Here is a 110,267-nt window from a genome sequence, read left to right on the forward strand (position 1 = left end):
CTATTAACCTTACTAACATCTCTTTTAAAAAACATATTGCCTGGAAAATACCTTTGCATATTATTGAGGTGTTGTGCGTATTGAGGGAAGCCTCTCATAATTATCTCAGTAGTGAATTTTAAAGTATATTCATTTGTGCCTCCTGCTGCCTGTGTTGGCATATTGTCGCTTGCAGCCAGAACTGAGTTATTTGGGTACTGTGTGATTTAGAATATATCGACAAAGTTGAAACAGCCGTTTTTGAATTAGAAATCTGGTAACTGAACAGTCAAACATACCTTGTATGCATGGCAGACTCGATTTCAGAAAGTTTCAGCTATTATATGACATTGGGTGGGGACTGGAGAATTAAGCCCTACAAAAAAGTGTCTGAATGTTTTCAAAAGGGGAAAACTTAATTGTTTTCTTGCATGTAATTTGTCAGTATGTTGGTACTACTTTGAGTATCAAGTACCTGCTTATCAGCATCCTAATTTGTTCACCCAAAGTGTAGCTTAGTTTTGTGCATGCCCATTTGTCAAATGGACGTGTGTTCTTGTTTCACATTCTTAACGTTGGTCAAAGCAAGGCTGGGCTACAAAGGCTTCCATCCCAAGCAGCGTGAGTGGAGTTGTATTAGGGAAGGAAGCGTCTTTGCCTTCCTGCTTTCACTGCAGTCTTCTGTTCCCCCTGAATTTGTGCTCTTGCAAGCCAGTGGACCTGAAGGAATAATGTGGGGGACAGGCTGGGCAATCTGCAGTTTCAGGGGTGTTTTTTTTGGCTAGAATGTCTCCGCAAGTGAATGCTATTCCATCAGGGGAGCTGCTGCTGTTTGAAGAGAGCAAACTCCTATACGTTTGTATGTGAATGAAGTTTCAGCTCCCTGATACTGCCACTTCAGAGGTCCAACAGGAATTGCTGCCTGCCCAGCAGTGTAGTTTGGTAACCGAATGAAAGACCGATGTGTGAGAATTGAAGCATGCAGCTAACTGGGGGCTGCAGTTATACATGTGTCTGCCCTCAGTTGCAGCTATCATTGTGACTGTTCTGTCACTTGATATGTTGCATAAATAACAATTGTGTGGAGGAAGAGCAAATGGGAAAAGAAAAGTCTTTTGGGACAGAATCAGTCACACAGGTTCATTTACGTGTTTCCCTTTTTCAGGCCGGATATAGTAAAAATGCTGCTCTGATTTCTGTTCACCGCTGTGCTCATTGAGGGTATGTGATGGCTCTACATGGCCTCAGCAGGGCCAGAAGCCTATAGCCTAAGCCTTGAGACAGGAAACCGGTTCCATGCGGGCATCCCATCAGGGCTGACAGTGCCACCACTCACAGTGAAGCTTCACGAAACCAAGACCTGGTACCTCGCAAAGCAGCAGCTGAAACCCATCTGGCAGCTGGAACGGAATCATGTGACCCCTCTCCAACACCGCCACCCAGCCCACTCAGGGACCTCTCTCTCGCGTTCCTGCTTCCTGCGTCCAGACTTGCCATGTCGTGAGGCAGTGCTTCTGAGCCCTCCTCCATCTCAGCCCCATTCTTTCCCAAACTTTCTTGGAAGTGCCCTGCTCTGTCGACGTTCTTACTTCAGACACAAGCCCTATCGGAGGCTTGAGTCCATCTGTGTGCAGCCAGGTGCTTTGGAGAAGAAAGCTCTTCGCATCCCACCACCTTTCCTTTGTTCCATTCCTAACAACGTCATGTCATCCTCAACCATGGATCCATTTCTGGTGCCAAGTACCCCCAGTGGGCGTTCCAGTCCAGTGTCAAAGGGGTTTACCCTCAACTCAGGGAAGCAGAGCTCCAGTTCCTATAGACCAGTGCTAAACAATAACTCTTTTCTGAGGCCAACCAGTGCTAAAGTGCCTTTGCAGCAGCACCATCACCAACCACTACCACCAGAAAATAAGAAGCTAAAAAGCCTGTCAAGACCGCCAGGGTTCTCTTGGACTCATTCTGGGGGGCATGGAGATTGTTCCATGAATCTAGATAGGAAACTTGGGAGAAGTAACGGCCTAACTCTAGAACAAACTGGTGCTAGATCTTGCTTACCTATTCACAACAGCCCAGTCCTCAAAGTAGATCGGTCGTCTTGGCGAGCTGAGGATGGTGAGAATAGATCGCAGAACCTAAAAGAACAAAATGTTCGGTTGACCGAAGCCATGAGGAAGCTGACTGCTAGTGGTATCCGGAAGATTAGTACCTACAATGAGTTTGGTCACCGCATTGACAGCTCCTGCCTTATGAATGCAAACTTCCACTCCACTTTGTTCAGCCGGTGGAAACCGCACATTGTAGCACAGATCACCCCAAAAGAAGTATCAGCTGCTGCCCCTCCAAATCTGGAACATGACGGCCGCCGCCAGAGCCTTACTGGTTCAGAGGGTGCTGAAATCTGCACTAAGCGCATCAACGTTCGCTGTCTAGCCTCAGATCCTGAGCCTTCCAACCATACCGCCTCAAGCCCAATTGTCAGTTCTCCATCTGTCAGTAGTACAGAGCAAGTGGTTAAAACGGAGCTGTCCCCGCGGTCTACTGTCTCTGACGAAGAGACAACAATTTCATCTCTACCGTTCGGCACAGATACCAAATGGGGTCAGCCTACTGCTGTGAAAGATACTGAGTAAGTACTGTGGTAGGTATGCAGGGGCGGTGGTATGTTTTGTTTTCAAGAATCCCTTATGTCCTGGGCTGGCAGTGATGTGGTACAGAACCACTGTAGAGCATGGGTTGTTTTTTTGTAGGGGGGTAGCGCAGAAAGGAGTTAGGTTTGTCTCCGATTGGGCATAACCATTTTGCTTTGGAGACTGGTCTGTTTGGCAGGTGTGCCACAAGTCGAGACCAAAGTATTAAGCAGGATTACCTAAGTCAGGGGTCCCGAACCTCTGAGCCGTGGACCAGTCCTGGTCCACGGCCTGTTAGCAGCCGGGCCGCGTAGCCTCGCTGCCCCCCTCCCCGTGGCGCCTTTGCAATTTTAAGGAGCAGCGAAGTGCCTCCCGCGCTGTTTAAAGGCCGACACCCCCCCCGGTTGATCAGCTGATTGGTGGGGGAAACTGCAGCAGCAGCAGCGAGGACCCACTGAAAAAGTGGCGCTGCCCTTGCCTCCTTCCCACTTCCTTCCTGGGCGTGAGAAGGAAGTGGGGAGGAGGCAAGGGCAGCGCCGCTTTTTCAGCGGGTCGCTCGCCACTGCTGCTGCAGTTTTTCCCACTGATCAGCTGATTGGCGGGGGGTGTGTGTCAGCCTTTAAAGAGCCTGGGAGGCACTTCACTGCCCCTTCCCGGGCCTTAAAATTGCGAAAACGGAGGGAGAAGGAGACACCACTGGGGGGGGGGGAGGCCAAATTCGGTGTACCCACCCTGCCGGCCCTGGGGCCACGGTGGGTGGGCTGGTTCCTGGTGCCAGAAAGGTTGGGGGCCACTGACCTAAGTGGTAGCTTGCATTTCTCCCTTTTTTGAACATATATGAACATATGAAGCTGCCTTATACTGAATCAGACCCTCAGTCCATCAAAGTCAGTATTGCCTACTCAGACTGGCAGCGGCTCTCCAGGGTCTCAAGCTGAGGATTTTCACGCCTACTTGCCTGGACCCTTTTTAGTTGGAGATCCCGGGGATTGAACCTGGGACCTTCTGCTTCCCAAGCAGATGCTCTACCACTGAGCCACCGTCCCTCCCCTGGCCGCCGCCAGAGCCTTACTTTTCTCTTTATTGCATCACTTCAATGCAGTTTTATAAATAGGGCACCCTTTTCCTACACTGTCACTATCCGATAAACATACTGCTTTCAAGTCTTTTTAAAAAGCATGTATGAAAAGCACGGCTCATCATTCATGAGAGCGTATACAATCTTTCTCGCGTGGAAGTGATATATATATATATATATATATATATATATATATATATATATATATATATATATATATATATATGCTAGAAAATCATGTGCGTAAAGCAAGCCACCCTAAGATAGAGGGATGAATTGGAGTACTTGATATGGTATAGTGTTTAGAGTGTTGAATTTAAATCTGGGAGATACAGGTTTGAGTTCCCACCCATGAAAGCATGCTTGGTGACCTTGGATCAGTATACATTCTCAGGCTAAACTACACCATAGGATTGTGAGGATAAAATGGAGGAGAGAATAATAATGTAAGCTGTTATGGGTCCCCATTGGCAAGAGAGGTGGGGGGGGGGGTAAATGAAGCAAATAAACGGTGCAGTATTTTTAATTACCTCCCCAAAATGATGGTGTGAAGCATACACAGAAGTTGTTCAATGGGATGTCTCAACTGTTGTGCAGTTAACTACCAGTCCCAGTGCACATAGATTCCTCTTTGTATCCATCATTGTGAAGGGTTTCAGGAATATATAAGATGCCTACAGTGTTCTGTTTTGTGACTCTAAGCTTTGATTTTGCAGCTCTACGCTTAACTTGCCCCTGCTGGACCAAGCAGAAGTGGAGGATATAGAAGAAGAACTCCCTGATGGCTTGGAAGACGTCTGCAGTCAGGATGAGGAGGGAGAAGAAGATGATGACGAAGGCCAGTAGTATTGTGCCCCCATCACTTTTTGTAAAATACTGAAGTACAGCTAAAAAAGAAGAGAGTTGTCATGCACTACCGTCAGCAATTAGAATAATAGAATCATGGAGTTGGAAGGGACCTCTAGGGTCATCTAGTCCAACCCCCTGCACAATGCAGGAAACTCAGAAACACTTCCCCCCTAAATTCACAGGATCTTCATTGCTGTCAGATGGCCATCTAGCCTCTGTTTAAAAACCTCCGAGGAAGGAGAGCCCACCACCTCCCGAGGAAGCCTGTTCCACTGAGGAATCGCTCTAACAGTCAGGAAGTTCTTCCTGATGTTGAGTCGGAAACTCTTTTGATTTAATTTCAACCCATTGGTTCTGGTCCTACCTTCCGGGGCCATAGAAAATAATTCCGCACCATCCTCTCTATATGACAGCCCTTCAAATACTTGAAGATGGTGATCATATCACCTTTCAGCCATCTCCTCTCCAGGCTAAACATCCCCAGCTCCTTCAGCCTTTCCTCATAGGACTTGGTCTCCAGACCCCACACCATCTTCGTCACCCTCCTCTGGACTCGGTCAAGCTTGTCTATATTCTGCTTAAAATGTGGTGCCCAAAACTGAACACAATACTCCAGGTGAGGTCTTACCAGAGCAGAGTGAAGCGATACCATCACATCACGTGATCTGGACACTATACTTCTGTGTCCAAAATTGCATTTGCCTTTTTAGCCACTGCATCACTCTGTTGACTCATGTTCAGCATATTATCCACTAAGACCTCTAGATCCTTTTCGCACATACTACTGCTAAGACAAGTCTCCCCCATCCTATAACCATGCATTGGATTTTTCCTACCTAAATGCAGAACTTTACATTTATCCCTGTTAAAATTCATTTTATTGATTTTAGCCCAGTTTTCCAGCCTGTCAAGGTCATCCTGTATCCTGTTTCTGTCTTCACAACCCCACCCAATTTAGTATCATCTGCAGATTTAATAATCATTCCCTCTATTCATCCAAATCATCGATAAAGATGTTGAACAAAATAGGTCCCAGGACAGATCCTTGAGGCACTCTAATTGTCATTTCTCTCCAAGAGGATGAGGAACCATTCACAAGCACTCTTTGGGTGCGATCTGTCAACCAGTTACAGATCCACCTAACGGTAACAGAATCCAAACCACATTTTACCAACTTGTCAACAAGGATAGTATGGGGAACCTTATCAGAAGCCTTACTGGAAAGATAAACAATGTTATCCAGCAAGGTAGTCACTTTCTCCAAAAAAGAGATCAGGTTAGTCTGACATGACTTGTTCTTGAGAAAACCATGCTGACTCTTAGTAATCACATCCATTCTTTCTAAATGTTCCAGGATCGACTGTTTGATGATTTGTTCTAAAACTTTTCCAGGTATAGATGTCAAGCTGACGGGTCGGTAGTTACTCAGATCCTCTTTTTTCCCCTTCTTGAAGATGGGGACAACATTTGCCCTCCTCCAATCTTCCGACATCTCTCCTGTTCACCAAGAATTTTCAAAAATAATAGCCAGAGGCTCAGAAATTACATCCGCAAGCTCTTTTAGAACCCTTGGATGCAATTCATCTGGCCCTGAGGACTTAGTTTCATTTAAAGAAACCAGGTGTTTATGTACTACCCTATGCTGATCTTAGGTTGGAACTTCATACCCTCCTTATATGTTCTGTTTTTGCCACGTTGACCACCGTTTCCCTCAGAAGAGAAGACTGAGGAAAAGTAGGAATTGAGCAGCTCCGCCCTCTCTTCATTAGCCATTACAATTTCACTTCCTTGTCCTTGCAATGGGCCCACCAAGTCCTTGGTCTTTTTCTTACTCTGAACATAAGAAAAGAACCCTTTTTTGTTGTTTTTAGCATCTTTGGCCAGCCTAAGCTCATACTGAGCTTTAATTTTCCCAACTTTTTCTCTACAAGGACTGGTGATTTGTTTAAAGTCATCCTTGGTTAAAAGGCCCTCCTTCCAATTTCTAAAGGAGTCTTTTTTATTTCTCAAGTCTTTAGAGAGCTGTTTATGGAGCCACTTTGGCTTCTTTAGGCTTTTTCCATTTTTTCTTCTCACAGGAATCGTCTGCGATTGCACTTTCAGTATTTTGCTTTTAAGAAACTCCCACCCCTCCTGAACCCCCTTCCTCCTAAGTATTTCTGGCCCTGGGATTTTACCCAGCATAGTTCTAAGTTTATCAAAGTTTGCCTTTCTGAAGTCCAACCTATAAGTCTGACTACATATAGCTTTTCCCTTCCCTAAGACAGTAAATTTCAAAATCACGTGGTCACTACTGCCCAGGGTACCCACTATTTCCACTTCTTCAATCAATTCTTCCTTGTTGGTGAGAATCAAATCCAAGATAGCAGATCCCCTTGTTTCCTTCTTCACTTTCTGGAAAAGGAAGTTGTCAGCAAGACAAGTCAGGAATCTATTTGACTTTTCATTTTTAGCAGAGTTGGACTTCCAACAGATGTCCGGGTAATTGAAATATCGCATGATCACTGTATGCCTTCTCTTGGAGAACTTTGCAATCTGCTGTAGAAGTATGTCATCCAAGTCCTCTGACTGACTTGGTGGTCTATAGCAGACCCCCACAATAATATCACTGTTATTTCTTACTCCTTTTATTTTTACCCAGAGACTCTCAAGTGAGCTGCCATGCTCAGATTCACATATTTCCTCACAAGTATATGCCTCCTTCACATATACTGCTACACCTCCGCCCTTTATCATTTGGCTGTCCCTTTTAAATAAGTTGTACCCCTGAATCCTAATATTCCAGTTGTGAGTGTCATCCCACCAAGTTTCAGTAAGGCCTATTATGTCATAGTCTCCTTCCTGTATTAGGACTTCCAGTTCCTCCTGTTTGTTTCCCATACTCTGTGCATTAGTGTAGAGACATCGGAATCTACGTTTTATGCATCCCGAGGGTTTAGTTTCCGTACAAGCCTGCAAGTTAACATTACCTAGCATATGTGCCACTTTTTGCAAATCTTTAATGTTCTTATCCCCAGTTTCTGGCATCATACGAGGCTTTGAATTATTGTCTCGCTCCCCCATACAATGTAGTTTAAAGCCCTCCTTATTAGGTTAACAAGGCTGTTACCAAACACCCCTTTTCCTACTGGCATAAGGTGCAAACCATCTCCCAATAGAAGAGCACCATCTCAAAAGCGTAGGCCATGGTCCAAAAATCCGAATATTTCCTGACGACACCATCGACATAGCCAGTCATTTATTTGAAGTATTCTTCTTTCTCATCCTAAGCCACGGCCTTCAACAGGAAGCACTGACGGGAACACAACCTGTGTGCCCAGCTTCTTCACCTTCTGACCCAGAACCACATAGTCTTTTCTAATACGTTCAGGGCTATGACGGGCAGTATCGTTCGTTCCCACGTGGATCAACAAGAAAGGATAGTAGTCCGTGGGCTTGATAAGTCTTTCAATCTTTCCTGTCACATGCTGGGTGCATGCACTCAGCAGACAGCAGACCTCTTGGGATGATAAGTCTGGTTGGCACACTTTGGGCTCCATCCCTCTGAGCAAGGAGTCTCCAATCACCACCACCGTCCTCTTCCTATGTTGGGGAGCAGAAGCTCCAGGCTTCTTATCCACAGGATCCTGAGAAACTTTCTTCAAGCTTCGTGGAGGCTGGGGAAGTAGCCCTTGTTCCAGTGGTTCAGAATCAGTTACTGTGGGGAGATCCTGGAACCTATTGCTGAGCAGCAGGGGCTCAGAACACCTCCTGATTTTCTTTCTCCTTCAGGTTACATTTTTCCAGGAACCCTCCGGAAAAGCATATTATTAGCTTATTAGCATATTTGTATTTCATGTAACTTTCAAATAAAAATCTAGCCCAGTAGAAACAAACCCTAATGATTCCTTTTATAGTACTAATGTTGGCATCCACTTGTCATATAGCAACTCATAATGTAACATCAAAAGAGACGGCAGCATAATAAAAATGCTGTTACAGCCATAATTACTGCTAGTTTGAATAGGGTAATTTTTACTTAAGTACTTTAAAATTTTGCCCCGTTTGTTTTCGTAATATCTAATTATGTTAACTGATGTTTAAAAGAGATCAGCTGTTGAATTGTTTTGAATAATAAGGAAAAGCAGTACAGAATTGCAGCAAATAAATAAATCTCTTGCATTTTGCAGGTGAATTCTTCTCCAGTATCCAGCCAATATTATTTATTTAGAAGCAGGCTTTTCTGCTTGATGTTGCCTAATTCTCCTTTTCCTCACAACCCCAATCACATATGGCTTTGGTCCATGCAGGTCCCATAATCTGTGGGGTAAGCTGAGTGCAAAATCGGTCTAGGTTTACCAGATTGCCCAACAGAGTGAGTGATTCCCACTCCTAACTCCAGGCCTCTGCTTCACTCTTTACTTTCAATAGCAAACAAAAACCATGGCAAAATTACTAATAATACCACTAAAGATCCATACATCCAAAATGGATAGAAAATTCCTATGTAATTCATGCATAACCATATCAAGATACCTACTATATCGGGTGGCCAACGGTAGCTCTCCAGATGTTTTTTGCCTACAACTCCCATCAGCCCCAGCCAGCATGACCAATGGCTGGGGCTAGGGGAGTTGTAGGCAAAAACATCTGGAAAGCTACTGTTGGCCACCCCTGCACTATATAGCAACACAGGTTTCTGAATACATGCAATGGTTTTACAAAATTCCATCAAATATCAAAAACCTAAAATCCACTGATTTCTCATGAGTTGGCACCTGTTTGTAAAACTTTGCAAATGAGCCACTGACGGGGGGGGGGGGGTGTTGCCCAGGGAACGTGCAGCAGATGCCAAGCAAGAGAGACAACAGAGGGCACAGTTCAGACTTTATTTTTCCAGAACAGAGTGCAACAGTCTCCCTAGCGCATGCTGGGTGGTCTCGCCATGGGCGGGCCTCCATTCCGAGCGGCGGGCAGAAACAGCTGAGGAGTGGGGAGGTGGTGGAGTGGCACACGCGGAAGCCTCTGTGTTGGAGTCCCACCTGCAAAACGGAGATAGAGATCAAGAGCACCTGCAGGGGCAGTGGCTGGAAGAGCGGGCTGCATTGCAGCCCGGCGCCCTCTTATAGGGACAGTCTCTGACCCACCTCCCCACAACGGGGCAGCTGCCATACACACACACACCGTGCCCTGCCAGGGGTTGGGAACGTGGCAGAGGGCAGACCAAGGGAAGGGAGCAGGCGGCAGCACAGGGGAGTGGGGTCAGCAAATACCCCCTGCCGGAGCCCACTACCTGGTTCAAGTGCCAGAGACGCTCGCACACCGAGCGGTCGAGAGCAAGGGGAGGGGGAGGCTGAGGAGGGGCAGTGGAACTTACCCAGCTATGGGCGACAGTTCTCTGTGGAGACCTGGAAACAAGAGTAGTTAGCCCCAGGGGAGAGACCTCTCTCTCCCCCTCGCAAGGCAAAGATACTGTCAAAGCAACCGCGAGGTGCAAAACCCGTCACCAATGTGCCCTGCCTGTCCCTCACTCTAAGTCCGTATGGCCGGGAGCTCGTTGGCAGAACTCCCGCCATGCACTCCTTTCCCTAGCAATTGAGTAGTGCAAGGCCAGAGCGGAAGTATTTCTAGGAGGGGGGAGACCGTGATTGGGTGCTGGAGAGGGGGCTTGTCAGCCCGAGGCGCGAGGGGATTGGCAAGGCAATTATGCCACTCCCTAAGGGGTTTGCGAGCTTCCACGGCGGCGGCAACCTTTGTTTTTGGTTTCAACGTGTGCCTATGAGGCATGCTGCCATTTTTGCGGCCGTAAAGTTGCGCCTCTAGGGGCTATGTGTCGTGGGCCAAACTGCCCACGAAGCCGCCTGAGCCTGGCTGCACCCCCAACTCCACTCCCTTCTCCGCCTGAACGCTGCACTCCTCCTCACTTCTGCCCACGCTCGGGCACAGCCCTCAGGCGGGGCTCCGCTCGGGCAGCCCCCCGCCCATGTACCTCCCTTCCACTCTGGTGGCGCCGGTCATATGTCAGCGCAAACCCTTCCTGTGCCCACATGCCAGCTCGTCTGCTTCCAAAGGACTTTCCGCCCCCCTCGATTGCGCTCTAAGAGGATCACCACCTCTCTTTTTCACCAGCAGAAAAGATGGATCAATCCAGTCTATTATCTTGGAATATCATAAAATAAATTAATGTAATTAATCTGGCCTCAAACTATTCTTCAGTACTTGCTGTCTGACCATTTTTCCGGTGTTTTGCAATAATTACATAAGCAGTGATAACTCGCTTTAATACCTCCTCAGTATTGTTGTTAGAAATAATTTTAACATAGCAGAATAAGTATCTTTCTGTTATGAGTTTTCTCTGTGATCAGATCTCCTTGAATAAAGATTGGAAGAAGACTGCAGTTTGACTAACATTATATTGTTTAGTAACAATGAACGGCAGCTCTGAGCCTGATATCTTCATTGCTCTGTTTTATTAATTTAACCTTCTTAATTGGCTTTTTATCATCCTCATGTTATGTTGCACTGTTCCTTATTCCTAGGATAATGTGTTTAAATAGAAGGTGCACCTTGACTTTTGGGGATGGGAGATGATGAATAAAGCATCTGTATAAATAAGTATTTCTTGTTCTCCCAACCTTGCGTCAAAGTTCTGTCTTCATCTTGCATCATACGCAAGGTATTCCAAGGCTACATTGAAGAGCAGGCAGAGAACAGATTCTCCTCCCTCATCTCTCTTTGGGAGGAAGTCGAATTGAAGTAATTGATAAGAAACTTGTGGTGCCCTTTATATGTTCTCCCCGTCACACTTGTCTTTGGGCAAGTGTGGGGAGAATATTTAAATGACCCAATGACACCTATTGTGAGAGTGTTTTCCAGAGAATCCGTACCAATGCTGCCGTTGGGTCATTTTAAATGTTCCTCCAGATGTACAGATACTGCTCCATAGAGAAGCAACGCCCTTTTACGAGAAGAATATATGTGACGCATTGTCTAAACTTCCTTTATAAAAACAAAAGGTGGCTGAATTTCTTCATGGAGTCATGGTCCAGAATTTTCTGTCTTAAATGGTCTTTGTCACTACAGGTGAATCAGATGGTTCGTCCTCAACTGAATTGTCCCCCAGTGGTTCTGTGGCTGCTATATCCAGGTGAGTTTCAGGAATGGTGGAAGTGCTTTGTTATCACTGATCAGTGCACTAAAATCCATTGTACACTCTTAACTAAACCAAAATTATGGGTGTATTCACTTGCTGGCGTTTTTAGTGAAGCTCTCCTTCAGTTAACAAATAGTTTATGGTTCACTAAATGCGATCCCAGCAAAAAAAATGCACTTATACTGAGAAGCTGGATTTAAAGGCTGCTAGTGGGATGCTTGTTATATTCTGGGCCAGAGCTTCTGAACTAACGCAAGTGTTATCCATCCCAAGCAGTATTAGTAATTGGCCTTAGGGCCCAACCAAGAATTAAAGTGTACTGTGTATAGTAGGCAGGGCTTTTTTTGTAGCAGGAACTCATTTGGATATTACACTACACTCCCCTGATGTAGCCAATCCTCCAAGAGTTTGCAGGGTTCTTCTTACAGGGCCTACTGTAAGCTCTTGGAGGATTGGCTACATCAGGGGGGGTGTAGCTTAATATGCAAAGGAGTTCCTGTTACAAAAAAAAAGCCCTGATTGTAGGAAAGAGATAGAAAAGGCACTGATGTGTTAGGTGACCGTCTTTGCTCCGTTACTTGTTGCTGTGGTCATATAGCTGGAAGATTGTCTTTTCCCCCTAGGAATTGCATCGAGGGATTGGTACCACCACTTGAGGGCCAAGAGCGAATTCTCAAGCCAGCTCTTGTATGCAGCCTGTTCCCTAATGTGCCTCCTACCATATACTTTGGTACCCGAGATGAGAGAGGTAAGGTAGATTTGAATTTATTGCAGGGTGCTGGCAAAATCCGAAGAAACTAGTATATCAAAGGAAGGTTGAGAAGACTTCATAGCTTAAAGCAGGAAACGACAGGGTTGGGATAAAGCAGAGAGGTACATATGGTAATGTGGAATGTAGTAAAAGAAAAGAGGGGCCTTCTGACTAATTCTCTTGTACAATATAGCACACCATTTTTTTTCTTGAAGTCCTCTTGTACAGAACCCAAATTTTCTGGTAAAGCATAAACTAGACATTTTCTATCTGTGGGTTGAGTCAAATGGGTAAATCCGCAGTTAAGACTCTGGGAGGGATGGTAATTTTTATCAGCCTTCAGCAGCAGGTAGCATGTCTGTCCAACTCTTCCTGTGTTTTCTGCCCCAGTCCCAGGGAGAAATGATGCCCAGATCAAGCATTCCTTGCTGCAGAGATGGGCTGTCTAGTTAAGAGTGGCGTCATTACTTCTGTTTTACATACAGAAAGTTCCAGGTTCAGTCCCTGGCATCTCCAGTTTGAAAGGATCTGGTAGTAGGTGATGTAAAAAGCCCTGCCTGAGACCTTGGAGAGCCGGTGCTAATCAGAATAGACAATACTGATCTCGAAAGACAAATAGTCCCACCCAGTATAAGGCAGTGTGTTCATGTGGTTTGTTTGCTCTGCACTGGTGTTTTTGTAGTGAGTAACAGGAATTGATTATAGTATAGTATAAACCATAGCAGCCTTTGTTCTGGAAAGCTCAAAGCTGCCCTTGTGCACTGGGAGTGTGCATGCAGATAAATCTGGATGCTTTATTGCTACAGCAGTACTTCTTACACTTTTTCTTTTTAAATTTATTGTACCTTCTGCATTGTTCTGTTGACCCCAGCATCAGCAATCTAACCCACAGGAAAATGCATAGAGATCCTTGCTTGCAGTTGTGTGCATGGTCTGCTCCTGTATGCAAAGATCTGTTAGCTAGGGAACTAATCCAGCACTGGTATTAAGAAGGAAAATACAAATACATTATTAGAACAGGCAGCTGCCACTCCCACAAATTTAAGGTGAATCAATGAAGATTTTCTACTTTTAACCCACCCATATCTTGGCTAGTGAGGAGAACAAGAGTTTGTCTGCCTCAGTATCTGGTTCTTTCCGGGAACTTTGTGACCTCTGCCCAGGTATTCTGTATTCCTAAGGAGGGCTTGCCCAGCAATTTAAGGAACACTGTGTAATTGGAGAGTGGTGAAATTTCTGCAGAGGGTTCCTTCTTTTGCTGGTCCGATCATATTAAGATCCGCAGAAGAGAAATCTACACCTTCAAGCTTCTCTGCTCATTACAACTTTATTTAACTGAATTTTTGAGAAATGAATGCTCGTTAGGTTAGGTTTTCCTCTACCTTTAGGATTTGCTTCCTTCCTAGTGGAGAAGCTTCCTTGGGAGCAGAGGAAGATGCTGCGATGGAAGATGAGCACTGTGACTCCAAACATTGTGAAGCAAACCATTGGCAGGTCTCACTTCAAAGTCAGCAGGAGTGAGTTGTCTTCAGGGTGGGAATGGTTTTTGGGCACATCTACCTTTCTGTCTCCCTTACATACATCCGTGTTTACCAAAGCCCACAGCTTTGCTTTGGAATGGTGCTGAATGCTCAGAAAATTTGCTGTCTCGCTTGGATTACCTGAGTCACAAACACGGTGGTTTCGATAAGAATTGGTTGCCTTGGTGTGCCTCTCTTGCATGGATGAATCAGTCTGATGCTGCAGATTAGGAATCCGCTGTTATGAATGTTGTTTTTCCACTGCTTCCCTTCAAGTTTTGGGCAAGCCTTCTGGTTCTTCCGCCTTGATATGTCCCCACGGGCAGCAATCTGGATGTTTTTTGCCACAAGCTGCCATTTTCTGCAAGACCTCACTAGTTGCCCTATGCTCTGTTCTTAGAGAAACTGGGGGAAATGGTATAGGGGAACTCCATTCTCTTATATGCAAAAAAATGCGAATGACTTTGGCAGAGTTTGCTATACACACGATGGCCAGTTGTGGACTATATGTTACTACAGGGAGCTGTAGCTGCTCTTTCCTGTAGATCCTTTGAGAAATACACTCTCTCTTCATTCACCACTATTTCAAGTAGGATGAGAGTTAGATATCAAAAGGAATGGTGACTTATAATTTGGCATCAACTTTCGATCCACCCTGAACTAACAGGGCTTGCCTTCAGCATATAGCTTGTGACATCGGTGTACAGAAAGAGCAGACGGAATGCCATTGAAAAGAAGTGGGTTATACCTGCATACAGTTCTTCATAGCATTTTTATTGGCGTTTATTTGTACGGCAGTTTTGATGGAGAAAGAAGCATGATTAGGGATAGGAGCGCATTGTACGTTCATATTTTTCCCCAAATTAAAGGTCTTAGGCGACTGAGACTTTCCAGTTCTAGAGCACAGAGCAAAAAATGTTCCCGACGCATTGTCCAGATAATACTAAATATGATTTCTGAACCGCCGCGTTGCCCACAGGAAACAATGACTGGCTGGGTTGCTGGGGCCATCACATGAAGTCTCCTGGATTCAGAATTGTCAAGGAGCACCAGAAGGTAGGAGAATGGGATCATACTGTACAAAAGCATATCGAAGAACATCATGCAAGATGGGGGGGGGGGGCAGAAGGCAAGATACACTCAGCTCTTGTCTTCTCTTCAGTTCCCTCCCCCCAATTCTTCCACTGCATGCAACTAATAACTTTTGTGTTCTCTGCTTTAGTATCCCCTCCTCTCATCCCTTCACAGTCTGCTGTGAGTGGCAGTGTTTCTTAAGGTATTCTAGGTGTACAAGACACAGTATGCAGGTGCCTTGGCACTTGCAAGCTTATGCTATGTGAGCTACCTGTGGGAGTACCAAACAAGGGTTTTAGGATTAGTGTGGGTGATATATTGAATTTGGAGGAAAGGATGTTCTCTAGTTGAACATATGAAGCTGCCTTATACTGAATCAGACCCTCGGTCCATCAAAGTCAGTATTGTCTACTCAGACTGGCAGCGGCTCTCCAGGGTCTCAGGCTAAGGTTTTTCACACCTATTTGCCTGGACCCTTTTAGTTGGAGATGCCGGGGATTGAACCTGGGACCTTCTGCTTAGCAAGCAGATGCTCTACCACTGAGCCACCGTCCCTCCGCTGGTACTGAAAGTAGAAAGCTAGGATATAAAGGAGACATTATTGCTGAATTCTCATTCCCTATCTGCAGCTGAACCACTTTCCTGGCTCGTTTCAAATCGGGCGGAAGGACCGGCTGTGGAGAAATGTGTCCAAATTGCAGACGCGCTTCGGAAAGAAGGAGTTCAACTTCCTGCCACAATCCTTTATCCTCCCTCAAGATATCAAACTGCTCAGGAAGGCTTGGGAAGATTGTGGAAGCCGCCAGAAGTGGATTGTGAAGCCGGTGAGGTTGGAGAGGAGATGTGGATGTACACTCGCTCCTTAGGAGTTCTTGCCTTGGTACAGCCATGTCGTTTCCTGCTGTTCCCAGCAGTACAAACTTCTGGTGCCCTCTAGTAATTGTGGGAGCTCCCCTTCTGTAGACATATAATTTCCACTAGACAGAGCTGGCACGTCCATTAGGCAGCATGAGGTGGCTGTCTGAAGCGCGGCTCTGGGGGGAGGGTGCCAGTTTGGGCACTCCTGCCCACCTTTGCTTCCTCAGCGAGGGAAATAGCGAGCTTGGCGGTTACCACAGGGCTTCCAGCCTCAGCAGGCGTACATGCTGCTCACTCACGGTTGCTCTGTCCCTCTCATCTGTGCTTCCAAGCATAGACGCCACCAAGCTCGCCTTCACTGAGGAAGTGAGGGGTGACTGGGGCACCTGGCCTGGGGTGCTAGTCTTGCACTGGCTCCCCAGTGCTGGTGCTGCCACTAGAGTACTCTGGTTACCGCTTAACTTTGCCATAACTGAACTCAACTAAGCCACTGATTGTCTTCTTCCTACAGGTGGGGATTTTTTTCAGTTTGAAAAAGTCAGTAATGTGCTCTTTCCTTTCCGTTATTTGTAGTTTTAGTACCTTTATGTTCCACAAGCAGGAGAGGAAGAACAGTGAGAAGGTGGACTATAAATTATGATGATGCTTATAATAATTTGGAAAGGGCGGTGTAATCAGCACTCCCTCTAAGCTGTGGAGTCTTGTGGGCAAAAATTCTGCTTCGTGAGCAACTGGCATTAAAGTTGTGTACTACTGCATAAAGTAGTTTGCTCTGGGGCTATTTTTCCTGAACTAACACAAAAATTGTGTGAGTTGGGGGCTAAAAAACTGAGTTAGCTACACTAACTCAGCTTAGAGAGAACACTGGTTGCAGTAACCCTTCCTGAGTTGTCACGGTTCTTTGTGGAATATAGATTCGTATTCCTTTAGGGTTAAGTGGACATTATGCCGGGTGATTTGGAGGGCTGATCCTTCTGGCATTTTTAAAATGCTAATAGAAGTTGGACTCTGATGTGTTTTGGATCAGGGATATACAGGGATGGGGAGAGAGGGGTTTAATTCCCTTCCTTGCTGCTGTTTCATCAGTCAAAACTGTAATGGGGAGAGGGAGCAGCTGAAGAGTAGGGAGCTGTGAAGGATGAAGTAAGCTAACCTTCAGCACTGAAAGCCCGCCAGTGTTTCTCTGGCTTCTGAACTTTTCATTGTGCTGTTGTCAGGTTTTTCTGGTATTTTATCATTGTTATTGTTTTTAACTACAAAAAGAAGCATAAGCATAGATACATAGAAGGGGGGAAGGGCATATACAGAATGGGAAAAGCAGGGGAAAAAAGAAAAGTGCAAATATATCTGTTATAATTCCAATTCGTTCTACCTGCGAGTATAGAGTTCTCCATATATTTTACCATCTTTATCTTTCATTATAAAACATTTTTACTAAACTATTATTTGCAATACAAGTCTAAACAATTCTTCTTCAACACAAATAAGCATAAACCAGTCAGAGCAATCTCAACATTGAACTGGCTGGTTTGGCTTAACCATGTTGAAAACACAGACTAGTTTGTTAGTTTAACAATATCCTCATTAACATAAACACAAAAAATTCATATCTTTATCCTTAAGAAGCTAAAAGAAAAATCCAACAAAGTATTTTGTCTATCTCGATATAAACAGTTTCTCCTGGGAGGCATACTAAAAACAAATCTGCCAGTTTACATAATAACTGTGCTGTCTGCCTTTTTAACAATTAATCCAACTCTTATCTTATTGGTCTAGAAAAAACAACTTATTGCAACCCAAAATTAAAAATCACTTGCCTGTTCTTATTGAGAGTTCCATACCCAACTACCCACAAAGATAAAGACATTTCAAGAAACCCTTCTTGCTAAAAAGATATCTATCTCCTGATTTATAACGAATATGTACTTTCTCTTTCCTTAATACAGTCTGAGAACAATATCTTTATCCTTAACAGGCTAGAAATAGAGCACAATAATTTATCTATCTTATTATAGACAATTTCTTCAAACAAACATACTAGAAGGAGATCTACTATAATACACAATAATTATGATGTCTACCTTCTTAACAATTATAGATTAACTTGTAGGATTACCCATATCGATAACAAACATAAAAAGCTAATGTTATTATCTGTTAAAGACAAGTTCACCAATTTATCAAATGATTATGCTGTCTGCCTTCTTAAAAATTGATCTAGATTAACTATTTTTACATAAAATTCTTTTCAAAGACTTTTTAGTCCTTTAGCTTTTATATCCATATTATTTTAGACAAAACTTACTATAGTCCAAAAAAAAGAAAAGAAAAAAGAATCTCACTTAGCTTTCTAATATCACATATCAGATTTTCTTACAAAGTCCATATCCAACTATCCACAGAGAAGGATCTAGTTCAAGAGGCTCTTCTTTCTGAAAGATTTCCACATCATGATTTTCTGGTTAAAATGCACCTTCTTACTTCTTAATGCAGTCAACCCTCTCGAAGAAAGTAGGAAAAATTCCACAACCTTTGTTCCTCTTGACATAACTTCAGTCTCCATCTCCGGTCTTTTTTTTTTAATTACGCCATAGGGTTCCATTTTGATTTTCTTTTGTTCTTTTCCCAACGAGTTGCTCTCCCATTTCAATTCCACAGACATCACTGGATTCTCTTTAGTACTCTGCTCATGTAGATTTGAGATTTTGCTAGCTTTCAGCACAAAAGCTCCCATTTGTTTCTTAACCAATTCTGTCAATAAACCAAGATCTTGCCTCAGAGAATTCAAACTGCTTAAAATATCTTTTTTGTGAAAACTTTTGCCTAGCAAAGCCATTTGTCAGCAAACTCAGTCCATTAATCCAGGTTGAAAAGTAGCTCAGAGTCCCAGATAGTCCGTCCTTCCCAAGCTCCTCCAACTGAAGTTTTGAGTGTTAGGATATGAATTTCAATCAGACGACAAGGAGAAATCCCTCTAAAAAGTATCTCATTTTGTTCAGACCGTATTGCAGCCGAATAGAAATCACTTTAACAAATATCCAGTTATAATCTGGATCGATTTAAGTATCCGTATTCAGGTTAATTCAAATTGTTTCCAGTACTTAGAGATGTTCTTTAGCTTTTCGAGGCCTCATTCACAGGGAAATTGGAGGTATGAACCTCTTTCCCTTCCTTTGAACTGCCCATTTATTGAAATGCAAAACGACCCATTAGCCATTGGCAATTGAAAGCCCACTTACTTGCAATGTAGAATTGTCATGCTTGAGGCAGAGAAGTGATAGATCAAAAGCTTATTGAAGAGAAGAGAAGCAAGCGATTGGGCGTTCACCTCTTGCTGCTGTAATGGCGGTCACGACAGGGAGAGCTTCGGGGAATACAGAAAGACCAGGAACAACTGCCGTTGTGCCCCTGTCTTGCTGTAAAAGCCCCATGCCGAAAATAGACCCCTGCAGGGCCTCTTTGGGGGTGTCACATCCGTGGCACCCCTCCCACTGCCTGATTCAGGGGGGCCTCAAGCAGGAGAACCCAGGGACTCCGCTGAGATCAAGGTGATGTAGCCCGGAAGAGTCCCTATCATCAGGTTTTTCACCACAGCCATGAGGGCTGGATTTTAACCCCCCCCCAAAAAACGTAAGGATTCTTATCATTCACAGATGTCGAAGCTCTGCATTTGATAACCAGGCCTCGAATGTTCAAAGCTATTACAGCCTTCTACAACCATTGGCTATGGATACTCTTCCTGCCTTCTGTGACTAGCATTGGTCCATTCATCCCTTGGTGTCCTTTGAACTCTATGATAAGAGCAAATCCATTTTTATATGCATCTGTCTCTCTTTTCTAGCCAGCATCAGCCAGGGGCATTGGTATCCAGGTCATCCATAAATGGAACCAGCTGCCAAAGCGCAGGCCACTGCTGGTGCAAAGGTGAGCAAAGTTTTCCAAAACTATGGTGTAAATTGGCCTTGCCTGAATTTCTGGATTTGTCAAGAAGCTACCTGGCCTCTGGAAATGCTGTCTTGTGGAACTAAAATTGCTCAAGAAATCTGGTTTCTTTTGCCTTTGCCTTGTGTTAAAGAGGAGGGCAATGGTGGAACTGCTGTTGTGTTAAAGTTTCTTCAGAAACATGGCTGACAATTTTCTGCAGCATGAAATGCTATGATGAAAAAGATGAACTTCAGCTATAGCCTCTAAACCCCTGCAGGACCAAAGCTGTCTCTGTAGTTGGGGAAAGGTTAAAGATAGTTTGATGCCTAACAGTTTTTCTTTCAGAGCTAAAGCTCATGGGCCTCTCCTCCTTTTTCAGATACTTGCATAAACCCTACCTCATTGGTGGAAGTAAGTTTGACTTAAGGATATATGTTTACGTCACATGCTACGACCCATTGCGTATCTACTTGTTCAAAGATGGACTTGTCCGTTTTGCCAGCTGCAAGTAGGTTCCCCAGGAATTGTATGCCTATAACAGGGTGAATATTAGCAGCTTAGAGCAAGAGGATCAAATTGAGCATGGATCCTGTGCACTAGAGTGGCTAGAGATGTGTCTCAGATTGACAGAGAGTACATTTTGACTGCTATGTTTCTGCCTCTAGGAACAGCAACTGAATGACATTGAAATGTGTCCTTAACTGAAGAACAGATAGTATTGGCACACCAATCTGTGCATCTCTTTGTTTAAGAAATGTGGAGGGGATGGGTTGGTCACTCAGTAGTAACATACACCTATTGCATACAGAAGGTCCCAGGTTTGGTCCCTGGGATCTCCCAGTTCAAAGGTCTCAGGTAGCAGGTCTTGGGAAAATGCTTGTTCTGCCTGAGACCCTGGAGAGTTTTGCCCATGGATGCCCTGAAGAGTTGCTGGGCAGTTCTGAGCTTGAGTGCTCTGCTTGTCTAATTCTGCATAAGGCATCTTCAGAGGCTGAGCGGTCTGCTGTGTTTGTTCTGTTAACCAAATATGCACTGAGATGCTACAGCATTTTAGTACTATGTTGGTTAGAGGCCATAAGTTAATTAACTGACTTTTGCAAATGACTTCTGTCAGAGCCACTCCAGATGTGTCGCCCATGACAGCATTGTATTAGACACTAGGAAGGAGGCTTGACTTTTTGTTGTGGAGGAGGAAGGCGCACTCTAAGTTTTCTAGCTCTCGGGCAGCCAGCTTCTACTCCTCTTGTTATTTAGTTCAAATAAGTGAGTCCTTGTGAATGCTTTGTAGGACCATTTTCTTCTTGTTCCATCCCAGGTACTCCTCATCCATGAAAAGCCTCAACAACAAGTACATGCACTTGACCAACTACAGTATCAACAAGAAGAATGTTGAATACAAAGCCAATGGAGATGAAACTGCTTGCCAAGGGCACAAGTGGTAAGTGCCAGTAGTGCAGGAAGAGGATTCACTCTTATTCTGTCATGTATATTCTGCTCTACTTTAGCCAGTAGATGTTGTCTGTCCTGTAGCAATGATTGAATTGCAATAGCCTAGGAAGGAAAGGAAAGGTCCCCTGTGCAAGCACCAGTTGTTTCTAACTCTGGGGTGACGTTGCTTTCACAACGTTTTCACGGCAGTCTTTTTACAGGGTGGTTTGCCATTGCCTTCCCCAGTCATCTGCACTTTCCCCCCAGCAAGCTGGGTACTCATTTTACCCACCTCGGAAGGATGGAAGGCTGAGTCGACCTCGAGCTGGCTACCCGAAAACCCAGCTTCCACTGGGGATCGAACTCAGGTCGTGAGCAGAGCTTAGGACTGCAGTACTGCGGCTTTAACACTTTGCGCCACGGGGCTCTTTCAATAGCCTAGATACAGTCCCTCTTTTTCCCTAGTAAAGGGACCAAGTCTTTCCTGAATGTGCAGAAAAGCAAGGGGCCGCAAGAATAGTTGATTCTGACTAAGATAACACTACGATGCAGGTCTACGGGTGCTCACATTTCCCTCTCTTTCGGTAGGGCACTGAAAGCACTCTGGAACTATTTGAACCAGAAAGGAATTGACAGTGAAGCCATCTGGGAGAAGATAAAAGACATCGTTGTCAAAACCATTATTGCGTGAGTCTAAGAAGATATTTCTTGTCTTCCATCCCCTCCCTCAGTAGCACTTAAAGCTACCTTTTGGATTTTTTCACTGGGCCCTCGTCTTCATGGGGCCTCCCAGTTTGCTGCAATTGTGCGTTGACTCCAGCTGACCTTCAAGGAAGTGCTTATCCTGGCTCGTCCCTGCTTTTTTTGGAATCAAATTCTACTCTTGCGTTATTTCTTGAATCCTCTCTCACTCCTCGTTGGTCCAAAAATTACCTTGATTATTACCTCTTTCGGATCCATTCCGAAATGGGGGGCGGACATATGCAGCTGCGCCTCCCGCAAGTTAGTCCCGCCGCTTAGTAGTAACCAAGCATCGGTTTCGCTTCCTAGGTCAGAGCCCTACATCACCAACCTCGTGAAGTTGTATGTGCGGCGCCCTTACTGCTGCCATGAGCTGTTTGGGTTTGATGTCATGCTGGATGAGAATCTCAAACCATGGATCCTGGAAGTCAATATCTCACCTAGGTAGGCTGATTTATATCGGTTGTGTGCATCCTGATGGGTTAAAGATGTCCTTGTGCCCCAGGGTGGTTTCATGAAGGTAAACTTAGTCTGTTCTGTTGAAATCACTCTATTTCCGACTCTACTTCTTCATTTGGGGGAGGCAAGATTAGTATTTCACGAAGGATTATGGTTAGAATAGGGCCAGGAGGTACTGTGTAGCTGTACTTAGGTTGCTGTGAAATTTGGGAATGGCTGAGCTCCCCATATTTTTGATACTGTTGCTTTAAGATCAGAATTCTTCCTGTGCTTTATTCTGGAGAGATGTGAATTTATTTAACAGTTCCTACTGTCAAGTGCAGGACAATGACTGGGTATCCAGTGGAAGATTTTAAATAATGTGCTCAATTTCTCTGCAGCCTCCATTCAAACTCTCCCCTCGATGTCAGTATCAAGGGCCAAATGGTCCGGGATGTCCTAAACTTGGCTGGCTTTATATTGCCAAATGCGGATGATGTGGCTTCGCTTTCTGGAAGTTCTACAACCAGTTCTACAACCAGGTCAGGAGCCGTAGATTGCGCTCTCTAGTAGCAAAAGCTATGCTGGAGACCTCCTCTTGTTCTGCCTTGTGGATACTGTGGCAGGCTACTGAAAGACTGAGTTGGAAAGAGGTACTTCGGGCTGAAAGATGAGAAATTGTTAATGTGCTACAGCACTTGACTGCAGCCGTACCTAAGCGTAACCCAAATATCTAACCGGAGTATCATTGTTACCCTATAGAGGTTGTTTGCAACTGGATTCTCCTGTGTGGACATGGCAATCCATTTGCAAGTTATTGCTATAGTGCAGTGATAATTCAGTCTCCAGTGATGTGTGGATGCAACCCAGTCTGCAGGTCTGTGGATATTCTGCTCTCACACTGTGGAGGTGCAAAAAGAGTGTATTGGGCACAGACTTCATCATCTCAAGAATCCCGTCTTTCTTAAAGGAAGCAAGTGGCCCCCATGATGGCAGCAAGTGTGTGCAATACGTTATAAAATAGAAAGCTGTGTGGTGATTAAATTGAGTAACTGAGTTTTGTTCTCCCAGTGGACTTCATGGCTGACTGGAATTTGAACCTAAGTGTTTTGAGTACAAATCCAACACTGTTTCCACAATACCAGGGAGCCAGGATGTTGTAATTGTTAAGAATGGTGAACTGTAATCTGGAGAACTGAGTTCGATTCTGCCCTTCTCCACATGAAGCCAGATGGGTGACCTTGGGTCAGTCAGAGCTCTCAGAGCTCACTCAGCCCCAAAAAATTAAGTCTAACTCACTACCTAAGAGTTAAAACTTAAGGCTGCAGACAATTTTTGGATATCTTGGCTATACGACACACAATGCCATGTGATTATTATTATTATTATCCACACTACCATGTGGATAATCATTGTTTTTTGTGTTTTGGCAAAGAACTCTGTGGCAGGATAACAAATACCTTTATTGTAGAAAAAAACTCAAACCATGTTAGGTTTGTTCATGAAATACATCTATGCATTCGTTTCAAAATGAGCTTATATTAAGTTGCTCTGGTTTCAGTCCTTATTTCCTTGTAACTAAGGCCCAATTAATACGACGGGACTTGCTTCTGTTTAAGCATGTATAGGATTGGACCACACTTGTTATGCAAATAAACAGTTTATAGCTTGGATACACTGAAGGGGTTTTATGAACAGATCATTTTTTACTCATGGAGCATGCCTTTTTGCCTCCTTTTGTTGCCCAAATATCCCTCAAGATGCTGCTCCCTAAGGTGTTTCAGGCTGTAGCAGGAAAAGGACGGCTGCGTGGGCAGAAATTATGAAATGCTTTGGTGGATCCATGCTTGTCTTTCCTGTGCATTGGATACATATTATGGACGTTTATGGTCCATCTTGAGCCCCTAACAGCTCCTTTTCACTCTGCTTGTCTTTGGGGTAATGAGAGTTGGTGCCTTACTTTTTAGCTGCTTCCCCTTAATTCTAGATCTAAACTCTAAAGTAATTGACCGTTGTGAGCTGTGGAAGCTTTTTGAAGTTTTCTGGTGACTTAGCTATCAATAGCTGTAGCTTCAATGTGCTGTTGAATGCTGAGTACATCCTGCTGTATTGCCACTGATATTGTCTGTAGATGGCAGAATGGAGATACTGGCTTAGGTGTGTCACTGTCTGTGTGATAACTTTGATTATTGCTATGCCCAGCTTGAATTCTTCCATGAAGGAAAAATCCAGGCCATCGCTCGAGTTATTCACTGCTGAGAAGACAAAGAAAGCTTATTATCTGACCCAGAAAGTGCCTGATCAGGTAAGCAGGATCATGCCTTCCCCAGACCTCATCATCTTGTTTCACTGATAGGTATAAAGGCCAGAGTTTCTTTGTTTTGTTTTGGTTTTTTGCATTATGACAATCCTTTGGCTGGAGGTTACTTGGCGCTCTGCCTTACTATAAAAGCACTTTCTGCCAGAATGATAGATAGATAGATAAATTTATTGTCATTGTTCTCAACAAAAAGAGAGCAACGAAATGAGGTGCTCTTCCACAAAACATACCAACACATCAAACACACATATTCATATTCATACCATTTAAATACATCTAAAACCATTTAAACCATTTAAATACATCTAAAACAGATAAACATTCATAAAACCATTAAAACCATTTAAACCATTTAAATATATCTAAAACAGATAATCCTTCATAACCCTGCATTTAGCCTAACCACAGCACTTGGATAGAAACTGTCCTTAAATCTGTTTGTCCTAGCCTTCAACACTCTATATCGTCTACCTGACGGTAAGATCTCAAATAGCAAATGGCCCAGATGTGAAGGGTCCCTTAGGATCATTTGTATCTTCCTTTTACATCCCATATTATACAGATCCACCAATGAGGGGAGAGAACATCCACCAATCTTTTGTGCTCTTCTCGTCACTCTTTGGAGCACCCTTCTCTTTGCTTCCGTGCAGCTCCCAAACCACGTGCAGAGGCAATAAGATAAAATGCTCTCAATGGAACTACGATAAAAGGCAACCAGCAGACTCCCTGACAGTTGTAGTGATCTTAAGAGTCTTAAGTAGTATAGTCGTTGCTGGGCCTTTTTCTCTAGAGCTAAAGTATTTGCCCCCCATGTTAGATCCTGTTTCATGGTAATTCCCAGAAACTTCCATTCTGTCACCTGTTCTACCATAACACCATCAATAAACAACGGCTGGATGTCCTAACTATTTTTCCTGTAATCCACTATAATTTCCTTCGTCTTATTTATATTAAAAATAAGATTATTTACTTTACACCAAAGGGACAGCTGTTGAACTTCCCTCCTATACGCAGACTCATCTATTCCCAATAGAGTAAGGACAGTCTCCATGTGTACTTGTACACCAGCTATGGTTGTCAGGCAGCCATCTGTTGACTGTCTCACCACTTAGGGAGGCTCATCTGACATTGACCAGATCTGGGACCTTTTCCATTGTAGCATCTGCTTTGTGGAATGGGCTGCCTGAAGAGGTAAGGTGGGCCTCTTCCGTGGAGATCTTCAGGTACTGGAAAGCCTACTTATTTACCAGGGCTTTTGAGGGAATTTGAATGGTGGACACTTTTTAAGAGGCAAAAGAGGCAGAGATTTGAGGTTGGTTACTTTATTTGCATTATAATGTTTTAAACTGTTATTTTACGTTGCCTTGAACCATGAGGAAAGGTGGATTATAAATGTTTTAGTGAATAAATAAGGTAAATGTCTTTCCTGATCACAGTGCGCAAGTTCATAAGCTACAAAGGAAAAGTAACTTGAGTGGCAAGCCAACTAAGTTCTCATTTATGTACGGAGAAGGACTCAACGTTACGCTGTTTGTCTAAAATCAAAGCATTAGAAATACACACACACTCAAGAAAATCCAATTTCTTCCCCTCTCTCCCTCCCTCCCACCTTCCCTCCTATCCTTGTCTCATGGCTCTCAAGCATCTGACGCTCATGTCCATCAGCTCTCAAACATTTGACATTTAGTCTATGTGGCTCTTACACTATGCAAGTTTGGCTGCCCCTGCCATAGGGTTTCTGATGCAAGAGAGGCACAGAGCTGGTTTGGCACGGAGCTTCTGGCAAAACAGTTATACCCCTTTTGGCCTCCCTTTCTGTGGTTTCTCATCGCTCCCCCTCACTTTTTGCACTGATTCTGTGCCCCTTCCCCTTTCTGTTTTTGCTGATGGACTCTCAAGCTGGTCACTTGGCAAGATTTCAGCTCTTGGAACAGAAACGTAGGGAGTTTTTTTGGTGGCAGATAGGCACAGACAAGGTATAGCAATTGGAGCAGCATGGGAAGAGCAGTTCTGTGTCAGGCTGGATTAGATGGGGGTTAGCCGGTCACTTTTATAGTGCGAGGAATTCTGGAAACGAGCATAGAATTGGTAAATATGCCATGTGGTGTCTGTTTTCTTCCCACGTTAATTCACTTTAAACACCATCTCTATGGAAATCCAACACCTTACCATCACGTGAACTCTGGTTTACAAATATCTGGGACATTTTCATAATGGAGAAAATCACAGCACAACTTTCTTTGTTCGACATTTACCCCAAGGTCACATCTTTTGAAGAAAAATGGCTTCCGTTTCTGGAATATACTGAATCTAAAAACATTTTACCTATTAACACAACCTACCTTCAGTTTCTCTCACTACAGTTCTTTCTAACGTATGCTGTCCCTTCTTTCTCTTTGTATTTAAATATTCCCTTTTGTTTGGCTTGGGATGGAACAAGGCAGTATTCTTAGTCAAAATTCTAGCCCAATTACCAGTTAATTTATCCTTAGAAGATATTTATTTATTTATTTGTCTATAGATTGATTGATTGGTGAACTGGATGTTATCTTAAGTGCTAAATAATACGTTCTGCAATGTTATATATACCATAGTACTTTATGCATAGTAAAATTTTGTTATATATGGAATTAATCTCCTTGATACTACTTCACCCAACAAAGTTCTGTATAACTTGGAATTTCTAATAGACACATTTAAAAAAAAAAAATTAACGTTAAACACATTCTGTTGGTTTCTCCCTGCTCAAGAGGTTGGCAGAAATGCCTTCAGCCTTGTCTGTATTTAGAAGAAGAAGATATTGGATTTATATCCCGCCCTCCACTCCGAAGAGTCTCAGAGCAGCTCACAATCTCCTTTCCCTTCCTCCCCCACAACAGACACCCTGTGAGGTGGGTGGGGCTGGAGAGGGCTCTCACAGCAGCTGCCCCTTTCAAGGACAGAGGCTCAGAGCGGCCTACAATCTCCTTTCCCTTCCTCCCCCACAACAGACACCCTGTGAGGTGGGTGGGGCTGGAGAGGGCTCTCACAGCAGCTGCCCTTTGAAGGACAACCTCTGCGAGAGCTATGGCTGACCCAAGGCCATCCCAGCAGGTGCAAGTGGAGGAGTGGGGAATCAAACCCCGTTCTCCCAGATAAGAGTCCGCACACTTAACCACTACACCAAACTGGCTCTTTACATGTGTGACTAGCAGTGAGCATGTATCTTAATTAATTGACTTGCAAATGAGACCCAGGGTTCATTAGGAAGACGCATCAGAAAGGAGCATGGGAAATACTTCATATACTAACAAGTAATTTTCAGTGGGGTCTAGCAGCTCTGTTTTGGAGATTGTGAGATTCTTCTCTCACTATTACCTGAGACAGGTAAGATGTAGGTGTTCGGTGGGAGCTTCCATCTGCACCCAGGCTCTTCTCCTGTCTCCATTTACTTTGAGAAGAGATTGGATTTATACCTCACCCTTCACTCGGAGCCTCAGAGTGGCTCACAATCTCCTTTCCCTTCCCCTCCCCACAACAGGGACACCCTGTGAGGTAGGTGGAACTGAGAGAGCTCTTTTGAGAACTGCTCTTGAGAGAACAGCTCTGAGAGGACTTGTGAGTGGCCCAAGGTCACACCAGCAGCTGTTTCTTGCAGATTAGAGTCTGCACTCTAATTTTTATTGTGCTGCTATTGCTATAGAGAGGGGCGGTGGCTCAGGGGCAGAGCATCTGCTTGGTAAGCAGAAGGTCCCAGGTTCAATCCCTGGCATCTCCAACTATAAAAGGGTCCAAGCAAATAGGTGTGAAAAACCTCAGCTTGAGACCCTGGAGAGCCGCTGCCAGTCTGAGTAGACAATACTGACTTCGATAGACAGAGGGTCTGATTCAGTATAAGGCAGATTCATATGTTCATAAGAGTTTGCAAACAGCAGTAACCACACAGTTTTCCAAGACCTGTTTTCTTGTAAATGGTGTCTTAAATGATCTACTTCAGAGGTGTCGAACATGAGGCCTGGGGGCTGAATCAGGCCCCCAGAGGGCTCCTATCAGGCCCCTGAGCTAGTGGCTGTCATCTGCTTCCTTCTCCCTATCTCTTGCTTCCTTCTGCATGCTTTGCAAGGCTTGCTCAATCACACAGGAGCTACAGAGCAAAACCTCTATTTTCTCCATTGGCTGAGGCTCCTCCCTTGGAGAGGGACAGCAGAGCTTGTTTTTCCAGTCTCTCTCAATTACTTAACAGAGCTATTGAGCCAAGCCTCTCTTCCTTCCCCCTCCTGGTCCCTTGGGGAAGGACGGAAGGAAAGAGCCAGAGCTTTCTTTGCCCAATTCCCTGGATCCCATGGGAGAGATACAAAGAAAGCACCTTGAATACCAATAAGCGCTAACATTTTAAGCATGTTTTAAGGTTGGTTTTTTTTTAAAAAAAAAATCAATATATTTAATTGTGTTTGTCTGTGTCCTTTAAAAAGTGTATATCTCTGCTACCAAATCTTAAATAGGTATACACATGGCCTGGCCCAAAAGGTCTCAGATCTGGCTCTCCTAATAAATGAGTTTGACACCTCCAATCTATCTTATTTGTTGGTTTGCTCAGAAGTATTTTTTTTTTAATATATATATAAAAAATAGGCTTTTGATATATTCTGTGAAACTTATATGCCCGTATTTTTCGGTCCATTAGACGCTCCGGACCATTAGACGCAGGTGCCTGGCTGGGAGACAAGCGGCGAGATCGCTCCCTGCGAAGTGCTGGGTTTGCGATGGAGGCGGAGGGAGCGATCTCGCCGCTCATCTCCCAGCCAGGCACGCAGGCGCGGGGGAAGCACGCCGCCCCTTCCGCAGCCCGCGCTCGCGAAGCACTGGGTTTGCAGAGTGGGCGCTTTCTCCATGCCTGCCTGCCTGGCTTCAGCTGATGCTTAAAGCAAGCGCTGGGATCGGAGGGCAGAGGGAGCAATCCTGGCGCTTGCTGTAAGCATCAGAGCTGAAGCCAGACAGACAGGCACGGAGGAAGCACCCGCCCCCTCCACAAACCCAGCGCTTCGCGAGTGCCGGCTGTGGAGGGGGCGGCGTGCTTTCTCCGTGCCTGCCTGCCTGGCTTCAGCTCTGATGCTTAAAGCAAGCGCTGGGATCAGAGGGCATAGGGAGCGATCCTGGCGCTTGCTGTAAGCATCAGAGCTGAAGCCAGGCAGACAGGCATGGAGGAAGCACCCGCCGCCTCCGCAAACCCAGCGCTTCGCGAGCGCCGGCTGTGGAGGGGGCGGCATGCTTTCTCCGTGCCTGCCTGCCTGGCTTCAGCTCTGATGATTAAAGCAAGCGCTGGGTTCGGAGGGCGGAGGGAGCGATCCTGGCGCTTGCTGTAAGCGTCAGAGCTGGAGCCAGGCAGGCGCGGGGGAAGCGCCGGGATCAGAGGCGGAGGCAGCGGATCGCCCCCCCCCCCCCCCCCCGGAGGAAGGTACGTACCTTTGCTCCATAAGACGCACACACTTTCCCCCCACTTTGCGGGGGGGGGGGTGCGTCTTATGGTGCGAAAAATACGGTACATTGAAAGTGTTTTCATCGTGAATGGACAGATTATAAATAATATTTTTTTTGTAAATTTTTGTATTATTGTATTTGTTATCTGGGGTTATTATACCATTAGTATATTTCTAGTGTGTTCCTGCATAACCCTCTCCTTTGTTACTGCAAAAGTATTTTGGAGGCATGACTATAGGATCTTTCTGTCGTGATGTTTTTTTTGATGTCTTCTTCCTGTTTTCTTGGGGGTTGTGTCAGCGGCAAGCATCCCAGAGCCTCTCAGTTCAAAACCATTGTAGAGATGTCAGAGAAGGAAGACTGGGGTTTTGTGCAAACTTGTAATTTGTATTCCTCTTGGCTGCAGGAGTTCTGTTCCACCATCCTGGATGTCCTGACCCCAGATGATGTGCGAGTCCTGGTCGAGACAGAGGACGAATTGGCTCGGCGTGGACAGTTTGAACGAATTTTCCCCTCACGCGTCTCCATGCGCTACCTGAGCTTCTTTGAGCAGCCGCGCTACTTCAACATCCTTGTTGCCCAATGGGAGTTGAAATATTCTTCAAATAAGACCAAAGGTAAACCGACGGCTACCGCCACCTCCTTACCCTTTTATGGTGCTGCTAACAAATTAACAAATCAGAACTTTCTGTGTCAGCCAGCTTGGTATAGTGGTGAAGTACACAGGCTCTTATCTGGGAGAACTAGGTTGGATTCCCACTCCTTCACATGCAACTACTGGAGTGACCGTGGGCCCATTATAACTGTGTCAGAAGCTGTTTCTTCAGAGCTCTCAGTCTCACCTGCTTCACAGGGTGTGTGTTGTGGGAAGGGGAAGGGAAAGGGAAAGGAAATTGTAAGTGGCTCTGAGACTCCTTCAGGTAGTGAAGGGCGGGGTATAAATCCAATCTCCTTCTTCTTCTTCCCTTCCCAAAGCATTATAGTCCTTCACTGCTACAGACTGGCAGAGTGGAATTTGGGCAATGCAGTAAACTGTATGGTCTTGCAGCTCTTCCTTCCAGCACTTAGTTTCTGTCTTAGCTTCATGAGCACCTTTATGTTTTATTTTATAAGTGCTAGGGTGAACTGCTGGTGAATATCGTTGAAATTCATGCCTGTGATATCACATGAGCCGACACCATTCATCAGCAATAGTTGCTTCTCTTTCTTCATCCTGCTGGGAATGTATTAATTAGTGTGTCTAAATACTACATGTGTTTATTTGCAGAAGCGCGGTAGCTTACCTAACATTAGTCTCTTCTGAGCGTTTACATGTGTGTGTGGCTTCTCTGTTTGCAGGGGTGGATCTGCTCAGAAGCTGGTGTTACAGAGGCTATCACAACGGGGTAGTAACAGATACCACATTGATGGTAAGGGTGGATTTCACTCTATGTACTAACTGCAATCTTGAACATATGAAGCTGCCTTATACTGAATCAGACCCTTGATCCATCAAAGTCAGTACTGTCTACTCAGACTGGCAGCGGCTCTCCAGGGTCTCAAGCTGAGGTTTTTCACACCTATTTGCCTGGACCCTTTTTTGGAGATGCCGGGGATTGAACCTGGGACCTTCTGCTTCCCAAGCAGATGCTCTACCACTGAGCCACCGTCCCTCCCCATCTCGTATTTCATGAGGCTACCCGTAGGGCAGCATCTCTGCTTGCTGGTAATCAAGCATGTGAGCCTGATTCTTTGATTTTTTTAATGTTTGCCCTAAATTTCCCTTGTCCCCCAAACTTTGCATTTTTAGGGTGTTGTAGGCAATCTTGCAAGAGACTAGCAAGGAATGCTGCTGCCTGCTGCCTATATGTTGCCACCTCACTTAGCTGCCTTACCCTGCTCTCTCAATTCTAGTGGACCCTTCCGAGAACCCAGGTCTATTTGAAGAATGATTTCATCTTGAATGGCATGAGCAAGATTGAGTCAGGCCGAATCAGGTGAGGTCATATTCTGCATGCTCCAAGTTCATACCTGGAGCTTAAAGAAATGGAAGGAATTTGAATAGAAAAGAATTTCAGACTCAGCTGAGGCCATAGAGTTTTCCTTGTCCTTAAGGCAGCTGAACAGAACCTCTTATGATATGTTTACATTTACATGTTGGGATGTGTGTGTATGATAGTAGAGTACTTGAGGGAAGGTTGCAGGTTGCTTGACTAAGATGAAGTGCTGGGTTGCTGTGGGATGTAAAGTTGGAAAGAAAAAGAGACTGACAGACCATGAGCAATAGTGGAGGGAATGGAAGACCTCTCAGCTGCCTAGAAACTATACGTGACCTGCTTTGGAAGATACTGACAAATAAAACGGACTAGGAAAGCTGCTAATTGTAGCCTTTTTCACAAGTCACAGTGAACACACAATCTGTGTACAGTGTACACTTGACATAACATAAGAGAAGCCATGTTGGATTAAGCCAGTGGCCCATCCAATTCAACACTCTGTGTCACACAGTGGCCAAAAAAACCAAGTGCCATCAAGAGGTCCACCAGTGGGGCTAGAAACCCTTCCACTGTGCCCCCCCCCAGCACAAGAATACAGAGCACCACTGCCCCAGACAGAGAGTTCCAACAATATGCTGTGGCTAATAGCCACTGATGGACTTCTGCTCCATATGCTTATCCATTCCCCTCTTGAAGCTGTCTATGCTTGTAGCCGCCACCACCTCCTATGGCAGTGAATTCCAAATGTAAATCACCCTTTGGGTGAAGAACTACTTCCTTTTATCAGTTCTAACCCGACTACTCAGCAATTTCATTGAATGCCCACAAGTTCTTGTATTGTGAGAAAGGGAGAAAAGTACTTCTTTCTCTACCTTCTCTATCCCATGCATAATCTTGTAAACCTCTATCATGTCACCCCACAGTCGACGTTTCTCCAAGCTAAAGAGCCCCAAGTGTTTTAACCTTTCTTCATGGGGAAAGTTTTCCAAACCTTTAATCATTCTAGTTTCCCTTTTCTGCACTTTTTCCAATGCTATAATATCTTTCTTGAGGTTCGGTGACCAGAATCGTACACAGTACTCCAAATGAGGCCGCACCATCGATTTATACAGGGGCATTATGATACTGGCTGATTTGTTTTCAGTTCCCTTCCTAATAATTCCAGCATGGCATTGGCCTTTTTTTATTGCAATCACACATTGTCTTGACATTTTCAGTGAGTTATATAGCTAGGATTTTTGGCCCCAATGTGCATTACTTTGCACTTGGCCACATTGAACCTCATCTGCCACATTGATACCCACTCACCCAGCCTCAACAGATCCCTATGGAGTGCCTCACAGTCCTCTCTAGTTTTCACCACCCTGAACAATTTAGTGTCATCTACAAACTTAGCCACTTCACTGCTTATTCCCAACTCCAAATCTTTAAAGAACAAGTTAAAGAGCATGGGACCCAGTACTGAGCCCTACAGCACCCCGCTGCTTACCATCTTCCACTGCAAAAATTGCCTATTTATACTCACTCTCTGCTTCCTATTAACTATCCAGTTTTTGATCCACAAGAGGCCTTGTCCTTTTATTCCATGACTCTTGAGCTTACTAAGAAGCCTTTGATGAGGAACTTTATCAAAAGCTTTCTGGAAGTCAAGGTAAACAACATCTATCGGATCCCCTTTGTCCACATGTTTGTTCACCCCTTCAAAAAACTCTGACAGGTTAGTGAGACAAGATCTTCCCTTACAGAACCCATGCTGAGTCTTCCTCAATAACTTGTGTTCATCAATGTGCCTACTCATTCTCTCTTTGATAATGGTTTCTATCAACTTTCCCAGTATTGAAGTCAGACTGGCTGGCCTGTAATTTCCTGGATTTCCTCTGGAACCCTTTTTAAAGGTGACATTTGCTACCTTCCAGTTCTCAGGAACAGAGGCAGATTTCAATGGAAAATTACATATTTTGTCAGGAGATCCACAAGTTCACCTTTGAGTTCTTTCAGAACTCTTGGATGTATGCCATCCAGGCCTGGTGACTTATTAGTCTTTAATTTGTCTATCAGTTGTAGGACCTCATATCTTGTCACCTCAATCTGACTCGGGTCCTTCAACACCCCTTCCAAAATTAGCTGTTCTGGAGTGGGCAAACACTTATCTTCCACAGTGAAGACGAAGGCAAAAAATGTATTCAGCTTCTCAGCCATTTCCCTATCCTCCTTCAGTAATCCACTGCCTCCCTGGCTGGTTTCCTGCTCTAATATATTTGAAAAATTTTTTATTGTTGGTCTTTATGTTTTTTGCAATATGCTCCTCATAGTCCCTTTTGGCCTTCCTGATCACAGTCTTGCATTTGATTTGCCACAGCCTGTGTTCCCTTTTATTAACCTCACTTGGACTAGGTTTCCATCGCTTAAAGGAATCCTTCTTACCTTTTACAGCTTCCATTACTTTGTTTGTTAACCATGCAGGCTTTTTCTTATGCCTATTTGTGCCTTTCCTAACTTGTGGCATATATTTTATCTAAGCTTCTAGGATTGTAGAAGAAGATATTGGATTTATATCCCGCCCTCCACTCCGAATCTCAGAGCGGCTCACAATCTCCTTTATCTTCCTTCCCCACAACAGACACCCTGTGAGGTGGGTGGGACTGAGAGGACTTTTGCAGCAGCTGCCCTTCAAAGGGCAACGTCTGCCAGAGCGGTGGCTGACTTAAGGCCATTCAAGCAGCTGCAAGTGGAGGAGTGGGGAATCAAACCCGGTTCTCTCAGATAAGAGTCCACACACTTAACCACTACACCAAACTGGCTCTACAGGATTGTAGTTTTAAATAGCCTCCAAGCTTTCCCAAGGGTTTTGACTCTATTTACCTTTCCTTTCAGTTTCCTCTTCACATGCCTCCTGATCTCAGAGAATTTACCCCTTTTAAAGTTAAATGGGTTGTGTTGGTCTTTTGGGGCAACTCCCTATTTATACAAATTGTGAAATCAATAACATTATGGTCACTGCTCCCAAGCGGTGCAAGCACTTTTACATATCCCATCAGGTCTTGAAGTCGCTTGATTTCACTTTATAAGCGAGTCAAGTAATTCTTATGTTAGATTCAGTGCATCACGTGTACAACTAAACATGATTTAACCACCCCCCCCCCATTATCTAGCTAGCAAGCCTGGGTTTCTTCCATGAAGTTACTGTGCATTGGCTCTTTCTTGCAAACAGGTGTATGCATATACATATAAGATGTTTGTATGTTCACCATAACATGTGAATAGGGCTGCTGTTAACCAATTTAATTGTACAGCGCTGTTGTACATTTTCTGCCCTGTTGCCGTCAGCAATGACAACAGGCTCCCCATTTCAGTCGCCCTTCCTAGCCTGCCTAGCCCTCGCTTATTGCAAACACCAACTCTGTGGAGAGACATTTTATCTCTTTAATACTTTTCCGTTTGCTAGGGTTGGACTGTGTTTTTTCCCTCTCTCTTCCCTGAATTAAATAGTTCCGGTTTTAACGAGTCTTTTTATTTGAATTAATGCTCTTCTAATAACAGGGGAAACTGTTTTTAAAAGGAGACTTCTTCATCATCATCATCATCATCACCATCATCACATTTTATTTATATCCCGCCCTCCCCGCCGAAGCAGGCTCAGGGCGGCTAACAACAGAAATTCAATCCATACTTTATGTTATAACTAACAATATAAACCTACAGATAATTAAAAACTATTAACGTTCTAAAAACAATAAAATTAATATTAATATGTTAATATTAATATGTTAATAGGTTAGCGCTATTATGCAGATGGCGAATTTACTTAGCAGTTTAATCAGTGAAGGCCATTCGAAAGAGGACGGTCTTGCAGGCCCTGCGGAACTGTTCAAAGTCCCGCAGGGCCCGCATTTCTTCTGGAAGCTGATTCCATAGCTGATCAGGCCTGTAGCCAGAAAATTTTAGAGAGGGGGCAAGGGATAAAATTTTAGCGGGGGCGGGGGGAGCCACAGGGCCCAAAATGACACTTGACAAAATCACAGACCCTGATTTTCTCCTGGAAAGGAGAACACCAGCGAGGTGCAGTCCTGGATGCTGCCAAGAAAGACGGAGAAGTTGGACATGGGGAGGAAGGAATGACTGGGATTACCCGAGTCTTGAAATGCTAGTGCCCCTCCAGGTCCAAAAATATCCTTTCCACAGCAAGGGCTGAATCAGTAAGGCATGATTGCTGCTTTCTTCCCTGCACCCTCTGCCACGCAGCTGCTTTGTAGACGCACGAGTCGCACGCCTCCCGACCTCACCAGGCAGAAGAGATGCTCACCTCTGAGTTGGTGGCTCAGCTGGCATGCTAGAAGGCAGGTGCACCCACCAGTGGCAGCAGAGCACAACAAACGCCCTTAACCCTTTCCCGCAGTCTTGCAGTTTCCCTTCCTGAAAAGTGCAGAGGAGGAAGTGTGTCCAGACAGGGAAAGGAGGAATCTGTGGTTGGCAGGTCAGGGAGAGAGATCTGTCTCACAATGACTCTGTTGGAATGCAAACAGGAGGGAAGTTGTTTCCATGCCACAAACTAAGCCTAACACACACACGCACACGGCTCTCCCCACATATGCACCACGTGTTGTGGTACTATGCTCCCAAACCACCCACACACACACACGCTGGGAGCTTTGAAAACTTTAAAAAAGTACCGGTCGATTGGAGCAGTGGCGACAGCTGCTACTGCTTGTTTGGAGCGATGCCGCAGAGAGGAGACCGGCAGCAACACTACAGTAGCAATGTTGCTACTTGTTCAGAGCAGTAGCAAATGGCGGTGAGCAAAGGGGGCAGATTGGGGGCCCTCCAATGTAGGGGCCATATTGTTAGTATATGAAGTGTGCTGTGAAAGCATGGTTAGATGGTGAGCTGTCAGAAAGACAGGAGTCACATGACAGGAGTCACATGACAGGTGTCACAGGACTGCTGTGGCTGATGCAACCAGAACTGGTAACAGCTGGAGTAACAGTGAGTCAGCAGAATTAGCTGATTGGTTGACTGGACTATATAACAGCTGAGCAGTCAGCATGCTTATCTCTCTCAATGTGGATGAAGGACTGGCGGAGCATCCTGTTACTCGGGACTGTGTTTGCATATATCTTCGCTTCTGCAAATAGTTTGTATAATACACCGTTTGTTCTGAAAGAAACCGGTGCGTTGGCTCTTCTTGCTGGCGTTCCTACCAATAGGAGACTTCACGGTGTGGTCTGGGAGCTCTCTGCACGCACTCCAGCCGACACATATAGGAGGTTGAACGGAGTGGCCTGCCCCCCCCCCCAGGCCCCACTGTAGCTATGGGCCTGCTTCTGATATTGATATAGTAGCCAGCCATTCAGTATTTGTGATCTTGAATTCTTAGTTTTTCCTTTTTCCCTTGACCCCCTCTTCAGTTATGTTAGAATGCTTTTGGCTCATTTGGGCACCATAAACCCTTGTGCCTTCCATGCCCATCAGGTAGAGGAGTAATGAAGACGGTTGAAGGTGACATGCTTTGGCGATTGCTGTTCTGTTCTGTAAGTCTGATGCATTTCTCTTCCTGACAGCAAAGCCCTTGTCCAGCGAGATGAAGACGAATCATCCCGAAGCCAAGAAATGACCACTTGCACTCAGAGCTTACCTCTGATAAAATACACGGCTGGAACGCTCAAGAAAGGCACAGTCCCTCAGGCCTTCAGCAGTGCAAGCCTGGTAAAGTGATGAGGAATCACATGAGAGTTGCCAGTTTCCCCTCCCTAGCAGTGTATGGAGGGAGAGGACACATACAGCCTACCTCAGCAAATGCTTGGAAAGCCAACCTTGGAGGCATGGGGAGAGTCTCGTGTCCAGCATGCCCACCCAAGGACTATTTTTTTGAAAGGAAATTGGGACAAAGGGGATATGTCGTCTGTCTTGGTCAAAAGGGACAAAAACTCCGTTTATATATATATATATATATATATTTTGTGTGTATGAGTGTGAGAGACAAAGGAAGTTTCTAAACACAGAAAGCTTGGAAAACGTGTTTAATTTTTAGTGTGAATTCCTTGCAGTTCATTGACCTTGCCATGTTCCTCATCACCTGAGCCTCAAGTGCCTCTCACTGCTACGTGCCAATGTGTTAGGTCAGACTGCGGCGCTGCACATCTCAAGTCTCAGTCTGTGAAACGACTTGCTACCAGGTGGTCAGACTGTACGTATTAGCAGTCAGTTTTAACATTTCATTCATTCACAGCCAGATGGAACAAGGTTCCTGTTCACCAAACACCGTGACATTATTACTTTTAAAATGGCAACTTTTAACACCGGTAAAACATATGTATTCATAAATGTTGTGATACACTGTTGAAAGAAATGGAGGATGAGGGGGGGGGATGCATGTAGTTGATATTCTCTCTGTACAAGTCCATGGTTCTTTGATGCTGTCTTCTTGTTTGAGTTCAGTCCTTAATGGCATTTTCTGCTTATTTGTTATTCTGTGATGAAGCAGGTCTTGCAGTGTGCTGGCCCAAAGTACAAAACTGGCATAAGGGGGAGTGCAGGTGAGATTTTCTTAAATCACAAGGAGCATCTTCTTCAGGATCTAGCACAGTGCCAGGCCTTGGGATAAGAAGCGTTAGAAGATGGGCAAATCAAGTTTGTCATTGTTAAATGCCTACCGTACGTGCATATTGTAAAACACACTCTGCAATCCTTTTCCCCTGAGGAAGCTTTGATTAAAGTTTAGTCTTTGACATTGCTGGGAAGTATGTTAATTCCTCTAAGGCCTGCAGCTTCGTTTAAATGCGTGCTTTCTAATCAACCAGCCAGTGCCTCCTTATTCCCCTTAGATTTCTGCCTTCTGATGCAATCTCTTGCTCTCGATTTTAGTCTGTTACAGGATGTCATCTTCTGGCTATTACCTCCTACTTCTGTATACGTGTCTGGAGAGTACTGATACCTTTGATTTCTGAAGCTTGTGCAAACTGGCAAGGGCTCTTGACCGCCCTGATGCTTGGGTGGTGATGGAGTAGTATGAAGCTCTGCTTGACACTGTGACCGAGGCACTTAAGAGGATTTCCCGAATGTGCCCAGGCACTACTTGCAAGAAGCTGCTAGACTTCCCTTGTATCTGATGAAAAGGAGCATTGGCTTTGAAAAACGTATACCCTGAAGTCTTGTTGGTCTTTTGAACATATGAAGCTGCCTTCTACTGAATCAGACCCTTGGTCCATCAAAGTCAGTATTGTCTTCTCAGACTGGCAGCGGCTCTCCAGGGTCTCAAGCTGAAGTTTTTCACACCTATTTGCCTGGACCCTTTTTTGGAGATGCCAGGGATTGAACCTGGGACCTTCTGCTTCCCAAGCAGATGCTCTACCACTGAGCCACCGTCCCTCCCCCCTGTGCTTTTAAGTTGCTACTGGATTTGAATCTAGCTGTTTTACTTCAAACCGACACAGCGACCCTCCGAAAGCGTCTCATTTGTACCATTATTTCCGACTTCCTGTTTGAAAATATGGAGATGTGATTTATATCCTGCTAAATTGCATTGCATTACCTCTGATAAAGGTGTTTCCTAATTTAGATGTAGGGCATCTTTATTTGATTTTTTAAAAAGTGGTTAAGATTACAGCAAGGGAGCTTCCTTCTATGTAATTATATTGCACCATATTAAGAGCAAACCTAGTTCTTACTAGCTGTACTATTTACATTTGTAAGCCGTTTGGACTACTTAGGCCCCTGAAGATTGGTGAACTGGGTATACCGGATGAGAATGAGAGACTCTGGTGAGTGGAAGGCTAAGCATGCAGGGTGTGAGTTGCTTTTCCCACAGGTCTTTAGCACTATTAGAAGCAGCTCTGCCTTGCATCTTGTATGGGAATGTGTTGCCTGAAAAGAGTCTGCTGGGATAGAAATGTCACTTGCATTTCTTTCTTGCTCCATTGTCAGTATTGAAAATATAACTTGCAGATGCTGGCTGTATCTAGAATGGTGCGGTCTTATGGCATGACACTGTGAGTTGAAATGCCTTTTCCCCTTAGCTTTTCAGTTCCACATCCTACAGGCCACCACAGCACCTCTGCAAGACCGAATCCTCTTTCTTGGCTTGAGCCTAGGTAGCTAGGCAACGGTTGTGGTTGAGGATGTTGAAATGGGACATAAAACAAGCGATCTTGGCTGTGACCTTCTTCAGTGGGCAGTTATCATTCTTTGCCGTGGAGCTTCACAAAGTGTTATAGCGGGGGGTGGGGCGGGGGAGAGAGAAATAACAATTGCACTAATTTCAGATGGGTGAGAGCTTCTTTGTTTTAAACAAAGTTTGATCCTACAGAAGGCTTGGGCATTTTATTTTTACTTTTTGCTCTTTTTTTGCACATTTTAGGAACTAAGCCTGGCAGCTACTGCATTTTTAATAAATTATCAAGTGAACAGAGCTGATTTCTGTTGTGGAACGAAACACTTTGGGCGATTTCCCACACAGCTTACCGAGGAGCGAAGTCCCTCCTCACCGCACAGCGTCTGCTCGGATTTCCCTCCAACTGCTCCGCGGATTCAGGAAGTGCCGCACCTTCTGCGTCGCTAACGTAAACTAGGGTTTTAGCGATTTCCATTTGAGACGCAAAAGGTGCGGCACTTCCTGAATCCACGGAGCAGTTGGTGGGAAATCCGAGCAGACGCTGCGTGGTGAGGAGGGACTTCGCTCCTCGGTAAGCTGTGTGGGAAATCGCCCTTTGTGTGTGGGGGTGGTATGTCCTGCTGCTATGTATCATTTGTGTGGGTGTTGTACCTAGTTTAACCGTTAGAGCTGTTTTCCCCTGACAGGACGGTTGTCAGTTGTCATCAAATTATAAATCCTCTTTTAGTATTCATTTACTGGCATAAGCTACGTAACTGGGTTTATTCTATTGTTCCCTGTGCCGTGTTCCCTCCCTTTGACTTTGTAAGGTGTTGACTTTGTAAGGTGTTGATCTCTTTCAGATATCCCCTTCCTTTGGTTTTGTATCCTTCTCAAATCCCATAGCAACCACCTTCCCCAGTGAACTAGTTTGACTCTTCAGATTGTATTGAATTACCTCAAATAGCTAGCTGTGTAGAAGTGAGAAAGCGGATAGGGCTCTTCGGGTGCCCTGAGGAATTGCAGCAGCTGCCAGTCTTTCTGCCTTCTGATTTCCCGTCACCACTAATCCTCCTTGGTACCTTAAGTGTTTACCTAGTGGAGCACCAGTCTGCTGTGTTACCTGTGTTACAACAGAAAGAAAAAACTCTCCATAACTTATCAAAGATTTCAGGTTTTCACGGCTGGTAACATCATTAGGGTTTGTAGAGTCTTTCGGGATCAAGTGCTGTGTTCTACTGGAGAAAGTTTTCTTTCCAGACGTTTCGTTCTCAGCTGCGGAGAACATCCTCAGTGGCGTTGCAGCCGGAGCAGGCGCTCAGACCTTCTTGGCTGCTGTGCATTGAGTAGCCCCACTCAATGGAAAGAAAACATCTGGAAAGAAAACTTTCTCCAGTAGAACACGGCACTTGATCCCGAAAGACTCTACAAACTCTCCATAACTTGTTGTGAATAATAAGTATCAAAATACAAAACAAATCATACCAGTACATATCACCAAGTTTAAACCTCACACGTTACTCAGTGCTCCTACTGTCCTTATGTGGCTGAAAGCCACTAACTAACATTCAGTCCACTGTAAAAGTAGGTGGTCCAAGGGAGAACCCGGTCTGCTTTGCAAGCCGTTTCGGCTCTCAGATCCTTCTTCTAGGGACCATTCTTGTAAGCGTTGTACTAATTCCCAGGTCCAGTAGTGCCAAGAGTATTCCTAGCTTTCTCTAATTAGCATGCATAATAGCGGGAACACCATAGCAGGTACTGTCCTTATCAGCAATGCAATGGGACACCTACATTGCTGATAAGGATAGGATAGTACCTACTATGGCGTTCCCGCTATTATGCGTGCTAATTAGAGAAAGCTAGTAATACTTTTGGCACTAGTGGACCTGGGAAATTGTACAACGCTTATAAGAATGGTCCCTAGAAGAAGGATCTGAGATCCAAAACGGCTTGCAAAGCGGACTGGTTCTCCATTGGACCACCTACTTTTACAGTGGACTGAATGTTATTTAGTGGCTTTCAGCCACATAAGGACAGTAGGAGCACTGAGTAACGTGTGAGGTTTAAACTTGGTGATATGTACTGATATGATTCGTTTTGTATTTTGGTACTTATTATTCACAACAAGTTAAAATTGCATTTTACATGGAGAGTTTTTTCTTTCTGTTGTGGCTTAGTCTCTCCTCCGTGGTCCCGTTGACATTGTGGTGTTACCTGTGTTGCCTGATATTCAGTGCCACTGACAGCTCCCAGCAGAGAGGTTTCTCTCACTCTTTTCCTCCATCACCCATAACCAGTTGGACTCTGCTGTCTTAGTAGTCAGATGTCTGCAGAAACTTCCATAGATCTCTTCACATAAAACAATGGACCTGACAAGACCTGTATAACAGGCAGTAGATTTCTGGAGAAATCTGTTCCATTGGCTTCCATTTTAATGGTCTGCATTACTTGTACTTCCTGGTGGCTTTGCATTATTTAAAGTAGCAAATAGGAGCCTTCCAGGAAATGTGCTTGATATTGTGAGGAAGATGGGCTGGAATATACCTTTTTAGAGAGTCTTCCCCTGTACTTCGCAGAAGTCTACAAAATGTGCCCTAGCATATCCAGACTGAGAAAACTGTTATGGGGGGGGGGGGGGGGCATGCCATCCTCGCGCTTTTGTCATTGCACAGTTCAAAGGCTCTGTAATTGCTGTTTTAATCTGTGTGACGGAGTGCTCCATCTTCAGAAAGAACTCTGCATTCTCTCCTGTTCAGGTTGACATGTGAATGGTCACTGGTGCATTGGTGGTGACTTCAGTCTTTAAAATATGTGTTATCCAGAGATGGGTATGTATTCATCCTGAAAGGATGTTATGGTTATAAATTAATTGCTAAATTAAGGGGTTTTTTAAACAAAAAAAATAAACCTTTTTAAGTATAAGTAACCAGCTCCTCTCAGTTTCTTGGCCCTTATCGATAAAGCACTTGCCTATTCCAGACAAGACATCCACTTCCTGTAAACCTTGAGTTGCTATTGCACCAGTCAGCTCGAACAAGCTGCCAAGCACAGTTTGCAGCTGCTTGCTGGTCCCTAGCCAACTCATAGCTGATTGTGGGGATCATCCTGGAGTCAGGTTCTGAGCCTACCCAGTCAACACAGTAACTAGAAATGAAGTTGCATAAGGGTTATATGAGAGCTTGTTCCTCTTCTCAAAGCTGGGCAGGGGCAAATTACATGCTTTTGATCTCTACAGTGCAGAAGGGACAGTGGACAGAGCTTGCCTTACCCCCTTCCCAGGTTGGGTGGGAACAGATGCAGTACTTCCAATCTGCATTTTAAAAAAAGAGAAGGAGTTTGTTTCTCCTTTTCTCTGCAGACCTAGTCAGTGGCTTGGGGAGAAGAGAGAGGGATATCAGTTGAACTTCTGATTGACTTTTCCATTAAATGTACTGCTTCTCAGCAAGTCTGGAATACAGAACATTAGGGAACATTTAGTCTTGTAAGGACTCCAAGCTTCCTTTTTTTATTTTTGCTCCAAACTGTTGTTTCCATATAGGTTAGTACACCCCACACCCTTCCTGCTTTTCCTGATATGAATAGAACCAATAAAATAGAGGTGATGGCCTTTGTGTGTTCTGTGCTGAATTATACTGTCTTCATCTCCCTAAAGCAGTCTCTTCAGAAACAGTCTCCCACAGGTGGACTTTTTGAGCTGAGTATAAAAGCTCACTGCAAGAGGAGATGACCTTATGTCTAGCAATTGGCTTTTGTGCATAATGTTTCTTTATTTTAGAGCAAGGCTCACACTTGGCCACTTCTGGTTTTTTTATCCAGCATGTTTTATAGATGTGTACTAATTTGAATCTGAGTCTTCCCAGTTGAAGTACACCACTCTACACTACACTGGTGCTTACATTTATAATATGAAGCTTCACATCCCTGTGTTAACTATCAAAGAACATTTGACAGAATTCCAGCTTGGGTGTGTTCAGCCTATTCTTGAGTCCCCTGTTGTGTTCTCTTCTCCTTGAATCCCTATATGTACTTCTCTACTCTATACTGGCCTATCTCCCTGTTCTCTTCTACTGTCTTCAGGGGTTCCTTGGTTGAAGGTGAACTGGTAGTCTGGATTCAGTTTTAAGAAGGGAAAAGGTAGTTTTAGGTGGCAGGACTTTCAAAGGTGGCCAGAAAGGGGAGACCACAAGTGTGTACTATGACATAATGTGGAGTTGGGAGTAAGCAGTGAAGTGGCCAAGTTTGCAGATGACACTAAATTGTTCATGGTGGTGAGAACCAGAGAGGATTGTGAGGCATTCCAAAGGGATCTATTGAGGCTGGGTGAGTGGGCGTCAGCGTGGCAAATGAGGTTCATTGTGGTCAAGTGCAAAGTAATGCACATTGGGGCCAAGAATCCCAGCTACAAATACAAGTTGATGGGTTGTGAACTGGCAGAAACTGACCAAGAGAGAGATCTTGGGGTCGTGGTAGATAACTCACTGAATATGTCAAGACAGTGTGTGATTGCAATAAAAAAGGCCAACGCCATGCTGGGAATTATTAGGAAGGGAATTGAAAACAAATCAGCCAGTATCATAATGCCCCTGTATAAATCGATGGTGCGGTCTCATTTGGAATACTGTGTGCAATTCTGGTCACCGCACCTCAAAAAGGATATCATAGCATTGGAAAAAGTGCAGAAAAGGGTAACTAGAATGATTAAAGGTTTGGAACACTTTCCCTATGAAGAAAGGCTAAAACGCTTGGGGCTCTTTAGCTTGGAGAAACGTCGACATAATAGAGGTTTACAAGATTATGCATGGGATGGAGAAAGTAGAGAAAGAAGTCCTTTTCTCCCTTTCTCACAATACAAGAACTCGTGGGCATTCAATGAAATTGCTGAGCAGTCAGGTTAAAATGGATAAAAGGAAGTACTTCTTCACCCAAACATGTGGAATTCACTGCCACAGGAGGTGGTGGTGGCTACAAGCATAGCCAGCTTTAAGAGGGGATTGGATAAAAAATATGGAGCAGAGGTCCATCAGTGGTTATTAGCCACAGTATGTATATATATGTGTGTGTGTGTCTGTGTATACACACACACACACACATATATTGGCCACTGTGTGACACAGTGTTGGACTGGATGGGCCATTGGCCTGATCCAATATGGCTTCTCTTATGTTCTTATGTTCATACAAGGAAGTGCTGTGATTTGTGTGAGTGGGTAACATGTGACAAACCAATCTCATGGCCCCTGCTAGGATTAGAAGTAGTACAACTGTCAAGCCTCTTCCTGGGACAGAATGGTGCCTGCGCATATTTCTCTTTCCGTTTTTGATCACATTCTCAGGCAGATCAAGATGAGCTTTCTACATGCCAATTCATCAGGGCAAAAGTTTGCCCCCTTTATTTCATACGTTTAAATCTCACAGTTAACTTGAAGCTGTTTCTGTTTTGGAGGGAAAACAAGTTCTGCCAGACATAGGAACTGAAGTCAGATTCTCCATTGTTGGGCTGTTTCAGATAATTATCTAGGTGAGTCAGTGGCTGCAATAACAAAGGGCCCATCCAGATGTGCACTGGGCATTGCAAATCCAGAGCTGGCAACAGTTTTTAAAATACTGGTGTATGAGAGGCCAGTTCAGATCAAGCCTGCTGCACAGGCCAGGGTGTATCCCCCTATACCATTTTCCTGACCTGAGCTGGCCCTAGAGAGCCATTACTTGCTCCACTGGAGCAAAACGTAAGAGTTGGATCCTGGTCCTAAGTCAGCTGCCTTTTTGCACCACTGCTTTGCTAGAGCACTGTGTTCTGGCTGTAGAAACTCAGCTTGCAACACACCTCAAAGCGTCACACAGGTGTCCCATCTTGTATCCTCCCATTTGCAGAGCAAACTCTTGCCTGATAGGGATAAAGTTTCTGGGTTTAGAAATGGTTTGCAACACGAAAAGGATGTGTGTCTTCTCAATGCTGAATACCAGCTGTGTCTAAGACGGATGTCTGTTTGGTTAACACTACTCTCTGCCGTTTGGGTTATTTATTTGTCTTCAGAGTTGGAAGGACTTAACAGGCTCATCTAGTCTTGATACCACAGGAATCCTTGGTAACCCAGCAACTACAGCTATGACATCCCTGACATGTAGGTATCCCATGGATACTTAAAAACCACCTACCATGAAGAATCCACCACGAGAGGGACTGTTCCAGGTGGCCAGATTGCCTTTGTTGGCGCCTAAATAATATGCCAGATTTTACAGACAAAAATGGAGGTATGCTAGGAATCTGATGCTAGAACTATCCCATCTGCATGACGGAATCTGAGATAATCTCTCATTAAGAGAAGTGCAAAAGTTACCCAGGGCTTTTGGAAGAATGCTAGGAGGCAGACTTGAGGCCAGTGTCAGCATACCCTGAGTTGGGGCAGCTGCTTACCTCCCCTGCTGCTCAATCCGCTTGTTGTGAGCCTTCCCACCACCTGTACTCCCATCGGCATCTGCTGCCCAGTATTGCTGGGGAAAGGGTGTACAGGAGGTGAATGGCAGCAACACTTCCAACAGCAATGCTCCCAGTTATACACATCGGCCAGTAGAGCTGGGGAAAGGTGTATGAGCATTGGGACAGCTGGCAAATGAATGAGCAGGTGGGGGAAAGATGATGCATGTACACTGGGGGAGGAGATGATGGGCAGGGAGGTATGACTGATAGAAGAGGACTGCAGATTTATACCCCGCCCTTCTCTGAATCAGAGACTCAGAGCAGCTTACAATCTCCTATATTGTCCCCCCCCCCTACAACAGACACCCTGTGAGATGGGTAGGGCTGAGAGGGCTCTCACACCAGCTGCCCTTTCAAGGACAACTCTGTAAGAGCTATGGCTGATCCAAGGCCATTCCAGCAGCTGCAAGTGGAGGAGTGGGAAATCATACCCGGTTCTCCCAGATAAAAGTCCGCACACTTAACCGCTACACCGAACTGGCTCTTCTAGGCAGAGGAGGAGAGGGGTTAGGGCACTCTGCCCTGGGTCCACCCAAACCTGGAACTGGCTCTGGACGGTGTCAATTATGCACCTCCACAACCTTGGCTGTTATATTGTATATTTTGATGTTTACATCAATAAACAATCAGGGCTACAGTTCACAAAACAGCTGTCTTGATTGCCTTTGTGCCAGCTCTTTCAGACGGGCCAATCCGATTATTCTCATCCAGTTCTCATTCAAATAGACCAATCAAGCTTCTTTTCATGTCTACAATACCTTCCCTCTTCTAACTGGAAAGTCTGGACATGGTTGGGGATTGTGGGGATGACTGTGTGCCTTGTCTTCCCTCTTGCACCAATCACAGGCCTTACTAGTTCCCCTGGAGAAGGCTTTTGAAGGCAGACTGTTTATTTATTTATTTTATTAGATTTATATCCTGCCCTCCGGGCAGCTCACAGGCCGGTTGGCAATATAAAAACATCAATAATAAAAACAAAAGTATATGATAACATAAAACATAAGACAATAAAACATGAAACAGTTGGCACTATTTTACAGTTATATAAATAGATAACTAGGCAGGATCCAGGGGTATCTTTATGATCACAGTTTACATCCAGCGGCCTAGGTGATGTTTCCTACAGGTAGTTTGTTGCTACCGCCGATTCTGTACTCAACAGTTAAATGTGAGATGGAGAAGTGCAGCCTGGCAGGCCTTGCGGAACTGGGAAAGGTCCTGTAAGGCTCTAACCTCGTCTGGGAGTTTGTTCCGCCAATAGGATGCAGCTACTGAAAAAGCACTGGCTCTAGTTGTTTGTAGCCTTCTTCCTTTGGCCCAGGGATCAACAAAAGATTTTGCATTCCTGAACACAGTACTCTCTGGGGAATGTATGGAGAAAGGTGGTCTCTAAGGTAGATAGGTCCCAGACTGTAGCCTCACATAATTCCTGCTATCCCCAGGCACATCCAAATTTTCTGGGAATTTTCCAAGCTGGAGTCAGCAACCTTAGCTGTGGGGTGTTGTGTGTTGAAATGTCCAGGAATACTGTTGCAATTGCTTGCTATGATCCCTCTTCTCAACAATCTCTTTGATTATTCCCATTTATTACACCCTGTTTTCTTTTGTAAGCCTGCTTTGGATCTCTGTCACTTATTGTTCCAAAACCTCTGGGCACACAGTATTCATTCTCTTCTATCTGGATCTGAGTCCTGTTCAGAGGACAAGGAAGTCGTGTTGCCCTGAGAGCATTTGGTAACCCGGCTGAATGCTGATCGTGTTTCACAGGCAGATCTGTGTTGCTAAATGGTACTTGGGTAGTTTGTACCCATACGCAGTTCCCTCGCTTGCCCCAAAACGACGTGGCCTCTATCGCTGGGATCGAGCTACAGTTAGCAAGATAAACTGAGAAGGGAAGAGACTACTGCGTTCTTTTTTGAGATTGTGACTCACCAGAAATTTTCCAGTACCATTGGAGAGGAGAGGACAGACCCCACTGAACAATGTTTAATATGCATGAGCACTTGCTCTGTGGTCGAGGGAGAAGGCAGGAGAGTGAGGATCAAGGTTCAGGACAGAACTAGAACCAGGTGGGTGTAAAAACTGCCTATTGTATCTGCAAGAGTAAGCTTCTCTTACAAATTGTTGGACATGGCCACGGACGCATGCATAAAATCTGAGAACAGCAGACTGGGCTAATCCTGTAGCCTGCTGGCTCTCAGTTTACAGGGAACTACGTACCTTTGCCTTTAAAGTTTAAGTGCATGTGTAATATACCCCGTCAAGGAGATAAGCTACGGCCTGGGAAATCCTTGTTTCAAATCTCAGCTCTGTCCTGACCTCACTGCGTCTTAGCTTCAGTCACCCACTGCCCAAATGGAGACAATATTGACCATATGCTCTCTTCTTCTCCCTCGTGTGTCCCTCCCTTGCATTCTATATCAGGGAAGATCAGTCTGCAGCTTGTGAGCCAAGCTGTCTTTTGGGCTCCTGGCGGCTTTATCAAATTTTAATCCACACATGCTAATCATTTGGCTCAGAGAAGACGAGGCAATAATTTTCAACAGCGGCAAGAGTGATCCCATTGTGCTTTGTATAAAAGATTCTAGTTGTGCATCTCTGCTAGCTAAGGCTTACAGACTTTAGAGCCCAACTATCTTTGAAGTGGTAGGTACATTTCTATCCCATTATCTGCAGTCTGGAAAAGAGTTATTTCCCTCCATTTACAATAGCCGTTCTTTCTCTAATGTGTAGTTCAACCTATGCTGTTTGCTCCGTACCGATTTCTGCTGGGAATGTTGGCAGCTATATGGATGGTACATTCAGCTGGCTTCCTGTGCCATCTTGACAAAAAGGCACCCCTCTTTACCTGATACACATTCCTCAACCCTGTTTAGGTGCTGCACAACAGGTTGCGCCTCGTCTAGACATCACTGAGAGCCCCTTTCCTTGAGCACCTTTTACATTAATATGGGTAGTGTATTTTAACTGCTGAAAGCTATTTTGCCTCATCAGCATACAGTTAAGAAAACAAAAGTATAGCACCCTTCTGGGGCCAAGGGTGCTGTTTTCTAGACTCTTCTTTCTCTGAAAAGCTGAAAGACAAACATATTCTGGAACTGCCCTGCTGGACCAGCATTTACTTCTGAATCCTGTCTGCACTTTTTTTCATTTCCTTGTTCTATTTCGGGGCTGTGCTAATAATAGAGGCACTGTCTGATTCAAAAGCAGCATTCCACTGCAGTGTTCATAGTAGTAGACGGAATTATTCTTAGGGACTGGAAAGCAAGCAACTACTCGAGATGAATGACTGGCTAGGTGAGCTTTGCGGCTTGGCTGCCAAAGCACAGGCAGTCTGTTTGAAAGAGAAGATGACTGACAGCTTTAGTAGCAATACAGTCAAATCATTTGGTGAACACCAAGTGACAGTAAGTTTCAGGTGGGTGTAGCTCTGTTGGTCAGAAGTAGCAGAACAGTTTGATTCCAGTGGAATCTTTAAGGCTAACAACGTTTTATTCTGGGTATAAGCTTTTGTGTGCATGCACACATTCAGATACATTGAAATAGGAGTCACCAACCATTACATATAGGTAGAGGATGAAAAGGTTGTTGCCAGGAAGAAGACGACTGAAGATTTATACCCTGCCCTTCTCTCTGAATCAGAGACTCAGAGCGGCTTACAATCTCCTGTATCTTCTCCCCCCCACAACAGACACCCTGTGCGGTAGGTGGGGCTCAGAGGGCTCTCACGGTAGCTGCTCTTTCAAGGATAGCTATGCTGACCCAAGGCCATTCCAGCAGCTGTAAGCGGAGGAGTGGGGAATTAAACCCAGTTCTCCCAGATAAGAGTCCTCACACTTTACCACTACGCCAAACTGGCGATTATTTATTTATTTAAGATTTATATCCCGCCCTTTCCACCAAGGTGGCTCAGGGCGGCTTACAATAAGTAAATCAAACATAAAATTTTAAGTTAGGTATTTAAGATATTTGAACATTTAAAACATTAAAACATTTGAAACATTAAAACATTAAGCATTGCGGCAGTATGCATAGCAAGAATCTGATAGAGCCACAATTAATTTCCTCTGTCAGTTAGGTGTAAGCTAGCCGGAAGAGGGTTGTCTTACAGGCCCTGCGGAACTGAGTAAGGTCCCGCAGGGCCCTCACCACCGGCAGCTGGTTCAACCATGTAGGGGCCATAACAGAGAAGGCCCTGTCCCTAGTAGATTTTAGGCGGGCTTCTTTTGGCCCAGGGATAACGAGAAGATTTTGGGTTCCCGATCTCAGTACTCTCTGGGGAACATGTGGGGAGAGACGGTCCTTAGACAAGATGCTAAGTTTCTGAGAAGTAAATATAGCTAAGACTGGATGAAGGTGATTGGTAAAGCCTGTGAATAAGCAGCAAATTACCATACAGCATAAGGAAGGAGTTTACAGCAGATGTGAGAACTAAATGACTTTACATAGTGAGATAAGAAACCAATTTGTTAAGCCCTGAGGATTCCATTGTCCTGAATGTTGTAATAACTTGCAATTTAGCAATCTCCTTCTAGTTTGTTTCTGAAGTTCCTTTGCAATAAAACAGCTGCTTTGAATGCCCTGGAAAGTTGAAGTGCTCTCTCAGAGGTAGAGAGAACTGAAGGGCAGTAGTGACAGTAGGTTCTCTGACATTTTACCCTGACGTTCGTTCTCACATTTTTGTTTCTTCTTGATATCATTTTATGTTATAGTATGTGCATAACTGGAATTGAATTTCTGGAGCTCAAAAAGGGAATAGAAGGATGGCTTGGAAGTGGATGGGAGTTGATATGTAGTATATGTTGAATGCTTTGCTAAGAAATTAACAACATTGATTAAAAATTATAAACAGTGGCCAAACTGCAGCTGGGGAGCCACATGTGACATACTGGGCGACTCTCAAAGTCCCCACCACCCCGCTGATCAGCTCAGAGAAGGCATTTCTCTCTTTAAATCACTTTTCCAAACTAAGCCAGCCAGTGGCTTGGAGAATAATTTAAAGCTGCTTTCTTTCTACCTCTTCCTCCCTCATCTATTTGATTCCTTCCTGTCTTGCAGCTCTCAAACATCTGATGTTCGTGTTTTGTGAATCGCAAGCATCTGACATTTCTTCTATGTGGCTCTATGTGGCAAGTTTGGCCACCCCTGATTATAAACGATACAGGAGAGGCTTTCCCATATGTGCTGTTTGCAAGTGGCAGGGGCTTAACCTACCATACATGCGGCTCTGAAAAGCATGGCAGCTCCTCGGGAAGAGGGCACAACATCTACAACCTTCGAGACTGCAGAAGTGGGCAGTGAGGGTGCTATTGCTTTTGTCTCCAAACCGTGACCTGAGCCTCTGGGTCGTTTTCTCCCTCTCCGTCCCTGTAATAATCACAACAGTGCAAACCCCGTGCGTTGTTCTGGAGCGGAGAACTTTCCAGGGCGGCTGGTGTCCGTTCCGGGTGCCCAAGCCCTCCTTTCCTCCCGCCCTCTTCTCCTCCCTCCCAGCGGCGTGTTTGTGCCAGGCCCAGCCTGATACTCAAGCTTCTCAGCCGCTCACCCTAAATAGCAGCTAGCCCGCCAGACGGCATGGAAGGAACGGCCGCGCCAGCATTACAGCAGGTAAGGCGGGGGGGGGGGGCGCAACAGACGCCGCGAACAAAAAAGAGCAGCAGCCGCAACAACACTTTGGCACCCAGCGAGCGGCCAAGACCTGGAAACACGCTAGGGTTGCCAAGTCCAAGTCAAGAAATATCTGGGGACTTTGGGGGTGGAGCCAGGAGACATTAGGGGCGGAGCCAAGATCAAGGCTGTGGCAAGCATCATTGAACTCCAAAGGGAGTTCTGGCCATCACATTTAAAGGGACGGCACCCCTTTTCAATGCCTTCCTTCCACAGGAAATAATGAAGGATAGGGGCACCTTCTTTTGGGGCTCATAGAATTGGACCCCCTGGTCCAATCTTTTTGAAACTTGGGGGGTATTTTGAGGAGAGGCACTAGATGCTATACTGAAAATTTGGCGCCTCTACCCCCCCAAAACAGCCCCCCCCCAGAGCCCCGGATACCCGTGGATCAATTTTCCATGATTTTCTATGGGAATAAATCTCCATAGGGAATAACAGAGTTCCCAGCAGACATTTCCCTCCCCTCTCCCCGCTTTCTGACGGCCCTGAAGCGGGGGGGGGGGGGGGAGAGGGTCTCCAAACCGGGGGATCCCCTGCCCCCACCTGGGGATTGGCAACCCTTAAACACGCCCGCTATTTCCTTTTGCAGAGAGTCCCCAGAACTACCGTACTTCCTGCGGGGGGCGGGGGGTTGCTGAACCAACGAGTGAAGGCGGTGGTGTCTTTCTTCCAACCCCTTTTTCCCCGGGGCAGAGGAGGCTTGTTTATAAGACTGTGCATTCTGAGCATGCTTGGTTGCTGGCGCCTTTCACTTTGGAAATTAAGCGACGGCTACGCCCGCGTTCCTACATTCTCCCGCACTTCTCTCAGCCCCTCTCCCGCAGCTTGCAGCACAGACGCCACTGCAGACAGCATCCGTTTTTACTATCCTCCCCCCCCCCCCGCCCCTTTAATTGTCTAGTGGCTGCACGGAGCTGGCAGCGTTCGTGGTTACTCTTTCACGATATAACTTTAAATTATTCTTATCTCCTGAAAACTGAAAATCCTGTGCTTCCTGGTGAGTGACGAAGAGAGTATCTGGGACGGCAACGAGGATTGAATTGGGACAGGCAGGCCGAGGGTTGCCAAGTCCAATTCAAGAAATAGCTGGGGACTTTGGGGGTGGAGCCAGGAGACTTTGGGGGCGGAGCCAGGGTGTGACAAGCATAAATGAACTCCAAGGGAGTTCTGGCCATCACATTTAAAGGGACGGCACCCCTTTTCAATTCCTTCCTTCCATAAGAAATAATGAAGGATAGGGGCACCTTCTTTTGGGGCTCATAGAATTGGACCCCCTGGTATTTTGGGGAGAGGCGCTAGATGCTATATTGAAAATTTGGTGCCTCTACCCCAAAAAACAGCCCCCCCCCCAGAGCCCCAGATACCCGTGGATCAGTTCTCCATGATTTTCTATGGGAATAAATCTCCATAGGGAATAATAGAGTTTCCAGCAGACATTTCCCTCCCCTTCCCCCGCTTTCTGACGACCCTGAAGCGGGGGGGGGGGAGGGCCTCCAAACTGGGGGATCCCCTGCCCCCACCTGGGGATTGGCAACCCTAGGCAGTCCTCAGGAACAAAGAAGGTGCTAAACTACTCAGAGCTGACATTTAGGATTTGAAAGCATGGAACAGCAGAGGAGAAACCAGCTGCCTTTAACCTCCCCCCCCCCCCCGCCCTGGGGGATGAGAAGTTCTGACCACCCTTCAAGCTCAGTAAAATCTGGTCTCCAAACTAAAGGGCAGATTGAGAGTGTAGTGATAGTAGCTAGACTAGCTTCCACTTAAATCATTATTAGGGGTGTTATTAAATCTGTATATGAATAGAAACAGTAGTTCTAAAGAATGAAAAGTTATTTGGATGATGCAAGTGTCTGGCATAATAGGCTCTGCCTGAGGAAAGACAGCCTCTGTGTGGGAAAGAAATGAACATATGAAGCTGCCTTATACTGAATCAGACCCTCGGTCCATCAAAGTCAGTATTGTCTTCTCAGACTGGCAGCAGCTCTCCAGGGTCTCAAGCTGAGGTTTTTCACACCTATTTGCCTGGACCCTTTTTTGGAGATGCCAGGGATTGAACCTGGGACCTTCTGCTTCCCAAGCAGATGCTCTGCCACTGAGCCACCATCCCTCCCCTGCTCTCCAGGGTCTCAAGCGGAGGTTTTTCACGCCTACTTGCCTGGACCCTTTTTTGGAGATGCCAGGGATTGAACCTGGGACCTTCTGCTTCCCAAGCAGATGCTCTGCCACTGAGCCACCATCCCTCCCCTGCTCTCCAGGGTCTCAAGCGGAGGTTTTTCACGCCTACTTGCCTGGACCCTTTTTTGGAGATGCCAGGGATTGAACCTGGGACCTTCTGCTTCCCAAGCAGATGCTCTACCACTGAGCTACTGTCATTCCCCAAATGGGGAATGTGCTGTGAAGTGCTTTTTAGATTGTGCCAGCTGCCACTCAGATACGTTTTCTAAATACTTTGTATTAATAATAATTGTTTGCCGTCAAATCATAACTGGCAATGTTTTCAGGATCATGGGGTTTTCAAGGCAAAGAGATGAGCAGGAGTGGTTCTCCCTTGTTTTCTTCTGCATAACAGCTAATACTCTAAGCTGTGAAGTCTTGTGAGCAAAAATTCTTCTTTGTGAGCTACCGGCATTAAAGTTGTGAGTTACTGTGTAAATTGCTTTGGAGGCATTTTTCCTGAGCTAAGACAAAAATGTGTGGGCCAGAGGCTAAAAAACTGAGAGTTAGCTCACACTAACTCTGCTTAGAAGGACCACTGGTAGCAACCCAGCCTTCCTTGGTGGTCTCCTATCCGCATACTATGACCAACTCTGTTTAGCTGCCAAGCTCTGGCAAGATTGGACTAAATACTATCTGATTGATTGGGAACCTCCCTTTAATTAGTAAACAGGACTGGAATCAACTAACTCCTTTACTGACTACCTGTAGCAGCTCTAGCTCTAATCCTTCTGGGACTGAACTGCTGAGCCCATGAATCCCAATCCCACTAGGTTCTGTTGCTTCTTGGCAGATGTCATCACTCAAAGGAAAAGGTCCTTATCCATGTACTTTCCTTGTGTATTTCCGCCAGCTGGCATGCTTCCTCTTCCCAGCAGTTCAGGCACAAAGCTGAGTGGAAGGAAAGGCCCGAGTACCAACTTGATCTGTAGGCATTCGCTGGTGATGAGTGGCTTAAATACAGCTAAAAGGAGTGATGATATTGTGCCCATTCTTCTGTCTTGGCCATTGTGAGAATAAGGAAGTGTGTCTTTAGTTACACCTGTACATTGTTGGCATGTCCTTGTGCATAACGCTGTTGTCTGACTATACAGGGGGCTCTGTTGGTTTGTGTCCACTGTTGTGTATTTTCTTTCTTTGTTATATTTGTATCCTGCGTTTCAGATAGACCGTTTTCACACACAGCTTACCTCGCAGTCACAATCCTGTTTCCTCCGCAGCGTCTGGTCGGATTTCCCACCATCTGCGCCGAAGTTACAGGAAGTGCCGCAGCTTTTGCGAAGCAAACATAAACCGCTAAAACCCAGTTTACGTTTGCTACGCAAAAGCCGCGGCACTTCCTGTAACTCCGGCACAGTGGGTGGGAAATCCGACAGATGCTGCGGAGGGAACAGGATTGTGACTGCGAGGTAAGCTGTGTGCGAAAACCGTAATAGTTTTCTTACAAAAGTACTTATATCTATCAAGAATTTACAGGACCCTGTCCTCACACAACCTCCAACCCATGTTTAATATCCTCTGCAACCCCTTAGTGTACATCTCATTTGCTGCTCTAGGAAATGGATAAAGGGTAGCTTCACAAGCATAGAAGGACTAGCATGCCTGAATGGCTGCTCCTTGCAGAAAAAGGCAAAGTTGCAGCTGGGAACCATCCAGCATTGGATTCACATTAGATACATAGCAAGTTGGGATTGAAGGGACTCTTAGCCCTTGCCTGTACAGTGTGTGCTTCATAGTTCAGGTGTCCACACACAGGATCGGAATGAAATTAACCCAGCAAAAACGAGAGCTGAACTTTCTTGCATTGTGAACACACACGCTGTGGAGGCCCCTACTTAAGTCTGTTTGTTTTTCTCCCATCCCAGGCATCATCACTGAGCAATGGCCTCCAGTCTCCGGAAGCAGGTGTGTCTTTTGCCTGCTGTTGGTGAGGTGATTACCCAAGTACAGACTGCAGTGCTTGAAGGCCACTTCACTCTTAAGAGCTGTGCCAGGGACCAGCTTTGGATGCTAAGTGCTAACTGCCTGCATGGAGTGTCTTCTAAGCTTACTAATTGGTATGGCCATGGTTTGAAACACACACAATGAGGGACATTGGATACGATGCTGCTAGTTCCACATAACTAAGGTGACATCTTTCAATCTAAGCCTGCTATTCTAGACTAGTGATCCCTCTCCTCTCCTCTGATGCCCCTTCCAAATCAGAACCTTGCTAGGGGGAACATCGGAGCTCCAGTTTCATTGGGACCATGTTATTCAGTGAGCAGAGATCAAATTCAGCCTTGACCTGATCTTTGGATCATTCTTGGAAAGTGCAGTATCTTCCAACTTCTATAGATTGGAATTAGAGCGACCTATCTCACAGGGTTGTTGTGAGGGGACTCAATAAAGATTACAAAGCAAGTCAAGTGCCAGATAAGTGTGTTGCACACGCTCCCATCTTAGTCGATTCAGAGGAAATAGTTAAGCCTTTTGTTATACTGTAAATTTTCAAGAGACTTCTCATCTGAGCTTTTCAGTTTGGCTCCCCTAATAAAACCAAACTGTAAATTTTCAAGAGACTTCTCATCTGAGCTTTTCAGTTTGGCTCCCCTAATAAAACCAAACAATGCCTATAAGTGCCTGTATTGAGGATAAGGTGTGTCTCCTATTATTTGGCAAAGAATGGAACTAAATAATCTTAACTGGATGTGTTTGTGTTTTATGTTATGCAGTGGATGGAATAGGGTGGAATTTGCAAATGACTTGTGCCTGTTTGCTATAATACTCAGCTGGTTTGGACCAACAGCTATATGCCTGCAGTTTGTTTAGGCAAATGAATACCATTTCTGTGGGCTTAGCAGGAAGGGAGGAAGGCCATGCCTTAAATATTTCACCCAGCAAGGTGCTTTTTGTACCTGGATTTGCAATGCTTCCTCTTATCTACTAGGCCCTTCCCTGTCTCTGGATGTCACAGAAGCCAAGATTGTAGGGATGGAAGCCAAAGACCTGGCTACAGATGGCAAAGGTACCAAGTTGGATGTGATGTCCAATAGCCGGAATGTAAACTGGGATACTGCGGCTGTTGTGCGGGATGCAAAGGATGCACATTGGGATGGCAAAGTGATAACCGCAACGGCCATTGCAACAGAATTGGACTTTAAAACTGCAGATTCTGAGGTCAAAGAGTCTGATGGAACTAAGAATATTGCTGGTTCAGAGATCACAGCTACGGATCACAGGCACGCAAGCCCAGAAGTCAAGGATATGATGCCCAATTCCAGGAAAGAGGGCCAGGATGCCCAGACAAGCAGATTGGATGCTAAAGATGATAATCAGCATAGCAAAATGGAAGCTCTTGATGCCAAGGTGGAGGGTACCAAAGAGAGCAACAAGGAAGGTGATGGTGACATCATTTCGCTTGACTGTGAAATTCTTGGGTTTGGTCCTGATATTGATTTCCTGGGCCCAGATGCTGAGCTCTACATGCATTTCATGCGGAGCCACCACTGTTATGATGCCATTCCTACCAGCTCCAAACTGGTTGTGTTTGAAACCACCTTACAGGTGAGAGGGATGTCAGAGTTATCTGGGGGTATTATTGTGGATGCGTGGGGTGGGGAGCTGACTTTTTAACATATTGGTTTCATGGTAATGTCTCAGACAGCTGGTGTGCAGTAATGAACAGAATGTTGAACTATCTGGGATACCCAGGTTTGAATCCCCATTCTGCCATGGAAGCTTGCTGGAGGATAAAATGGATGACACTGATGTTGTTAGCATGTGGTTTATAAACAAAAGAAGTCCAGCAGACAGGAGAATAGCCTGACCCAAAAAGATTGCATTGCCTCTTCTATGTAATGAACAGAGTTATTCCCTATACTTGTATAAAAGTAGCCAGTTCTCAGAGTTATTCCCTATACTTGTATAAAAGTAGCCAGTTCTCAGAGTTATTCCCTACACTTGTATAAAAGTAGCCAGTTCTCAACACCCATGCTGTGTGAACAAGAAACAAGAACCCTGGCGATATTACACTGATGAAATGGCAGGGTCTGAAGACAGGAGCGAAGGCAGGAAGTAAGTTCTTCCCACTCCTTTACGTTCTCCTTATATAAGCAAATTCTGACTATTCACTCATTGCACGGAGGTTCCCTGGAGGCAGTATAGAAGCTTCTTTCTTCCCAGTTCCAGGTAGCAGTTGCTGTATTAGGGCTTTGAGGACCATGTTGCAGGAGGAAAGTGGCATATAAATACACTAAATAATAAATAAAAATATGGAACAGTGGGTGCTGCCACTTGGAGATATTATAATGGTGTTACCTTCTGTTGTTGTCAGTGGGGCCTCCCTCCTCACTGCATCTTCCATCCTGATTAGGTCCTCAGAAGCCTACAATGCTTCTTCCCAGGGGTCTTGTAATACTAATATCTGAGCCCTCCTGCCACTCACATCAAGGGTATTATGTTACAGCTGAGAGAGTGGGGAAGAAAATGCAGCTGGACGGGGCTGAAATAAGGGACATCAAATCTGTCTGGCTCCTCCTCTGCAAGGAGCTCTTAAGGGACTTCCATGCTGGGGGAGAAATAAGATGGTTACCTTTCAGTTTTGTCATGCTCTTCCTTTAGCTGCAATGGTTTCTTTCCTAGTTCTCCTAACTCATTTGTTTATTTATTAAATGTTATTTATAGCTCACCTTTCTCACTGGGGTTCAAAGCAGATGATTTATCACATTTTTAAAACTGATTTCGAGGAAGTTGTAGACTCATGAGAAGGAAATGAAATAACTGCAAAAGGAAATATGAAATTTAGTGTAGAAGGCCTGAATAACACCTGTGCAGAATAGGAGTCCCAAGTGAATGATGAACAAGCAAATCAGAAAACTGACCTGGGGATTCTCCCCGCCCCGCCTGCGCGCCCCCTGACCCCGGCCTCTTAGGCTGCATGCAGCATTTCCCCACATCTTTGTATCCACATTTTGGAAGAACAACCGCCATTCTAGCCGTATACATTCTGTTCTCTTCTCCAGATTAAGAAAGCCTTCCTTGCTATGGTGGCCAATGGGGTCCGAGCTGCTCCTCTTTGGGACAGCAAGAAGCAGTGCTTTGTGGGTAAGTGATGCAGCCGCCAAGGCTCAGGAGGGAAGGCAGAAGGGATGGGCCTAGAGAAGACTGATTATGAGCATCAGGGCAGTTTTTCTAACCATTCACACTGCATAGAAGATTGGTTTCTTGCACATACATGGGAAGTCTGGCAGTGAATTTTGGAGCACTCCAGCATCCTCTGCCGGGCTCTTTTGTTTAGTTATTTCAGCCCCTGTCCCTGCTCCACTAGACGTCTCACATCTATTGCTGGACCATTCTCTAGGTCCTCCCAGCTCTGCCACACCTATCCTTTCACCTGCTTGCTTTTTTTTTTTCTCTTTCTGCAGGTATGCTGACGATCACTGACTTCATTAATATCCTACATCGCTACTATCGATCACCTCTGGTGGGTTTTGTGGCACCCAGTACTGTTCTCATATCTGGAGTAAACCAGTTTACCGACATTTCCTCCCCAGCGTACATGATGCATTGGGGAGGCGGGTAGCCGAGAACCACTACAGGGCCCTGGATGTTTGGGCCCCCCGTATGATGCTGATCTAAACCCAATATTATAACAAAATAAATCACTGGGCTGGCTGTTACCATGCCTCTATAATAATAAAAGAATAAGCATACATGTCCATCTGTCTGACCATTTGTGGCAGGCATAATCCATCAGAAACTAAAACTAGGAAGCTCAGGATACAAGAACGCACGAAGCTGCTGCCTTCTACTGAATCAGACCCTTGGTCCATCAGAGTCAGTATTCTGTACTCAGACTGGCAGCAGCTCTTGAGGATCTCAGACGGAGGTCTTTCACATCAGCTACTGCCTGGTCCTTTTAACTGGAGATGCTGGGGATTGAACCTGGGACCTTTTGCTTGCCACACAGACACTCTTCCACTGAGCCGTAGCCCCCCCGAAAATGAGATGATCATGGGAGTCTAGGGCAAAAATGGAAAGGTTATCTCCACCCACACCTTCATGGGTTGCCACTCCTGGGAGGGGGAGTAGCTGGAGATTTTGGAGGTGGAGCCTGAAGAGGGGAGGGACTTCAGTGTAGTATAATGCCATGGAGTCCACCTTCCAAAACAGCCAGTTTCTTTAGGTGAACTGATCTCTATCGCCTCTAGATCAGTTGTAATCCCAGGAGATATCCAGCCACCAGCTGGAGGTTGACAACCTTACTCCCCATGTTATTTGCAACGGAAGCTAAGCTAAATTCTAACTTCTGGCCCTCATTCATTACCACGAAGACAAATTAACATTCTGTTTGGGGAGGGACGGTGGCTCAGTGGTAGAGCATCTGCTTGGGAAGCAGAAGGTCCCAGGTTCAATCCCCGGCATCTCCAAAAAAGGGTCCAGGCAAATAGGTGTGAAAAACCTCAGCTTGAGACCCTGGAGAGCAGGGGAGGGACGGTGGCTCAGTGGTAGAGCATCTGCTTGGGAAGCAGAAGGTCCCAGGTTCAATCCCCGGCATCTCCAAAAAAGGGTCCAGGCAAATAGGTGTGAAAAACCTCAGCTTGAGACCCTGGAGAGCAGGGGAGGGACGGTGGCTCAGTGGCAGAGCATCTGCTTGGTAAGCAGAAGGTCCCAGGTTCAATCCCTGGCATCTCCAAAAAAGGGCCCAGGCAAATAGGTGTGAAAAACCTCAGCTTGAGACCCTGGAGAGCCGCTGCCAGTCTGAGAAGACAATACTGACTTTGATGGACCGAGGGTCTGATTCAGTATAAGGCAGCTTCATATGTTTATATGTTCTGGGGAGGGACAGTGATTCAGTGGTAGAGCATCTGCTTGGGAAGCAGAAGGTCCCAGGTTCAATCCCTGGCATCTCCAAAAAGGGTCCAGGCAAATAGGTGTGCAAAACCTCAGCTTGGGACCCTGGAGAGCCGCTGCCAGTCTGAGAAGACAATACTGACTTTGATGGACCGAGGGTCTGATTCAGTATAAGGCAGCTTCATATGTTCATATGTTATCATGCATATAAAGAATGTGGGGGGGAGCATCCCTTTACGACTTTGATAGATTGTAGGGAATATTAACTTCCCCCTTCTATTCATAATATTATTAACAAAGGTTTGCTGCTATAATACTATTAAATATATTCTAAGTTGCCAACCAAAGCGGATGAGAAGGAGTTGAACCCAAGACTGAAAAATAAGTGGGGTCGGGGTGGGGAGAAATAAAATTAGCAGCAGGGATAGAGGGAATGGCAGATCATTAAAGAAAGAACAAAACAATGGAGGAGAAACACGTGGCAAAGGATTAGAGAAATGAAGGAAAAGGCAATGAAAGATCTTTCTGTTTTGCTACCACACACTAACAGGTCTGCCCCTTTGCAAGATCTGGTTGTGCAGACAACTATGGAGCTGGATGGAACTAAAGGAAGACAGAAATCAGATTGCTGGAGAGAATGGCCTTATCAGGAGGATGCATCCTGGCATAAACTGTAGCTTGTCCTGGGCTGGCCTTGCCTTGCTGCAATGTTGGCTTGGCTGATAAATTTATTAGGACCTGAGAAGCCAGGCTTTCCCTCAGCCTCCTATTAAACACTGCAGAAAGGCCATTCCAGCAGGACAACTGTTTCCTGTGCTCTGCCTTCTTGATGCTCCTAATGGCTACAGCGCAGGACTGCGCTAGTAATTGTAAAGAAGTAAGCGCATTCCGGCCCTTCAGCTGACTTGGGCCCTGGGAATTTTGTCCCTTCAGTGGCCCTCTTGGGAGAACCACTTTGGGTCCAAGTAGCAGGTTTGGGCTGTTCAGAACTCCATGATCCCAAGGTCCTCAGTATGATGAAACTATGAATGTTTCGAGGACACAACAAAATCTTTCCCCCAGAATCCTATTGAACAGAATCCAGAGGAGTAGACATATCTGGTGAAGTAACAGAACATCATGGCATCTTAAAGACTACCACATTTATATCATACTCCATGCAACGATGAAATGAGCTCTCACTCACAAAAGTTTATGTCACAATACATGTGGTAGTCTTTAAGATGCCACAAATCTCTTCATTACGTTGAACACAATTACTAAGAACCATTTTGTTAAGAAATTAAACAGTTTAAAATACGGAGTTTTAAAAACTTAAGTGTATCCTTTAGTGCAAATGAATCTGCTAATTTGGGCATGACCTAGAAGCAATGTGTAGCTTCGCTCTGGTCCTCAGTAGGTGCTTCCAAAGCATAACTGGCGCATATCACATATGCATCACATGTTAAGCTTAACCATTTGTGGTGAAAAGTGACAGACTTTCGTTCATACATTGCAATGATTTTGTACCATTTCAGGTTCAGATATACGAGGTTGAGGAACACAAAATTGAAACCTGGAGAGGTGAGGATGGGAATGCTGGGGGACTGGTGTATACAGGGATGCAATTCTGCACTGTTAAAACTGATAAGAATTCTGCCATTTACACCAGTGGAAGGTGAATTGCATTCTCTTTGTGTGTATTTATAGCTGTTTGCATGTGCTGAAAACCATGCCCCCTTAGCTGGATAGATGAACTGTGATGAGCTTGCTTTCTCCTTTGGAAAAAGGATATTGAGGTTCTGACTCTTACTGCTCATAGCCACTTTGGTGTAGTGGTTAAGTGTGCGGACTCTTATCTGGGAGAACTGGGTTTGATCCCCCACTCCTCCACTTGCACCTTTTAGCATGGCCTTGGGTCAGCCTTAACTCTGGCAGAGGTTGTCCTTGAAAGGGCAGCTGCTGTGAGAGCCCTCTCCAGCCCCACCCACCTCACAGGGTGTCTGTTGTGGGGGAGGAAGGTAAAGGAGATTGTGAGCCGCTCTGAGACTCTGTCCTTGAAAGGACAGCTGCTGTGAGAGCCCTCTCCAGCCCCACCCACCTCATAGGGTGTCTGTTGTGGGGGGAGGGAGATAAAGGAGATTGTAGGCCACTCTGAGCCTCTGTCCTTGAAAGAGCAGCTGCTGAGAGCCCTCTCCAGCCCCACCCACCTCACAGGGTGTCTGTTGTGGGGGAGGAAGGGAAAGGAGATTGTAGGCCGCTCTGAGCCTCTGTCCGTGAAAGGGCAGCTGCTGTGAGAGTTCTCTCCAGCCCCACCCACCTCACAGGGTGTCTGTTGTTGGGGAGGAAGGTAAAGGAGATTGTGAGCCGCTCTGAGACTCTTCGGAGTGGAGGGCGGGATATAAATCCAATATCATCTTCTTCTTCATACATGTGTTGTCATTAGTTCTTGCTGAAGATGGTGCATGTCTGTCTGTGTACTGTCTTTATGTCCTGGTTTGCACAAATGCAGTGGTAGCTCGCACACCATTAACCAAAGAATTCAGAAAGAAACACCTTTTTGTGTAGCTGAGGTCATTTGGCAGATACAGCTTGTCAGGTCAATAGTGCTGCAGGAGTGAAACAAACAGCTGTTGTTGAATCAGCTTCATTAACACAACTGTGGAAGAGTCCGCTATTCTGCTGCTGTTGCGCAGTCCAATTGGCAGTGTAAGAGCTACTTCATGCAGGACTCTTTCCATGCTGTGGCAGTGCTGTGGTTTCATGGTTGGACTAGGACCTGGACAGAAATCTCCACTCTGCCACAAAGTCCACTGAATGATTTTGAGCCAGTCATTCTCTATCAGCCTAACCTACTTCAAAGTGGGCTGTGAGGATAAAATGAGGGTGGCAGAGCCATGTGCACCTTTGGGGAAAGTACAGGATAAAAATGCACTAGGTTAATGAAGAGTCACTGAAGACTAGAGACAAACACATGAAGCTAGCTATCTATACTGGTCTACCAGTGTCAGCGTTGCCTACTCTGACTGACAGCCTCTCCAGGTAGAGATGTTGCAAAATTTGCCATGAGTACACTTATAGCTGGACAAATTTATAGTGCTAGAAAGTGCCAGTGAGATGTCAGCCAGCCTGCTTGGTTCATGCTGAGCAGGTTTGCATTGAATGTTTGCAAAACTGTGCATGTGCAAAGTCTTCGCTGATGCCAGCCGATCGGCAGCCATTAGTGTCACTCGGGATTATTTCGACAAAAGGATTTTGCTACAGCAGAGCATTTATTTATGACTGATTTATACAACTTGTGACTGATTTATTTAGCTATTTAAACAACCACCTGCTGAGCAGAGGAGGTGCCTGGTAAGAACAGGGTTTAGCAGAACTCAGTCAGGCTGTGTGAGAATGCACATATATTGCATTGTGATTAGGCAGAAATGCAGTGAAGCAACCTGCCAAACCAGGGTTGGCCAAACTTGTTTAGCGTAAGAGCCATATAGAATAAATGTCAGATCTTCGAGAGCAGCAAGACGTGAACATAAGGTCTTCGAGATCCACAAGGGAGGGAGGAAAAATTGAAAGAAAGCAAATATATGGGGGGAGGGAGAAGGGAGGGAAAGGTGAAAAAAGCAACTTTAACTTTAAATGCATTCTTTAAGCTGATGGCTGATTTGGCTTGGGGAAGTGATTTAAAGAGAGAATTGCCTTCTCCAAGCCAGCCAACAGGGTGGTAGGGGCTTCAAGAGCCACACAATGTGTGTGAAAGAGCAACGTGTGGCTCCAAAGCCACAGTTTGGCCACAATCATAAACTGGTTGGCAAATACTTGTACTGATCATAGAAGCACCAACTCCCTGTTCACAATCTTTGAACACGAGGTGAGGTGGCTGGTTTTTAAAATTCCTGTCTCCAGGGTCTCGGGTAGAGGTCTTTTAAAATCACCTTCTAGCTGATCCTTTTAACTGGTGATGCCGGGGACAGAACCCAGGGCCTTCTGCATGAAAAGCAGATGCTCTACCCCTGGGCCATGGCCCCTTCCCCCCATACCACCTCTCTATGTTGTATTGTTATTTCCTCATTCGGCCCACTGAATATTCTAAATCCAGCATAAGAAGAAACAAATTCTTTTTGTGAAGGCATTTGTGGAACAGCCAGCACCTTCAGGTGGTTGTCATTCCGAGAAAGCGGGATGCATTTTTTAATATATGTTTTGAAACACTGAGCTTGAAGCTGAGTTATATAATAATGTTGTAGGTTATTCTGTCAGATGGAATATATTGCCCCGAGTCTGTCAGTGCAGGGTTACAAAATGGTTACCATGGGACTTCTGACCAAATTCTTAGCACTGTATCAAGCTGTGGCGAGGAAATTTGGATACGTCAAGCTGTGGCAAGGAAATTTTATTTTATTTAGAATTTATATCCCGCCCTTCCCACGGGTGGCTCAGGGCGGCTTCCAACAATAGATCCAGCATAAAATTAAGCAACATTTAAACATATAAGAGAAAACAGATAAAACCATAAATATTAATAAATATTCGAAATGTATATAAAAAAACTCTGGCAATCTAGCACAGACTAAACCTGCCAATCATAACACCACCCATTTCCTAAATGTTTTGAGTGCAGATGTTATAAGTTGGAAGAGTGTAATATCAACCTCAGTTTGACAGTCATGACCCATGGTACACTGACCCCAACCTGTTGTGTATCTCATCATCTTTCTAAATTTGCTGGAAATCAAGTAAAAATATTCTACCAACTTTGCTTTAGTGGTAGTTAATCAGTCCAGGTTTCCGTAAGATGGAGGTTACAGTACTAATTTTCTTTCTTCTCTCTCCAGAGGTATATCTTCAAGGTTCCTTCAAACCCTTAGTCTGCATCTCACCAAATGATAGGTAAGTCATTCTTACTGCTTACTCTTTCTGCAGACAGAGGTTGTGATGGAAAGGCACCACCAATCCCCCTTTTGCTCTTGGGTTGTCCAGTCTTTTTGCAAACAATTCTTGTATGTCATTCATTGCTAAATCCACACTGTCAACTGGTTGTCAGAGTTGGGGCATGCTCAGTGGGACATTTGCTTTGAGGGGGAGAAGCTAGTAGAACAGGAGACCACAGGAGTGGGGTTGGATCATAAAGATTCCTGTGTGGTTTTTATATTTCCACTGAGTGAACCAAGAATGGAAGCCATCAAGACAACTGCTCCTTCCCAGAGAATGTGCTGAAATGTAACACTAGCAATAAAATTAAGTTGTTTGCCAGCATGCATCTCAGAGGATGTTAGCAAGATCAGGTCATAGCATCATGGCCTGAAAAAGCTGCTTACCTCTTTTAAAACTTTTGTATCATACAGTCTGATGAAGAGTTCTAAGTGAACTTGAAAGTGTGTACAATGTTTTCTGCCAATTTGATTAGCAATACATAGATTTTGTTCTTGTTTTTGCTTCTTTATGGACAGAAGATTTCTGCATAGGGGAGGGACAGTGGCTCAGTGGTAGAGCATCTGCTTGGTAAGCAGACGGTCCCAGGTTCAATCCCTGGCATCTCCAGCTAAAAAGGGTCCAGGCAGATAGGTGTGAAAAACCTCAGCTTGAGACCCTGGAGAGCTGCTGCCAGTCTGAGTAGCCAATACTGACTCTGATGGACCGAGGGTCTGATTCAGTAGAAGGCAGCTTCATATGTTCATATATGCATGTAACAACTGCATAATAGGCAAAAATCAAAAAGTGTGGCTTTCACTATCACTGTTTCCAGGGCACAAAAGTGTCACTTGTTGATTTCTGCCAGTCATGTAACTGTTAATGGATGGAACTTTAATCCATAAAAACATGGCCATATTAGCTATCTCTCAATAGTGCCTCTCCACCCCATTTTAGTCTGGGTTACATATTGCACCAACAGTTGTAATAGATAGTGGGTTGAGTTATTCAATTGGTTGGCTGCAGGAATATAAGCCAAGCGTATTATGTGGTTCTGTTTCTCCCTTCTCTAGCCTATTTGATGCTGTTTATTCCTTGATAAAGAACAAGATCCATCGGCTGCCTGTTATTGAGCCCATCTCAGGGAATGTCCTCTACATCCTGACACACAAACGTATCCTCAAATTCCTGCATATTTTTGTGAGTGTTAGGTGACTAGGAACCTTCAGTGGGGTATGTGTGTGGGCTGGCAACAGCCGATCCTTCCTTTCAGCATGCATGGCACCACAGACGTAGCAAAAAATGTACAACTCTGTCCTCAAAGTGCTTACACTTCAAAGCAGGGGTGGCCAAACCGCAGCTCAGGAGCCACATGTGGTTTTTTCACACCTATTTGGCTCTTAAAGCCCCCCCCCCCCGTCAGCCAGCTTGGAGAAGGCATTTGTCTCTTGAAATCACTTCTCCAAGCCAAGTCAGCCAGCGCATTGGAGAATGCATTTAAATTTAAATTTGCTTTCTTTCCTTCTCTCCTCCCAACTACCTTCCTTCCTTCCTTCCTTCCCTCCCTCCAACATCTGACCTTCATGTATTGCGGCTCTTAAACATTTGATGTTTATTCTATGTCTCTCTCGGCTTGACTTCGCGAACGAAGATTTAAGAAAGGTGCAGTAGTCCACATCTGCTGCAGGCTCGCTGGTGGCTGACAAGACCAATGCGGGACAGGCAGGTCCGGCCACAGTGGCTGCAGGGAAAAGTCTGATTTGGGGTTGGTGCTGTAGCAGTGCGACTCTTCCTCAATCTCCTTTTGTCCTCAAGACCAGCTATGCGTGCGTTCTCAAAGGAAGAGACAGCCTGGTGGATGGTGTGCCTCCATGCTTTGCTATCTGAGGCTAGGTCAGGTGGTTGATGCAACAGGTACCAAGGGATTTCTTCAAGGAGTCCTTGTACCTCTTCTTTGGTGCCCCTCTATTTCGATGGCCGGTGGAAAGTTCGCCATACAGGGCAATCTTGGGAAGGCGGTGGTTTTCCACCCTGGAAATATGCCCTGCCCAGCGCAGCTGCGTCTTCAACAGCAGTGCCTCGATGCTTGTAACCTCCGCCCTCTTATTCTGTGTAGCGCTTACGTTAAGCAAGTTTGGCCACTATAATATAGTGGGTTCAATGCACGGGATTGCAGTGATCATAGCTCTCTTTATTAGTTACAGCATGGTAACGGCTGAACTAGAAGACTACTGAACTGGGCCAACGGGGCCAACTATATACACTTCAAGGTTCCCGTGCTAGGACGCCATTGGATCATTCAAACCAGCAGGGGCTCATGATTGGAGCAGGGCAGCAGGGATTTGGATCCTACTGCCCATTGTTCCAGAGTCCTCAAGGCTCCAATGAGCCAGGTAGGAACACTACTGCTAACAGATACATTACTCCACATACACAACAGCCACCCTGCTTTCAAGGGAGGAAGGACAACAGGAGGGGAGGGCAGGATGTTGTAGACCAGGGGTCCTCAAACTTTTTAAATAGGGGGCCAGTTCACTGTCCCTCAGACTGTTGGAGGGCCGGACTGCCGTTACTGTACAAGGCCGCGGGCCGTCAGTTCTCCGTCTTCTGCATCTCTCTCCCTTCCCCACACCACACACCCCGGCCTGGGAACTCACCTCACCTCAGTATATCGCCTCACACTCTGTCTCCGCCGCCTCAGCCCAGTGCCGGAAGTGTGCATTGCTAACGCGAGTTTAGGTCGAACGTCACTTCCGGTCTGATTTTGCCATAACCCGGCGGGCCGCATAAACGTCCTCAGCGGGCCGCATCTGGCCCGCGGGCCGTAGTTTGAGCACCCCTGTTGTAGACTAATAGTTAACATGTTTTTAAAACTTCATCAGAATTGGGAACGATTCTAGATTTTAAGGGGCAGAGAGGTGCTTGGGCTTTTACAGAAAACACCACAGTGTGTTCCATAGTGGTCTTTCTTTCTCACAAGCCCCTTTTCTGTCTCCTTGAACGGAAATCTCACCTGTGTGGGTGAGGGCTGCTGGGCTGGAGAGGGGAACGTTGCTTATTCCCAGAGCATTCTGCACTTCTCTCCCTCTAGGGAGCCTTGATTCCAAAGCCAAGGTTCTTGCAGAAGACCATCCAAGAGTTGGGCATTGGCACCTTCCGTGATGTTGCCATGGTGTTGGAGTCAGCCCCTGTCTACACCGCCCTGGAGATCTTTGTGGACCGCAGGGTCTCAGCACTGCCTGTCATTAATGAAGCAGGTACTAAATCTCCGCTGCTTATCCGTTCACTGTAGCATTTCTTCTGTTCTCTTCCCTTCCTCATGAATGTAAAGTCCCAACACAATCAAAGTAGTATGTTACAGAAAAAGGATAGGCTAGAACTGCTTTTCCCCTGACAAATAATGCTTCCACTGTGAGGTTTTGTACAGATATAACATGTAAACTGGAGCAATTTTTTTGAGCTTCCACACAGCATCATACCCCCACTCTCAGGGTTTGCTCCTGATTTTTAAAGTCTTTCACAAACCTGGTTTTAAGCCATGGCCATGTCCTTACCTCTCTTCTCTCACAGTTTGGATACACCCCACCCTGTGACCTTTGTTCTTCCAGCTCCACCACCACCCTCTTTCTTCTGAAGGTCTCCTGCTTCATTGAACAGTTCCATCCTTTCTCCTCTGTTGTCCTCAGGGCCAGCCCTAGCCTTGCCACCGTGGGCAAGGCTGACTTCTACCCCCACCCCCACACACGGATAGCATCACTGAGTCACACAGGGGGCTTCCAATTTGGCGTCCCCAGAAGGCTGGTGCCTGCCTAGCGGCAGGCCAAGCACTGGTTGTCATTTGTACCTGGAACTGCCCCTCAAACACTGCCTGGCACCACCTTTCTCACTTCTTTCAGCTCCCTCCTCAGAACCACCCCCATGTGAAGCCTTGGCAAGGTCCTTGGTCTCCCTACCCTACTGCAGCCTAAGTATGTGTGACAGGTAGGAGCACATCTTCTTCCTCAGGTTATCCGTGTCACCATCCTGCTCCCCTCCCCCTTTGTTTCTCTTAAATGGAAAACTCCCTATGTCAGGGTCCTCTTTCTTGTTCTATACAAGAAGCTATGCAGCATAGATGGGGGTGTACACACAATAATAACGAGTCTGTAATACAGGGGTCCTCAGTGTAGTGCCTATAGGCACCACGGCGCCCATCAATACCTTTCCTGGAGCCCCCCATGTGTTCCTAGAAAGTGGGCCACACCAGATGGGGCTTTTGCTGAACGTTTTTGACCAGCCTTTGGAGATTTGATTGGCTCTGCAGATTTTTTAAAACTTTGCTTTGGAAGCAGCTGTCACCGCAACACAGGGATCTTCACTGAACGGCTGAAGATAAAATGTGGTGGCCTTTTTTTGCCTGGCTCTGCCTTATATTTTATGGCAGCTATTTTTGGCTGCACCCACCACACTGTGTCAGAATTCCAAAGGCACTGTAAACGCAGAAAAGCTAGAGACCCCTGCTCTAATAATTGGCAGAGGACTTGGTGCTTGGGGGGGGGGGCAACATTGGGAGGGCTTCTAGTGTCCTGGCCCTACTGGTGGACTTCCTGGTGGTACCTGAGGTTTTGGCCACCGTGTGACTGAGTGTTGGACTGGATGTGCCAACATGTCTTCTCTTATGTTCCTATGACCATTGCAGAATTGTGAGCTGATGGACAGGGCTACTATTGCTTGGAATTTTTCATAATGCTGTCTTCTCCTCTTTCTCTTTACAGGGAGAGTTGTTGGCCTGTACTCCCGCTTTGATGTGATTGTAAGTTTGGCACACCCAATTCTATAAGTACAATTGGTTTGTCAGATAAATAGGACTGTGCAGAGGATGGAAATACTCAATGAAGTGCTGGGAGAGCTTTTTGATGAACCAAAGCTAAGAATATGGGATATTTTGCTGCATTGTCTTGAGTGGTATTGGAACTTTATGGCAGGGAGGTATATGCATATGTATGTTGCGTGCATGTAGGATGTAGACATCACTGAAAGTTTCCCAAGCTTTGCCCGTCTGAAGAGTCTGGAGATAGTATTACTCGTTTTCCAGTCACCTCTTGAGAGGAAGTTCATCAGTTGTAACGTACAGTTGTAAAGAAAGGAGAATGTCACCATGATTTTGGAAGTATAGTGTTGCAAACAGATTGTGTTGATTCCAGGGGACACTTGCATGGGACATGGTAGGACACCTAAACTATTGCCTTCAGTTAGAGCCACCTGCATATCAAGGTTGGATACTACCACTTTGGTCAATGGTCTTCCCATTTGGGTCAGGAGCATGGATATATTCTCTGGCGTTTCCAAGTCTTCTGCTTGGATGGTCTCTGATGATTGCCTCAAATTCCTCCCTCATGTCACGACTTATTTCCCACAGCACTTGGCTGCCCAGAAGTCCTACAACAACCTGGACATTAGTGTGGGGGAAGCCCTGAAGCAGCGCTCAATCTGCCTCGAGGGGGTACTCACATGCCACCCTTATGAGACTATGGAAGATATCATTGATCGCATTGCCAAAGAGCAGGTAGGCTGGGTGTGTGTGTGCTTATGTTTGTAGAGTGGGGAAAATAAGGACAACAGTTTATGAACAGCTGTCATGGAGCAAGACTTGGCTCCTTTTCTCCAGTTCTGGCTTTATATTGGGTGCCTTTAAAGCTCCATCTAAACCTCATCTCAGAATGAAGAAAACTGTACATAATTTGTGCAGTGAGCATGCCTTGGTTTCGCACTCATTCCTTTTTTTTTTGCCAGCTGGAGATCAGTTGTAAAAGTGGGAGATCTCCGGGCCCCACCTGGAAGCTGGCAACCCTATCAGAACTCCCCACAAGTAGAGTTGCTTCACATTAATGGTGTTTAAATTATTAAAAGTTCAAAGCTTGCCTGAAGTATAAGGAAAGGGCAAACAGAAGTCTTCTGGAGGAATGTAGGTCTGCCTTCATTGGTTATTACTTGCTGCAGTTTCAGGTTCTTTCTCATGTCAATCTGGACAAGCTCACAGCATTGCAGTAGCAGCAACCCAGCTGCCAGTCTGATCTTTCCCTGAGATCTCTTATTGTAGAGGCTACTGGCATGTAATCTCTGGGAGGTCTATATATGACCACATATATGGTTTTTTTCATGCATTGGGGGAATATGCATAGATTTGGTAAGGGCATTTTCCTGAGGTCTGTTTTCCATGTATTTCAAGGGGCAGGTCCCTCAGGTAAAATGGCAACCATGTTGTTATTTCAAAGCTGCCTCCTTGTGGAGCAGAGGAACATATGAACATATGAAGCTGCCTTATACTGAATCGGACCTTTGGTCCATCATAGTCAGTATTGTCTTCTCAGACTGGCAGCGGCTCTCCAGGGTCTCAAACTGAGGTTTTTCGCACCTATTTGCCTGGACCCTTTTTTGGAGACTGTTTAGGTTTACAATTTAGCCTGGAGCCCAGAAATTTGTTGCATACCTCAATTGGACCATGCTCTGTCTGTTCCCCCATCTCTGAATCTTCCTGGTGGTCAATAAAAGGTGATGTCTTGGATCTCAGACTGGTGAAGTGGTGGCAGTTTCTGGAGCATTCCTTCAGTTTCAGCAAAAGAATCACATGGGGTATTTCTAGATGGAGTAGTTTTCTGTCAGAGAGCCACTAAAAAGAGATTCATGTTGAATGCTGGGGTCCTCACGTAGAGGCATATTGTTCAGGAAGAAGATCTTCAAGGTAAGCATAAACAGCTTGGTGTATTGACAACTGTGTACCTTTAAGAATTGGAAATCAGAGGGCTACTTCACATGTTACAGGGTGGCAAACGTGTTTGCTACTGTACAAAAGAAGTGTAAGCCCATCCTGGCTATCTACAACATGTACCTTACATGTGACTGGAAATCTCCATTTACTGCATGGATGTAATACCATGAATGGTCACTAGGGTTGCCAAGTCCAATTCAAGAAATATCTGGGGCCTTTGAGGGTGGAGCCAGGAGCAAGGGAGTGACAAGCATAATTGAACTCCAAAGGGGGTTCTGGCCATCACATTTAAAGGGACCGCACACCTTTTAAATGCCTTCCCTCCATTGGAAATAATGGATAGGGGCACCTTTTTGGGGGGCTCATAGAATTGGACCCCCTGGTCCAATCTTTTTGAAACTTGGAGGGTGTTTTGAGGAGAGGCATCGGATGCTATGCTCCAAATTTGGTGCCTCTACCTCTAAAAACAGCCTCCCCAGAGCCGCAGATACCTGCAGATCAATTCACCATTATACCCTATCAGGGTGGGGAACGTCTGGCCCGAGATCACTTCGTCTGGCCCTCAGGGATTGCTGGGCTGAGCCATGTGGCAGCCTCCCTGGGGCCCAGCTGGCTGGCGAGGATTGTGGGGCCCAGCCGTGCTGTGCAGCGGCCTAGCTGGCCAGCAGGGGTTGAGGCGGCCTACCTAGTATGCTAATATTAGGAGATGTGGTCTAATAAGCTAATGAGTTCCTGCTGGGCTTTTTCTACAAAAAAAAGCCGTGGATCTAGGCGGGCCATGTGTGCGCGTGCGCACCAAATTAGGCTCTCCCCACATAACTTCAAATAGAAAAAACATTTACATTAATTTTGCCAGCCTGAATCATTCTCCCTCAGTGGAGCACTGTTTTTTAAGTTGATCATTTTGTATGGCCTGTGAATGATGTTATAAATATTCAAATGGCCCTTGGCGGAAGAATGGTTCCCCACCCCTGCCCTATGGGAATCGGTCTCCATAGGGAATAATGGAATGCCCAGCAGACATCTCCCCCCCCTCCCCACCGCTTTCTGATGACTCTGAAATGGGGGAAGGGCCTCCAAACCGGGAGATCTCCTGCCCCCATCTAGGGATTGGCAACCCTTATGGTTACATGCAAAATTTTGTCTGTGCAATTGGAATAGAAATGAAGCAGCCCTAAGCTTTGGTTTAGAAATTGTATTCAGTGCTTTGATTTCTGCAGAACCCTGTTGCTTCTCACTATATCCTTTCCCCAAATATGCTGCCTTACCTCACTTCCACCTGAGGGACATCAAAGCGAAGTATTGCTAGGTAGCAGGGCTTTTTTGGAGCAGGAATGCAGTTCCAACTGGCTTGGCACCAGGGGTGTTGCCTAATATGCAAATGAGTTCCTGCTAGGCTTTTTCTTTTTTTAAAAAAAACCTTGCTAAGTAGTATCACTGTTATCTGGATCTGAAATATTTGTCTCTGCTTGCCTCCATCCCTCTCTTTTCCATGATGCTGTGTGGCTCACTCGTTTGGCAGGTCCATCGCCTAGTTCTAGTGGATGAGAAGAATGCCCCACGGGGGATCGTGTCCCTCTCTGACATTCTCCAGGCCCTGGTGCTCACGCCTGCAGGTATCGATGCCCTAAACTCTTAACCTGCTCGACGCTCCATCCTTCCTTCATTTGTACCCTCCATTTCCTCCACTTCTCTTCAGCTCAGGTAGGCTCCATACCTTGACCTCGCCTGCCTCTCCCCTGCTGCTCTCCTTTGCCTTGCCATTGGGTCTTTCTTGTTCAGCCAAGCCAGGTCTGTATCGCCTATCCTCAAACACCAAGGCCTGGAAGGGAAGCCGCTGGCACAGGTTAAGAATGCCTTTGTGTGGCCTGCACAGAAACCAAAAAGAAAAGAGATAAAAGTTCCCGCTTCAGTGTTGTGGGATAAGAGGCTTTCCTTCCAGTCTTGATCTGTTTGGGTTTTCTTTCTCTCTTGTTGGTTTTGTTTCTTTTTTTGCATGAAAAGAACTGAATGGATCTAGCAAAGCAGTTTGCTAGTGCCAGCACATCCATGTAGCAGCAGAAATCTGTGTATATGATGCAGATTCCTTTGACGGAATGTTACATTATTACACATCTATTGTTGCAGAGGTTGTGTACTCCCTATTGTAACACTCGCAAAAGAGAAAAGATGTATATCTAAAACCACCGGTGTATAAACAAGAACTTCAAATTGAGATATGAACATACTAACTCTGTTGATTATCACCCCCCAAACAGAAGATAGGGACATACTGAGAATGGAGGTTACATTCAGTCATCCATTGATACATCTTTCCTCTTAGATCTCCTCTAAAGCTCAGTTAAAGCCGCCCAACTCAGTAGCCATCACTACAACTTATGCCTATACAAGTGGTTTCTTGTGAAACATTTCACTGAGAGCCAGTGTAGTACAGTGGGTAAGATGGTCAGACTAGGTTCTGGGAGAGCCAGGTTCAAATCACTCCTCTGCCACAGAAACTTGCTGGGTGTCCTTAAGCGACACACGCTCAGCTTTACCTATTCACAGGATTCCTGTGAAGCTAAAATAGAGAAGAGGAGAATAATGCAAGACGCTTTTGGTCCCCAGTGGAGAGAAAAGTGGGGTACAAATGAAGTAAATAAATAACAAATTGTGTCCTTTACTAGAAAGACAGAGAAGCATAATTAGGTAAAATTCATATATAATCATTGCTTCTGCTCCTGTGTCCCATTTAAAACAAAGAGGGCAAACAGGTAACCCTTGTGGCAAACTTTCCCACCCTTAATGAGGAGAAACTAGCATTAGTGGATGCTGGATCGTGCTTGTTGCAACTTTTTTCTCGATGATCCAAAAAGGTTTTGGTTTGGATCCTAGCATTTCATTCTCTTGGCATCTTTTCTTACCTTGCACTGGAGGAATGCTCAAGCATCCCCAACACAAAATGTGAAGATTCAACTGCAGGACTTACCTACCCTTCTTCTGGTCCTGCCCAGGTACTTCCCAGTGTTAGTAAATGGCAGCTATAAAAAGGAACCAAGGAACTCTCCGGCCCGGCCTTAAATTCTGCCAAAGCTTACAGCAAGTGGACACCACTCAGTGAAGGGCTGGTATACAATCTAGGCTGAACATCAAACTGACAGCTTGTAATTTTTTTATGTGCCCAGCCAGTTTCCTATTATCTTTTCAGAAAGCACATACAGTTCTGTCTGGATAATGGAAAATGCTTTAGCTACAGTGGTTGTGCACACCCATGCTTTTTGTCGCCTCCCTGCTGAAGGCCTGAATTTGAAATATCCCCTGAACGTCTACCAACTGTTGTTAGTTCCCTAGTTCACACTGTTGCCAGCTATGTGTATGACCGTGTGTGTATGTATTATACAGCAGTATGCCAGCTGCTGTGGATTTGTGCTTGGGGCAGCTGTGGTTGCTCTCCTACAATTAGGTTCCTATGACAAAAACAAGCATGGCTCATTTCTCCCACCACACTATCAAAATGGCTTATGGCCCAACTGGGCACATGGAATGAAACAGGAAGGGCCTTGGGGTTTGTGGAAAGCTATAACTTGGTCACTTTAACAAAAAGCAAAGAGCTACTTACATGAGATCCCTCTTTCTACCCCCAATCGCATTAATATTTAGAAAGTTCTTCTGGTAGATCAAGCAGCATTCCCAAATCCCAATAAGCCAGGTTTAAAAAAGGGAGACATGAGGGAGACTCCATTACTTTTGCCCTCTGACTGGCTTTGGTGCCTGCTTAGTTTACGATGCAGGGGGCTTCAGCTCACCCTTGTGGAGCTTCTGGCAGCCTTTGACAGGGGAGACCTAGGTTCAAATTTCTACTCTATTTTAGATAGACACGTTTCCTTTAAAGAAATTCAAGGAGGTTACATATAAAACTGCTTGCTTGGGTACCATCAGTTTCTTAGGGCTAAAATGGCACCACAAGTAGGGGAGTGGATATGTGAAAGAACTGTATTCAAGCCCCACTCCTCACCCAAAGCTTGTGCAGAGGGAAAGAGAACAGCCCGTCAGGTATCCTGACTGAAGGAAGCAGCCCAAAAGGAACATGGGCCAGTTAAGCTTCTGCTGCCTGCCTCACACACTTGACACAGACATGGATATGCATTTGTGACACATATATCACCATAGGCAGTTTATTTTTAGCTAAGGAAATTCAAGTACAAATCAATAAGCCTCTGACTGCCATGCAGAAGTTTCTTTTGGGCTTGTGGTCATGTTACAAGGGCTAAACAACATGACTAAGGACTTCCTTAATTCCAAAGTGACCGTTTAATAACAGAGTACTGAAGCCCAACTGGCAGTTGGTTAATTAGCAATTGTGTATAAAAATCAAGGGCCATGTTCACACTAGAGCTGTACCGACCAGATGATGAGTGAGACTGTGGTTTCAGAAAAAGAAGAAGTATGGAAGGAGGAAGATGCTTCCCCACAACCCATTGTTTTTCAGACACCAACAGGGGCAATAAGCTTGGCTCTCCTCGCTATTGTATTTACGTCTTCTCCATTCCCTTCTGCAGGCATCGACCGCCATTCTCTCTGAGGCAGATGTGGAAGACTACTTGCTATCTAGTTCCACTGCCGCCATGACAAGTAGGAATAAGGGATCTCCAGCTTCTGGAATGGAAGACATGTCCTCCTGCCAGGCAAGGATAGTGCTGAACTCCTGCTTTGCCTTTGGCCTTCTCCGATTCAGAAAGGGGAAGGAAATGATGAGGAAGGATGTGGACTTCCAAACTGTCAATAGTGCTCAGGGCCTTAACCTTCCACAATGCTGTTCAAGCAGCCTTTCTACAGCCGGCAAGAAAAGCAGGCCCCTGTTGAACACTGCAGCAGCTGCTCATCTCCTCCCCCAAGCCCTACAAACAATGTGCACGTGCAGAAATCCAAGATGCCGCAAGGCAGCCCAAAGCGTTTTCTGTGCCAGCTCGCTGATACTTAATAGACACTCAAAGGCTCTTTAAACTCACAAAGGGAAAGAAGGCAGAAGCTGTGCATTTGAAGTATATTAATTGTAACTTGAAACTGCTTGAACAGATTGCCCTATTAGGTCAGGCTGCATTGTAGAAGGAGGCAGATCTCCTCCTGCTTCTGTGTTGCAACTGGTTCTAACTACCGTGTTGCTTTATATTATAGTTGAGCTAGCAACATGCTGCGAGGTTGCCCTGGGCTGAACTATAAAATATAATTCTAGCCCTAGCTGAAAGCTAGGGAGCATGAAATACATAAAATGTGCCCCTTCAAGCCATCCGTTTTCCTATTTGTATGTGAATTCAAAATACTATAGGCTTTGTTTCACCTCATGTGTGGCAGGCAAGAGAATGCCTAGCTCGGGCTCCTGTGTTTCAGTGGTCGATGTGGCTCAAGAGGAAAGGGCAGAGCCAAGAAGCAGGTAAGGCTTTACTCCTATGCTCCTTGTTGCAAACCAGCGACAAATCTGATTGCATGCTGCTAAAAGGCAGGCACGATAGCTCCAGCAGACTTGGCAAACGAGTCACAACTGGTAGTGGAAAGTGCTGGCAAGCTGCAGCCAATTTATGGTGACCCTGGTATTCCTTTGTGGTCTCCCATCCAAATAATAACCAGGGCCAACCCTGCTTAGCTCCCAAAATTTTACAAGACTGGGCTAACCTGAGCCATCTAGGTCATGGCTGATTTCGCACTGACCTTTTACTGGCGCGACCACCCTCCTCACGCCGGCGGATCTGCAGGGATTTCGCACCAGAAGCGCCGGCGCAGCCAAAAGAGCCGGCAACTTCCGTCCCGAAACCAGCTCAAACGGAAACCGCCAAGAAGCAGGAAAACGTTTGAGCGGGTTTCGCGACGGAAGTAGCCGGCTCTTTCGGCTGCGCCGGCGCTTCTGGTGCGAAATCCCTGCAGATCCGCCGGCGTGAGGAGGGTGGTCGCGCCAGTAAAAGGTCAGTGCGAAAACGCCCCATGAGTATCTCTGCTTGGTTCTCTTTGGTTCTTTAACAGTTCTGATGTTGGGGTTTGAGAAGGAAAGCATCCTCAGGAAAGAAAACAGAAAACACAGGAGGAGCCCAAATCAGGATGTAAAGAATGTAGATGACCCCCAAAGAATTCATGCTCTTAACTGGGGAGGAAGGAAGAGAATCACATTTTGCACAAATTAGCTTAAATTTAACCTTTGTGGTAAGGAAAACAGCAATGTACCAACAATAAAATAAGGGTTACAAGCTAACCACTATTATGTGACTAATTCTACAAGCAAGGCTGTAGGTCTCTGTCCTTCAAGAGTTCCCGAATCTAAGAAAAACCTAGAGAAAGGTTTTGATCGTGATCTGAAAACTAACATGCCCTTCAGTCATCCTCAGCCTCCACAGACAACTGCCTTTTGTCAACCTGCCTTATCTTGCAACCCAATCCAGGCTTGTCAGCAGCCCTTTTGGAACTCACCTTGTGCCCTAGAGAAAGCTACAGCAACTTGAGTGGGGTTAACAATAAGGTCAGCAACTGAACCAGGCTGAGTGCCCACTCAGGTAGTGAAAGGGAAGTAATTGTAAGAGCTACAGGCGCATCTAGGTAGAACACGAAATGGAAAACTCAAAGCATGAAAGCATCATTCTAGCTGAAAGCACTGCCAAGAGAGTACTCAGAGCTCAAAGAGAAACAGAAAAATCAATACCAAAGAATGTGGAGTTAAACCCCCACCCCCATACCACAAAATCAAGGTAGCCCCTTTGGATACAGTCCTAATTTCTTCCTGTCCATCTATCATCATCATCATCATCATCATCATCATCGTGCAGCAGCCTCTATCTCCAGTTTGTCCTCATGGTAAGAAACTCATACAACATTTATGTGGCTTAACCTTCATAAGAACATAAGAGAAGCCATGTTGGATCAGGCCAACGGCCCATGCAGTCCAACACTCTGTATCACACAGTGGACAATAATTTATGCATACACACACACACACACTGTGGCTAATAGCCACTGATGGACCTCTGCTCCATATTTTTATCTAACCCCCTCTTGAAGCTGGCTATGCCTGTAGCCGCCACCACCTCCTGTGGCAGTGAATTCCACATATTAATCACCCTTTGAGTGAAGAAGTACCTCCTTTTATCTGTTCTAACCCGACTGGCTCAGCAATTTCATCGAATGCCCACGAGTTCTTGTATTGTGAGAAAGGGAGAAAAGTATTTCTTTCTGTACTTTCTCCATCCCATGCATAATCTTGTAAACCTCTATCATGTCACCCCGCAGTCGACGTTTCTCCAAGCTAAAGAGCCCCAAGCGTTTCAACCTTTCTTCATAGGGAAAGTGTTCCAATCCTTTAATCATTCTAGTTGCCCTTTTCTTCACTTTTTCCAATGCTAATGTATGACAGGTTGCAAGTTGGAATCTGGGTGGAATAAAAGTCTCCAATTATTAATTGCTTGGGAAGTGGGAGTGAATCTTCAGTATCCCTTGGACGTTTGGTAACTAGGCGTCTTTCTGCAAAATTCCTTGGCCCTGGGTATAGCCTCAATGGCAGCACTGCACACAAAAATGTGGAGACGAAAAAAAAGGCAGCTCTAAATCTCTCCCACGTTTAAAAGACTTCAAAATCACTGTTGGTAAAAGAGGAGCTAGGAGGGAAGCTGAGAGGAGATAATAGTAATAAGTTCCTAAGTAAACAAAGCTCCCACTTGATAGCCTTCCAAAGTCAGAGATGGTGAGGACGCCAACCAATTATCCAATTAAGCAGGGGAGGTTTTGCATTCCTCTAAAACTCTGCTTCCATTTGAGAGAGTTAAGATGGGAAAGGTAAAATCCTCAGGGTTAAAAAATAAAAAATTAAATTAAATTAAAAGAGGCTTATCATAACCTTATCATTACAGAGCCGTAGAGCCGCACGTCTGCCTCACTCTAATGTATGACAGTATAATATACAATTAGGGGATCTCTTCCCAATGTTTATTCATAGATTTCACCAGGGATACATTCACTAGCATAGTTAAGCCCTGTAACCTCGGTGCAGTTAAGACATATCCTGTTATAATAGCCACACTGAGTGTTAGCAAGACACCAAATACATAAGGAATATGTTGACCCCCGTAACACAAATGGAGTAGTTCTTAGATTCACACAGGAATTGTAGCAATGGCAAAGTTAAGCCAGGGTAGTGCTAACCTCTGACGCTAGCCGACACTGCTAAGGTTCCTGCTTTGGCATATTGCTCAAAGGGAAGCTACCATATAAAATAAAACGAGTAAATGATCCAACTAGCAGCATGGACAGAGACAAAGCATTATTTCCTCTTCAAAATATTTCCCCTGCCAGTGGAGCTGCAATATCAGTCGTATCCAACAGTCATTTCCTGCTACTGGTAATGGTGAAGGTGATTTGTGCCCGTTCCCCCTCCTTCTTGCAGGCCCCTGTGTCCCATCCTGTGCTGGCGCTGGAGGCTCCCCCTGGACCACAGAGGAAGTGTTTCGGGGAGCTGCAACACTTTGTTATGTTTCCCCGAACACTGTCATGCCCCTAAATTAACAGCTTTTGCCTCCTGAAACCAAACAAAAGTTGGAGGGTGCAAAAGTAGTTGGTTCTCCAGTAGCCTTCCTCAGTCCCATCGGTCAACTGCTGCATGGAGTGACTTGTTGCTGTACGCCATCACTGAAACTCCACCACATAAGAAAGAATCATTTTTGTTCATCAGACCAGTTTCTACCCGTATGCATAAAGCTGCTGCTCCACAGCTGCGGAAGCAAATATCCAAACAACAGGCCTGGGTTTTCTTGTCTCATCAAGGCACTAGCACCATGGAAATGCAAAGATTTCTCTCTTCTGAGAATCTCAAATTGTGGTGAGTGGAAGGGGTTGTGGTGACACTCAGGAATGTGGTATCAGCCACCACTGGGACAAGAGACAAGGTAAAGCGTCGTATCATGATCTGCAGGACCTCAGCCTGGGCTTAGCAACGAGGCCAAGGAAGTTGGTGCAAGGAGGTTGTCATCTGGAACAGTCTTTTATGTCGGAGGAGGGAAGAATTTGGCAGTCTTCTTAGTGCAAGGGACATGCCTGATGGGAAAGGGGGAAAAAGAGAAAAGTTGGATCCAAGACCAGACATAACCTCTACAGACACATATCTATCTATCTATCTATCTATCTATCTATCTATCTATCTATCTATCTATCTATCTATCTATCTATCTATCTATCTATCTATCTATCTATCTATCTATCTATCTATCTATCTATCTATCTATCTATCTATCTATCATCCATCTATCATCCATCTATCATCTATCAATCATCTATCTATCATCTCTCTCTCTCCCCCCCTCCCTCCCTGGCAACAGTTCCTACAGCAGAGAGGTCAGAAAACCTTCCAGCAGACAGCACATAGTATCCTCACAGAGACTGAGCAGGTACGTACATGGATACACACGGCCCCAATGCAGAATTTTACAATCCTTCCCAATTCTATGCTATGTGCCACTTCCATCATCCCTTTATAATGCATCCTCTTTTTTTGCCAACTTCTCCCTGCATCACTCACAAAGGTGGGAAGGTGGTACCAATACAGTCACGTAGCTTATTGGGGAGGCAGCCACTTCCTGGGGCTGGGCTCATCTGGATGGAGTTTACTTCTGGGGGTGCAGAAGGATGGAACAACTGCTCTGTAAGAAAGGAAGGAAGGTTAAAGAGATTATTAGGTCCTCTTCCCTTCACAGTTGCCCTTTGGAAGATCACCCAAGCCAGACACTGGTAAAGCTCTCCCCACCCTTTTTTCTTTACCTCCTGCTCCCCCAATTTGACTTGCCTTGCTCATTCACCACACTGGCCTGATGCACTGACGGCACCAGGTTCACCTGCTCCTCTCGCACAAAACCTTTCCAAAATTCACATGGCAGTGCTAAAAGCTGGGCAACCACCTGTGGGAAAATGGGAACAAACCGTCTGCTTCCTGTCTTATGTTCTACCAGCCCCAGCTTCACTCAGACCCTCTGTTGGTTCTTGCTTATGTTTCACAGATGAGTTTCTGTACCCACCACCTCAGAAAGAGGTTTTTAGTATAATCCCCCACCATAACGGCACATAATATCACTAAAATTATATTTTGGCACACTCTCAGACCAAGATCTGAAACAGACCTCTACCGGCGTTGCCAAAAGAACACCAGCTCACATGTGCAGTGCTGACATAGGGGCTCTGTTCCTCATTGCAGCTCCATTACTGCTTTGAGATTTCATTCCATAAAAGGAAGTCAGGTATATTGTACTTGCACTTGAACACACACACACAACTGTATTGAGACATCCTGAACATTTCAGATTTTTTTCTATATACATTCACATGATTTTTTCAGTCCAAAAGGCACATCAAACAAAGGTGCTTTCAAAAATAAGTACACAGAACAATTTGAAGCAAACCCACCCTAAAGCGCCCAAGAGTAAGATACCTCACTCAACCACGATCCAATCAATAATGTTTGTCAGCAAACAATGAATTAATAGTCAAGTTTACTCAATACAAGTCACAGAATATCTGTACAATTCCTTTTGACTTATACATATTAAAAACAATAGAACAAACTAATTAAAAAGAAAAAGACATAAGGACTAAAAATGGCCTGGCTGCAACTTACCCAGGACTCCAAATCCAAAGATGCTGTGATCTTCAGGAGAACTGTTTCAGGTGGCCCAAAACCTTCCTGTGAGATATCCACAAAACACCTGGAAGACCTGTTTTTCTGCACTCTGCTGCAGAGCCCAATCAGATGTCCCCTCTACCTATTAATACAGAAAACTTCCCACCCTGGCCTCCAGACTTGGCTGCAGAAGTCCCGCTAAGGTTGGGGAAGGCCCCCAGGGAGTGATCTGATCCCTCTGGAACTTATCAAAATGGATACTGAATGGTGGGCACCAGTCCTTAGCAGAGGAACAAGCTGGTTTAAGAAGAGTCTGCTCCATAGTGGATCAGTGCCTGATTCTGCATCGTCGGGTGGAGAAGCGTACTGCCAGCCACACAGGGCACTGTACACAGCCTTTGTTGATTATAAGATAGCATTCAATAGTATCTCACACTACAGATTGTGGGTAAAACTAGAAGCTTCCACAATAGACTTACATGCACATTACATGAGAACAACTATTTGTTGGTGAGATGTAACCAACAAGATCATCTGTCCCACATGGTTCCAATCAGAAGGGGTATGAACATATGAAGCTGCCTTATACTGAATCAGACCCTTGGTCTATCAAAGTCAGTACTGTCTACTCAGACTGGCAGCGGCTCTCCAGGGTCTCAAGCTGAGGTTTTTCACACCTCTTTGCCTGGACCCTTTTTTGGAGATGCCGGGGATTGAACCTGGGACCTTCTGCTTACCAAGCAGATGCTCTACCACTGAGCCACCGTCCCTCCCTGCAGTGAAGCGGTGTTCCCTCTAAGCTCAGTTAGGGTGAGCTAGCTCATAGGTTTTTTAGCCTCTGGCTCACACATTTTTGTCTTAACAAGAAAAAATGGCTCCAGAGCATACTAATTTATGCAGTAGTTCTTTACTTTAATGCCAGTAGCTCACAAAGTAGAATTTTTGCTCACAAGACTCCACAGCTTAGAGGGAGAACTGATGTGAAGCAAGAATGCATACTTGCTTCCTTATTATAAATGCTCTCAGCAACCTCTTTATTTTCTTCAAAATTAGCATCCTCTCAGTGCCACTTAAGTGTTTAAATTTATATGGAGCAAACCTGTCCTGAACCTCTTTCCTACCCAGATACAAAAGCCTTCTGAATTTAGGTGGCAAAATACTCTTTTGCTGGCAAAATGCTCTTTTTTTTTAAACACAAGTAATTAATTTAGGCGTAAGCCAGTTCTGAAACTCTTCTTTAGCAGATCCAAAAGGCTTCTGAATTTTGCTGGAATTTAAAGTTCAGAAGGCTTTTACATCTGTTAAAGTCGAGTTTCAGAACTGGCTTGCTCCTTTATTTGAAGGAAATAAAGAGACTGTGGGGAGCATTTTGCCAGCCAAACCCAGAAGGCTTTTCCATCTGTTTAAGTTAAGGACTGGCTTGCTCCCAGTACACACATTGAATTGTAACAAGAGGCTGATAACTTGGAAGTAAATAGGAATACTCCTGTGGAAGACTTAGACTAAATGAGTCTCTATCCAGGTGCTCATTGGATGGACTTCTCTCTTTATAATATTGTAAGGTTCTACTTCTTTATAATGTGACAAAAGATTTGTAACATTCTTGATAAAAGTTTTGCCAAATGCGCTAGCCAGCATATCACAGTGTTTGTTTGTATCTCCTCTGCTTAAGCTAGAAGCAGAGATGGTTTCACTTGAAGTATGTGTCTGGTTCCAAGCTATATGCTTCTGGCTCAAGTTGAACCTCCCCCGCTGCCCTGGATTAACTTCATTAATCCTCTCAGACAATTTTCACTTAGATGGGTGAGAGCCATAGAGGACAAATTACAACTATTTGGTCTTCTGCATAGCCTTACTGCATCTTGGGTACTCAGAAGCCAAAGCACTAATCAGACAGAGACTATGGGACACCACTCTTCAAATCGACAGATCACAGGCCCACTCTGCTCCGTGGGAAACTATAACAAAAATTTTGTTCCATCAAATTACCTGTATACATTAGAATTCCCCAAACACCACTGAGCTTTCACTCTGGCCTGTTATATTGCCCCATCTGCCCTTCTTGAAGGGAGATATGCACATATCCCATATGTACAATGTGTCTTGTCCATGTTAGTCTGGAATGGTGGAAACAACTGAACTCTTACATTGCCGATTTTACCAGGACATTTGGAACACCCCAATTCTGTCCAAACATCCAGGTAGATCAAATCATTTTTGTACTTCACTTCTTGCTGACCGCTTTAACAAAACTATCCTTAAAGTAGCAAGATTCTGCACTCTGGCCTGCTCAACAAGGCAGAAGAACATGCTCTAGTATTTGAATAATGTTATTATTACTATTGATGGCACATTTTCTGAGCAGAATATCGCTTTTATGCACCCAATGTGTATTATGTATTGTTGATATTCTTGACCGCTGGTCTTGGATCATAATAATAAAAAACGGAAAGTCTGAAGTCACGGCTGCAGGAATGCACCCAACAGGTACACCCTACAAGGGAAAAGGCTGGATTTCTCTTCCTGTGCAGAATGAGCACTGGGTGGTCTCTGGACTCCAAAGATTCACCCACACGCATGTCACATCCATTACCTGGCTTTGGCGGGGTGTGTCCTCCATGATGGTGACTGGGGTTGGGTTGGGGATACTATGCCCAACTAGAGTTGGCCCAAAGATACGTGCCAAGCTATGTTGGTCCATTCGACACTTCGGGCTCTCTATGACCCTAAGGGGAAAAAAGAAGAATGAGAGATGGATCCATGGAGTCCAGAAAGTGTCACAGCATCAACCCGACATCTGTTCCACTTGATCCAGCTATGCTACAGCAGCAGCTATGATACATGCTGTATACATCCAAGCCCACCTAAGAGACACTCTTGGCTCTAAGGACCAGAACCTCCTCCTCGTAGTCTTTCTTATCCCCTAATCATGGAATGGATTTCCATGATTTGTGTGCCTTTGAAACTGAAGTTGCCTCTTTGCAATTGCAGGTAACCCGAGTATAGCAATAGGTTTCCAAACAGTTGCGGAGAGTCCACGAAAGGAAAAATAAAGGAAAGAAGCAAAGCACAGAAAAACTGCACGGTCAGGACTGCTATGCAGAAGAGGGAAGAACCCACAACAGCCAACACTTTGGCAACGGCCAATTAGTCAGCTATGATGAGCACTGACTATCTTGGGTAAGAGCAGATTAATCAAATACTTCTTTTAAACCAGAAGAACATGTGTGTGTGTGTGTGTGTGAGACACTAAAAAATGATAATTAAGCCGCGTAGGTGCCTTAAATGGGAAAAATGCACAACAAAGCAACCAGAGTGATAGGCAAAATATACAGGAAACTTTATGCCACCACAGACGTATCTATTACAGATAAGTGTCCTGAGAATGCAAATGACACTTCCGGCAAGGCAGAAGTAACTGGGTGTTGTTCATAATATCATATTGTTCTTGCTTCCCCCTTCAAGTCTGTGCTTATTCTCATCAATACCCTCCTCACCTATGCAAGTGGAGCATGAGAAAAGCCAGTGTATCTCTATTGGCCGGAGGCAGCTTCACCACAACATGGCAGAGAGCAGTGTGGCGGGCAGTTTCATCTGGGATATCTGGTTGGGAGAAAAGGGAGATATAGGTCCTTGGGGACGCCTGTAGACCACTCACAGATGTCAGAATTTAGGCAATTGACACCAGCATCCCTCTAAGCATTGTTCCAACGCATTAAGTCGTAGCGTCTTAACTATTATTATTATTTAATAGGCTTATATTCCGCCTTTTCCCATAAATGGGCCTAAGGCGGATCACAACATTAAAAATAGCAATAAAAACCTACATATCAAAGTTAAAACACCAATTTAAAATTAACAGTAAAACAATAAATAAAACGCACCACCGGCGGACAGGGCACAGCATATCAATAACCAGTCGCACTGTAATAAGCATGATGCCACCACAAGGGAGGCCAAATGATAGAATAATAGGACGCCCGCTGCCTCAACCATAGGCCTGGAGGAACAACTCCGTCTTGCAGGCCCTACGAAATGGCAGTAATTTAGGTAGGACCCGGATCTCCACAGGGAGCTGATTCCACCAGGCAGGGGCCAGAGCTGAAAAGGCCCTGGCCCTGGATGAGGCAAGTCGGACGTCCTTAGGGCCAGGAGGTGCTGTGTAGCCGATCTCAACGACCTCAGGGGCGTATATGGGGAAAGGCGGTCCCTCAGGTATGTTGGTCCCAGACCGCTTTAAATGTCAGTATTTAAGTTTTCCCACTTTCACATAAAGTTAAAAAGAGGTCTCCAAGCAACCAACCAGTTTCAAGAGTAACTCAGCCCCTTTCTTCATTTTTAAGCAGCAATTCTAGGCTGCCCTAGAAACTACAGCTAGACAATGTGGAGAACACACTACACAGAATCCATCTTGGAACAGGCAATTCCCTCCTTCTGCCCTGCCCAAACATACCTGCAGCATGCAGAAAAGCAGAGTGCAGGTAGAAAGTAACAAGTGGTTCCTTCAGGCTCCTCAAAAAGTCCTTGAGAATGCCACAGATCACATGCACATCTGCCACTTGGTCCAGTGAGGGAACTGCTCCTTTGGAATGAAGCAGTTTGTTTTTCCATTCACGTACAATAGGCTCTGCACCAGATATTCGGTATAACCCCACCTGTTTGACAAGAGAAGGAGTTACCACTAGGTCTGGACTTCAATCTGCATTCCTGGCTCAGCACAATACCATTACATAGATTAACCATGAGGTCATTGGGCACCAGGGATTTGCTTGGTGTATGAGAAAAGCAGCTATGACTTCCATTGCAAAAATAACGTTACTTACGTAGCTACACATAATTTCCACAACAGAGCCAATAGCAGCTTCAAGCAGCAGTCTGAAGCAGCAAAATTGGTGTGGAAAGGCCACTTGAAACGGTTTCCTGCAGTTGTGTGCAGAAAAGGGCTATACTGTATTTGAAAGGCACAAAATCTTTATTTAGCGTGTAATACACAGTCTTTGTTTGTTAAATAAAGTTTGAGTCCAGAGGCATCTTTAAGACCAACAAAGTTTTATTCAAGGCATAAGCTTTTCATGTGCATGCATACTTCCTCAGATACATAGAAATGAAAATTACCAGTCCATACATATAGCTAGAGGGTGAGCAATAAATCATCATTCAGCGTAATGAGGTTTAACAGATTCAAGGACCAAATAGGAATAACATTTGTTTTGGTTTAATTCTGGGGAGGGGAAACAGGGAAGGAAATAAATATGTCAAAATTGAAGATTGATGGCTACCACTGACAGTCTCAGGCTCACACAAAAATTCAGTTTAGTTTTTAAAAAAAGAAAGAACAGGGTGTGTTTGGAGGGGGTTAAGAACCTCTACAATAGTAATATTACAGATATAACCCCTTCCCCCAGAGTCTGGACACCATTTTGGGTTGCTGTAGCAACAGAAAATAGTGTCCACAGGAGCTATGAAGGAGAGTCAGTGCGAAGGAAAGAGAAGACACATGAAGGGGACACTAGGAGCCAACAGTGAGTCCTTGTTAATCCCCTTCTTGTTATCCATTCTTTATAAAGCACCACAAATTATTAAACCCCATGCTATAATCTTCATGAATTAAAACATTCATGTATAACTATAACCAGCAGCTCAGGGCAGCAAGCAAAACTAACTGTCTCTACAATTCAAAATAAATTGTTAGAAAATGAAAACATTTCACCCCATAGTCATACAACTGAAGCCTGATCCTTGCACAACTTACATAAACAGAAGTACTATAACTAGCGGCAAATAACCCCCATATGAAATAACCAGGTTTTTAGGCTTTTCTAAGGGGTAAAGGTCTGGCATATAGCCTCAGGAAGGAGGCCACTGATAAAATCTAATTCCGGGTCAAAGCCATGGAAACTATATGTAAGGAAGTGTAAACCAAAATTTGAGGGCATGGAAGTATTTTTTTTTTAAAAGATACACTTTAAAAGACTAACAAAAGAACATATATAAAGATATGGGAAGAGGCCAGAACAGATGACTGAGGGCAAATGAAAGCTGATGAAACACGAAGATTAATGTGAGAATTAGTGCAGGCAAAATGCCAAGGACACATAAAGCAAACCCAAGGAGATGGATGGGAAGAAATCAGGATCACCTGAGGAATCTTGGGTGCAAGAAGAGGCTTATAGGAGGGGTGGCCAAACTGTGGCTTGGAAGCCACATGTGGCTCTTTCACACATACTATGTGCCTCTCAAAGCTCCAACCGCTCCAACAGCTGGCTTGGAGAAGGCATCTGTCTCTTTAAATCACTTCTCTAAGTCAAGCCAGCCGGTGGTTTGGAGAATGCATTTAAAGTTGCTTTCTTTCCACCTCTCCCCTCTCCCCATCTATTTGCCTTCCTTCCTTCAGCTCTCAAACATCTAATGTGCATGTCTTTCAGTTCTCAAACATCTGCCGTTTATTCTATGTGGCTCTTACATTAAGCAAGTTTTGCCACCCCTGACTTACAGGATAAACAAACAGTGATGGCCAGTGAAGAGCAACACACACACAAATGCCCAGTGGCAGACACGAATGGCGTTTAATTCAGCATCAGCTTCATGAGTCAGAGCTCACTTCATCAGATGCACTGGAGCATAGAAGAGAGCATAAGAACAACAATAAGATGTAGAGTCAAAAGATTAAAAGAAGAGAAGAAAGGGAAGACACTGTGGACAAAAATATAACAGATGTGACATGTAGTCTGGATGCAAGTGGGAAAAAGAAACATGAAGGTAAGGGAGCTGCATGTGTTGCACATCTGGATCCAGAAATCCAAGTAGGCAAGAGGAGTGAGCAAACAGTATAAGCTTTGAGTAACTATCCACAGTAAACAACTGGATAAAGCACAAGAAGGAATGGAAGAGTAAAACTGAAAGGGAATTAAGTTCAGCTGAAAAGCTGAGAAAGGCATCATAGCAGAAAGGTAGCCCACTTAGCCCACTGTCCAGAGATCTTAAGTCCCCCCCCCCTCCATTCACCTCTTGCAGACCACGACTTTCCACTTGACCAACACACTGAACCACTAGTGGGGGCACCATGGGGGGTGCACTGGGTGCAAAATCAGCCAATATGCCCTACAAAACAAGAAAAGAGAAGATACAATATTGTTTGGAGAAACATCTTAGGCACAGCTGTCCTACACAAAATGTCAACACAGCTGCTATTTTCCCAGGACAAAACCTCCTCCCCAGGTTCTCATCCTGCCAATGCAACAAAAAAAGGGGGTGAAACAGGTAACCCAAAAAGTTGAAACAAAGAAACGGAAAGTAAAACATAATTATGCATGTAGTGCAAATGTACAAAATATCATATATAGTTTAATACAATCAAAAGTGCTAAAATATCATTTAAAAATAACAGTCCAATGGTTCAGCATATAAGTACCATATAAAGACAAATGAGATGTTCCCCCATGGAGAAAGTGGTGTCAAATATTCTTGAGATGCAACATGGGCAACTCATCAAGATGTAAATATTTCATTTGCCCAAGGATCTAAAATACACATAAAACATGTGACTAAACAACTGAAAATTAAAAAGGCTCCTAATTATTTTAGAAAGAAGATACGAAACTAAGTGAAAAAAAAATCTTAAAAACCTAGAAGGTACAATATTTACCTTCTTAGGCCCAATCTGCAATGCTCAAAGCTCCAGTGGAGTGCTCAGATACACCATAGTAGTCCACCACAGAATATATGGGAAATATGGGAGTGGAGAAAATGTGATGCAATGACACCTCAGTGAGTAAGGTAGTTATCCTATTTCCATATATTTCAAAATATTTAAATTATCTCATTCCTGAACAGACATATCGATAATTATTTCTCCCCCTCCCCCCCTCATTTCAGGTTCATTCTGTGTATGATCATTTTTATGTATATCTTTGTTAAATTAATTGAGGACTTAGTTTGAATTTTACCACTAAGGAAGGCTTTGTGCCAAAATGCATTTGGTGTGGGTTCTTGCCTATGGAGACCATTTTTCTCATCCTCCCACACTCACCTCTTTGATTCTTGGGCGAGCACCTGGCATACAGAGAAATGGGCAGCGTTCTTTACACTCAGGGTGCACTACACGTTGACAGGGTCGACATTTAAGTGCCACTCTCCCAAAGCGCAGGCGGGATTTGCAAACTGCACATGACTCTAGACAGATGATCTTGGGCAGGAAAGGAGAGAGAGAAGGGCAGGTAAGCAAAGCAAAAAGAACAACTAAATCACTGTCCCCTGGCCAGTTCTGTATTTTGCCTGAGCTCATGTGCAATGACGCTGCTATCTACCTACTTTGCAATATATTGTAGACAGTATCTCTTCAGTTTGCAGACAATCTAGAGAAACCAGCCTTCCTTCCTGCATAACACTTGTAGGGTTGTCCCCAGCTGCTGAGAGGAGACTAGGAGATAGGACAATACCATAGTGGTTTCAACAGGCCTGTTCTCCCAAGTCTTACTTACTGTCTTGGAGGTGAAGTGATGTTGGAGTGGTGGTGCTTCTCGTGGAGAAGAAGGAGTAGAGGTGAAGCAGCCTTGAGCATCCTTCCCCCCAGCTCCAACATCAGTACCAATGGCTTTACTCTCAGCCCGACTGCTATATCCAATTGACTCATCATTGCTGCCCCAAACTGTAGTGAATTCTATGGATGAGAAGAGCCACTCTCAGCACTAGAAACATGAACAAACACAGAGACTATTTTCCACCATTCTAAAATGACAATTCCCTGCACGCATTGTTAAATCCCAGAACTAGTCTGTCTGCTTATCTCAAACTGCAGTTTCTCCTTAGAGGCTAAAATTCTGTGAATTCAGGAGCTAATGGAGAAGAGCACAGTTGCTTCTTATGTGCAGGAATGCCCAGGAGTTTTGGCCAGGATGGCACAGAAGTCTAATCTTTTCCCATAGTGCAGGATTTGGGACTATAGTAACATCTAAGTGTCCAGACAGTGACAGAGCGGGGGAATGAACTCAAAGCAACATACCCCAAGGGCTTACCTCCAAGGATGCTCAGAAGAAGAAGAAACTCCTTATAAAACTACACTCCTTACACCTCAGGATCCTTCTGAAATTATCATTCATATCTCCAGGTCTGCTTAGGACCTGCTCTCCAGGTCTTAGTGGTTTTAACAGGGGTGGAGGGAGTTCATTGGAAGTTTAGCTGAACCCGGTTTTGCAGTCCCATCCTTCAACTGCTAATCCTATCCACCTATTCCCTAATATTGTTGGTTAAGGCCTGTCTTTAAATAAAGATATAAACAGCTATCTCTTACACACAGAGTGCCTTTCCTGCACCACTTAGCAACTACTTATAATTAAGGAGGGCTTTCTTCTAAGTAGATGGCAAAGTTGACCTAAGCCAAGCAGCACTAGCATCACAACTTTTCTCTACATTTTATTTATTCATTTTTGTTAATTTCTATTCCTCCCTATCCCGAAGACGGGCTCAGGGTGGATTACAACAAATATAGTCCAACATGTATAGGGGGAGAGCTTTGAAAGCTTACGGTGGCATTCCAGTACTGCTGCCTAACCAGCTGTCCTCCATGTCCCGTACTGGCCATTCCCACCAAAGCGAGGGGCCAAACTGAAAGGGAAGGGCTACCTGTAATTGTGGAGATGCGATGATTCTGCTGGGATCGACGACGTGGCACCACCCCAAAAGGTGGCAAGCTGTTTTCAACAAGAGCTCCAGATCTCAAAGCCAGCTCATTTGCCTGCCAAGATTTTAAGGACAGGAGGATAAAGAGGTGACAACCACACTTATTCAGATTTGAAACCTGGACTACTATACAGGAGTACAAGGAAATGTTAACAGAGTGCTCTTTGTAGTTTGAAGAAAGATGTCCTCTCCTTTGTTCCATTCACCAACTGGACAGAATACTCTTTGTTTTAAAGACACAAATCTGAAGATGCCAGAATATAGGCCATGCCTTGCTGGATTAGACCAACGGCCCACCATGGCTGACTGGATGCCTCTGCAAAGTCCATAGGCAAAGGTGGCATAGGCCAAGTCCTACTTCCCTGCAGCAACTGGCCTTCAGAGGTACCGTATACTACCTCAACATAGGGGTCACATTCAACTACTGATGAACTTTTCCCACATGAATTTGCCAAAATCATTCTGAATCCAAGCAGGCCTCATTCAGGTATTGGAGGGGGGGGGCACAAAGTTACATAACCACCTCAAGCCGCCCTGAGTCTGCTTCAGCGGGAAGGGTGGGATATAAATCCAAATCAGTCAATAAATAACCACCTCAAACCTTGAGCCTGCCTTGGCGGGATATAAAACCCATAAATTAAAAATATATAAATAAAAATAAATGGAAATGGGCATCAGTGTCCCACTTGCAATGAACATATGCTTATATGGAAGGTTATCTCCAAGTCAAAAAGCTGCCTCATAATCTCGTGGTATGTCAGGACCTTCCAGATCTTTCTCCAGCCATGCCAGCCTGTGTTTGCCTCTCCTCCTACCATTTCAGCTATGCAGAGACCTCTTTTCATGTGGACTTCTTTAAATGGTAGAAATAAGTTGTGCAGTTCTAGAACCCTGCCAGATACTCAACGAGGTGTCAATGTCATAGACAACACCACTGCTTCACACTTATGCACATTCTGTTCCACTTTCCTATTCCATCAGTTTGTGAGATTTATTGTACACACATATATCCATACCCTGCAATACCTCTTAGAATGAGTTTCACTCCAATGCAGTCAAAGATAAATGTTCTGTGTCATGTTCTTCTCACTGTAGAACATTGCCATATACTCACATTAGGAGCAGGAGTTACAGATGGCCGTGCACGCTTGGGTGCAATCACTGGTTGGATCAGGGGTGCCAGAGAGGAGCGCTAGAAAAGGAAATTATTTCAATAGCAAAATAAGGCTGGTTCCACTTAGTTTGGGGCAGGGGGTGGTTCTCTGCACTAGGGATGAATGGATTGCTCCAGTTGCATCCTTATCAGGATTTGTCCCAGCTTTAATCTGAGGGGTTTTGTTCCTACAGTCTCCTGTGGAATTTCAACTTGAGTCCAAAATTTAGAATGCCAGTGTTCCTCTTCATTTCCTGTGTACATGGAGACCCACAGACTAAGGGAGGAAATTGTTTCAAGGTTCAGGGATGTGGGTTTCCATAAGCCTAAAAACTGGGGATCCTGAGAGCAGTGACCCCTTGTGGTTGCATAAAAACAACAACAAAAAAATAGAATACCTTTCAAAACTCTGAACATCAATTTAAAAAATGTTTTTCAGCACAGAAAGGGATGTTGTGAAGAGGGTTCTTATTTTTTTTTTTATTTTTTGTACAACAAACAGATGTTCTCTTTTTGATATCCCTAAACCTCACGATCACAAAAGTATATCCCTACACAGTGTAGGATAGAGAGAACTTTTTCAGGGGGGCAGCTTTATAAAGGTGATAAGGCTGTATTGTAACAGAATGGTTCAGAACATGTTTCAAGGAAGGGAACAGGTCTGTGAACTTTACTACTGTGTGTAGTGTATATGATCTGTTGCTGTACGCATCATCTTGTTCTCAGTCCATTGTATTTCTGCTTCTGTAATACTATTTGCTTATTTAGCATCTCCCAGTTCATACTTATGCTTTGCTTGGATATCTGCAATCCCATTCCTGTTACTCTGCTGATTAGATGTCTCATCCTACCGCTTGCAGTCACTTACATTGTGTAATACGCCTTCGTTAAGAAAAGGTGGACTTTAAATAATGTAAAGGAAGAATAATTCTCCCTGCTTCTGCAGTCTGTGTGGACACCAGGGAAAAATTAGCCCCTTCATTATAGCCACAAAAAGAGTACAACCCCAACCCCAGCTGCTCATGGACTGGTTTTGTTTCGATCCCAAAAGTAACCTTATGGGGGACAACCAAGATATCATCTGAAAAGGGTCTTGCAGTCAACCATCTCTTCTGTTCACCTCCCGCCCACAGAATATTGATCATGCAAAATCAACGATACAGACAAAAACTTCCAGAGATTTGAAGGCAGAACAAAGGAAGTTTCCATAAGTTTCATTGTTCCTCTCCAACTGTAGGTTTTAAGTAGATCTGAATGTCCTTTTCACTTACCCTTCTGCTGCCTTTAGCAGCTTTTATCTTAGCTAGATCCTGAAAGAATAAGCAAATAAAGAGAAGTGGGGTTAGGATCAGCCATACAGCACACACTATCCAGTAGTCAATCTCTTCCTTGAGTATATCCCCGCCCCACCCTTACAACTTGCTCTGTATAGGTATTTGCTGGAAGTTTTGCAGAAGGCAGCAGCCCACCAATACTAAAAGCAGATTATACCAATGCTACTATCTCTGAATGGCTATGCAGAAATCTAGACAGGGCAATTAAAAACTTAAGTGGTAAGGATATATAGAGAAGACAATTTGATGGGCTGGCATACTTATCAAGAGTGGATTAAATGTTGTGAAAGGATGAGATATGTTAAGGAAAAGAAAATATTATTTTCCCTTGACCAAACACAGAACATGTTTCAAGGAAGGGAACAGGTCTGTGAGCTTTACTACTGTGTGTAGTGTATATGATCTGTTCATATACACTATGAAAATACACTAAGAAAATAGGAGAATGATTGTTTTAGTCCCCTCACATAGATCTATGCAAGGTTTGCGATTGTATTACTAGAAGCTTCCTATTGCTCTCACTTTCCTTTCTGAAAAGCCTTCCCAGAAAAGACTTAGTCTGCCACTCTTTCAAATATTGTTATTCATCCCACTTATATACTTATTCTAAAAGTATAACCAAAGCCTGAGTATATTTTAGAAAGGTTATAAAGCCAGGTGAGAAGGGGGAGGGCAGAGAAAAAGCAAACTGGCTTTGAACAAAGTATCAGCATCTGTTTTGTTTCAAGGAAGTTCATATATATTTTAAAACTATATTCTTATATATGCTCCATACTTCAAGAATGGAGTGCAGTAGAAGTTACAACTGCACAGAATGTACAAGTTTGTTTCCAGGAGCAGTCCGCAAGGGGGAACCCTAATACAAGGCAGTCCATCTCCCCAATCCTACCCCCACAGGCCAGGAATGATATGCTCAAGGGTCATTCCCCCCTCCTCCATTCCTATCTCCCCTTCCCCTTGGAGGAGATTCTGGCCAATTGATTTTAAGTTTAAGAGAGGAAAAGCTGGATAGTGGTTCACTGCCTATTGTGTCACATTTGCATTAGATTCATATCATTCGGCATCCATATAATGCAGAATTGGTATTTTAATAGCTTCAATGCCTGGGGGAAGTAATTAGAGGTCTAGCTGGATTTCAGCCTGGTATGAATGTGTGTGGGGTATTTTAGCTTCTCAGATTCCATTGGTTTTCTGCAGACTCTTGGCTTTCTTGTTGCTTCAGTCAGCAGTGTAAAAGGTTTGGGAAAAAAGGTGGGAGCAGGGAAGATTGCTTGCATGAATGGAAGTGGGAGCTCTAGCCAATTCAGATTCCACCTTCCTCCCAGCTCCAAGGATACAAAGCTCACATCTTGATGCTGCTGAATGCAAGGCTGCTGGCTGCTAAAATAAACAGCCTTTGTGATTCAATGACTTATACCCAGAAGATGCAAAACTGGTTCTTTCAGAGCTTGGTCTGGTACAGATTTATATTAATCATACTGGGGATGCTTTTAAATGTACTCACTATTAAAATGTTATACTGGCTTTTCAGAGGTACAGGGAGCTGTGTTTGGTCAAGGGAAAATAATACTTTCTTTTTCTTAACATAGCTCATCCTTTCACAACATTTAATCCACTCTTGATAAGTATTCCAGTTTCTGCAAAAATCTTAAAACACCACCATCTGGATATCTGGCATAGTTCATTCCCAGCGTGAAATCTTGACTAAGGCACTGTAAGTGGCAAGAGCCTGTCCATACTTTAACCCTTCTGTTTTCTCATGAGTAACCTAGGAAGGGGGCTGCAGCTTACCACTTCATCATCCGAGTGGTCAAAGCTGATGTCAGATACGACTGAGTTGCCAAGTTCTTCCACTGTAGACAGCCTACCAGAGAACAGCAGGTCAGGGCAAAGGGGGAAACATAAGGGATATCAGTTTAGGTAAGTCAGGAACATCTTCAAATACCCACTATTGCATTTCCCATTTGTTAATTTCTCCATTTTCCAAGATTCTCAAGTAGCTCTGATAGCAGTAAGGAAACAGGCAATCACTAGTTTATATATTTCTTTGAGAAATAAGCTCTAAGAAGGCATGAGTGACTGTAATCAAATTAGGAAGGAAGGAAGGAAGGAAGGAAGGAAGGAAGGAAGGAAGGAAGGAAGGAAGGAAGGAAGGAAGGAAGGAAGGAAGGAAGGAAGGAAGGTAGGTAGGTAGGTAGGTAGGTAGGTAGGTGGAGGGATTTCAAGGAAGGAAGATGCAGGGATTTCAAGCATGCCAAAAACTGAAAAACATTTGAAAGTCAAAACCAAGCATGATAGGCACAAATCACATCCTGTGATAATCATGTCTTATTTTGCTGTGTGCACATGCCTACACAGGCAGTTCTATAGCACAGACACACCATACTGTATGTGCAGCAGAACTGAAGCATGTGAAATTATTATGTGAACAATAGAAATATAATTTGCTGGCTCTCCTACTTGAAGTGGTTTATGTGCAGAGAACCTGACACAATCGAAGTCTGTCCTACTCCAACACACTTCATTTTCCAGACCAAAGAATGGAAGCAAAAGCTGCTATATTTGTACATAACAGTTCGAGTCACCAAGCTCACTGAAGAGCTCCAGTATATTCCAGGGTTGAGATTGCAGCATTTTGAACACTGGATTGTCCAAGAGTTGACTGACGACTAGCACAAGACTCATCTCATTTGCTGACAGTGCAATCTCCTAAACAGTTACACTCTTCTAAGCTCATGGACGTCAGTGGACTTAAAAGGGCGAAACTCTGTTTAGGATTGCATAGTTAACTTACGGAGCAGCCATAAATGTCACTTTCCTTCACCATAAGGCCCCAATAATATCTTTGTCCAAACGGGGCCAATAGAAACTCCAAGCTTCATGGTGGGTTGTTTTATTTTTTTGGGGGTGGGTGGGGGGTGGGACTGGGGAAGAGAGATTTTATTGATCAGCACTGGGCCTCTACTCTGTTGCTATGTGGGAAGAAAAATGCCTGGGGACATGAAACTGGAAATTCTCAGGGACACATTAAGACCATTTCTGCATCTGGTACTAGCTTCTCATTCTGGCACATCAAAGAGCACTGGATCTGAATCACTGATTCTGCATTAGTTCTTTTTGCTTACTGCTTATCATGTCTTCCACACTTCCATTGCTAGCAAGGTTCCTTGCCACTCCTCCTTCTCATCACTCCTGTTAGTCCCTCCCAAATGACTCAATTTTTTAAAATGCATGAGTGTTTGTGTTGCAATGCCAAGTTTCAAAAACTTCCAAAAAGCAAACCTTTCTAGACTGGGAGTCATACTTCCAATGTGTTTGTGTAGCATCCACAACACTATGAAATTTCAGGGACAAAAAAAAAATTATGAGATTGTGCTCAAGAGCAACCTTCAGCAGAGGGGAATGTTGTTGTAAAATAATTTCTGAAGCTAGAAGATGCACCACACAGATTTCTTTACACTGCAATGTAACGTACATTGCCCTTGTTTGCATTTATTACATAATACTGTGACTGATCCCCACCCCTGTTTCAAAGGAGGAATTCCCATGGTGATGTGATGGCATTGGTGGCTGGGTGGGAGTGGTGGGCATGGAAAAAAGGAGCAGTTGTGATGTAACTTATGCAAATAAGCATAGGCATGAATGGAGAAATTCCCCACTTAAAGTCACGATTTCAGAGGCATACAATGAAAAGCTTCTGGCAAATGCAGGATTCAAAAGACGTGGGAGAAAAGGAAGGAAGATGCAGGTAAAAACTTTGCTGTGCATAAACAAGCAGGGAATTAATCACTAGCTGTGAATAACTGTGGAGGTTGACAGCAGCACAAGCACTTTTGCAGGAACGGTCTTAGTTTGACCCTCACAGAAGCAGACACAGAACAAGCTGTGAACCAAGCTGAATATGAAGCACCGTTGGGGTACAGGAGCTCAGTCAGTTTGTCTGCTGTGGGACAGCAGATCTGCTGTCCTGTAAGGGTACCTCTTTTTCACTGCCAGTGATCTACTTATATATTTGTAAATAAAGTTTATAAGCCATAAGTTGCCAGGGCTGTCTTATTCAAACACACTAACATTACCACCGTAGCTTCTTGCCGCTCACTAGGTTGATAGAACTATGCAGGCCACTTTGGGTCCCCATTAGGGATAAAGATGGGCTATAAATACCAGTGTGATGGAGTGGTTAGAATGTTGAGCTAGGTTCTGGGAGACCCAAGTTCAAATCTTCACTCTGTTATGGAAGCTTGCTGGATGACCCTGAATCAGTCACATACTCTTAGCTTAACCTACTTCACAGGACTCTTGGGATGATAACATGGAGGAGAAGATGTTAAGCTGCTTTGGGCTCCCAGGCAGGGAATAAATAAAATAAATAGCGGGATGCTTGCATTGCAAGAGAAAGTTGGTGTTGGAGCAAAGGTCTGAGTTCAATAGTGCTCAGGATAGTGAGTGCAGAGGACCAAGAGGACTGGAGTCCAAGATGCAGGCCCATTCATTTTCTCTAGATAGGACTGTAATACAGTTTAACCCCCTGATCCCCTGGGCACTCACTGCTTGCCAGGCTGCAGAGTGCTGCGACGTAAACATCGCCCATCAAAAGCTGCAAGGACTGAGCGCTGGTCTTCACTGAAAGGATTGATCTGTGGATCTGCCATCAGGTAGTCATAGATAAGCTGCAGCTTGCGTTCCTGAGAGGGCAAGGAACAAAGTAAAAAACTGTTAGATATGGAACAAGGAGTGCCCTCTCATGGACTCCTCCAACCTTTACAAGGTTCAGATGATATCAGGATCCTTCATCTGTGTGGGTGTGTTTCGGGTTTTTCTGGAGGGGCGGGGAACACTCAGTGTCCCAACTCAATGCAGAGTGAAAACTAAAATAACGAATGAATGGGCTGTGGGACTGGGGAACAATCACTCACAACTTTAAGATACCCAAATTTTTGTTCAGAAGTGTTACAAAACAAACAATATGATCTGAATAAATTAAACAATTTGTGGTAATTTAAATGTTCAGGATGACACTTTTATACAGGGTTCAAAACTGCAGTATAATGTTATAGTCCTGGAGGCAGCTTATAAAAGGGAACAGTATTATAGTCTGTCTCACATTGCTTTTACTGCACCACTCTGTGCCTTTGCAATCCACTCTCAGCACTGCTTCTGGTATGGCCTTACGTAGCTCTCTTTTTGCATGGTGTCCCAATTCTCTGTAACCCTAGTCCTCAGTATGGTTAATGGACGTTCTGTACTTTCTGAATTGTTTTCTATATGTTGTAATTTCCCATGAGTCTCAGTAAGAAAGGGCAGCCGTGGGTGATGTAGGTAAATAAACATTTAGTGTCTTATACTCTGGTATCCACTGAAGATGCTGTATTTCATACTTCAAAACCACAAAGGTTTATAATATTTTACATTCTGTAATATTAGCACAGAATGTTGCTGTAATCGTCACATTAGTATTCCCTCACCGTTGCAGATGCCCAGAATGACTTGTTTAAGATCTCTGGTTAGTTCATGGCGGAGGCAAGACTAAAACCCAGAGGTTTTAGGCAAGACTAAAACCCGTATGAACCCCAGAGAGCACTGAGGTCAGCTGGGAAAAACCTGCTGATCATTCCCGGGCCGAAAGAGGTGAAGTTGCAAAGCACCTGCAACCGAGCTTTCTCTACCATGGCTCCACGCCTGTGGAACCAACTTCCAGAGGAAATGCGGGCCCTGCGGGACCTTGAACAATTCCGCAGGGCCTGCAAGACTACCCTCTTCCGGTTGGCCTTCACCGATTAAGAGGGAACTGCTAAAGAACTCGCCATCATAAATGTAAACGTAATCATAGCATCAGTATATATTTTATTAATTTATTAATTTCAGATTTTAATTAGAATTTTAATTAAATTGTCAATGTAGTTTTATTGATTGTATGACTAATGTATGAAATAATGTTGTTAGCCGCCCTGAGCCTGCTCCGGCGGGGAGGGCGGGATACAAATAAAAATTGTTGTTGTTGTTGTAAAACCCAGGATGTCCTGTGTTATAGCTTGGTCCCTTATACACCACACACTATAGTTGTTCTCAGAAATGTTTCATTTTTATTTTTGAAGGGATTTCTTTTCTTTTGCTCATGCATCACTGATTAAGCATGAAAACATATGTGGCACCTTCATACCAGTCCTGCCCTGTGAGCTCTTGCCTTTAAAAAAATAAAACATGACTGCTTCTATTGACATAGGTATTTTTCTTGTATGGACAGTGTGATACACCTGCTGTTTTGGGGAACATCCACAAAATGTCATGCCCAATCCAGGCATAGCTTGCATACCTCTTATATTTTTCTTGCTATAAACCAGAGACAATGAAAACCTCAGATTTCTGGCTCACCAGGGAAACTGTGAGGTCGCTGCAGTACCTTGTCCACATAGGGGCTCTTCTCACAGCCAGTCTGGGGAGAAGGGCTGAGCTGAGCATCACCCACAAATTGGCCTAGCTAAGCTCTGAACTATAATAATAATAATAATAATTTTTTATTTCTATCTGCTTCCACTCCCCTTTCAAAGGGCTTTTGCAATGTCTCAGCTGAGCTGCAATGTACATTTACACTGTAGCTGAGCAGGAAAGAGGCTGGAGAGAGCAGTGTGAGAGTGTGGCCATTACAGTGGCCTTGCCCACTTTCTGAAAATCTAAGCAGGCCCTGGGGAAGTACTGGCAGGCACCTCATTGGGAACTCTGCTTTAAATGCTCAGATATGGAAGTAGGAACATGCTTTATTTTTTAAAAGAGCCAGTTTGGTGTAGTGGTTAAGTGTGCGGACTCTTATCTGGGAGAACTGGGTTTGATTCCCCACTCCTCCACTTGCACCTGCTAGAATGGCCTCGGGTCAGCCATAGCTCTGGCAGAGGTTGTCCTTGAAAGGGCAGCTGCTGTGAGAGCCCTCTCCAGCCCCACCCACCTCACAGGGTGTCTGTGGTGGGGGAGGGAGATAAAGGAGATTGTAGGCAGCTCTGAGCCTCTGTCCTTGAAAGGGCAGCTGCTGTGAGAGCCCTCTCAGCCCCACCCACCTCACAGGGTGTCTGTTGTAGGGGAGGAAGGGAAAGGAGATTGTGAGCCGCCTTGAGACTCTTCAGAGTGGAGGGCAGGATATAAATCCAGTATCTTCTTCTTCTTCTAAAAAAATCAAGCACCCCACAGGATATAGACGATGAGATCTATGATGCATGAGCAGAAACAGGAGAAACACTAGTACCAGAGCACTTATATCACATTCCCCTTCCTTCTCATCCCATACCTGGCACAGGAATATCACCAGTCCCCAGTATCCCTAAGAGCAGAGATAGGAAAGGCAGCATTCAGCAACACACCGCTCATCCTCCTTCCATGGCCACCCATCCCTCCCCAGAAGAACCTGTGTCTCTAGCTCTGCTTCTGCTCGATGTCTTTTCTTCATCTCCACTTCCACCTGGTTGCGGGCATGTTTCAGCTTCACCTCCAGCACTGAACGTTCGGACTCTGAACGGCGCAAACAGTCTCTTGCTCTCTGTAAATCATGGTCCAGTCGGCAGCATCGCTGGCGCATTCCTTCAAGACATCGGGCAATCTGGAGGTAGTCTAGGGTGGAGAAATACAAACAGGATAGGAAGGCAAGGGAGTCTCTATGGTGGTAAGGAAAAAACTTAGCTGTATGTGGACCCTTTGTAAATATATAACTTTGGAGGTACCCAATAGCAGCTCAACAAAATGTTTGTCAACCAGTTTGGAAGCTGTTTGTATCAAGCTTGCAATGGGGGCTGTTCTTGACCCCATCCCATTCCCCACCAGGGATTCTCTCAGCTTCGGGCTCTCAGTCCTTGAATCTGCCTCCCCCACAGGAAATACTTTATGAGACTGAAGTTTGCCAAGTTTTGCTGGATCCAAATTCTGATACAAGTACTCGGTTCTATAAAACTTCCCTTTATGAAAAAGCGGAACAAGTTGTCTAGTTCACCAAATCTACATAGCAAGCTACTAAACAGAGGTGCTGATATACCAGCCCTGAATCCAGCATACCAGTGAGAAAGCTCCACATTCCAGAGCTACCAAATGATGGTGCTCAGGTCATTTATACAGCTGTCCTTCTGGATGCATGTATGCTGTATGCCTGTTCTGCATCAACATATGAACATATGAAGCTGCCTTATACTGAATCAGACCCTTGGTCCATCAAAGTCAGTATTGTCTTCTCAGACTGGCAGTGGCTCTCCAGGGTCTCAAGCTGAGGTTTTTCACACCTATTTGCCTGGACCCTTTCTTTGGAGATGCCAGGGATTGAACCTGGGACCTTCTGCTTCCCAAGCAGATGCTCTGCCACTGAGCCACCATTCCTCCCCTGATTGGAAGCAGCTTTCCAGGGAGTCAAGCTGAGGTTTTTCACACCTATTTGCCTGGACCCTTTTTTGGAGATGCCAGGAATTGAACCTGGGACCTTCTGCTTCCCAAGCAGATGTTCTAACACTGAGCCACCGTCCCACCTGGCGCAATTGAAATGCGGAATTCATACCACATTGCTGTTAGGGCTTGAGGAACCACAGGTACTGTTATGATTCTCAGCTTCTTCAGAGATTTCCTCACTGGGTTGCCTCCTGTCACCAGGGAACTCAGATTCTTCCCATTCCATTTCCTGCCTTTTTACAAGGCCAGGATGGAAGATTTAAGACTTGGCCTTTCAAACAAACATATTTGGAGGATGGAGTGAATGAGGGTGTAGGTTTATCTTTTTCAGTATTTCCTGCTATTATTCCCTCTGGGGTTGACTATAGCTGAAGTTGCACTGAGCCTCTGGTTCCCCCAGATTAATGGAATATTTCATTTTAAACACAGGTAGAGTCCTTTAAACAAGTTAACACAGACCAACAGGCAGAGTAGCCAAAATTAAGTCCAAAGTAGCTAAATTAAACTCATAAGGACTGGATTGTCTTTATGGAACTCTTGGATCTTGGAGCCAAACCACATCCATCTAAAACATTGCCACTTTGTAGTCACCATGTCCAGAAGTTCAAAACTTGACTGCCTCTGTGGAACCACAGTCTTTACCCTGGAAAGCCATCTTCTGTGTTGGGCTTAGCCCTGCGTATGCCAACTCATTACCCTCAACATGTAGCCCAGACCTACCCATCTGGGAATAGAGAACTATGCTTCACACAAGTTTAAAAAGAGGCACTCATGCAAAACGCACTCGTGTAATTGTGTTTAATTCCCTTTTCTGCCCCATTTATTTCTTGTAATCATCACTCAATGGTTAAGACCTTATGGACTTCCTGCATGTCCACTAACTGTAAAATACCTCCAGAAACAAAGGCACAAAACAGATTAGAAAGTCACTGAAACTAACCAGATTTTTAACGAATCACAATACAGATCACAGTTTTACCTTCTGGTAGCTTCTTCAAAATCTCAGGAAGATATCTTCATTAGAAGTCTCAGCAAGTAGTAAGCAGTAGCGGTTGCACACATGCCCTGTATACAGAGGGTCCTGGGGCATCCAAGGAAATTAAAATAGCCCAGGAGCCAGCCCAGCAGCCCACTGGCACTCTGAACCAGTGCCGCAAAAGCCACTTGGCTTAGACCTGGTCAGTGATGCTGCTTGCTTCCGGCCAACAGTAGCCCTGGAGGACAGTGGTCTACAAGGACTATCCCACCAATTTAGATAACCAGTCTCCCTCAGAGGGTCCCCAGTTCAATCTTCAGTTAAAAGGATCTTAGGGGGCAGGTTCTGGAACAGACTCTTCTCTGCCTGAGACCCTGGAGAGATGACGCCACTCTGAATAGACAGTACTCAGCCCAAAGGACCAGTGGTTTGGTTCAACACACAGAAGTGTTATTTTTTTTTTTTTTTAAATGCAGGGTTAACATATATTTGAAGCGGGCCACCAGAAATGCTGCAGTGGTATGGGGCTTATGGGGGAGAAGGAAAGTACATGTGCACTGTGAGTGCCAAAAAACACACTTTACCTGTAAAACAGTATAGCTGAAGTACAGTGGTTTAACTCATCAGTCAGTGATACTTGCTCCACAGGTTGTGGAGAGCTACATTTGCAATCACCTCCAACCAACAGAGCCACATTTACTTCCATCCTTAGCATCCCTTCGCCTCAGGAAGGCTTGCAGCCTTCTTGTACCTTCCGTGGCATCTGCAACAAGGTGGAAACCAACTACCAACCACAGCTGGGCCTTGCCCGCTTTCCTGAAACAAGGTGGATGCCACGTTAGAGAATGGTGCTTAGAAGAATCATAGGTGGCATGTCAAAGAGCCTGCTGATCTGGTGCCTCCCCCCAAAATACCCTCCAAGTTTCAAAAAGATTGGACCAGAGTGTCCAATTCTATGTGCCCCAAAAGAAGGTGCCCCTATCCTTCATTATTTCCTATGGAAGGAAGGCGTTTAAAAAGTGTTCAGTCCCTTGAAATGTGATGGCTAAAGGGCCTTCCCTCAAACCCACCTAGTTCGATAGAGCTGTTGAATTCTGTGAGCAGAAAGTATCCAAGCATTCAGCTGAACAGACAGCTAAGAGGTTGGGAGGCTGGCTAACTTCTTGAGAAATGGGACACAATACAATCTGCATGTAACCATCCCGCCCCCCCCCCCCACATACAGCAAGGGGAACTGTGGAAGTGGGATTTACCAGTACTTTAAAGATATAAAGTCCCAAAATTGAGCAGGTCTAGATAGATCAACAGTTCAGGGAGAGCACAGAAGAGCTGCTACACCTTAAAGCCACCTTAGGAAACAAGTCCAAAAGACAGGAGGAGGAGGGAGAGGAAGAAAAGACAAAAGGGCCTTCCCTCAAACCCACCTAGTTCCATAGAGCTGTTGAATTCTATGAACTGAAGAAGTTGATTCATCAGCTGAGTGGCCAAACGACTCATCCTGCTAAAGATACTGAAGGAAACAATGGCGTTTTGAGCTCAGTCATTCGCAACTCGAGGTAAAGCTCAACAGCGCCAAGCTTCCAGAACAGTCCCGTCTTTAGGCATCGCTAAGGGCTCCAGTCCCCTTTAAAACGCGCGAAAGGAGGAGAGATTTTAACCCAGCCAGCCTCAAGCCCTCCGTTTCTGTAACTTAGGGGCTTCCAAAAGCGAAGGACTGGATTGGATACTTGGGAGACAAAGGCTAAGATGCCTAGGTAGAAGAAGTACTTCTGCAGAAATCATACTCGGCAGAAAAGCCGTCGGGGGGGAAAAAAAAAAAGACGAAAACCCCCTTGAGAAAAGGAGACGTTCTGCTTGCTTCTTCCAGGAAACCCCCTCCTCAGCTTGCAGAACCAGCCAGCCTGGACATGCTTTGAGACATGCAACTCATTCAGGCATAGCGCATTCCTCCGTCCGAGCGAACACGCTTTCGGGTATTGAACCACCCCCTGCACGGCAAGCTCCACCTTCCCTAGAAAAAGCCTTCAACCCCTTGGGCCTCTGTTGGAAGAGGGGCCGAGAGGGCGGCAAAGGCCCGCCCACTACCGTCCTGCGAAGTGCTCCGGCCCGCGCAGACATTCCCATCTGCCCAACAACCAAAAGGGCTAAATCCTAGAAATACGGTAAGGCTCAAAACTTTAAATATCTGACAGGGAAACACCCCCCCACCCCACCCCTCCCGCCATGTTTAAACAGGAGAGCCAAAACGTCCCCAAGAGGAGCAAAGTCGAAGTGTCCATTTTGAGAATTTTCCTCTGCTGGGCTGCTCCCTAGGGTTGCCAAGTCCAAGTCAAGAAATATCTGGGAACTTTGGGGGTGGAGCCAGGAGACTTTGGGGGTGGAGCCAGGAGACATTAGGGGTGGAGTCAAAATCAAGGCTGTGACAAGCATAATTGAACTCCAAAGGGAGTTCTGGCCATCACATTTAGAGGGACGGCACACCTTTTCAATGCCTTCCTTCCAAAGGAAATAATGAAGGATAGGGGCACCTTCTTTTGGGGCTCATAGAATTGGACCCCCTGGTCCAATCTTTTTGAAACTTGGGGGGTATTTTGGGGAGAGGCACTAGATGCTATACTGAAAATTTGGTGCCTCTACTCCAAAAAAACATCCCCCACAGAGCCCCAGATACCCGCAGATCAATTCTCCATGATTTTCTATGGGAATAAATCTCCATAGGGAATAACAGAGTTCCCAGCAGACATTTCCCTCCCCACACCCCGCTTTTTGATGACCCTGAAGTGGGGGGAGGGCCTCCAAACCGGGGGATCCCCTGCCCCCACCTGGGGATTGGCAACCCTACTGCTCCCTCATCTTTGGCGTCTAGAGTTTTGGAAGCGAGGTATTAAGCGGGAAGGCAATGCCTTGTTCTGCTTTGGAACTGGGACACACGTCGTGCAGAAAGGGGGCGGGTCACACTCATTATCAGGGGTGCAGCCTTGCGGGGGCACTGGCAGGAGGATTTCCTTGGATGCAGCAAATCAACTGGGGAATACTCATTGCCTTTCTTCTGGATGAAAAGAACTGCAACGGCTTCTTGACGAGTTGTTGTTAAAAGGCCTACAAAGAGTACAAAAGATCAAAGAGCACTACCTGAGAACAGCAAAGAGGCATCTCTTCCATAACTGCTACTTCCTGCATTCTGCAGAGTCCTGGGGGGCCCTTTCCCTCCCAGGTACTCTTCCACCACCACCCCAGTCAATCCTTCAGCTTTCCTGGCTTGGAAAAAAGTGGTTTTGCAGGGGCAAGAGCTCCTTTGCCTTTAACAGGTTCTGTGGTTGATGGTGATAACAGGTTCTGTGGCTGATGCTCTTCCTGTTGTACTGCTCATCTTGCACATAAACCTCTCCTCTCTGAGCACCTCTAAGGCCACATGCTGGGCTGAAGCCAATTCATAGATTTATGGGGCAAGCAGAGAACTACTGAGGTCTCCTCATCCAACTCTAAAACACTGTTAGCAAATTGGCACATAGTGACTTATGCTTCCTCAAATGTTCTTCAAATGGCACTTGTTGGGTCATACCACTTTGCTCTCACAACAGTCCTGAGGGGCAGTGGCTTGCTCAGAAAGATGCCCAGGAATTAACTCTGAACCTGGGTCTCCTCATTTTGCATTCAGCATTGTATTGGTGCTGGCTGTCCATTCAGTCACCTACTAGCCACTGATCTAGTACTGTTATACTATTTACACCCTCTCTTTAGAACAAGTGCCATTTTCATTTGAATTCTTTTCTATTTTAACAAGTGCCAGGAATCTAGGTGGAACAGTTTTCGGAAGTTCATTCTTTGTCAGCCCCCAATCATCACTAACATTCGGATACTAAGGACCTACTTCACAAGGTTGTTGTGTACATCAAGGAAAACTACTAGGACTACTTTTTATAAATACTTGGTATTTCTAAAAGTGTTGATTAAAAGTGTGCCATCTTCTTCTTCATCTGAGCTAGGATTGCCAGGTTCCCTCCCACCCCGACATGCCTTATATATTTCTAACAATAGCATAAATAACAAAGGGTTATTAACAAGGAGAATCTTTTTGCTCACAAGGAGATATTCAGTGGCTGATTTGCTGCTAGTCACAGAGATACTGACATATGAGCTTTTACAGAGTTGCCAGTTCTACTTCTAGCCACTCTGTTACCTTCTGATATAGGGATCATTTTTCCGAACCTCAGGCTACTAACTCTGAATTTTTCCGTGTTACCATGTTGCAGGGGGTTTTAGGTGAACCTAATCCAGCAAGAGGAAAAGAGATGCACACTTATCCATTGGAAAGCTCTCCAATAAAGACACTCACACGAGGACAGAATAGGTGAAAGGCCTGCCCTTTTCACTGTGAGAGATGCCTCAAGTACAACTAATAATGCCACTGGGCTCACTACTGATGCTTGAAAACCAATCTAGCTGGGTTCTCATTCCCTTTAGATTTTTGTCTGTGTAATACTCAAGGCTGAGCCCTGAGCCCTACAGATAGCTGAGTACAAAAGATCAAAAACAAATTGGCTCAAAGTTTTATAGCTGAGGGAGATGTCCATTCCTTGTCTCAATGGGTTGCTTTTGCTGGGCTGGTCCAATTGGTCCAAGTCCAATTCAAGAAGTATATGGGGACTCTGGGGGTGGAGCCAGTAACAAGGGTGAGACAAGCATAATTGAACTCCAAAGGGAGTTCTGGCCATCACATTTAAAGGGACCGCACACCTTTTAAATGCCTTCCTTCCACAGGAAATAATGAAGGATAGGGGCACCTTTTTGAGGGCTCATAGAACTGGACCCCCAGGTCCAATCTTTTTGAAATATGGGGGGTATTTTGGGGAGAGGCACTGGATGCTTTACTGAAAATTTGGTGCCTTTGCCTCAAAAGCCCCAGATACCTGCAGATCAATTCTCCATTATTTTCTATGGGAATAAGTCTCTATAGGGAATAATGAAGTTCCCAGCAGACATTCCCCTCCCCTCCTCCTGCTTTCTGATGACCCTGAAGTGGGG

The 110,267-nt window shown here is 45.0% G+C and overlaps 3 protein-coding genes and 1 non-coding gene across 5 annotated transcripts; 2 read left to right on the forward strand and 2 right to left on the reverse strand.

The window, feature by feature from the left end:
- The first annotated feature begins 1,137 nt into the window (after positions 1–1,137).
- TTLL4 (tubulin tyrosine ligase like 4) lies at positions 1,138–38,877 on the forward strand. The gene is made up of 18 exons (XM_060261767.1): positions 1,138–2,605; positions 4,401–4,522; positions 11,596–11,659; positions 12,289–12,413; positions 13,823–13,933; positions 14,916–14,992; positions 15,640–15,834; positions 19,710–19,792; positions 20,172–20,300; positions 21,108–21,230; positions 21,809–21,907; positions 22,271–22,405; positions 22,801–22,941; positions 24,602–24,704; positions 30,583–30,793; positions 31,515–31,585; positions 32,070–32,152; positions 37,711–38,877. The coding sequence occupies exons 1-18, from the start codon at positions 1,218–1,220 to the stop codon at positions 37,862–37,864; spliced, it is 3,414 nt and encodes a 1,137-aa protein (XP_060117750.1). The 5' UTR covers positions 1,138–1,217; the 3' UTR covers positions 37,865–38,877.
- Positions 15,494–15,560, reverse strand: TRNAS-GCU (transfer RNA serine (anticodon GCU)). The gene has a single exon. It is a non-coding gene; the product is annotated as a tRNA-Ser (tRNA).
- Positions 38,878–57,560: 18,683 nt separating the features above from the next.
- Positions 57,561–78,069, forward strand: PRKAG3 (protein kinase AMP-activated non-catalytic subunit gamma 3). Of its 2 annotated transcripts, none has more exons than XR_009556628.1 (11): positions 57,561–58,145; positions 59,603–59,684; positions 60,005–60,063; positions 62,951–62,996; positions 66,245–66,299; positions 67,394–67,520; positions 69,412–69,577; positions 71,075–71,112; positions 71,719–71,865; positions 74,591–74,772; positions 77,607–78,069. XR_009556628.1 is itself a non-coding variant. In XM_060262456.1 (11 exons), the coding sequence occupies exons 1-11, from the start codon at positions 57,573–57,575 to the stop codon at positions 77,627–77,629; spliced, it is 1,410 nt and encodes a 469-aa protein (XP_060118439.1). In that variant the 5' UTR covers positions 57,561–57,572; the 3' UTR covers positions 77,630–78,069. The 2 variants fall into 2 exon arrangements, 1 of the variants encoding a protein (XP_060118439.1); XM_060262456.1 differs by having other exon boundaries at positions 74,591–74,684.
- Positions 78,070–80,982: 2,913 nt separating this feature from the next.
- LOC132588971 (rac GTPase-activating protein 1-like) lies at positions 80,983–107,364 on the reverse strand. The gene is made up of 16 exons (XM_060261469.1): positions 106,667–107,364; positions 103,245–103,447; positions 100,400–100,536; positions 97,643–97,715; positions 95,789–95,827; positions 94,479–94,556; positions 93,308–93,419; positions 92,167–92,345; positions 91,716–91,871; positions 90,692–90,787; positions 88,140–88,341; positions 87,184–87,289; positions 86,280–86,412; positions 82,859–82,970; positions 82,595–82,715; positions 80,983–82,113 (listed from the first exon to the last, which is right to left on the reverse strand). Exons 1-16 carry the CDS (start codon positions 106,737–106,739, stop codon positions 82,062–82,064), a joined length of 1,872 nt encoding a protein of 623 aa, XP_060117452.1. The 5' UTR covers positions 106,740–107,364; the 3' UTR covers positions 80,983–82,061.
- Positions 107,365–110,267: the final 2,903 nt, after the last annotated feature.

This window comes from Heteronotia binoei, chromosome 21, assembly GCF_032191835.1.
Source record: "Heteronotia binoei isolate CCM8104 ecotype False Entrance Well chromosome 21, APGP_CSIRO_Hbin_v1, whole genome shotgun sequence".
NCBI classification, from domain to species: Eukaryota; Metazoa; Chordata; class Lepidosauria; order Squamata; family Gekkonidae; genus Heteronotia; species Heteronotia binoei.

Excerpts from the sequence above, each read along its gene's own strand:
- TTLL4 (XM_060261767.1), top strand. The coding sequence starts at position 1,218 with ATGGCCTCAGCAGGGCCAGAAGCCTATAGCCTAAGCCTTGAGACAGGA. Across the intron at positions 15,835-19,709 it reads AGAAGTGGATTGTGAAGCCG|CCAGCATCAGCCAGGGGCAT; the intron begins GTGAGGTTGGAG and ends TCTCTTTTCTAG. Across the intron at positions 21,231-21,808 it reads GCTTGCCAAGGGCACAAGTG|GGCACTGAAAGCACTCTGGA; the intron begins GTAAGTGCCAGT and ends CTCTTTCGGTAG.
- PRKAG3 (XM_060262456.1), top strand. The coding sequence starts at position 57,573 with ATGGAAGCCAAAGACCTGGCTACAGATGGCAAAGGTACCAAGTTGGAT. Across the intron at positions 60,064-62,950 it reads GCTACTATCGATCACCTCTG|GTTCAGATATACGAGGTTGA; the intron begins GTGGGTTTTGTG and ends GTACCATTTCAG. Across the intron at positions 62,997-66,244 it reads CAAAATTGAAACCTGGAGAG|AGGTATATCTTCAAGGTTCC; the intron begins GTGAGGATGGGA and ends TTCTCTCTCCAG.
- LOC132588971 (XM_060261469.1), bottom strand. The coding sequence starts at position 106,739 with ATGAGTCGTTTGGCCACTCAGCTGATGAATCAACTTCTTCAGTTCATA. Across the intron at positions 90,788-91,715 it reads CTCGCCCAAGAATCAAAGAG|GGCATATTGGCTGATTTTGC; the intron begins GTGAGTGTGGGA and ends CTTGTTTTGTAG. Across the intron at positions 82,114-82,594 it reads GGTACCACCTTCCCACCTTT|GCATGTCCCTTGCACTAAGA; the intron begins GTGAGTGATGCA and ends CTTTCCCATCAG.